At 32.4% G+C, this 118,170-nt stretch overlaps 9 protein-coding genes and 3 long non-coding RNA genes across 17 annotated transcripts; 4 read left to right on the forward strand and 8 right to left on the reverse strand.

The window, feature by feature from the left end:
- Positions 1 to 2,312: 2,312 nt before the first annotated feature.
- LOC123195755 (L-ascorbate oxidase homolog) lies at positions 2,313 to 6,211 on the reverse strand. The gene is made up of 8 exons (XM_044609581.1): positions 5,774 to 6,211; positions 5,564 to 5,673; positions 4,404 to 4,674; positions 4,187 to 4,289; positions 3,748 to 4,093; positions 3,107 to 3,472; positions 2,907 to 2,985; positions 2,313 to 2,684 (listed from the first exon to the last, which is right to left on the reverse strand). The coding sequence occupies exons 1-8, from the start codon at positions 5,909 to 5,911 to the stop codon at positions 2,472 to 2,474; spliced, it is 1,626 nt and encodes a 541-aa protein (XP_044465516.1). The 5' UTR covers positions 5,912 to 6,211; the 3' UTR covers positions 2,313 to 2,471.
- Positions 6,212 to 13,487: 7,276 nt separating this feature from the next.
- LOC123196578 (cation/H(+) antiporter 23, chloroplastic-like) lies at positions 13,488 to 16,453 on the forward strand. The gene is made up of 4 exons (XM_044610631.1): positions 13,488 to 13,562; positions 13,859 to 13,942; positions 14,065 to 15,078; positions 15,347 to 16,453. The coding sequence occupies exons 1-4, from the start codon at positions 13,488 to 13,490 to the stop codon at positions 16,451 to 16,453; spliced, it is 2,280 nt and encodes a 759-aa protein (XP_044466566.1).
- Positions 16,454 to 19,807: 3,354 nt separating this feature from the next.
- LOC123196579 (cation/H(+) antiporter 15-like) lies at positions 19,808 to 22,305 on the forward strand. Its single transcript, XM_044610633.1, has 4 exons — positions 19,808 to 19,870; positions 19,947 to 20,960; positions 21,056 to 21,155; positions 21,251 to 22,305. Exons 1-4 carry the CDS (start codon positions 19,808 to 19,810, stop codon positions 22,303 to 22,305), a joined length of 2,232 nt encoding a protein of 743 aa, XP_044466568.1.
- A 4,447-nt stretch (positions 22,306 to 26,752) lies between these two features.
- LOC123195613 lies at positions 26,753 to 28,720 on the reverse strand. The gene is made up of 2 exons (XR_006497498.1): positions 28,348 to 28,720; positions 26,753 to 27,618 (listed from the first exon to the last, which is right to left on the reverse strand). It is a non-coding gene; the product is annotated as an uncharacterized LOC123195613 (long non-coding RNA).
- A 463-nt stretch (positions 28,721 to 29,183) lies between these two features.
- LOC123195942 lies at positions 29,184 to 32,874 on the reverse strand. 3 transcript variants are annotated; one of them, XR_006497546.1, is made up of 4 exons: positions 32,500 to 32,874; positions 31,685 to 31,780; positions 31,036 to 31,120; positions 29,184 to 30,950 (listed from the first exon to the last, which is right to left on the reverse strand). It is a non-coding gene; the product is annotated as an uncharacterized LOC123195942 (long non-coding RNA). The 3 variants fall into 3 exon arrangements; XR_006497545.1 differs by having other exon boundaries at positions 29,184 to 30,042; positions 30,178 to 31,120; XR_006497544.1 differs by having other exon boundaries at positions 29,184 to 31,120.
- A 5,852-nt stretch (positions 32,875 to 38,726) lies between these two features.
- On the forward strand, positions 38,727 to 41,047 carry LOC123195880. The gene is made up of 2 exons (XR_006497535.1): positions 38,727 to 39,098; positions 40,589 to 41,047. It is a non-coding gene; the product is annotated as an uncharacterized LOC123195880 (long non-coding RNA).
- An 11,369-nt stretch (positions 41,048 to 52,416) lies between these two features.
- LOC123196427 (transcription factor MYB101-like) lies at positions 52,417 to 55,565 on the forward strand. The gene is made up of 3 exons (XM_044610455.1): positions 52,417 to 53,223; positions 53,639 to 54,569; positions 55,086 to 55,565. The coding sequence occupies exons 1-3, from the start codon at positions 52,906 to 52,908 to the stop codon at positions 55,367 to 55,369; spliced, it is 1,533 nt and encodes a 510-aa protein (XP_044466390.1). The 5' UTR covers positions 52,417 to 52,905; the 3' UTR covers positions 55,370 to 55,565.
- A 5,085-nt stretch (positions 55,566 to 60,650) lies between these two features.
- On the reverse strand, positions 60,651 to 74,013 carry LOC123196428 (2-alkenal reductase (NADP(+)-dependent)-like). The gene is made up of 6 exons (XM_044610456.1): positions 73,694 to 74,013; positions 73,417 to 73,603; positions 73,116 to 73,282; positions 61,407 to 61,486; positions 61,195 to 61,321; positions 60,651 to 61,103 (listed from the first exon to the last, which is right to left on the reverse strand). Exons 1-6 carry the CDS (start codon positions 73,937 to 73,939, stop codon positions 60,843 to 60,845), a joined length of 1,068 nt encoding a protein of 355 aa, XP_044466391.1. The 5' UTR covers positions 73,940 to 74,013; the 3' UTR covers positions 60,651 to 60,842.
- An 8,922-nt stretch (positions 74,014 to 82,935) lies between these two features.
- On the reverse strand, positions 82,936 to 84,740 carry LOC123195611 (autophagy-related protein 8C-like). The gene is made up of 6 exons (XM_044609423.1): positions 84,565 to 84,740; positions 84,408 to 84,454; positions 83,807 to 83,862; positions 83,678 to 83,730; positions 83,301 to 83,419; positions 82,936 to 83,216 (listed from the first exon to the last, which is right to left on the reverse strand). The coding sequence occupies exons 1-6, from the start codon at positions 84,672 to 84,674 to the stop codon at positions 83,122 to 83,124; spliced, it is 480 nt and encodes a 159-aa protein (XP_044465358.1). The 5' UTR covers positions 84,675 to 84,740; the 3' UTR covers positions 82,936 to 83,121.
- A 7,630-nt stretch (positions 84,741 to 92,370) lies between these two features.
- On the reverse strand, positions 92,371 to 96,913 carry LOC123196825 (probable beta-1,3-galactosyltransferase 2). 2 transcript variants are annotated; one of them, XM_044610958.1, is made up of 11 exons: positions 96,396 to 96,913; positions 95,515 to 95,611; positions 95,322 to 95,386; positions 95,011 to 95,222; positions 94,868 to 94,931; positions 94,395 to 94,467; positions 94,176 to 94,296; positions 93,945 to 94,032; positions 93,728 to 93,853; positions 93,533 to 93,642; positions 92,371 to 92,848 (listed from the first exon to the last, which is right to left on the reverse strand). In XM_044610958.1, the coding sequence occupies exons 1-11, from the start codon at positions 96,500 to 96,502 to the stop codon at positions 92,700 to 92,702; spliced, it is 1,212 nt and encodes a 403-aa protein (XP_044466893.1). In that variant the 5' UTR covers positions 96,503 to 96,913; the 3' UTR covers positions 92,371 to 92,699. The 2 variants fall into 2 exon arrangements, with proteins under 2 accessions (XP_044466893.1, XP_044466892.1); XM_044610957.1 differs by having other exon boundaries at positions 95,322 to 95,395.
- A 6,913-nt stretch (positions 96,914 to 103,826) lies between these two features.
- On the reverse strand, positions 103,827 to 109,920 carry LOC123196883 (NEDD8-activating enzyme E1 regulatory subunit AXR1). 3 transcript variants are annotated; one of them, XM_044611033.1, is made up of 16 exons: positions 109,733 to 109,911; positions 109,476 to 109,592; positions 108,840 to 109,012; positions 108,596 to 108,759; positions 108,069 to 108,179; positions 107,649 to 107,728; positions 107,366 to 107,516; positions 107,191 to 107,284; positions 106,465 to 106,553; positions 105,832 to 105,905; positions 105,576 to 105,738; positions 104,892 to 104,977; positions 104,614 to 104,697; positions 104,332 to 104,512; positions 104,040 to 104,156; positions 103,827 to 103,959 (listed from the first exon to the last, which is right to left on the reverse strand). In XM_044611033.1, exons 3-15 carry the CDS (start codon positions 108,841 to 108,843, stop codon positions 104,073 to 104,075), a joined length of 1,365 nt encoding a protein of 454 aa, XP_044466968.1. In that variant the 5' UTR covers positions 108,844 to 109,012; positions 109,476 to 109,592; positions 109,733 to 109,911; the 3' UTR covers positions 103,827 to 103,959; positions 104,040 to 104,072. The 3 variants fall into 3 exon arrangements, with proteins under 3 accessions (XP_044466968.1, XP_044466966.1, XP_044466965.1); XM_044611031.1 differs by lacking the exon at positions 109,476 to 109,592 and having other exon boundaries at positions 103,827 to 103,867; positions 109,733 to 109,920; XM_044611030.1 differs by lacking the exon at positions 109,476 to 109,592 and having other exon boundaries at positions 109,733 to 109,919.
- A 3,282-nt stretch (positions 109,921 to 113,202) lies between these two features.
- LOC123196970 lies at positions 113,203 to 113,858 on the reverse strand. Its single transcript, XM_044611135.1, has one exon. The coding sequence runs from the start codon at positions 113,762 to 113,764 to the stop codon at positions 113,366 to 113,368; it is 399 nt and encodes a 132-aa protein (XP_044467070.1). The 5' UTR covers positions 113,765 to 113,858; the 3' UTR covers positions 113,203 to 113,365.
- Between the last annotated feature and the right edge of the window lie 4,312 nt (positions 113,859 to 118,170).

Raw genomic sequence — 118,170 nt, forward strand, 5'->3', positions numbered from 1 at the left:
AAAAACTTTTTTAGAAACTGACCAATTTTTGTTCTAATAGAGATTAGAATGAAAAAATGAATATAAGTGCAATGAGTGGTACGAGTGTGAGCGGGTGCGTTCGGATGCACGTGGGTGCTCGCAGATGTGTAAGGGATCGTGCGGATGCGCAAAGGTACGTGCAGGTGCGAAAAAGTGTGCACACCCACACACACTTTATATATATAAAATATATTTTTAAAATATTATATATATATAAAACAAAAGTGCGAATAGTGTACGCACCCGTGCACACTTCTTCGCACCCATTAACGTATTCGCATGTATCCACATACACCCATGCACACTCAAATACACCCACATACACTCGCTCGCACTTGCACTATTCTTTATACTTATATTTATTTTTTCGTTTCGATTTATATTAAAATAAAAATTGATTAGTTTTTTAATAATTTTTTGATTTTTTAAATCATAATTTATCAAACATAGTATGTTCAAAGAAATCTGACATAATTAGTTGAGAAAGATATTATTAGAAACAAAATTAAATTTGTTTAAAAAAGTAAATTCATCGCAAGTTTACTTAAAACAATTTATGCATAAAAATTGATGTTTATTTTAATTAATATCCCTCACTAGATGATGTTTTGTACTTATCTTTGATAAATATACCAATTGTGATAGTATTATTTTCTATTTCATAACATGATCGCCCATTTTCTTTTAGATAACTTGGTTTAATGTATTAGAATCTGTAAGATATCTTTTATGCAATTTTTCTCATATAAGCATTTCTCTTGTCTTATATTTAAAAGATTCTTGCAATAATGGCTTGTTATGGAGATCATCCTATCATGTAGATCTGCTCTCTATTATAGAAGCACTGCCCATGCCATGCACATTTCAATTCAATTCCGATAGGCAATCACGCCCTTGAACTTCATTTCTTACTCAAACTAGAGTAAACTTTTATTACATGATATGGAAAAACTGCACCATTAAGGAAGTGACAACACAGCAAATTCACATTGCATCATTTTTAATTAACATTTGGTTGCTAATTCTAGTTTTAAATTGACAGAGGTTGTTTAAGATAATTCTTTCTTTCACTTCAATTATCTTTCATATTGTTTAATTATATTTTAATTATCTGCACCATTTGTCTTTGAAATTTATTATATTATAATTGTTATAAATCTAATTAAACAATATGAAAGATAATTGAAGTGAAAGAAAGAATTGAAAGAAAGGTGAATAATTGAGAGGAGAAGACGAGATTTTATATAATCCGGATCAATCAAATTACAAAAGGGAGGGTTGTATTTATAGGGAAAATATTATTCTACCAGGCCCATATTTAATGTATTCCCAACAATTTTCAAGCTTCCATACTTATTGCCTTCCCACAAAATTTTCCAAATTTGTGGCATGTGGTGGAAAATCCACCAGACATGCAACAATAATAACACTCTTGTGAAGTTGAATTATAAGCAATTATAAAGGTAAATATTATTTTTTAAATATATTAAGGATAAAATATATATTTTTTAAATTTATCATATTTATCTTATATATTTTAAAAATTATTTTGTATCTCTAATAATTTTTAATATTTTATTTATACTATTAATTTATTGTATATTTTCTAATTTTTTTAGTATAATTGTTATTTTTGAAACTATTAAAAGACTTATTAAAAATTTACAAATTTTTAAAAAATCACTAACTTTTTTAAAATTTCCCTGAAACCCATAAAAATATTAAAAATTACAATTCATTCTCCAACATATAATTATATGTTATTGACACACCCACTTATATTTGTACTAATAAAATTTTTATAATTTTTTTTGAAATTAATATAAATTATTTGTAAAAAAATTTTGAGGCAAAGTAATATTTAATTTAAAATCTTTTTAACAGTTTTATATAACATAATATTTATATAAAATAAAATAGATTTTTTTTAAATTTAATAATAAGAGAATAGTTTTTTCAAACTTACAAACAAAAATATGTCAGTTCATCCAACCTTACGTTTAAATTAGTCTTTTGGCCCGTAAATGAAGTACTCTTCCTATCACGAATAAACATATCATATATTTTAATTGGACTTACCATAAAAATTTTTATTTTCTTCCTATGCAGATAATGAGCAAACCCACAATCATTGTATTTGATAAGTTAAAATTTTATAAACGTAAGAAAAACTTGAACCTAAACTTTTATTTTAAAAATTCTAATACTCCACCAATTTTGTTAACCCTTGAAGTCATAAATATTCCAAGTTCCCAATTGGATCTAATAAAACTAGCCTAAATTACACAACATCAGGAAAATCATTCTTGCATCAGGAAATGTATGTACTAATTAATAAACACAGAACTCACTACTATTCAGAGCAGAATTAAAATGGCTTGAGTTAAGCCTGCAAAAAAACTAGAACTCCTTTCCAAGATCGTCACCCACTTGTAATGCATTGCAGTGTTTCACAGAGGTTGAGTTCGATGCCCCACTGCCCTGCCGCAAAGAAGAGAATTGGATGGGATCGGATATTCATCCCTCCATGAATTTGCAGGTGAATACACGCGAAGATAGAATTGTTGGCCTAGGTACTGGCGAGCCCAATTTTCAGACCTTACATTCCACATTCCCACGTTATCCAAAGGCATGTAAACCGCACTCCATGATTTTGGATACACCTGCATTTGCATTAAACACAGCAACGTTCAAAGGGCATTTCTTTGTTCGTTCAATCTGAATCTGAATGTTATGTTAGAGAGCCTTCTTGAACTGCAGTGAAAGATCAAATGGCATTTCCAAATATTTTTTAAAGAGTACAAAGTTTTAATGGCGAAGAAAAAAGTAACGGGAGGAATTTCTTATGTGCAGAGTATTCTGAAGTGTTAAAAAAAATGTCCTACCTGAACAGTGCAACGAGAAACTGTGTCTCTCAAATTGTAAGTTAACCTGCTTGCAGGAGTCCACTCCCCTCCATCCATCCTACTCACAAAAAATTATCACAATTTCATTATAAAGTAGATAGAAAGAGCTAATTCTTGCTGCAATTATGAGCAATGGCCAATTTTAACTGACTCATAATTATTGAAACAGATAGACTTACCCCACAACAAAGAAATTATGGCCATCAATATGCCATGACTGCTCAGTATCTTCAGGATTCTGGAAAATAACCTCGGCATAACCCCGGAAATCTGCAGCCATGACAGAAGTCTGGGTATAAGCACCACCGCCAGTGGGGTTATCTGGGATGCTTCCTAGGCTGAATACTCCAGAAATTTTGAAGTAGTCAGCAAGCTTAAGAGGCGTGTCAGCTGGGATGAACGATACGCTGTTGACAGCATATCTCTGCTTGCCATTGATAATTGGAGCAGAATTTTCAAGTCTAACAGTACGAGTAGTGTTGATCAATCCGTAGTGGTATGAACCTTGGGGATTAGGTCTTGGTCCACTAGCTGTTAGATTCCGCCTGGTTTGTGAAATTAATCTTAGCAATTCTCGTGGTGGTTGAAAAAAGAATATATGGAACTTTAAAGGAGAAACTTATTGAAACGAGAACAATCTAATGGGCCAGTTATCTAATTATGCATGAACTTTTTGCATATTGGGTACAGTGATCAAATTGAGTTGAATTTGTTCAAGTAGTCATGTTTGAAGTAGAAAGTACAGATAAAACACTGCTAAATTACAATTACAAAATGCAGAGCCAAATGCTAGACATATAACGGAGGATTTGACAAATACCTGATCGAACGAGCTTGTTCAAGAGACCAATCGACTTGAGTTGTTGGGCCACCAGGAGGAGGACCAGAAACACTACCTGCTGAGTTACTGTAATGAAGAATTGAGGTAGCAGAGAGAACTTGAGAGGTGAAGCGAGATGAGACAACAATGTAGTAATCCTGTGCTGGTTGATCAGCTGTCACCAACACTGAATAGGACTGTCCCAAATGGATATCAAGGGAATCATATGTGTTCTGAAGTGTGTGGGTTCCTTCCACCTCCACCAAAAGCATTTTGTGACCCTGAATTCTGAAATTGATGGAAGTTGTAAGCCCCACATTTGATATCCGGAATCTGTAAGTCTTGCCTGGATAGCAAGTAAAGCACAAGCTCATGTTACATAAAAACCAATAAATCAAAATGTGTACACAAGGCAAGTCTATAGAAAGCAATCACTGACCCTGATCAACTGTGAATGTGTACCCATTTGATCCACGACCATTGATAAGTAGTCCATCAGGGAAGGGAAGATCACTTCCAGCATCTAATATCGCTTTCAAATCCTGCAGGATTCAAGCAAAGCTTATCACTACATACACACTTCATCATGTTTGATGCTCCATGCTAAGGTAAAATATGCATCAGAATATAGCAATTTTTCCTGGTAAGTTACTAACAGTGTGATTTTTATTGAACCAATCACCAGCCAGGACGGTGTAATCTCCAGCAGGGGGATCAAACGGCACAGGAATAACAGAGCGGCTGGCAATTGTGATGCCACCATACCCACCTGCAGCCTTGTGGAAAGCAAGAGACGGGAAATAGAAGTAGCTACCAATTTGATCCTTTACTTGAAGAACATATGTGAAGTTCTGGCCTGGTGGGATAGGGCAGTTAGTGCCATAAACTCCATCTTGCCAAGAGTTCCTTCTCTGTTGTACACCATTCCTACATAGGAATAACATAACATTATGTAAGTCTTACAATCTATTCTAAAGCAAATCCCAATAAGATTGCAATCTAGTTATCCTAAGTCATTTGATCACGGTTATTAGTATCTTACCATATATATATATTTTATAACATAGGACTAATATAAGAAGAAAACAATACATACCTTACGGTGTATAAAAAATTGATACGATACAATCGATATATCATATGATATGATATACATTATCGATATGAATTAATATATTTTTTTAGAAGAGTAAAGACATAGCAAAGATGTATTTGAAAAATTTAGAATTTTAAAAGTTATTTGTGCTATTTGCCAAGATAATAATGTGGTGCTTAAAATTTTATTATTATATTATTATTATTTTTTTAAATATGTCCTATGATACATTGAGTCTATGAGTAGGCCAAAGTATGACTTCTACCCCATGTGTTTAATTTAGGTATACATCATTTTCATCATTTTCATCGTTACTCTCAATAATGTGACATGGACACCACATAGTCAAGAAAGTTCACTCTTAATATTTTCCCCCTGTAGAATGTGGAGTCTGACGCTGTCGGTCCCAACAGTTGATCATCTTAACGACGAAGAAAGTTTAGATTCACCATATTACAGGTCCCAATCTATACTTACTAAAAAATTGGAAAAGGCTCACTGTTTAAATTTGAGGCAGCCAAACCAATATAGAATATTAAGGTATACGATCTAAACACACGGTTAATCTTCATTCTTTTGTTAAAATACAAGGAACTGGTGGATCTTGAATCAGCACACACATCTACTCATCCAAGTGATAAATATTCCACAATGCCCTGTTTAAACTTTTGTTTCTGTTAATAGACTCAAAAAAACATAAAACAAGAAAGGTGTACTAACCAAGATATCAGAAATGGTTCATCCAGGCTGTTGAAAACACTGATGATTAAGTTGTCATTGGTCACAGCTTCCACTTGAGGCCCCGGGAATTTCCGGTTTATTAGTATCCCCTGCACATTTTATCAGAATTCCAGACTAGCTGTCAAACAAATCAAGGAAAACTATAACATAGAAGGAGAAGAAAATGCAGACAACTGAAAAAACAAGCACCTGTTGTTTCACTCCAAGTGGGTAAATGTCGCCATAAGTAACATTCCATGTATAAAATCTGTAGGGGCTTTCCCCTCTAGTGCAGTTCAGTAGCAAGAACACAACCAAGATAGAACATAAACTTCTATAATCTTCCATCTCTTTCAACTCTTTATCTTTATCAAACACTACAAGAATGAGGAAACGGGCAAAAATATAGAGGAAAGAATGCGTGTTAGAGAGAACACATTCTATCTGTTTGTGCCTGTAAAGTCTCTCTCACTATGCCTACTTTTGTTTTTTTTTTTTTTTCTTTTTCTCTTTTGCTTTAGTGGGTTAAGATTTAAGACATGAGTGTCGGTGAAGAGAAGAATGGGAATCAGAGGATTCTTAAAAACATTTGAGAGTAATGAGCAGGTGCAGAGAAGCCAATGGTTTATGAGCTGTAACCATTGTATGTAAATATCAAATCCAAGTTGTATTTAAATCCACACCGCGTTACTAGATTAAAGGGAAGGGAAGGGAAGTGAGCTGAGCCTTGCGTCATCTGACAACTCGCCGAAAATTATTTATTTATTTATTTATTTTATTAAAGGTGGGCAAATGGACTAAAATTTTAGAGGACAAAATCTGAGTTCCAATTTAACTTATTCGGGGTGGGAGTTCGATTATTACGCCCAAAATTTATCGGTTTATCCAGTCTGAATTAGATTTTTCGGTTTAAAAAAAATATATTGGACAAATGAACCCTGGTCCGGAACCATGGCCCCGTTTCTCTATGGAGGGTTCAGATCGGTCCCTAGTTCGGGGTCTGTGTAGAGACCTGACATGTTGGTCCCAAGATCGGGTTCTTGAACTGGTTTAATTTTTATCTTATATTGAAATTGAAATATTTTATATTATATTATATTTATTTTTTATGTGATATTAGAAGATAAAATCTGACCATATGTCATTTTACTTTCAAAATTATAAAAAGGCGAAAAGATTTATCCTTACTTAAAATATAGTAAAAACTTAAATTTATATTTATTAATTTTTAAAAATTTAAACATTCATTCATTATTTAATTTTTATTAGGATTAAAAGTAAAATTATTATTTTATTAATAATATAAAAAATTATAATTTTATTCTATTGTCCTCCTTAGGTTTTCAAAACTTACAATTTCATCTCAATTTCAACTTTTTTAATTTTGAAAAATCACTTTTTTCCTTCAAAATCCCTAAGTTCTTATCCCCTCTTTCTCTAACAACTATTCGGTAACAATAGTAATATAAAGATGAGATAAAGAGACATTTCTTATTTATGATAGATATTTCTTCGTTGAAGGAGACAAAGAAATATTTATTGTAGATGAGAGGCATCACTTCTTTTCATCTTTAGATGGTCATGTTGTCAGATTGTCATCGAAGAGAGGGAAAAGAAACTAAGGGATTTGAGAAAGAAAAGTTACTTTTTAAAATTGAAAAGTTGAGGATGAGATGAAATTATAAGTTTTCAAAACTTGAGAGAAAATAAGATAAAATTATATTTTTTAATAGTATTGATAAAATGACAGTTTTATCTTTAATCTTAACAAAAATTAGGTGATGGGTAGATGTTTAGCTTTTTAAAAATTAACAGGTATAAGTTTGAGATTTTATTATACCTTAGGTGGGAATAAGTCTTTTTAGCCTTACAAAAGTAACAAAAAGAATCTTTAGTGATGTGCAAGGTCCGTCGCAATTTGTCAAACACCAACTCTGTTTTTCTTATTTCAATTAGGCCAAAAGACTTATTCCTATCTAAGGTTTAGTGCAAACTCAAACTCATACCTAGGGCTTAACTCAAACTGAGCCCATTCGAGCTCGAGCTTGAGCTCGACTTGAACGAGTCTGAAACAAGTCAACTTTATACGAGTTTGGTCAAGTTCAAGCTACTCGTCAAAATTTTTAATTAAAAATTTTGATACAAAACGATGTTATTTTTTATCAATATGTATTAAAACGACGTCGTTTTAATAATAAAATAATTAAAAATTTGAATTCGAAATGAGTTGAACCGAATTAGAGTCAAGTTCGAGCTTGACTTCTAGAAGCTTGAACTCAAGCTCTACTATATATAAACCGAGTCGAGCTCAAGCTCGACTCGATTCGAATCCAGCCTTACTCGTACCTGCTAATGTTAAAAAATCAAAATACGCATTTGTCTATTAAATTTTGTTGTTACTATTAGAGATATTAAAGATAATATGGTCATTCAAAAATTTTCTTTAAACTCATATTTTAGGATTATTTCTAAATTTTCAAATTTTTATTTCTATCCTATAAACTCATATTTTTTAGGTTTAAAAACTGATTTTCCCCCTCTCTCAAATTTAGGGTTGCAACATATTTTTAAAAAATTTCAATTGCCCTCTATTCTTCCTTTCTCTTTCTCTCTAGCAACGATTCATCGTCACTGATCATTAGTCTCTCCCTCTCACCTTCCTAATTGCTCGCCCTTGTCTCTTTGACTATCTTTATTGAAGGGTCTTCATCTGAGACGAAGAGTCATCATCAAGTTACTGTCAGATGAAGATTGGTTCGATAAAGATGAAATCGTTTTCGTCTCCAATAAAGACAACTAGAGAGGCAAGGGAGAGCGATTGGGAAAGTAGGAAGGAGAGACTAATGGTCAATGGCGATAAATCTAGGGGTGTTCAAAACCGGTTAATCGAGCCGCTTTGCCAATATTTTGAACTGAACTGAATTTTCGGTTTGGAAAAAATCATGAATTGAAATCGAATCGATTTAAAGATTAACCGATTTTAAACCAAACCGAAAATATCAATTAACCGAACCGAAATTTCGGTTAACCGATTTTTGAACCGAATTTCAAAAAATTATCATATTTTATTATTTTTTTTCTAATTTTTTGCAAATATATTCAATATTTTATTAATATTTTATTCAATTTTTTAAAAATCGGTTCGGTCCGGTTAACCGGTTTTCAAAATTAGGCAAACCAGTAACCGAACCGAAAATTCGGTTTATATATATTTTTGAACCGGTATCCGAACCGATTTTTCAAATAACCTATTTTTCGGTTCGGTTTTTGGTTTAAAAATCGATTCGATTTAGTTACCGGATAATTTTGAACACCCCTAGATAAATCGTTGCCAGAGATAAAGAGAAAGGAAGAATAGGGATGCAACTAAAATTTTTTAGAAATCTGAGTGGTGGGTGTATATGACAAAAAGATAGAGTTTTGTAATCCTTGACTAAAGGGAGAGGGAAAATCAGATTTTAAATTTAAAAAATATGAGTTTAGAGAATAGAAATAAAAATTTAAAAATTTAGAGACAATATTAAAATATGAGTTTAAAAAAAATTTAAATAATTATTTTTTAATAATAATAATAAAATTTAATAAATAACTGAATTTTTCAATTTTTAAAAATTATCAGATATGAGATCGAATTGACACTGCTAAACTTTGGATGGAATAAGTCTTTTTGGCCTTTCAATTAAAAATCAGACCACAGCGGACATTAAGGCAGAGGCAGTAGACCATGATATTGTCGTCTATTTTTTTTTAACTTGAATTACGTCAGGAAGAATACCATAAAAGATTATAACAAGATCCAAATTTGATCTCTCCAAAAGAAAAGAAACACCCACAAAATTTAAATTTCCACTTTATTTTCTTTTATTATTTACCCAGACGTCGATGCACCGTGAAAGGAATAAAGTAAGATATCTTGATAGGGTTACATTAGAATCGAATTTATTTAAGTTTAAATTTAAACACAATTTAAACAAGTTTGAAATAAATTAACCTTATACAAGATCAAACGAGCTCGAGTTTGAACTGTTCGTTAAATTTTTGAATTAAAAATTTTAATACAAAATGATGTTATTTTGACTAATATATATTAAAATAATATCATTTTAATAACAAAATAGTTAAAAATTCAAACTTAAAATGAATTGAATTAAATTTAAACTGAATTTGAGTTTAATTATAATGAGCTCATTGAGCTCAAACTCTATTATATATAAATCAAATTAAACTAAAACTTAAAAAACTTCGAACTTAATTCAATTCTAATCTAGCCCTCTTCGATCCCCTTTAGGATTTTATTTTGAACTTCTATATTTTATTATTATTCTCTTTGCCTTTTTATATTTTATGATTATTTTAACCGTAATCCTATCATATTTTACTCCGTACTGTGTCTCTGCGCATGTCTCATGGTACGTAGAGATGTTGATATGGTTTTTTACATTTGATGTCGTGTTTCAGGCTTCTTGATTCTCTTAGCAAGCGAATATTTAATATTCTTTTACTTAATCAAGCGAATATTTAATATTCTTTTACTTTTTTTTTGGGGTGCTAATTTCGTCAAATAAACTAGAGTGCCCAAATCCATGATATCTCATGCATGGTACAAGGCCAAAGCACCATTTTTTTGGTACAAATTTTAGTTTAATCTTAAAATTATATTTATGATAATTAAAAAATTCGAATACTCTTTTGTAGATTAACTTTTATTAGAATTTTTTTTATTAAAGATAATAATAAAATTATTATTTTACAATTAAACCTTAAAATTATAAAAATCTATTTCATTTTGTTTCTATAATTCTTTTACATAATTAAACTTTAAAAAGTTATCATTCCCCCTCTAAGGATTTGAAAATAATTTTAATCAACTAATCCGATGAACAGATAGTGGCTAGAACAATAGTAGGATGGTGTTTGGATGGCGCTTCGTTGTCTCCAAATTGATGACGCTTCTCAATGACGAAGTGTCATTGATCTCGAACAATGCTCATCGAGAAGCGTTGTTGATCTAGACAATGTGAAGTTGGAGATGACAATTTGGAGTTGGATGACAAAGACATTGTTTGAATTCATCCAATCTAGACGATTCCAGACAAAATGATGCACTTGGGAGGGACGACGATGACTTTGGGTTTAAAGAGGAGTCATCGGTGGCCAAAGATGGTCAATGAAGAGTCATTGAAAATAAATCCTAGGTTTTATGAGGGGAGAAATATTATTTTTTAAAATTAAAAAATAGGTTAAAATAAAATTGTTAATTTTTAAACTCATTGAGAAAAAATATAATAAATTATATATTTTTTAATATAAATAATATTTTTATTTTTATTTTTAATAAAAAAATTTAACAACAGTTAAACTCAAAGTAAGTGTCTAGATTTTTTAATACTAATAATAATATGATTTTAAGAGCATGAATGGAAATTTGCCTTTGGCCCATGATGAAAAGATGAGGTTAGGTGGGATCGCAGCATGAAATAATTGACAATGAACAGTTGTATACAGAGGTGGAGGGTTGACAAGAATCAAGACCAATTTAAGAATCCAATATGGTCCAATTGGATTCACATCCGATCAGGTCCAATATATATATATATATATATATATATATATATATATATATATATATATATATATTTCATGGCAATTTAATGTGATATAAAAAATTAAATGTGGGTGGTTCATGTTCTAATATCACTGCAAATAGTATTTACTACCCTTCAGCTATCCAAACGTGGACTGTCAGTGTATCAGGCTAATGAATGATGCAGTCATAGTTATGTCATCGAAGCCCCATTTCTTCCTCTAGGCTCTCGCTTCAGGGTTGAAGGCCCAATAGCATTACAAGTCAAAGGTGAAGTGATATTCATTCTGTATATCTTTTTGCTAAAAGTCAACTTATTTTCAATATAACTGTCTTATAGGCTGCCATTCTCGCTGGCCTGATATTAAATATTGGGAATATGGAGTTCCAGTAGTTCAATTCGCTTTACCCTATCGGAAAATAGAGCGACCTTTGCTTATTTGGGGCTCAATAACTAAATGTTTGTGCGAGGACGCTAGGGATAGACTTTTGCACCGTGAGCACATGGAAGAATGGGAGAGAATTGATGCAGAGCATTGGCATAGAAGAATTCTTATTGCAGGCGCATTTATATGTTTAAAAACACAAATCCGGTGTAGCTGCTTTCCTTTGGGTTATAATCTTAAAGGTCAGTAGATCAATCAATCGGGGATTCGACATAGGTCTGAATATTTTTTGACCTTTTCCATTATGAGCTTCAGCTCGTGTTCAAGTCAGGTTTAATAAATAGGCCTAAAGACTTGTTCTCACCCAAGGTTAAGTGTAATTCCAAACTCTTATTTTTTAAAATCTAAAGTCTCATTCATAAGTGAAATTCTGTTAAAATTCTCAGTTAAAATTAAGAGTAAAATTATTATCTAACAAAAAAATTTTAAAAACTAAAGTTTTATCACATTTTTTCCTTCAGTTTAAAAATATAACAATTTTCTCACATCCAAAATTTGAAAAATAACAATTTCATCCTTAAAGTTGTGAAATTATTGTTAGAGATGACGAATTTTGTTGTCCCTGGCTGCACTCATCTTAGATCATTTGTAAAGTTTTATATAAGGTTAGTTTGCATAAGAATAATATTATTTTACAAATTTTAATACATATTACAATAGAGTTTTATCCAGTGTTAGGCTGCAAGATTCTGTTGGGTATTCTCCGAGAATTTAAGTCACAGCAATACAATAAGTTAGTAAATTATATATATTTAAATTAGAAATAACAATTGACTCTCCTCGACCCTAATGAGAAAGACGATTTTTCGATAAAAATAGGGAAAAGGATAGAGAGAGATGAAAAAAACCTCCACAATCGGGGATATGCTGGGGACAGTGATACATGTGTCTTTTCCTCGTCCGACCTCTTCCTCACCCCTCCTCGATCCCACTCCTTTTATATTAATATATTTATTTAAAATACTAACATATTTTTATCGTTTTAGATTATTTATATTTTTTAAATTTATTTAGGTTTTTGTTATGCATATTAAAATGGTTAATATGTTATATTTGTGATATTTGAAATAGTGAGTTAATTTTAATTTTACTTAATTTTATTATTTAATATATTTATATTATATTTAGAAGGTATGAAAAAGAGATTTTTCCTTACGGGTTCATGGGAGATTTTTCCCTGCAGGAACGGTGAGAGGATGGAGAGAGAATTTTTTTCGCGGGAAGAAGACAGAAAATTATTTTTATCCTTATAAATAGAAATAGGTCAGAGATAGAGATTGATATCCCTTAAGGGGATAGGAATGAGATTGAAATTTCCTTCCAACCTTTATTATTGTTATCCTTAATTTAAACACTATATTCAAAAGTCAAATGAGAGAGGGAGCAAGTAGAATGAAATTTAATTAAATAGTAACAATGTGTTAGGGAAACCGTTAGACAACCACTTCAATGTTAAGACAAGGCCAAAAGGACAACGTCCTATCCAGATTTTAGTCTAATAATAAAAATATACTTATAACAATTTAAAAATTATATATTTACTCATCTTCAAATTTTTACTTATAACAATTTAAAAATTATATATTTACTCATCTTCAAATTTTAATTAAAATTATTATTAAATATAATAATAAAATTATTATTTTAATAATAATATTAAAAAATATATAATTTTATCTCACTCTTTTTTTTTTAAATTAATATTTTATGTGAAACCATAACTATGAAAATTGACTTCACCTCTTCATATAGCCTTTTGGCCTTAACACGGGGAGGTGTGTTTTAACTATTGATTGCTACATTGTGCCTTGTTGCCAACAGTTTTAGCCACCTGGCGTCCGGGTTTCTGATATGCAATTCTGAACAAATAATAACAATAACGACTAACAAGTCTATGCAACAAAACGATGGTCGAAACCGCAAGCAAAACCGTAGCAACGACGGGAGCAGCAAAAAGCGCAAAGACTGCGTATGCCCACACAACAATTCTTAAGTTTTAACAAACCTTCTATTAAGTTAATATTAACCGTCTTTCCTGAGGCAATTTATCTTCAAGAGCTATATAGTCCAATATAGACGCCTCCGGCCGCCGTGGAACATAATTTCTAAAACAGGAGAATTATTATATACAGCATGAGCAATTACAAACTAAACGGCACCGGCCATGCAGTCCAAGTGTGTTCCGTCAAATATGTTGCCTTAGATGACACCCCTTGGACTATTAATAATTCTTTGGTCGAACATGTTCCTGTCCTTTCTACGCAGCTTGCTGTTGTTGTATTCATCTTGCGCTTTCTCATGATTGTTCTCAAACCTCTTCACCAGTCTCGTTTTTCTGCTGAACTCATTGTAAGTGCTCTGATTTTCTGCAATATCCATTGAATATATACCCAGAATTCTAAATTATATGATGAAGATTAATTAACGATTAATTGATTTTTTTTTTCATTTTTTTCATGGCATGCCTATAGGCTAGTATTCTGATTGGTCCATCTGCACTTGGGGGATTCACTTTTTGGAAAATTGAGGCTCTTAAATGGATGAATCTTTTTCCCTTCGATCATAATATGTTATTGGAAACCTTCGGCAATTTGGGGGTTACCTACTATATGTTCTTGGTGGGGCTGGAGATGGATCTATCTAATTTAAAGAACACTGGAAAGAAATCATGGAGCATTGCAATTGCTGGAATTTTGATTCCATTCTGTGCTGGGGGTTTATTATACTTTGTACCTATGCTTAAAGATATTAAACGAAAGCCAAGTCCTGTGGGTGCTGTGTTTTGGGCTATAACTCTGACAATCACAAGTTTCCCCGACCTGGCAAGAACCCTTTCAGATGTGAAGCTGCTCCACACAGAGCTTGGGAGAACTGCCTTGACTTCTGCCATCATCACTGACATCTGTACATGGGTTCTTCTTGCAATGGCGATAACCCTTCTTGGTGAAAGCCGTCAAAGCATAATTTTCACAACAATTCCACTTATCAGCTTTGGACTCTTCTGCTACTTTGCTTTGCGTCCAGCCATTGTCTGGATGATACAGCGTACTAAAAACAAACAAGGCAGAGTAAACGACCGGCAAGTGTATTTCATTCTCACGGGCGTGCTTCTTTGTGGGCTTATGACAGACGCCTGTGGCTCGCATTCCCTTGTTGGTGGTTTCTTGTTTGGACTTATCATACCAAAAGGAGAGCTCGCCATTGAAATTATGGAAAGAACTGAAGAGGCTGTGACTGGAATTATGTTGCCAACCTTCGTTATCACTAGTGGGCTTAGAACCAATTTTCTTTATCTAATACTAAAAACTAAATGGCCTTATGTACTGATGATTGCAATTATAGCATCAACCGCGAAGTTTGTGAGCACTGTTTTCGTCTCTTCAATCTTTGGCATGCCATTAAAAGAAGGTCTGATTCTTGGTTTTCTTATGAACTCCAAGGGTGTTTTTGCACTCATCGTTCTTAATGAAGGCCGAAACATCAGGGTATATTTCTTTTACTAATGTTAAATTGTTAAATGTGATAACTTCATTTCACTTGGAGCTTATAATTTTATTTTTATCTCAGGGTTTGGATGTGGTATATATGGTTACAATGGTGTTATCAATTTTATTAATGACATGTTTGGTTGGGCCAATGGTAGTGTTAATCAACAAAACGGGAAAACCTTCAAGCCAAATCAGGCTAAAGACAATTAAGGCAACTAGTGTAAACTCCGAATTCCGAATACTGACCTGCATTCATTCAATTCAGAATCTCTCTGGCATCATCCGTGTCCTTGAAATTTCCAATGGCAATGAAAAATTCCCTTTATGTGTCTACGCTGTTCACCTTGTTGAACTCACTGAACGTGCCTCAGCGATCTTGGTTGTTCATGATAAACTCAAGACCAACACCCTAACTCGCACAAAAAGTGCCGAAAAGCTACATTCAGACCATATCTTCGGCGCTTTTCAAAATTACAAGATGGGGAACGATTCATCCTTTGTGCATCAACTCACGGTTCTGTCACCTTACACCACCATGCACGAGGACATCGCTAAGCTTGCGGAGGATAGGGCTACAACCCTGATTTTGATCCCATTTCACAAGCAACCCACTGCTGATGGGGGCTTTCAATGTGAGAACCTTTCAATAAAGGAAGTCAATAGAAATTTGTTGGCTAAGTCACCATGTTCTGTGGGCATTCTCGTTGATCGTGGACTTGGATCTTCGAAACTAGGCAAGCCAGTATTTGGAGGCAAATCACAAGGGCTCCGATTAGCCATGATCTTCCTTGGCGGACCTGATGACCATGAAGCTTTAAGTTATGCGTGGAGACTGACAGGGAAACAAAGCGTCACCTTAACGGTGGTACGGTTTCGGCAGCAGCAGGCACAAATCATACAAGAAAACAAAGACAATAATGAAAATGATGACTCCGTAGATGCTGATAAATTTACAGCCAAAACAGAACTAGACGATGATTATATAAACGAATTCAGATTCAAATCAATGTGCGACCCATCCATAATTTATCATGAGAAAGTGGTAAATAACAGTGAGGAGCTTGAGAAAACCATAGGCGAGCAGTATAATAACTTTGATTTGTACATGGTTGGACGTGGTTTAGAAGTAAAATCTCCATTGACAAGGGGACTGATTGATTGGGGAGACTCTCCTACGCTGGGACCGATTGGGGATACACTGGTTTCATGCAGATATACAGCTCATGCATCACTTCTTGTGGTGCAACAGTCTCCTTTTGCAAGTGATGTTAGTTTGCAGCGCTCAAAGAGCAAGTTTGAACAGAGGAAATGGGCTTCACCCGTTTTAAATCCTGAATACGAAGCCATTGTAAATGAATCAATCAAAAGCTGATTCTGACTGTTTGAGATTTAGACATCAAGCACGAGGATGTACAGGAATTTATTGTTTATTTGTATTTACGCTAGAAGCGTTGATTATTTCATTTGTCAGCAGTAACGGATACAAACGACATTGTCGTTAAAATCATTTCAATACATGGGAATTTAAGTTTTCGAAACAATATCCTAAATATGAGGAGCTCTTGAAGAGCTTCGCTGTCCATATTCACCTAGGATCGTTGGCCACACGGACGAATATAGAGCTATCGGGTCCAACCCTTCCAACATGAATAACTTTCTCAAAATAAATTTCTTTTCAAGAGTTTATTTTATAATCCGGATATTAATTAAAAGAGTAAATACAATTTTTTCACCCAAAGTTTGGCCTGAAAACACTGTTCTATTTCTTTAACATAAATAACATTTTCCCACAAAAGGTCAAACTTTCTCCAAAAGAAAAACTAATAGTATAAAGAAAAAATAATAATTTTGTCATTCAATAATGTTAAAGAAAATTAAAAAGTTAACTCTTTTAGATCAAACCCATTGTTTTAAATATGATAATATAACTTTTAAAAGAGTTTAAAAACTCACAAATCAATCTTTAAAATCTTTCGGAAACTTTAACCGTAATATTGTTCTTTTGAAAATTATCTTATTTACTTTTATATACTTTACAAAAATACAATTATGATAACAATTGTTTGCAATACGATATTTACACATCTAATTTGTTATATTTTGTTTGGTTCTTTAAGAATGTAATTGACTATTATTTTTTAAACTATCAAGGAGTACACTAAAGTTTTAAAAACACTCTTGAACCTTTTTCAATATTTAAAAACCCCTAAAATTATTATATTTACCGCGATATATTTTGAAATTTATATTATAACCATTATAGTTTGTAATATGACATTTATACTCTTAATTTACTAAATTATGTTAAGTCTTTAAGGGTATAACTATAATTTTTTAAACTATTGAGGGGTATATTAAAACACCATATACTTTTTTTTGAATTTCTAAAAACCCTCTAAAATACATTTTCATTCCCTATATTTTGAAATTATATAGTGACCCTAATAGTTTTTAATATGGTATTTATATTTTTATTGTGTTCTATTCAATTATTTGAGAGTGTAACTATAATTTTTTAAACTATTGAAAGATATATTAAAATTTTAAAAATTAAAAAAACCCCTAAAACATTTTTAAATTTCCAAAACCCCCATGCAAAATTTTTTTAACATCCCCAATAGTTTAAAAAATTGTAGTTTTCTCCTAAATATACGATTATACATCATTGACACCCTTATTTATACTTTTACTAGTACAAATGTTATTATCACTTATTATCATTTTTTATTTGAAATCAGGAAAAGAGTAAGAAGGAAGTGAGGATAAAAGAAAAGGAAAATACCTTAGTTTTTTTTTTAAAATTTTTGTGAAGTTAAGGTTACACGATAATTTTAAAAAATGAAATAGTTAAGATAAAATGATAATTTTACTTCCAAATATATTTTTTTTGAAATAATAAAGTTTATTTTTGGGTAGAAAAGTGTTATCTATGCCTAGAAATGGAAAAGTGTTTTTAAGCCAAACCTTGGGTGAAAAATATAATTTATCCTAAGTAAAATAAGGTGTTTATAAAAAATAACCAATAACCTTAATCCTATACAAATTTAATCAATTAATTTAATTCAATTCAATTTTTATCCTAATCTTTAACCTTCGAACAAAACCAAAAACCTCAAATATAAAATGCCTTAAATCTGACATTGACATGTTGAACAATATTAATAGGAGAATTTATCAGTCTTCTATTGTGTTAATACATATCTTGAAATTGTTCAAAGTATATTATATATTTATGTAGATTCTTTTCCCTCAAATATCTCCAATAAAACTCGCAATTTGATAAATACAAGAAACAAAATTGTGATCCATGAAGAACAGAATCAAGAATTCATTAAATGAGCCAATATAATTTAATGGAATAAGAATATTTGTCACGTTTAACCAAAAAAGTTAAATAAAATAAACTATATAGAAAGAAAGAATTATATAAGTTTTCCTTACATTACTACAGGGTTTATACCTAATAAGTAGTATCTGAGCAAAGGATCATGATTTATAAAGTAGTCAACTGGTTTGAAGAAGAGCTTGATTCAAGAGGGAAGTTCAAGGCTTAGTTAGCATGGAATTTGTACAGTGCAGCTAAGATACAGTTACAACTATACTTCTTTTTCATTTTGAAGAGTTAAAATCAAACCTAAATTTAATGGTTATGTGAATATGAATACAGGAGCTATGATTAGGGGCGGAGGGAGGTTGGGTTAAGGAGTGTCACTTGACCCTCCTTTACTTCCAAAATTCTACAAGTTTAGATAAAATCTCTATCTCACCCCTCATATTTGATTTAATTTTTAATATATCATGTCCTTTCCATTTTGAAAAAAAGTGTTTTACTCCATCACTTTTTCCATTCAAAATGAAAATTGTTATTAGCCACTCCTCTCCTCTTTATTTCTATTAGTGTTGAGCGTTAAAAATTTTAATACACTTTTGTCAGAGATTCCAATCGAACAACTCTTACAATATGCCTTAAATATGAAATCATGTCAAGTTTTGGATGAAGAAAGAAAAATATATTTATAAAAACATGTCGTGATATTCCAACAAAATATCAAAAAAAAGACTTAATATATCATTTGATGGTTTAATGAATTTGATTAATGGTTGAATCATAACTTAGTTGTTTATAGGTGTGGATACAAACTGAACCAAACTTAAAAATCCTCTAACTCGAGTTTAAGTTGAATAAAAAATAAGTCAATTTGTATTTGACTCGAGTTTGTTGAACCAAAATTAAGAATAATTTGAGTTTGATTTAAATAAATAATGGTTAACTTCAATTCGAGTTTAGTTTAAATTCATGATTTGAATTGATATATTAAATTTATAATTCAAATTTATTTTTTATTTATAAAATAATATTATTTTAATAATTTTATTACAATTTCATTTGTAGTTTTAACCATCGGAGTTGTCCTCCCAACTATTGTACCCTATTCTCGGTAATTGATTCTACTTAAGTAATTAATGATTCTCCTCCAAATACTCTCTACATTAACATTCACCAACACGAGAGAGAAGGGAAGAGAAGAGGCATCAGCTGAGGAACAATGCCGCACTACGTTAACAGCGGATATTATAATATAACAAATTCTTCAGTCTACTTTACCAGAATATGTTTCCAGAAGTATGATTACTTTCCTCCTTATAACACCTCCTGGCAATTCAAGATCCCTTAATCCGAAAACTCCCTGTTCTTTCAATGCAACTTGGTGTTGCCATACTCGTGATGCGCATGTTCTTCATTGTCCTCAAACCTCTTCGTCAGCCTCGTTTTGTGGCTGAAGTTGCTGTAAGTTCAACACCTCAACTTTAATTCAAAACCTCTTTCTGCTATATGCTTAAATTTCTTTTCTTTTATTATACAGGCTAGCATTCTCCTCGGACCGACTATAATTGGGTTTTTTAATGTTCCGGAATTGGAGTCCCAAGTTTTCACGTCGCTCTACCCTTTCGAGAACAGCTTGTTATTAGAGTCATTTTCCACCTTAGGACTCACTTACTACATGTTCTTGGTGGGGTTAGAGATGGACTTGTCCACGATAAGGCACATGGATAAGAAGTCATGGAACATTGCCATTATAGGATCCATTTTCCCATTTTTTTTTGGTGCAAGCTTATACTATTTACCTACACTTCAAGGCAAGGATGTAATCTTAGCTCCACTTGGTGCTTTGTTCTGGGCTATAACGTTAACTATGACAAGCTTCCCAGACCTGGCCAGGATCCTTTCGGATTTCAAACTTCTCCACACGGAAATTGGCAAAATTGACTTAAGTTCTACTATCATTAACGATATCAGTACTTGGGTCCTTTTTGTTGGAACAATAATCACATCTAGAGGTATTGGCTACGAAGTGGCCAGAGGGACAATTCCCTTAGTTGCCTTCGTTGTAATCTGCTTGTTTGTATTGCGTCCAAGTATTGCTTGGTTCATAAAACGGACCAAAAAGAAAGGAGGCAGATACTGCGATATGCATATATACTTCATTCTCATTGGCGTAGTTATATTTGGATGCGTTGCAGATGCATGTTGGTCGCATTCCCTGGTCGGTGGTTATCTATTTGGACTCATTGTCCCAAGAGGAGAGCTCGCCATTAATGTCATGGAAAGAAGTGAAAAGTTTGTGACTGGAATTATGTTGCCAAGCTTTCTTATCAGTAGTGGGCTTAGAACCAGCCTTGACGATATAGGAATTCAACCTAAATGGGGAACTTTGATTTTCATTATAACTTTTGCTACGTCTGCAAAGATTGTGAGTACTTTCTGTGTTGCTTTGTGTTGTGGCATGTCTTCTAGGGATAGTTTGATTCTTGGGGGTGTTATGAATACGAAAGGGTTTTTTACACTCATCGTTCTAAATGAAGGCCGGAGCTTGCCGGTAAATAATTGTATACTTCCACCAATTTATTTTTCAGTCACATCAGCATCCATCTCAGGTTTTTTTTAAACACATTATTGCGCTTCTGATTGCAGGCTTTGGACAACATGTCAATGGGTGTAATGGTGTTAACAATTCTGTTCAGGAAGAGTTTGGTAGGGCCAATGGTCTTCTTAATCAACCGAGCCGGAAAGAGTCAGACCCAAAACAATAGAAGGACCATACAGGGAAGTAGTCCAGACGAAGAACTTCGAGTCCTCGCTTGCATTCATGCAATCCCAAATTTCAAGGTATCATCAACCTCCTCCAAGTCTCCAATTCCACAGAGAGATCCCCAATTTCCGTTTTTGCAGTCCACCTAGTCGAGCTCAGTAGAGCTACCCCATTGCTGATTGTGCACAATACACCTGAGTATACATCTCACAACAAATCTCGTAGAGGAAACACAGAGTTAGACCATATAATTACTGCCTTAAAAGACTATGAAGACAGGAACGAAGCAGTCTTCGTTTATCCACTTACCGCCGTATCGCCTTACCCCACAATGCACGAGGACATCGTCACGCTTACCAAGGATAAGGATGTCACAATCATTTTAATCCCATTTCACAAGCAACTAACAGCAGACGGTGAACTGCGTGATGACCACCATCCAATAAGGGATGTGCACAGAAAATTGCTAGAAAAGGCACCATGTTCTGTGGGCATACTCGTTGATCGTGGACTTACATTTCACATAGGCTCAAACGCATCCAGCGGCAGGCGGGAGCTCCGAGTCGCCGTAATCTTTATCGGTGGAGCTGACGACCAGGAGGCCTTAAGTTATGCTTGGAGAATGGCAGGGACAATGCGCGTTACCTTAACTGTGGTGCGGTTTCAATTAGCAAAAGATCCAGATGTAGATAAAGTGGCAGAAGGGGAGAAGACTCTGCATTGGTCTGATGATGAATACATCAACGAGTTCAGGTTTGAGTCAGTGTTGGATAAGTCAATAAGTTATCATGAAAAACTAGTTCAAAATAGCGAAGAACTTGAGACGACCATCAGAGAACAGTACAATAGCTTTGATCTTTATATAGTTGGGCGAGGGTTAGGAGTAAAATCACCATTGATAAAAGGACTAAAAGAAGTGGGTGACAATCCGGAGCTAGGAGCAATGGGAGAGGTATTGGTGTCATCCAAACGTACAGCACATGCATCAGTTTTTGTAGTGCAACAATCTACTTCGGGGGCACTGGATGCTACATTGCCCCATCGCAAGAGGAAATTGGTTAAAAAGGATTGGGCTTCACCCATTTTGAATCCTGATTATGACGCCATTGTGCAGCAGAAAAAGAGGGGCTAGTGGTTTGTTCGACCATATGAATATGGAGGACAGCTACTGGCTGACCGAGTACTGAATATACTGGTAATACCGAACTCTATTTTATTCTTCCCATAAAGTTTCGGGGTCCGAAAAGCCCATGGTTTATTTCTTGCCCTTTATGATTACACAAGGCCGGCTTTAAACCTGGACCTGGCCAGTTCCTCTCAATGGACCTACATGAACAATTGGCAGATCACATGAGGAGTTCTAAGTTTGCTGGATTTGTCCCATTGTTGTAAGTTAACAATTTACCCTGCTTTAGTTCTTTAGTTAATCGTTCCTACTTCTGTAACATAGGAGATCCCGAGGAGCCATGATTAGAAAAACTTCATAAATAAATATATTATTATTATTATTATAATAAAAGTTTTGACAAATAACTTACAGTTAGGAAACAAGCATCGTCTCATATTACAATCTGCAAAACCAAGTCTTGAGAAGTTAAGTCTTCTCTTCTAAGAAGTCTCAAAGCAAAAAACAAGGATCACTTTTCTCATTATTGTGGCAATCACCCCTTATTAAATGAATATCTCCTTTTATCAAGGAATTATCTTTGTTAAAATTAGCAGTTGCAGATGACTTACAAATTATATAACCCAACCATTTTAAATGCAAACAATGTGTAGGGAGAAAGGATGGTTAGAGACTAGCTACATATATTTAAGTGTAATATTATGTGTATATATTTTTTATACAATAAAACTATGTATACCCATTTTGGGTACATAAATGTGTACACATTTATATGTGTCATCATGTGATTGGATGATTTTGAATTAAGAATAAAACAATAATCAATTATATGATGACACATATGAGTGTTTATATATTTATGTACCCAAAATGGATACACATAGTATTACTCTTTTTTATATATATATTTTAAGTATATAGATGTTGTATTATTATATGTTTGGGTATTAATTTATTTTTAATATAAAATCATTTAATCATATAATAACACATTATTTATATATCTATATTATATAAAAAAAAATATATACAAATAATTTTATTATATATTTAACATTTGCTTACTTTTTGCTTGTGTTGTAATCTTATTTCATCCAATCAATAATAATAATATAGGCATGGTCATTAGTATTTATGGGCGAACCACTTAAAAAATTGTTTGTCTCCTTCTTTTATTATTGCATTTGTTTATATTCTTATACTCCGGTCTTCATGTTCAACGTACTCCACTAGTCCTCATTAGTGTATTATTTTCACACCAACTATTATTATCAGGCCAAAAGACTTATTCCCAATCAAAGTATAGTGAAATCCCAAATTTTCGCTCTCTAACTTTCAAAAACTTAAATACTTATCCATAATTAAATTTTTGTTAAAAATCTCAATTAAAATTATAGATAAAATTTTTATTTATTAAAAAATTTTAAAAATTAAAGTTTTATGATATTTCTTCCCCAGGTTTAGAAATCTTATAATTTATCCTCCAACCCAAAGTTTGAAAACTGATAAATACCTCCTTAAGGTTTATTCCTCTTCTCTTCAACACCGATTCATTGTTTTTTACGGTTGGTCATTCTCCCTCCCGCTTTATCTCTCCCTTTCCTTTTCGATCATCTTTGGCTGAGTCTTTGTCTTGACTAAAGATGACTGAAGAGAGAAAAGAGAGTAATCGGAGGGAGAGATAAGGGGGAGGGAGGACGGTTAACCTCTGGAGAGAAGAGGAACAAATCTTATGAGGTATTTGTTAGTTTTCAAAACTTTGGGTTGTGAGGAAATTATAAATTTTTTAAACCTGAAGAGGAAAATGTGGTAAAACTTTACTTTTTTAATAAATGATGGTTTTACAGTAAATCCTAACTTAGATTTTTAATAAAAAATTAATTATGGACGAATGTTTGGATTTTTGAAAATTGAAGCATTGGATGGGAATAAGTCTTTCGGCCTTATTATTAAAGTTTCTCTCGTTTATCATTCACTACAATCTTAAAAGTATTCATACTTGGGCAATTAAAAAAATTTGAGGTCAAGCTAATCTCAGGTTTGTGAAATGACTTGAATATTTTTACTAATTAATTGGAATAAGTTGGTAGAGAATTCAGTTTAATGTTAGTAATTGTTTCTCGAGTGTCAACCATTTCTACCAAAAATATTTTATGCAATAACAATGGATATACCCATATTTGTAAATTAACGTTAATATATTATCATATAATTGAATGACTTTAAATTAAAAATAAAATAACATTTAATCAAAAGATAACATATAAATATTTTTACACATTGTTATGCATATGTAGCATACTCTTGGTGATGAGATTTCTCATTACCAATTAAAAGTACGCAATTATTAGCTTTATATAAGATAGACAATGATAATAACAATTAAAGTTAAGTAAATAACCTTGTTATCTACTATTTGGATGTTTAAATGTAATTGAAGGTGTGAGGGTGAGTAATAAAAACAAAAAATATTTTTAGCGTGATCTGACTTGTTTTTCAAAAACCTATCTTCACAATTATGTTCTTGATATGTGAGTAAAGTATTCCGATAGAGTTTGTATGGTGATTATAAGTATATCTAGAATCTTTAGTAAGGTGAAAAAAATTCCTCTTGGATCTTCTCTTAGATGACTTTCCTATATCTTTTCATCCTCTTTCTAACTTTGTGGTGACCTTTATATTTTATAGGATGAAAAGATGGAATTACATACAAATATTATATCTAAATGTTCCTAATTCATATATGAATCTATAAATTTATTCATATTGTACAAAAATGAAATAATTACATTGATAACTTAATCTTGATTTGATAGAAGATGATTGCTTTCTCCAATAGACACATGATATAACAGAGGAAGGAATATTATAGATGTTGATGAGATATATGACCATATGAAGTTCTTATTGTCTCAGAGTGGTAACACTTTCACCTATGTTCAATGATTGGTAGATAGATGACATATCTGATAATGTTATTGATTAGTTGCACCATAAGTGTCATTCTTGTAAGTTTAGTCAAGAAGGAGTTTAAACATATAACATTTTCTTCTTTGTTTCTAGAGTGTAAGTAAATTTTGGAAACTCTTGGATTTTTTGTACAAAAAAGACACATGAAAATTTAGGGTAGGTTATGAAACATCGTAATAACAATGTCCATATGTTGTGTTCAATGCATAATCTATTCGCTTCATGTTACAATCATGACGATTTACAACACCTAGAAGTCTTGATCAACATGTTTAATGTGTGTTGTGAGATTGATGACACATACTATAGGGGTACTTTGAACGTTGGGGATTATTTCTTGTCTAGTTTGGATTTTCTGCAAAAAATTTGATGATGGCTACTTTCTCATGTTAGTTTTTTCTTAAAACTTCTAATGTTTTGTATTTTCCTAAAATCTTAAAACAGTCAATTCATTGGAGTGATTTTAATACACTTTATCAGAGAGTTATTTATGTTTATTATTGCGAATGTTAGTTATTTAACTCCAAATAACCTACATTTCCATTTATGTGTGATTTATATGGTTTGTGGTACGGAAATATACAATTAGGGTTCAAAATAATAATTTTGGATTAAGTAGATGCAAAACTTACCCTTATATCATAATATCTACGTATACATTTCAAGGGTATTTTAATTATTTTGCGTTGTTTATATTTATTTAAATTGTATTTAAATATTGATAAATGATTATTCATTCCGTGTCTACAAGATATTATGAACGATCGCTTAATGACAAGAGTGGTAATTCAATACCATGAAAATTTGTGCATATAAGAGGGACACTTGATCACTTGTAGAAGTCATCAAAAAATTAAGCTTCCTAAAGAGAAGAAAACATTATTTGAGTTAACTACTACGAATGCCTATACATAAGGAATACACGAACTTTCATGATAGTTGAATTTGAAAACCTATATCTAAGAAGGTTCAATTTTCAGACGAGAGATCTTACACTTCCATTATATTATATCATAGGCACATTCTCAGAGCGTTTGAGGGCCAACTTTGTAAGGCAGCTTTCTCACATTGGAATCACCCTTTAGAATCTTTTGTAGTTCCTGTCTATTAGCATGGACCAGATCACCAATAGCTGGATTACTTTAATAATTGATTAGAGTGATTTTCAAGGTTAGGAGCGCCCTGCTGCTTCATTTAGGGACCTGCTTTTACCTTAGTTCAAGTGTAGGGTAAGCTCGGTTTACCCCACCCTATAGGAATTTGGATGTGGGTGGCCATTGAATTTTGTAATAGAAATTGGTGGGCTTGGGTAACCTCATATCCCCTAACTGAATTTTTAAATAATCAATAATTAATTTTATTGAATTGATAACTTATTGTATTGCATAATCAACTTAATTTTAGATAGGAACCAATCCAAAGGCTTCAGTGACTCATAACCTGAAAATATTTCGAGTTGATGTCTTATGGTGATTAAGTGATCAAAAGGGGAAACCATATGAATGTGTGATAATCTGAATTATTCCAAACAAGAAATACATTATTATGTCAGAATTCTTGTGACCATATACAATCATAAACTGAGAAAATTGAAGTTTTAGGAGAGAACTCTTCTCTTTATGAATACAATCATCCCTAGTAAGGATATTCCAAAAAACAAAAAAAAGGCAAAGGTAGACATATATATTTCAAAATAAAAAGAAATTTGAAGTTTAAGGGAGAACTCTTGTCGTTATGAACATAAAGTTCTATCAAGGACACTCTCATATTGCCTTTAATATCACGAAAATATCGCAATCTGAAGTGTTTAAGGGGAACTCTTCACTTCTCTCTTCTCACCTATGTTTTTTCGCTCATTCATCACAGTTCTCTGCAATAAGGAGTGTCATCAGCCAACACTAGAGAAATGCAAGCCTGGGGAAGGTCCCAGCTGCAACTACTGCTTGCAAGCACCAGTGTATCATGCTTGGCATGCGATCAGTTGAGACAGATAACTGAGAAAACAACCAATTAAAACCCACATTCATGGCCTGAGGGAAATTACATATATCATGGCTGCCAATGCCACCATCCATTCCTTCAAACGTATGGTCTATTTGACTACCCAGAAGGTTAAATCTGGTACGTGGGGAGAGAGCTTTTCTTTGGCCAGGTATCCACGCAGAGAGCCAATCTTTCCAGAAGGAGAAGGAACGGTGGCTTACCAGATATAAATCAAGCACATTTGGGAATGTATAATTAAAAAACTTGGAAGTCTTTGAGTTCACACTTCCACTTTCCAGGCTAAACATTCTGATGAGACAACAGCTTAGCCACGCATATTCTATTGCAACCACATCCTCAGCTCTACTGCAAGAAACAAACATGCTGATTAGGGGGACTGGTAGCTGACTTTACCATGATCTTTTACTATAATTTCAAGGAATTGCTCAGAGATTTTATAAAGATATCATAATTTAATCGGTAAAATTTTTTATACGATTCACCTGACCGTATATTATAATTTGTAGGAGGAAAAAATTATCTGGGGAAGACAATCGGAAAGTTCTCGAGGGCCGATATTTTAACAATTTTCTGATTTATATTATTTAATGACAATTGATTGAAAATTTTACCGAGAAAATTTTTTCTGAATGGACAGCAATAACAATTGTCATTGATCTGATCTAGTCGCCAAGGCTCACAAAAATTTGTTGATAAAATGACAAACCTAATTTAACTGTTGATTACCCACCACCTACTTACCCTTCTTATTGAAACAAAATCTAGTCTTTTCTTTTCTCTTTTCAAGACATTCTACAAAACTTGTTCTCCAATTCAATTACCAACGTTATCCCCACCAAACACAACTCCTTAACCATAAATGAGCTCCACAAACTTGGAGATGAATATACATAGAAAAAAGAAAGACATAAAAGTAACTGAAAGTATGAGAATATCATTTCCAAACATTTCCCCTATGTTTTACCCATGATTTCTGGGAGAAACAATGAAGTACAATCAAAATCCTTTACCTTGTATTCTCAAGTACTGGAAAATATAACAATAGCTAAAATTCATAAATGTGAATATATTTACCTCACATTTCTGGAACGAATATTAGGCGTAGATGAGGGCTCAGATTATCAGCATCTTTATTAGAACTGTTGCCTCTTCTTTCTTGGTGGTATGTTGTAAGTATGGCCATGAACGTACGTTAAATAATGACTCTGGAGAAAGCGTTGGATTCCAGGTTCAATGAACCTGGTCAGTCTGTCATTTGCAACAGCATGTGGACACTCTTTTGAGGAATGATGATCCCCATTTGCCTTTGAAGGCTTGTTTTGCATTTTCTTGTTTACAAGTGAAAGGTCACGATCAATGAAGTGGATGGTCAAGATCAATTGGTGCATTGGCTTTCGGCCTTGGTGATGATACTTATGAGTGAGAATAAAGTTCGGTTGAATATTCTGTGGGCGATGTTTTGATGTGATAAGATTTTACACTCATTGCGTGTTAAAACAAAAACTCATCTTGTTGTTCTAAGATCTGTGAACTTGTAAATAAATTAATCTTCTTTCTTTCAAGTACAAAGCTTTAGCTATATATATATATATATTATAATTTACCCATGTGACAGAGCTTAAAGTAGCCATAGGAGTTCAAAGATGGTGACATTATAGGCAAGGGGGCCAGCTGATTGTCCACTTTTTTAAAGTCTGCACAAACAAAATAGCAATCTTTATTGACACTTATTCTACCACACCAACTTCATTTTCCAATTAGTCCACGGATATCTCACTTTCAAGTCAAAATTTTGATCAAGGATTCAAAAACCATGGGCTTAGTACTTGGAAATTACAGGCAGCCTAACAAATGCAGTTTTCCAGTGGCTTTAAGCTACATGAACAATTTACAAAATTTAGAATAAAGATCAAGTAAAAGTAACATAAGTTATTATTCTCTCTGAGTAAGACTCAGTGCTTTACAATACATCATCCTAAAGCTTGCAAGCTACGATGGAAATTTTAATCATGGAAATAAACCCATAGATTACAACTACTCCTTTAAGTTGTGCCTTATTCGCAATATAATCACTATTCTTCCCTTCCTCAGAATTCCAATGGCTTGAAACAGTCTATTCATGATTTGGCGTAATTTCACCAATACTATTACTAAGCTTTTGATTTACACTATGGAAAATGTAATGAGATGAACTACAAAGGATAATGCAGTTTCAAAGCTGTACCCATTGGATAACATTCAAGCAGAAGAAGAAAGCTTGCAAATTCCTGCAGAGAAAATAGGAATGCCTTAATACATTGTCATTTCCCATATGGATAGAATTGCTTGTCATCAGAAACAGCTATCATTATAAAAAGTTACTAGAAGAATGAGAGAAGGTTGGTGTAATGATCATAGTAACCCCCCTGCATGAGATCAATAAAAATACTAAACCGAGCAGTTGTTACACAGCAATGAATTTAACCAATAATCATAAGACATTTAATCTTGCAAACCATGCAGTATTATTTCTTTATAATTTACTAATAGTTCTTTATTTAACTGCCAAAATCTTTAACTGAAATATGTAAGAAACTTCATCATGGGCCATTTGAACTTGGTGATGTGAAAGATTGTGCTCCACAAGCACGAGTTCTACCTGCCATTGGCAGAGTTTGGCAACTAAACAAGCATAAAGTCGTAAGAGACCTTAAACAAGATCATGATTTCTCATTTAAAACCAAACAGCGGCATAATGTCAGCTTGAAAGAACATTCTGCTTTAAAACCTCTGCATACAAAATGCAATAGATGCCTTAGCAATACCCTTAAGATTTTTACTAGTGGTAATAAGGGACTTCAGAGTTATAGATTAACGTCCCTATCATAAGGCAAAATTCATGTAGTAACAAAATGAAGAACAAACCTGTACACGTCCTAAAGAACTTTGTGCATGGGTCTCAGCCATTGAAGCCCCAAAATCAATAAGGAAAACGGTAGCTGATGTACCCATCAGAACAGCAACGATGTTATCACAAATCTCAAAGAATTTTTGCCTATACGCTATTTAGTTATTTACACTTATGTGAGTGAACATTAATGTTATACAATGAGGGTGGAAGTTTTTTTTTCCCAATAAACATTGGAGTTCTGGCTGCGACACTGAACATCAAAAATCTAATATAATTTTATATATTAGCCATATAGGACTCCAGGAAAACAATTTCCTCTGCATCAGTATAATAGTTTGCAGAATTGCACAAAGTAGTGTCTTAGTGCCAACAGTATAATATATCTGAAAGATTGGCTCTGTTGGTGTATCTGGGTTGCCAAGGTGTCAGTTCTCTATCAAATGCAATGCATCTTTTGCAAATCATTCAAATTACAACTTTATAAATGATTTAAATAAAAGAATTTAGCTGATTCAAACAGCTTAAAAAAAACCCCCACTTGGCAATTCCATTATTAGAGTCATCAACTAGTCTCAATTATCGCTTTCTTTGTGGTTGACTTTCAATCTGATATTGAGGAGAGATTTGACTAAAGAAGAAATGATTTCCTGCACATCTATAAAATTTTAGGAATTAATCAAATTGAACTCTTAATCCTAATTACCTTTGTTAAACTTATGTCCATCAATGTAAACACTGCCAAGGCTTAAACAACACTCTAGGGCCTTCTTCTAGAGCAAACACGATGCTGGTTTAGAAGTGAGGGCAATGATATTAAACTTTTTGATCCTGAGGAAACAGAATATAATGATAATGGTAAACAAAAAGCTTACCTGAAAGGCTGATTGGGCTTATGGGTCCTTGTTACTATTGGACCCCTTGCAAGTACAAGGACACAAGTAACAGTATCTGGTCATCCTGCAAAAGCTATATAATTTAAGAGAAACAGTCGTTTTTACAAGTAGCATTCAAGAAAAGTTATTCTTAATTTCATACTAATAAATCTTAATCAGTTTCAATATTTATGAAAGAAAAACAACAAGCATAATGGAACAAATTTAATTGTATTTTAACATCTTTTCTTTTCCATTTTACTATTCTTTTGGTTTGGGAGAAGGAAGAGGTGAAGGTTGAGGAGATGTAAAAGTGGACTGCACTTTGCTAGTTTAAGTCATCTATCAGGAACAAATGCTTCAACAAAGGATATGGCGGTTTGAATATTATTGTAAAGTGGGTAGTTTATCAACCAGACTAACGGTCCACTGTATAACAGTGTAATATCACAAGTTTATGAAAGCAGTTGTATAGATTTCAGAGGCTAGGGTTGATTTCAAGCATTTCATTCTGCATTTTAAGAAAGAATTACAGTGTAATATTAAAAATGTCTCTCTTTTATTTTTTTTTTCCTTCCTTTAGTCCTACATCTTCAGAGTCAAATATATTAGAGACTTAAAACAAATAGGAAACTGAAGCAAAATTTACCCGGGTTTTATTTGCCGGTATATTAAGCCCATATATTTCTGCAGCCCGATCTCTTGCAATAACACCAGCATCTCTCAGGCCAATTGATGCTAACTACTAAACCAAATTCATGAATAACATAAAAAGGAAAATTACTTGTCTGATATACGAAAAAGTTAAAATACATTGCTAAAGGTTATCTATAAATTTTTTTAGCAGCACCAGCTGTATCATCAACGTTTTCTATGGCAATCCTAACTTAGGAAAACATCACTAGTGTCAAGTACTGCAAACAAAAATCTTCAACTTTTAAGACCGCAACAACAGTCTGAAATATTTAAAATTCCTATCAAAAGAAGTGAAAAAACTAAAGCAAACAACTCTCATGATCATGCTAAATGTGATTAGTTTAGTCTTTTTCTGGCCAAAATTTACCTAGAGTCTAGACCACCAACTCCTGCAAAATTCTTTTGCTTTTAAGGCAACAGTGTAAACCAATTCTGAAGTTCAAACATTGAATAAATGTTGGGTTGCGCAGGTCCAAGTTTAGGGAAGTTATATATTAAATTTACCTTCACAACAACAAAGAAAAATACATCAATTCCCACTGAGGAACTCATAGTAATTACCGAATCAGTTAACGTCCTGCTGGATAAAAACAGTAGAAGCTGATTTTAACACATAGTTTTTCTTGGAAAAATGATAAATTACCCAATTTTATGACAGTTCAGCCATCTAATTCCAAACCATCCAGGGTATGCAAAAACACAAGATGAGTCTCAACCCTCTCTTCCTAGAAGAAACGACAAAGAAGAAAGAAAAAGTAAAAACCTAACCTGTGGATGCATGGCAGAACTAGCAAGCAGAGGTTAGCAAACAACTGAACTTCACCAACAATGTGAAGCCGAAGGCGGAATAAATCATAGTTGCAATGGATGCTTCCACCAAATGAAGTCTCAATTGGAAGAACAGCTTTATCACCAAGTCGGAGCTCCACATCCTGTTGTTCTATTAATATGATCCACATCCAGTGTATGGATCCTCCGTTTATATCATTCCTTCAGTTCTCTGAAACACTTGTGGTTATTTAGTAGACAATCAAAATTCATAATGAAGGCCAAAACAAGAAATTGCCCGCTCAGCAATGTCTGCATCGCCAGCGAGCCCTTCCAAAATCAACAATTTCTCTCTCCCTCACCCCTCACTCGATAAATCTTACTCACCCAAGATGAACTATCATGATTTAATAAAGGCCACAGGGCTATTTCCCACCCAAGTTTAAGTTTGATTTCAAAGTCCAAAGTTTGAAAAATTCAAAGTTCCACCCATGACATTGTTATTATTAAAATTCTCAATTAGAAGGAGGTATGAAATTGCAATTTTATTAATAATATAAAAACTAATAATTTCATCCCTAATTAAAGTTTTCTAACTTTGAAAAGTTATATTTTTCTCTAAAATTTTTTCTTCGCATCTCAAGCGTCGACGACTTCCACTCTTCACCCTAAACCATTAGTTAATGCATAAAAAAAAATTTGGAATAGATCTCTTTGTCAAAGACGAAGAGATCGATGAGATCTGGGCAAAGAGATTTGGACTCTTCGTCGAGATGATGAAGCGTCCAAATCTCCTCATCGACGAAGAGTTCCAGATCTCTTTGTCGACGAAGAGATTTCGAATCTCTTCACCCAGATCTCTTCGTTCTTTATCGATGAAAAGATCTAGATCTCTTCATCGGTGAACAAGCTTCTTTGTCATCCTTTCTAGATGGTTGGAGAAAGTGACCAGAGGGGAAGAAAAAAATTCAAAGGTTTTATTGGGGAGGAAAGATGTGATTTTTCAAAGTTTAAAAACTCTTAGAAGGGTGAAATATTAGTTTTTAAAACTTAGAAGAGAAAAATGTAATAAATTTTATAGTTTTTAATATTATTAATAAAATAACAATTTTATATATATATTTAACTGAAAATTTTAACTCCAATTGATCAATAGGTGAAATTTCAAGTTTTTCAAATCCTATTAGTATGACTTTGAAATTACACCTAATTTTGGGTGGGACAGTGCTTTGGCCTTTAATAAAGCTAAATCGGAGAAGTTCATTTGCAAGTTGAGTTGGTAGAATATGATTGGGTGTAACATGGTTAACCCTGAAAATCAGGGCTGACTTGGCATAATACATTACTGCCGCAAATAAAGCGAAAACTTTTTATAAGAAATGAAAAAAAACAAGATCTATAAGAAATGAGTTAAGTTCTTTATATTAATCTTATCTATATGAAAAAATCGAAACTTAAATTTGATTAGAATTTGATATTTAAACTTACATTTATGATAGGTAAAAAATATTATTGGAGTGTATTTTTTAGATATATGTCACTTTTGTAAAAATACAAACTCCAAAAACTCGCCACATATGAATAATATAATCTAACATCTTCTTTCACTCATTATATATAAATATTAAATATCAAATTTCAACCAAATTTAAGTTTTGGTTTTCTAACATAGGTAAAATTGATTACTAAAATTCAATTAACCCATTATAAATAAATTTGTCTTTTTCTAATTACAATTCAATTTCTTAACATATTTAAAAAAAGTTTTTATGAAAAAATTAGTTTTCATTAAAATTAATGGGTAATCAGCTAAAAACCCACGGGTTGGCTTGACACAAATCAACACCTCAAAGAGTAGGGTATATTATAGGTTTTAATATTTTTGTCGGTCGTCCCACTTATAAGACCTATTCTTGTGCAAGCGTTAGTTCAATATGACTTATAGACATAATAAATTATGCTAAAACTGGTCGAACTTGGTACGATCTAGTGCCATCTTCTAAAGAATGGTTCACCATAGAAACAAACAATTTTTTCATGTGAGAATTAGGAATCTTTTTCTAAATAGGATATTAACTCATAAGATTTGTATCCTTGTTTCGTAGGCTTATTTTTCGCCTAGAATTAGAGTAAATTGTTGTTATATTTACATTAGATTTGCCTTTTATCAATGCACATTTATTTAGATCTTTTTTTTTTGAAGGCTCTAGGTTTTTTAAATCTTAGAATTAGAATACTACGAATAAATCATATCATCTTATTAAGAGATTGTGATTAGTTTTTAGTTAAAAGACATAGTGAGTGAAATAATAACATCTAAAAATATTTATCATTATTTTTTATTAAAAAAACTTAATTTTATTCTTTTATATCAAAGAGATTAAACATTAAGCCTTTTTTTATTAAAAATATAACATTTTCAAAGTTTCTTATTTAAGATAAAATTTTTATTCAAAATATTGAACAAACACAATAAAGATTATTATCTTGTTTTCGGAAGCAAGATAATTACTTAGATATTTAGAAAATAATGAAAATTTGGTCTATTTAATAGGAAATAAGAAAGTTTAGTCAATTCGTTTAAAAATATAAAATTTTGATTTATTTAATAAAAAATAACATAAAGTTTAATTTTTTTCAATAGAAAAAGAAAAAGTCATTATTCTCTGTCACACAAATGTTGTCATCCAAACAGTGATAGATCTCTCACATTGTAATTGTCTCATGTTATAGCAAAATAAATATATTTGTGCTGAGCTTTTAAATAAATATTTTTATTTATAATATTTTTTTGAATATTCTAAATTAAACTTATCGATTGTGTATAGACATGTTAAGGGGGTTGGGTTGGCTTGAGGCCTGACCCAAGCCCCCTTTTTTAGCATGACTAGTAGGGGTTGGCATGCATAGTAGCAACCCATGGTGTGGTTGTGTTGTGGACTAGCTCGATCCAACATAATACTGTGCACAATGTTTTAAAAAATTTATTAATTATTTTAAAAACTTAATTCTTACAGAGGAAATCCAAATAATTTACATGAGATATCAAAAAATATTTATTAATGTTATGGATAATTAAAAGATAATAATAAATTTATTATTAATTTTATGGAAAAACCAAAAGATAATATTGGGAATGTAAATTATTTAATTATTTGTCATTATTTTTGTGAGAAAAACTAAAAAATTAGTACAAAAAATCCAAAAGACTTAACAAAAGATAATAAAAAAATTGAAAAAAATAAAAAAGTATATAATTGCCAGGGCAGCTCACCAAAAGCTCTTTGGTCGGTCAATTAAAGATCCAACATAACACAATTTATTGTAACATGGGTCATATTGTGAGTCTGTATATTTTTGCTGGCTAGTCTAACACAAAGGCTCGTGATTATGTAAGTCCTGAGCTCAGCACGACCCATATGTATGATAGGCCATGTCGAAGCCAGTCCGACATAACCAAGTACCTTGTCTAATTGTGTATTTGACTAAATATTGTGCGGTCAATATTTATAGAGGTAAAGCATGGAGAGTTTCTGTCTTTGGTGCATGAAGCAATTTTTTTACACTTGCTTAAGAGTTAATGTTGTCCAATCAAATTGAAGGTTCTGGTTTCTGAATTAGTCATCTTTCAACATAAATATGTCTTGCTAAATATTTTTATCAGTTGATGCATAATCGGCAGGGTCATGCATATTACTGGCGAAGAAATGACCGTACTTGTTTCAAAGATAAGCAGCCAGAACTAGTAGTGACAAGAGCCGCCCCCATCGAGGATAGAGCCGCCCTTACGGGATCTTCTTATATCAGCAACAGAAGCCTAAGTTCGTGATTATCTTTGTCTTCATATGATTTCATTTCTCGTTTTATTGTCCTGTTTCGAATCAAATTACTTGGTAGTGACAATGCAAAATGTTGTCCTTCAAGACTTAACCTGTTTCCCATATTGCTCTGGAAACTAGCAAGAAGGGAATTTCTTCCAAATCAACAACACTGAGCTCTACAATACAGATACTTGAAAGGATCTGAACAAAAAAGAACCATTATAAGAGCCTCTCAATACTACCACAAATAGATCCTTCAAACTAGATATCAGTGATAACAATATGTGCAAGGCTAATGCAACTACCAGATTATTGTAAATATGAACATTGATAAAGGTTTTGGTAAGTGCTTCTAAGCAAAATTTAGAACAAAACTCCAAGCCATAAAAGAACTCAAACTTAAACTTAGAACAGCAAGAAACCATCCAGCTACATGATTCTCACCCCTGTTAAGTTACAAATATAACAAACTTAAACAAATTATCATGTATTAATATTCAATTTAGCACATATTACCACTGATTTGTGATTTGAAAGATCTAATATTTGCTTTACAACACCATGTTTTGAGATTCGAAAACCTAAACAAAAAACTCTAAAAAGGATGAAAGTAATGAAGAAAACAACTCCTATACTTACCAGAAGTATAGGAGTTTGGACAAGGTTTATCACTGAATACTAATGGTGTTAATCTTTCCTCAAATCTAGTGAGAATGGCTTCAGATTTGGTAAGAGGTTGAGAAAATTGGTTTAGGATCTGTGATAAGATTTTGAAAAATGAAGTGAAATGAAGAAGAATAGTGAAGCCATGGATTTCATTTTGTGTTTCACTCTAAATTGACTAAATTGACATCATTGTGGATGTCCAACATGACATTGTTTTGGAGGGGACTATTTTTTGAATGGGTGTTATAGTTATTAGCTTCCTTAGAAAAATTTTTACTCAAGAAGGTTTCAAGAGAGAAAGATTAGTCACTATAATGCAAGTAAGTTTTAGGAAATCTGCACATCTAGAAAATATAACATATCAAATATTTTTATAACTTTAAACTAAATTAATTCAATATTTTATAAACTATGCATTCATTCTACAAATTATATTTATTTGTGAAAAGGTTGGAGTACACCCACTTAACCTAACTCTTTAAGTTTTCTTCAATACTTTGAAATAGCTTTACGACTTATAATTGAGCCCCGTGGTCCGTGGGAGCCAAAGTACCATAGAAAGGAGCTTCTATGTGGTCAATATACAGCAATATCTTTCTCGTTTGTCAATGCTTTTTGACCAATTTGGTGATTCTGGATCACCCTAGTGGCTGATTTCTAAACCTAGCATCAACATTGGAGAACATGTTACCAAACCCTGTCATTATTTGTCAACTATTCAATTTAAATATTTATTAATTTGAAAATAAATGAAAAGGCTTTACATATATATTATTGTAGGGGCGAAAGTGCAGATATAATTGAGCCAAATTGTCGTAACTGGTTGGACTTATTAAATCACGTTAACAAAAGCATGATCTAAGCAGAGTCAAGTGAATGAATACCACAAATCTATATTGGATGTTGATTCGAAGTCTAAGCCAAAAATATGTTACCGCAATAGGCAGATCAATATTTATTTGGGCAAATTCAAAATTCAAGTAAATTCGTCGCACCCGAGTAGCTAAATAAAATAAGACTTCAAACGAAATTAAAATTAACCAAAAAAAAAACAAGACTTCATGAAACGCATTAGGGTTGGATTCGAATCAAGTTAAGTTCGAAGTCAACTCGCTTTGAGTGAAACTAAACTTGAGTTTGCCAAACTTGTCTCAAGTTATTCAAGTTCGGCTTGTTTGAGGGGAGTTGAACTCTAGTTCAACTATAATGTTAAGTTGAATCAAATTTTAAGTTTGATTCAGTATTATTATCAAAAAAATAACTAAAATAATATCGTTTTGATACGTATTGATTAAAATAATATTGTTTTAGTTGTTAGTATGAAATTTTTTTAAATTTGTAAACTTAACAAGTCGAACAACCATCAAACTTAAGCGCAAATTTAAACTAAAAAATATAAAATTCTCAAATTTAAATTCCAAATTTACTTAAATTAAACTTTTATTTAAATTCGAATTATTTCAATTTGAATCTACACCTAATTGGTATAGGCGTTGTTAACTTAGTTACTACTAGATGAAGAAGGACACTTGGCGAGCAGGTAGATGAAATAATAGTCAGGTCAACCAAGGTGTATCATGACTAGTTGTTACGTGGCGCAATAATATTAGTTGATGCTTACGCGGAGCGGTGGTGGTACACGCATTAGAAAACGGATTGATAGTCAAATTTACAAACGTGCATAAACAAGTAATTCTATAAATCAATCTATTTTGCTTCCCTTGATGTAGCAAATGATGTGAAGAGAACAAAAGCCTTTGTTTTTTTTTCTATATATTTAAGGCAACCTGAAGATACCTCTAGGAAAAGACGAATCATCGCCAAGAAGAAACCGCTCATCTCTCAATTTCCTCCTTTCTTTCTTTCTTTCTGTGTATGTTGTAGGTCTCTGCGTAAAGACGAAGAAAGGCTCTTGTTAAAGATGAAGAAATTGGAGGTTGTATCAGAAAGATTGGGGAGAGTTGTAAATGAAGATGAAGGTATTGGCACGGCTCAATGTAAAGACGTGGCTAGGGTTTTATTAGCCATGTATTTTCATTGAGCCGCGTCAATATCTCCTTTTGCACCTCTCTCCCACCTGTTCTGGGCTTGAAAATTAATTTCTGCTTCGAGGTATGTAACCCTAGCTCGCTTCTTATATATTTCTCATCTATCAGATAGCTATTAGTTACTTGTGTTACGCCACTCATAAGTACATGAGATATGTGAGGATGTTAATTTCAGTGAATTGCCGGGGCTGGATTAGAAATTGTGTTTGGCTAGAGAGATGAGAATAACTGAGAAGCCATCCCCTAGCTCCTTTTTCTTGATCGATAACTGTTTGATCTCTTTTTTGGCTGACTGTTTGCTGTTTTCATGTGTCGTTTCATCTCATAACAGTACTTAAAGTGGAAAAGTTGCTTATATGATTCTATCATAATGAATAAGAATCGTAAGGTCTGTGTTATCTACCTCCTCCCTTGTACGGTTTTTTTTTTTTTCTTCACAATCGTCCTCTTCTAATCGTCTTCAAGGAGACCCAATAATAAGAAGCACTCACAATTGATATGATGAGAGCGTGATTTTGGCTTTCGTCATCTAAAGGGTAGGTAAGAAAGGCGAATATACTTTTCTCCTATGTAACACGGAAACGGAAACGGAGAAACGTGAAAACACAGAAACGAAAACGTGGAAACGTATTTTTTTAAAAATATAAGAAACAGAAACGTGAGAAACTTATAAATATAAAAAATATAAGGTTTTTTTATAAATATTAATTTTTTATAATAAAAATACATAAACTTGTATAATATAAAAATAAATAATAAAAAAAGAATGAAGAGAAATAATACTATAAAATAGAATCATAGAATCTATTATAAATTATTTTTAAGCAAACGTATATAGATATTTAAGAAAAAAACAACAATAAACATCAATCTATATCATATGTCGGGGAAGAAATGAGTAACATATCAAAAAGTAGAGAGAAGATGAATTTAATATGAGATTTAAAGACATTTTCGGTTTGAAAATATAAAAGATATGTATTTAATTGATTTTACAATTTTTTTTCTAAAATAAATGTGTTTCAAAATTTTTCAAAAATTTTGAAATGACCCGAAACGTTTTCTACAAGTTTTGAAAATGAAAACATTTCCGAAACATGAAAACATATCCTATTATAAGTTTCCGTGCTACTTAGCTTTTCTCTCCACTTCATTCTATCATCTTAAGTTGATTGTAAAGAAAGAAGATAATAGAAAACCATCAACCCAGAAAAACAAGCTTAACTTATTAAGATTATAAATTCTATAAACAAGCAAATGGTAAATTAATTTAAAGCTACAAGCTTTGGGAACCTAGTCAAACCGCAGGTACATCAATGAAGCTGCATCTTAATTTGATTGCACAGTTCTAGCTATATAATAGTATAATGTCAACAACTTAATAAGAAAAGGCCTTCTTGACAATCCCGGTGTGCCTGTTTCGCGTGTTACCATTCTTTAGTATGTCAGAAAAATTCATATATTTCTGCTAGCTATTAGCTATTACCATTGATTAATACATAGAATATGTGTATACACACATCATCTGTTTTAGATTTGTTTTGGATCCTTCAGTTCTGCAGATTTATATTGACGGCGAATAGAAGATAGAGACATATGTAAAGAGGAAAGACAGAAACAAAACGTTACGAATACTCAAGAAAATAGTAGACAACTGTTACGATATTTATTATCGATAGTGAGAGAGAGGAGAAACAGACAAAGAAAATGAAGGAATCGACAACCTCTGAGACACCGTAAGCTAGCTGGTTTGGCCGGAACCATAACTGCAAGTTTATTGGGACCTACGATCCCTTACTTTCAGTTGGGTTGGCATTAAATTCGATTCCTTCTTCAGCCCTACTTCAATTAGTACTTCATCTTTGTGAATTATGATGTTTGTCCAACAAGTCTCTTTGTACATGATATTAGATATATGGTACAAACACTAGCTACCTAGGGTTTTTTTATATAGTATAGAAACCAAACTCATATTAAACTACATTAATAGGCTCATCTATTTAGTTTTGGGTTTTAATATTATATTGTGTTAAAGTTCAATCTACCACATTAATATATTACTTTTTTATATTATTTTTATTTGGTATAAGACTCTTTAATCTCTAATAATTAGAAATAAACAATACTACAAAATATTAATGGTTGTGGATAGTGATATTTTGAGGCAGAACCCTAGCGGCTTCTTCACCAAGTCAAATTAATGTTAGTTGAATTTTTTTATATTGTTAAGAAAATTATATGGGTATTTAAACATATTAATTAGTTTCAATATACTTCATTATTCCTTTAAACAAATTATGCTTGAATCCGATTCCCATATAATTGTAATAGATTAATTGCTAGGCCAGTCTTCCACACTTTGAATGCCACTCACATAGGCCTAAAAGATCAAACAAATTAATAACTAATTTTCTTTTTGTCGATAATTAAAGTTCATATGCCACCTTCACATTAAGAATACAAAATAATTTCCAATTTGCTATATCAATTTCAACAAGTTGTATAATCTATTAAGTCTTCAGGATAGAATGAGACAAGCCCTGATATAAACTAAAATGCATAATTTTGAATATAAAGAAAATTCATGATACTTCAAGTTGTACTAATTTTCTACTTAATGTTGAGGGAGGGTTTATGGCTCTTCTTGTTTGAATTTTGTGGTTGATTGCGAGTGAAACTGGATTGACGTGATATGGAAACAGTAGTTGCAAATTTAAATAATGTTCTGCAAAAACAGATTCAATTAATAATGTGCGCTAAGGTCTTACCCGTTTTCGGGGCAATAACGTCATAAAAGCATCATGAATTCGTCACTGCTAAACCTGCACCATTAATGGCTACGATTTATGATCTGAAGAGCTGTTGGTTTGATTTGGTCTTTGTGGGTGATGACGAGGACCATCTGTTTTTCTAATTTGTTGTATTTATCCAATTTATTTGTTTATTGTCTTTTTTATTTGATTAAGCTCCCAATCTTCCCTGCCACTTTTGTCTTTGCATTTAACATATCAAAATCGAGAGACCCACTTACCAGATACGATTTGATTTGGGTAATTCTTTTTTCCTTTTCAGAGGATTTTTCAGTAAAATGAACTTTTTTTTAGAACCAACTAACTTACGAAATTTCAAGTTTTACACAAGTTTATTATGTTTGAAATTTGTTTATATGGGTTAACATTAATTATATTTTTAGTTTAATAAAATTGAGTAATTAAATATTTTAATGTTAACTTATAGTTGAGTTTGAATAATTAATAAAAATAAGTTTAATACATTTGAATATTATAATTTGGGTGAATAAAATAAATGTGGGTTTTGATGTTTATCGGACTTTGATGAGGGTTAATTAATCTACTATATGTTAGTTAGGTCATTGTTCCAAAACTTAATATAGTATAACTACAATATAACTTACTCATTCAAAGCTGTCATTGAGAGAGGTTTCTGGAGTAGAAGACCAACTCATATCGAGAGATGATCTCAGTAGGTAATTTCAACAGTTTTATGATTTCGAATTGTATAATGATTCATGTATTCCTAAAATCCTAAAGTTTAATTCAGTATTTTATAATTTATGTGTTGATCTTGTAAATTATAATTGCATGATTTTATATTTGTTCGTGCATATTAAATCTTACATGCTAAGGTAGCAATGATTAGATTTTTAGTATAATTTGATCTAATAATTAGAATATTTGTAGTTATGATATAGTAATTACCTTATATGTATCATAAAGCTTACAAAAGAACTTCTAAGATAACTTAGTCTCTATTTTTGCATGCCCTCCCTCATATAATCTTTACATGCAAACTAGTAAGATTAAAATTTCAAATTCTAATAAGATTCCAATTGATGTGTTTCTATTTCAATTGGGTTAAAAGAGAATACCGTAAATATCATAAATATCCTGATTAAAAAGATTAAGATATCTTCATGTTGCTACTATTGGTGTATAATAAGAGAATAAAACTAAAAGATTCAAGACAAATTCTTCTTTTAGCAGAACACATGTACTATGAAGTTTTAGTTCCATATGTGTACTATAAAATTAGTTCCAAAACATGACATTACTCCCTAAATCTAGAAAAACATGTATACATAAAAATGGTTTCATGTAAAAATCTAGGATATCCTTTCATGAAAACTGTATGCATGCACCCGAACCCCTTAATCATCTGTTTTAAGTGCTTTCACCTTAGTTTTAAATTTAGAGTCATCCAAAATTATGATCTTAAAAGTGTCATAAATGATCTTCTGGGACCTTAGAGACTCTTGAGATAGTCTTATGGGTCCAAAGGTATTCTTAAGTAAAGTAATTAAGTAAAGTAGAGTTCACATCATTAAAGTATGGAGTCTGAAAGTGTACTCCTATTGATCGAGTTGAGATGGATTAAGACAAAGGTAAAATAAGAAATAATTTAAAGTTAAGAAAGTCTCTAACACCTCACCCTCTCTATTTTCTATGCATTATAATTAATAGGTTATCATGATAGTTGTGATGCAAGGTGGTCAGTGTAGAATGGGATGTGAGGGCATTATAATCATATTTTTAGTTTTATGTATTTCTTTTTATTTTGATTTTGGACTATGTATGGACTTTTCATGGTTTTGCTACAATGATGATGGATTTATCCTTATTTTGATTTGATTGACATCTTTTATTCATTTTTTATATAACAATAATTCATATAGGCATTTTATCTCCTATATAAATCTTGTAGATATGTAAACTTTACATTGACGGTTCATGTAGCATATTGTCTAAATGCATCTTGCAAAATGTCTTTATCCATAAGAATATCATTTGCTTTAAAAAAATGTGTCACTTCTTGCTTTTTGGGTAGTAGATGTCAATGGATTGTTAGATAAAGAAGGTAGCCAATGAAATGTATTACAAGCAGTCACAACCTCGAGTGATACATGAAAGTCAACTAGATTTGCACAATAAATTATCCATACCTTTGGTATAATCACTAATATTTATCTTCTCTTCTAACACATGTTTATTAATCAGAATATCATTAATTTTGTCACTACAGTCAAAGACACCTTCAAGTTGGAATGTTTTCTTTCCATCCACATACCTAATCCTTTGTAGTTGACAATATATTAACATAATGCGTATTCACAATATTATTCTCATCAATGGGTATTTACCCTTCATGTTATCTTTTGTAAACTATCATCCACTTTTATATCATAATAAGGTTGTTGAACATCAATATTAAGAGATTTCAAGAGATACATTTCTCGATTTTGAGGTAATTATCACTTAAATAAGAACGAGTTATCTTAATTATTAAGAAGGGCCTATCAGATCATCAACATCATCATCTTCTGTAGCATCCACAGGTAAGTCTAAAGGTATTTTAGTCTTTTTTTAGTTTTAAAATTTAGTGTTTAATGATTTTTTAAGGGCATGTGCCAATGTATGGGGGCATAAAAAGCCATGTATGATCAACAAAAGATCATTAAGTGGACCAGATTATGATTGCAACAAAATAGGAAATTGTCTTAATTATACAACTGGACACATGGTCGTGTATGGTCTTATACACGTCCATGTATCACGTCTTGAAAATAAAATAAAAATGTGACCAACCTTAATTCTCTTACATTCTTTTGTTTTTTAGCCACTCAAAAGGTGAGAGAGGAGTTTTTGGTCACTTGAGGAGTTGTAGCCAATCATCAAAAGTCACAAGTTTCGAGGAGGGTGCATCACCAAACATAGGAAGACAAGTAAGTGAAGCAGCTTTCTTTGTTTGATCATGTGATCTTTGGAATATTTCTATTATATGCACGATCTAGAGATGTTTAAATAAAGTAGTGATGATTTTGTTGATGTAATTGATAATAAGATGTGAACATGGAATTATATGCATGCCTAATCCATTGATTGTATGAATGTTTAGGTTTTTGATTTGATTATGCCTAAAAGCCATGTATGTGTACCTTGATTAAATAAATTGCATGAATATTATGTTTAGGGTTTGTAGAGACTTCTATGTATGTCTTAAAAGAAGTAATCTTGTTGGACTTGTAATCGAAAAAGCATAAAAACCTTAGGACGGGATTTCTAGATCTCGACACACAACCGTTTGCGGTCCCATACACATCGTGTGTCATTCCAGAAATTTTGAAAGTTCGAAGATCCTATGCTTGTTTTGAGGGGAGAAATACATGGTCATGTGGTACAGATCACATGCCCGTATATGGCTTTCCAAAAGGAGACGATATGCGCCAGAGGACACGTGGTTCATATAGTAGATCCAAGTGCACGAGAGTCTATCCAAGTCAACTCATTTGTGCATCTGCTCTATATACGATCGTGTGTCGAGTGTTACACGCCCATTTATATAGCTCAGGAGACACACATGCGTCAGCTGAGATACACACAATTGTGTACCCCTAGACAAAGACAAAAAGAAAAATTATACCCTGAGATTATATGTGTAAGAGGGGAGAATTATGTGAGGAGAATAATAAATTAATAGATAATAAAAAAATTCAAGAAAGACATAGATGAGGTATCTGATTGTGTGAGTGATGACATAAACTCATATTTGAGTCGAATTAGAGCTGAAAGTCAGCAACCTTAAGGCTAATCTCACACAATTCTATAGTCACTAGCTATATACGTAAGTGACGGTAATTGTGGAGACAATAGAGTTTGATACCCATAAAATGCATCATCCACTTAACATCAAGGCACATAGCCACCTAATTTAGTTTAGGTGTGCATGGTAAAGATGTGACTTTTAGATATTCCTCATGTGATTAGCAAGATGCACCACATATGTACCCAAGGTAAAGACTATCTTCGGATGGTTAGTCAGTAGTTTCGATTAGCTTATGTGGTAAAGGAAATAGCTACTATTAAATATTTTCTCGTGTGATCAGGGTGTCCTAGTTAAATAGCCCAATAGGTTATTTGACATGTGTATAACACACAATAGTAGCTTTCACCAGGGCATCGGACATGCCGAGTTTAGCTCGAGTCTTTATCATCCTTGTAGGCAATCCATATCAAGGCATGAGGATGCCATTGTGTGACTACATTTAGCTTATGAATAGAATGCAAGTTTTACCATCAGTTATATATTATTGTTTTGGGTGTCAAAATGTCACCACTTATTGAGTTTTACTCACTTATTTCCTTTCGTATATTTGCAGGTAGGAGTGAGTAGTGAGACAGATAGGACATCCAGTGGTCCAGCTAGCAATTGCACGAGGAAAAAGGCATTTTGTTATTCAGTTTTATTAAACACATATTTTTTTATCATTATTATAATTGCTTTTATTATTATTATGGTTTATAGTAATTTTAGATACTTTGAATCATATGAGTATAAATTAATAAAGTATTTTTATTACATCACTTGTTTGTACACTTTATAATTATGATAATACATTAAAGTTTTTAAATAGTTTAGTCATGCATGTCTCTTTTGTTATGTTCTCATCAAGGATATATATCTGAAGAGAGGTGTTATATCCTCAATATTGATAAGCGTTCTACTATTAGTATTTTCTGGTTTCATGTTTATGTATATGGTTTCGTTTACGATCAATATGAAGACATTTGCATATTAATTGAACTAATTTCTCGCAAGTCGTGTTCATTAGAATTTTCACCATTTTGTATTTGCCTCTTATGTATTCCATTGTACTACCCTCTATCCTTGTGCATTTTCCTCTGTAACAAACTAAAACAATAACAAAACTTGACATGTCGATCAATCCTATAATGATATTATATAATTTTATAAATAAATTATTTAAAAAATAATAAAAATTCCATTAAAAAAATCTAAATATTTGATCAAATATTAACTAACCATAAATTTCTTGTATAAATATCCTTTAACCTCCTACACAACTCACATGGTAAATTTTAATTTAGGCCCTGCATGGTAAAACAAAAAATTACCTCCAACATATTACAAACTATAAAATTTTAGTTAAGCCCCCAATGTGTCACACAAACTAAATTTCAATTATTTCTAATTAAGAAATGCACTTTGAATTTTATAAAATCAAATTAACACATTAAACAATAATACCTAATCATCAGATAAATGAAACTTTGAGGTAGTGTAAATACCTAAATGTAATGAATACTTAGATGTAATGAATATTTTTCTTTGATTTTAGATTTTAAAATTGGTGTGTGAGTCATATAGTGAAAATGAGACTTAAGAGATTTATATTTCTTTGTCGCACCGCCATGCGTCGGCCAACCATTTCGACAGTGAAGAATGATTGGTTGAAAAGAGCAAAAAAGGAGGAAATCGCCAGAGAAGGAGGGAAGAAACTTAGGGATTAGGGGGGGAAATGCTACTTTTCAAAGTTTGAAAACTTTAGACAAAGGTAAAATGTTAGTTTTTAAAACTTAAGGGGAAAATATAATTAATTTTATATGTTTTAATATTATTATTAAAATAACAATTTTACCCTTAACATTAATTAAAAATTTAACAGAAATAGGTCGATGTTTGGGTTTTCAAAAGTTGAAGGGGATTACTTTAGAATTTCACTATAACTTGGGTGGGAATAAGTCTTTTGGCCTTTAGAAAGATAAAGAAACTAAAATGGTAGGCTCAATCTCGAAAGTCGATTTAGCTCAACTCAAATTCATTTTATTCAAATTCAAACAGAACTTGAGCTAGAATTTGATTTGTTTTTCAATTCGAGCAGAACAACCAAAAAGTGTTCAATTCAACTCAAATTTTAAGGCTCGAATTAGTACTTCAAATTTGTGGCTCGATTTGGTTTAAAATCATGGCTCAAATAAGCTCAAATTCAATAATTAAAATTGACAATTTGAATTTGTGGCTCGGTTTGGCTCTAATAAAAAAATTTGAATATTATTTCAGTAAAACGAATTTGAGTCATATATTTGAACTATTAATTCAAGCTAAACTGAGCTACAAATTCAAAATCATTGATTCAAGTTATGAAATCGAACCAAACTCGAATTGAATTGAATCGAGCTAAGTCATTTTTTATTCAAACTGAACTTAAGCTGGACTCAATTTCAGCTAAATAAACTTGAACCAAACTCAAATCGGATCATTTTCTATTCGAATTGAACTCAAGTGAAGGAATGTTTGAGCTTGACTTGGTCCAAATCCACCCTTTGACAGGTTTTTAATCCTATAGTGGATTACAGGGTATAGTTTGAAAATTTTCAAACCTAGGTAGACCCTAATAGACCTTAAACTGACCTAGGACTTACATCAAAATGGGTAAGTCCGAAGCTCGGACATTTTGGACTAGGGTTCGATTCGAGCCGAGCCAAGCTCGGCTCGCAGCCAGCTCAGGCTCGGCTCGGTTTATTTATGGCCGGCTCAAGTTCGGCTCGAGATCGACTAGAGCCGGACTCGGCTCGGCTCGAGTTCAGCTCGTTTTCGGCTCGACTCGTTTATGGCTCGGCTCGACTCGTTTTTCATATCAAAACGACATCGTTTTGTATATATATATGAATCAAAACGACGTCGTTTTGTATAAAAAAATTTTAAAAAAAATCTACCGAGTTAACCCGAGCTCGGCTCGTTTAGGGCTCGAACCAAGCCGAGCCGAGCTCGAGCTCGAGCTGGCTCGGCTCGAGTCCAGCCCTATTTTGGACCTAAATTTGAACATACATTCAAAAATATATTGGTGAGGCCTACTGCCCGCTATCTAATCTGAGGGTAAGGAGGCCATAACTATGGAGCGCAATTATCCATGCTAGCCTAGCCCAGCCCAGCCCAGCTCAATAGCTATCAAGCCCACAGATTCCAGATCAATCCACAACCCAGTCATTTACACAACCCAAAAAAAAAAAAGGGAGAAACGTAATTAAAAACGAAAGTAAAATCACATCAACCGACTCCTGATTAGTATATCATTTTCAATTTTTTTTTTTCACACTTGGAAAAATTAAAAATATTTTTGGTATTGTATTTAAGTAAAAAAATTTGGAATCATCAAACTAGACATGGTGAGGGCTCCGATTGAGCCAAGGCTTGCCCTGTGTAAGGTATGATCAACTATTATAATATATCATGTTAGGCTGCGAATTGTCTGGACCGTGTCTATAAGTTTGGAAGCCAAACCCATGGGTTGGCTCGATTTGACATAATAGTATTTAACATGAAAAAAAAAAAACTTAATATTATATATTTAGAAAACCCAAAGGCATTACTATTAACCAGATTTATGGGTTGGCTCAATCTGACACAATACTATTTAATTTAAAAAAATAAAACTTAATATTATATATATATTTAGAAAATCAATAAAACGTTAATGATTATTAATGTATTTTATATTTTTTATAATATTATATATATTAATTATTAATATTTTTAGGTTTTTCACGGATTATTAATAATAAATATATTGGGAATCTAAAGGACACTATTAAAAAAATTATATTTGCAGTGAATAGAAAATGTATCAATGATTATTAATATATTTTATATTTTGATAATGTAATATTTATTAATTATTAATATTTTTTTGTGTTTTTCATACAACATTAATAATTAATATCTTGAAAGCTTAAAAAATATTATAAAAAATAATTAAAAATAAAAAATAACATAAATTATATAATTTAGTATATCATCTCATTAAGGACTTCACATGGCATAACCAATTACAAAGTATGTCTTATTATGGGCCAACTTTAGCCACAAAACTTGTATTATAGTGGGTTTTGACTCGACAAAATCCCTCAGCTTAATGAATCAAGCTAAGGTTGGTACGGTCTAGTCGTCGACAGTTCTAACATCAAACACTTATTTTATTTTTATTTATAAAATGGTAATTTAGTTTTTTGGCATAGGCAATTTGGGTGGGACAGATTATTGGGGAAGCTAGTGTTAGATCAGTGTGGTTGCCACAGAATGAGTTCATTGTAGATGACTGGTGTTGTTTATGGCTTCCGCCAAGATGCTATTTAGCAGGCACTTGTTGCTTCGTGTTTCCATTTGACTACATTCAACTTCATGTCTTCCTCATAGTATTGTGAACTATAGATTGGCGTAACTTCATGTCTTCTTTGATGACATTGGCGTAACTGGAACAGTCTGTGCACGTCAATCCCATGTCCTTTTGATAATGATCTCTGTAATCACAACATAAGCTTGTAAGTGATCTCAAGTATTCATGGATGCCATGAGATTGAATTTAATCATTCAAGAAAACATCTTTGCATATTGTAGACTTACAGATTGTTTTGAAATTATAGATATTTGTTCCTGGAGGCTGTCATTTTCTCTATGAATCAAGTGACATCCTTTACTGAAAATTTTCCTGCAAATTATTATTTCCTAGTCCAAACTTTTTCTTATGAGTAGTAATTTATTGCAGAGTTAGATTTTGTTCATTTATGATTTGATGCTAGCGGATCTGCCAATGCTTACATAATGGCCTGCGATTCCTAATGCTGAACAGAAAATCTACGTCGGCTTTTCTGATCTAAAACTCCTCTCCTGCAATCAAACCGAAGTATTCAGAGTTTTTTGTCCTTCTTTTAGAAACAGTAATTTAGATGTCCTTGACGTCAGAGCTGGTCACTAGATGTCTTTGAACTCTGATAGGCCTATTAAGGTCTATGTGAGGAACAGGAAGGCAAAGACTAAACGTGGCAGTGCACCAATGATGGCAGCCGTAACCGTTTGTGAAGTGGGCCATGAAAAAAGTAGTGAGAGATGCGGCAGCAAAGGAAAAAGGGGAGGAAAAAGCCAAGAAAGAGAGAGAAGATATGAAAAGAGATGTGAAGGCTGGAAGGAAGGCATGACTTTTAATCAATGAATTTAAAATAGGATAAGATCGATTGGCTCAATCGATTATTTCTTTGATTGATTTAATCGATTGATTCACTCAAAAAGTAAGATTAGACTTAGATTTATTTCTATTAAATAGAAAATCTTGTTAGAAGGAAAAATAAAACCGTAATTAAAGATAATGATGATGATTTATGTCACTTATTTTTTTCAATGATGACTCTCACGGCTAGATTTATCTGAACTGCAAGATATTTCAGAGTCAATCGAATCCAAGACATGGAAAGGGTAACATCAACAATGGTTTGTGTGAATGTCATAACATTAAGTTGGTTTCAATAGGTCAAATCTCGCTTTTCGATCAGCTTATGGTTGCACAAATTGAGTCATCTATCATCACAGGCCTAGATTCTTTCAAGACACTTAAGGGGGGACATTGGTTATTGGCAAGTGATAATCCTAATCGATAACTGGAGCAACCCAAAACTTTATTTCATGGGATGTCGTCAATGAGTTGGGTTAGGAATTTCTCCAACGAAGAAGTTCAGGGTAATGGTGGGTAACAGAGAAAGCATCAAAAGCTTAGGTGTGTCTAAAGAGGAACCAGTTGTAACACAAGGGTCAACCGTGATTCAAAAGCTTAGGTGTTTGGTTGTGGCCCTTGTGAATTCTGGAAATCTTGCAGGTGGAGCCGCCTTCGAGGCTGGCAATACGATAAACGATGATAAGTCTATGGCAGTGAAATTCTGTCATTCAATCTAATTGTATTTTCTACTAAATTAGGTCGGTCAGACAATAAATGGTAAGAAAATTTTATTTCATAATATATTTTTTTTAAATTTAATATAAAAAATAAGTCGAAATATTGTTCATGTTTAATGTCTGTTTTGTCCCTTTTATTTTCTATTCATCCACTAAAAGAATTAAATTATTATAAAAGTCAGCATGATAATTGGTGTGAAAAAGACAAGAATATTTAAAACAAAAAAACAAAGTAATTATCAAAATCAATTGAGTGAAAACCATCCAAAATCCTATTAAGCCAACAAATTACATGATAAAAACACAATCAAAAACACCTTTATTAACAAAATAATAATAATAATAATAATAAGAAAAATTTGATAAAATATGTAAAAATCACATACGACTTTTTTACAAGCTACTTAAATCATTGAAAGTAAATATTAAAAAAATAGGGAATAATACTTATTGGGTGAAAAAAATCATACGTTATAATTCGACAATTGGCAAAAGAATACTCATGAATATAAAGAGTATGGACAATTTACATAATTACCATAAACTTATTTATTTTTAATAAATAAGGAATACACATAGTTAAAAAAATCTTATACATTTTAAAATTATAAGAGGCTTAAAATTAATTTCTTATGTAATTAAAAAAAGGAAAATAATTAATTTTTTTTTATGGGTATATTAGTGTTGGTAAGTCAAGTTGGCTTTGTGCAGCAAGCAAAGGAAAAATAATTAATAACTAAAAGAAAATAAATAGAAAATTACTAAAGATGGAGAGAATTGAATAAGTGTAGATAATAAGGGTGGATGCTTAAAACCGCTTAGAAGCCTGCAAGGACGTAGCACTTCGCATGCAAAACGGAGCGATTTTAAAGCTCACACCTCTAACATAAATATTCACCGAAGCCACCTCTGTGGGCTCTGCCTGTCACACTTGACGCCCCACTCTTTTCTTCCTGTTTCTATATCTCCATATTCACTTTCTTTTCTGTATTATTTAACACAAGAGAGAAGAGCTACTTTCTTTCTCTCTCTCTCTCCTCTCTTAATTTTTTTCTAGTTCACTCGCCTTGGGAGAGGAGAGACTTTCAATCAAAAATCAAACATACAAACAAAACGAATCACCATAACTCATTTAAACCAGTAGCTTACAAAAGTTTATTAAACAAAAAGTGCATCCAAACAATATAAGCAGGACGTAATAGTATTATGACCATTGACACTTTTTTTTTTTTAATAAATATTTTATTTCTTCAATTTTTAAGCCCGAACAAAAACTTATTCCAATACTAAAACCAACCAGGATTGATCGTTGTTGTATCTGAAAATTGGGTGACATGGTGAGCAGCGGCGGAGCAGCGAGCGACGGTGGAGTAACTGGATCAAAAGGAAGCAGTCAGAACTTGAAGAAGGGGCCATGGACGGCGGCGGAGGATGCAATCTTGATGGAGTACGTGAAGAAGCATGGTGAAGGTAACTGGAATTCTGTGCAGAAGAATACCGGGTTAATGAGATGTGGGAAGAGTTGTAGGCTTCGATGGGCTAACCATTTGAGGCCTAATCTCAAGAAAGGTTCTTTTACTCCTGAAGAGGAGAGGATCATCATCGAACTTCACGCTAAAATGGGCAACAAATGGGCTCGCATGGCCGCTCAGGTATCCTTAATTACCCACATAATAAATGCATATATAAACTGCATAGATTATTTCTCTAAGATTGTGGTTTTGATTTCTTATTCAATTTTTTTTTTGTGTGTGTGTGTGTGTGATCAATTTGACTGATTCAACTAGTTTTCAGAAGTCTCTTGTTTTTCCGCTTCTTCGTCGATTGTTTGATTGGTTTTCTTATGTGATCGTGATAGTTGATTTCGGAGACAATTTGATTTTTGAAATATAATTTCCATATATGTATATATATATAATTTCCATTTGCTTTGGTCTATCTTCCTATTCCTATCTGAGTTTCCATTCAATTTTGTATATCTCTCTATCTATCTGACTTGTCTTTATGTCCTTGTTCTTATCTCCTTAATATTCAAGTAATCTCATTTGATATTTCATCTCTCTACAGCTACCTGGAAGAACCGACAATGAAATCAAGAACTACTGGAACACCAGAATTAAGAGACGCCAAAGAGCTGGCCTACCTATTTACCCTCAAGAAGTCCAAGAAAAAGCCGCAGCGTTTCACTTCCAACATCACCACCACTACCACCACCATAGGAGGTCCCACAATAGCTCATCTGCTTCACTGTCTTCACTCCTCACATCACAAAACGCCACTTACAATCCCTCTCTCTCCTTGTTCAATACCTTAAATACCTCATCCGCTGCAAACCACCCACTTCAAAATCAGCCGACTTCTTTTTACTCTAATCCTAATCCCCAATTCAAGATTTTTTGTCACAACAACAATGACACTAATGGTTTTTCTTTGCCTTTGTCCTTTAATTCTTCATTTGTACCATCAGCAACAAGTCTCCTCAATAGAAACCTCCAATATCAGGCTCTCCAAGTACCATCCTTTAAGTTCAATAGTGGAACTAATATTGATGGTGATCTGAGTTTTAGTTCGACGATAATGGAAGCAGGAGCTTCTGTTGACCCAATTCATCATTTTGTTTCTGGGATAGGCAATGAACTCCCTTCAAACCAAATACCACCACAGGCAGAGCCGAGGACTTCAGCTTCATCAGGGTCAACGGCTGGTGTTTGCGCCAAGAAAACTAATGGTAACCATAAAATAATTCCCCTAAAAAGGAATAGAAGCAATAGTGGCCTGTTAGATGCTCTAGTGCAGGAGTCACAAAATCTGTCTCGGTGTGAAAATTTCAAAGGTGAGAATTTTACGGTTGCAGTTGATAAAGGGAAAGGCCTGGTCGGTCTGCCTTGTGAAGATATGGAGGAAGCCAATGAAGGTGTTGAATCAGTGATGAGGAATAGAGACGAGGCTAATGCTGATACCCAGTGGGATGATTTTAGCTCTTCTCAGTCATCAATTGGTGAGTTCAATTATTTTTATTCATTCCATATCTTTTCTCATGCACCTGATGGAATCAATTACAAGTAGTCATAGCTTGGACTTTCACAATATAAATTGCTATGGTTCTTAATTTGTCTGAATTTTCCCTTTAAATTTTAATAATATTATTCTCGATGTGCACTCAGTATTATTCTCACGTACGACAATAAGCACCGATAAGACTAAAGCCAAAGATATATGTCAACTTTGTATTTTGGAACGCAATTTAAAAGAGAGGTTCACATAAATCAAAGAAGATAAAAGATAATTTTGCAATTTCAAGATTCGAAACTTGATTTGATTGGTATACATCTTTGTCAATTTTACTTCATCTATATTTTCTTTCATGTTTGAACAGAACTGAACTCTGTAAGTGCACCAATTCTTTAATCAATTTACAGTGGGTTAGAAGGCATCATTTAGATTTTTCAACTGTACTTTATTGATGATAGTATGTTGGGTAACAAAATATATAAATATGCTTTGGTTAACGCAGGAATGAAAGCCGGTGAGGACCCATCAGAGGAGATGAATTCCATGGACGAAGATCTCATGGCCCTGCTCAACAACTTCCCCTTATCAACGCCACTGCCAGAGTGGTACCCCGGAAACAGCGACATTTCCAACGGATCATCAACCACCATGACCGGTGGCAACAATGTAGACACTAACAATCAGCAAAATGCTGCAGCCATCACAGCTCCACAGTCAGCTGCCTCCCCGGATCTCCAGTGGTCTCTGGGTTCCTGCTGCTGGAACAACATGCCCAGAATTTGCTAAGCTTAGCATTTAACATATAAGCAGCTAGAATCAGAAGTGTGTTCCAATCGTTTTTTTCACTTTTTTTTTACTAAGCATTCAAATTCCTGTTAGGTCTAATTTGTGTGATCGCAGTCTTCTTATGAACTGTAATGTTTAATTTATAATCATGTGTATACAGATTGTCTATCCAGAAAATAGTTTTTAACTTTCTAGATATTTTTTAATGCCTGTTTTTGTAAGATTCTATTATATCCTGGTAAATTATAGAAGGTTAAAGTTGGTAATAACTGTAGGCTATGTCTTTTAATTATTAGCATTATTAGTTTTTAAAAGGTCGTAAAAACATGAGGAACCCACTTGGCATCACTATACTGCTTTACACCGGAATCTCGTTAAATAAAGTGCATATATGCTAATTTGGAGGTGGCAAAAGAAGGAAGAGAGATTAAAGTGCATCTTAATTTCAGGTAGCTCCCATTATAAGAAATGTTGTGACGACCTTTGAGCTCGCTACAAGTTTTTGTTCTCGAAACGCTTCTATTTTTGAGCCAAAACAGCCTTTCTGCATACTCCATAACATCATTCTCCCAATCACAGGCTCCCATACTTCCAATATGGAATTTACATACGCACGTATTAACGCATGTATATATATCTAAACTTGAGAGTGAAAAGTTAAAGATTACTTTTTTTGGAAATCTCCATTTAATCTTTTTATCCTCAAAAGAAATGCACTAGATTCGTTTTGATGATGAATTAAATATATTTAAGAGTGAGAAGACGGCTCATGGAAGGGAAGTGAAGACGTAAATCAGATGGGATTGTGTAAGATTCTTAATTTAAATAGGAACACAGGTGTTGCATGAGAAAAAGAGTGGCAATGATTCCTCTTCCATGCATTTCATGCACTGCAAGTCTCAGGCATTTCTCGCACCACCTTATTTCAAGCCATTCATTTCTCTTCTTTCAAACCTTGCAACCTTTTTCTCTAAATAGAATCCTTCTTATTTGGTGGCGCTCATTCCACGTGTGTGTTTACAAGCCATTGTCTACATCTAGCTAGCTTGCTACCATTCCCAAATTGCCTTAACCAACTTGAGCACGTTACTCGTATTTGTATTTATTATTTATTTAGTTGACAAGTTTAAGAAGGAAGTTGGCTACATTCCAGGTAAAGACAAATCGACAGTCATTTTCAAAAAATAAGGATTTCCTTTATATTATTCACGATAATTGTCCACCCCTTGTCCTCTGAGTTCTTATACGTTTCAGTCAACCAAAGCCCCCCTCCTAATTGCCACCAACCTAATTCTCCACGTATGCACATTCATTGGTTTCCTTTCTGCAAGTTGATTTCCACGTGACACCTGATGAATTGCTCAATTTATTATATTGTTTAGAGTGAAGGACGACGGTGAAGGTGTATTTTTAATCCAGGATACAAATTTTTAATTTATAATTAATGATATATTTAATATATAATTACGTAATTAAATAATTTTAAATTAAAAATAAAATAATATTTTATTATATATTAATATATTATTTAATATCTAATTATATATTATAAATATATATAATATTATTTATTTTTATCATATTATCTTTTATATATGGTACAATTAATATCATTTATTTATACGATAATATAACAAATTATATCTTCATCGAAGTAACTTTCTAATCTTCTTTCTCTCTCATTTTTCTTATTGGCCGCCACCACCATTTAATCTCTCTCCATCACCTAATCTTGCCTAAAAAATGTGATTTAGGAAAGAGAATTGTTAGATGCCGTTACACTCAAACATTTCATCAACACCAAATGGACAAAAAATTAAAAAAACAAAAAACAAATGCAACGAAAACCTTCTTCTTAGTTACAACTCAAAACCAAACATGGAAGATACGAAACTTAATTTCTAATCAATTATAGGTATGTATAATATATAAAATATCAAATCATAGACTTAACATGAATACATAATCAAAATTAGAGTCATAGAAAACCTTAGTAAGTCATGCCTTTGAATTTAAACAGCTCTTGAGAATTGTCTGAAAATTATTGGTATCCAATGATTGATTATCTGTTCTTGAAATTTCTCTGCTGATGACTTTCAATAAAAAAAAAAAAAAAACTATAGCATTAGGGTTTTAGTGAGAGGACTAAACATATTTACAATTGTCATCAACGTGATTTCATCTTTTGAAAATATTGTATAATGACTTTATTATCAATATTATTAAATACATTGTTTTCTATATACACAACTAAGTTATCATTCAACATTGATCACCTATTCTATTTTACAAATACTTTTCACAAAATTTATTACTGAAAATATTCTCTCTACACTAACAGTAGCAACTAGTAAAATCAATGTTAATTTTATCAAAAAAATAATAATAATAGAAACACTTTATTCTTCTTGGTTTCAATCATCATTTTCCCAAGATCCTCAATCTAGTTCAATCTCATAATTTTGACATTAGAACATTTATCTAAAATGTAAACATAAAGTTAAAAATAAAGTCCCATAAGTTCAACATCATAAAAATTGTCTAGATAAAGTTCAACAAGAGGTGCATCAATTTTTATATATCAAAAGCGAGAACATTTTCATTTAGGCGTAAACATGCCAAACAAAAAAGTAATTTCATGTTCACCTCATTTAAACAATTATTCAACTCTTGAAATTGTATATCCAGAATACTATAAAATATTTTAATACAGTAATGATGTACAGTTGTGATACCTTGAATCTTACATTATGATCATCCTTGAATAAAAATGTATCTTCTATATTTGGAACATCAATGTCATGATTGACATAAAAAAACAAATTTTGTTAAGTAAAGTCTCTCATCACTTGTAAGGCTTGCTTACAAACTTCAACCAAATTCATATCATTTGCAATATTTTGATAATTTCTTTATCATGCTTAAGAAAGTTCATTTATACAATCAAGTACATCTTTCATGAGAAATAGACTAAACACAAAGTCATATGATTGCATCAATTTCAATATTGTTTTTTGTTTGAAATTTTTGTTCAAAGTTTTTCCATTCTTTTGCCAAAATTTTAAGAACATTGATAACTAATGAAAAGAATAAGGATATGCTCATTAATGAACCATAATATGAGTCCTAACACACATCACCAACATATTTCAAATTTATCTCTTGATTACGACCTTTTCTTGATAGTTCACCATTAGAAAGAGCTTCAATAATTTTATAAAACTTATTTACCTTTAAGAATATCATAATGTTTTGATGAAACATCAACAATATTAACTATAATCATCACAATATAAAAAAGATTATTAACATCATTTTGGTTCTTTGTAAAAGTCACAACAACCAACTAGAGTTGATGGAAAAACAATTAATATAATAAACACATCTACCCTTTTTCAAAATTAATGCCTTCAAACCATTGAAATCTCCTTGCATTTTGTTAGCTCCATCATAACTTTGTCCTTACACTCTAGAAAATCTCAACACATGCCTTGAAAAAGTAAATTAAGCGTTGTCTTGAGTAAGAGAGTTGTAGTTCTAGTAATGTGTTCAACACTTCAAAAACACTCCATAACAACTCCATTCTTGTTAATACAACGCAAGACAATAATCATTTGTTCCTTAGTAGAGACATCACAAGATTATAGAAAATAAAGAATCTCGTAAATCTCTAATGATAGCACATACAGTTTCATTTGAAGCAATATTTACAATGTCTTGTTGAATCGTAGGTGATGTTAATTTGAAATTATTAGAAGCATTCTTGAAAATAACATCATAGATATTTTCATTATAATCAAAAAGAAATTATAGAAGTTTGACAAAATTCCCTCGGTTGTTTGAATTATAAGATTCATCATGACCACAAAATATTAGGCATTGCCTTAGAAGAGAACAAACATAATCAACCATAGCATTTAAAAGAGTTTGATACTCAATTCATACTTTAGAAAATATTTATAAAAATTTTTCTAAATATGTTTTTTTTTTATTTAATAATGATTCACACATTTTTCGAACTTGATTATGATCACTATTAGCACTTTCAAAATATACATTCAATGTTTCTTTCTTTTTTCAATTTGAAAGACCCTTTAACAACAAAGTTATCACCACCCCCTTTGTCACTAACATTTTACTTAAAAAGATAGCAACAAAGACAAAAAAACTTCTTCTTTTCCTATGCTATATTCTAACCATTGATTAAATTCATTAAACTATGAAACAACAAATCATATTGAAAATCTACTAAAATCTCTAAAAGAAATTCATGGTCTTTAGGTTGACAAGGACTCATTTTTAAATATATTCTTCTAATTTAATCTCAAATATTAAGATTACAATATCTAAGATCATATAAGTCTAAATCCATAGAAAGATTTTGCAAATCGATACCCACATTTTTACTTTAACAATCAATATTATTTTCTCGTTCAGATGATTAGATTATTGTTGACTTTCTTTTGAAAAATCTTTTCATACTATTTTAAAACAACAATATGTGATTACTTAATAAAGAAAATGTAATAAAAAAAATTATAGACCTAACAAAAATTGATTTGTCCTAATGAAACAATGAAGTAAAACTCAAATTTAACTAAGATAATTTAATCCTAATATATGATAAATATTAAGAAAAGAATTGAATAACCATTTACATTTGGTTGACAAAGGCATTGAGTAAAATATTCCCTCCAAAGCTTATGTATGTCTAATTACTTATAATCGTTGTTGAAATCTACATATTCTGCACAAAACTTCACACAGGTAATATCACAAGCACAACAAAATTCACACAGGTAATATCACGAGCACCTTCAGCACAAAACTTCAGAAATTTCAAATAAGATTTTCTTTAAACACTTTACAAACAAGCAAAAAAATAACCCAAACAAGTCTTCTTTGAAATAATCACTCCCAAAACAAACCAAATAGTCAAACATGCTGCACAAACAGTCCAAAAATCAATCAAACAAAACTTCAACAACCTGATAAAACCTAAACCCTAATTCAATCTAATCAAAGAGTCAAAGTGATAAGAGGGGATGAAACTATACCTAAAGGAATAAACAAACAACAATATGAAATAAAGGTGGAGGAGAATTGGCAATTGACCCTCCTTGACCCCATCTCCCTTCACCACTAATTGTCATCTTTGATATCTTGAACTGTTGTGTCTGAAGGATTATTCTCGAACTACTCATTTTTTACAGTCATAACATACAATAAAGGAGTGTTTATTTACAAATGAATCTCGCTCGGACATTGAAATAAGACCCAATTTCACAGCCGAAGATAAACTAATATATCGTGATTAATTGTTCTAATGATAACATTTAAACTATAATTATTGTATGAAGTGTTTTGATAGATTTGAAATCCACATCGAACAACATTACTTGGAAACATGACTATAAGAGATGCATATATGAGTTATGCAGTCTGAATTCTGAAGGAAAACAGGTGGAAAGTATTAGGCCTTGGAATTAAATTGAATTATAACCTTCCCCATATTAGAGCTTGAGAAAACAGATCCTAAGCCGTCCAGGAAGCTCTCAATTCCATTGTAGAGCACGTGTTTTGAACTAATTTTGCCTTGTTTTTTGTAAGTCTCCATCTCCTTTGCAAAATCACCGAATCGATGCACAAATGAACCTACCATATACCCTTCCATTTTTACCTCTTTACCAATCATGTTCAACAGATTCCTTATGCCATCTCTCTCCGTCCAAACCTACAACAAACAATATACATGTTTACATATAAACTAGGATGCATTTGGATGGAAGATATATACATTTAGTAGAGATGTGATATTGGTGCACCTTATTATACTGAGATATCATTCCGCAGAGGACGATATGTGCCTTGCGGTTGACGTGGTTGAGAACAGCCTCAAGCATCTTACCCCCAACATTGTCAAGGTAAAAATCAATGCCATTAGGAAAGTACCTGTAACATTCAGGTTTTTGTAAGTGCTTGTCATTAAACTGAGATATATGTGGTAAAAGAGGAAAAATGATCATAAAAGTATTACTTGCTTAAAGCAGCATCATATGATTCTGATGAATTATAGTTGAATGCATCATCATATCCAAACTCCTTCAAGAGCTTTACCTGAGATTAACATACAAGAAATTAAAATAATGAATTATTGCAAATAAACTTCTTAATTGCTTATTTACAGTGGCAAAAACATTAAATGGATACAAGAAATCATTAAATTTTATGCTTAAAAAAACCAGGAAAATCAATTATCATGTATATTACAGACTACAAGCGTCCATTATCTTCTATTTTACATAACTCTGATATTAGCATTTTTCTTTGGGTATTTCAAATGAGTATCGCTGAACAGATGAGACAAGACACATTCACATAACCATTTGTTTTGCTCAATGTTGTAAACCCAGAATTATAAATTAAAAATATCAATTTTAGTACTCAATTTAACAAATATTTATTGGTGGAAAAGATATAGATTACAATTATAAGTATAAAATCTTTGGCACTTTGTCAAGTGACTCTAGTGATACTCCACCTCTCGGAATACAACATTAAATTAGAAATTAGATTCGAAAAAAAAAAGTTCCTTTCTCATCACCTAAAACCTAAATTTTATTCAATTGTAATTCAAAGGACTCCTAATACTAACTTGTAATTTAATTGGTAATAATTAGATACTATCCCCCTTTCTTAACCTTGCAGACATTGATTGAATTCACAAAAGCAAAAAAATAAAACAGAGAATATAAGGGGGAACATGGTAAACATAAACAAAGTGTTGGACAGGTAGCAGCATATTAGAGCGAGATTGGAGATGAGACATTTGATCCTGTGTTCATGTCTGCATGGAGATTTTCTTTGTTTGAGTTCTATAAGAAATCTTTGCAACTGTGAATCACCATGGGGATCTTGTACGTTAGGGAAAAAATTATGGAGTTATAGGCACTTTTGAGTAGAATATGTTGATATCGTGGACGAGGATGAAGGTGATAGCCACGAGGAAAGAGATAAGTTTTGCATGTCATCGATGTCTTCATCACTTTTGAAAATTCTTGGTTGAGGAAATTGCTGCAAATTAATCTTGCTATAGAACTTGTTCTTTACCTCAATCAACTGTGTTGGTATTTTTGAGGAAAGTTTTCCCGTAGGGCTCCATCTTGTGAAGAAGGCCAAATCTGAACTGGGATGATGTCATTCACCCCATAAATTCTTTTTTCAAAATCTCAATATTCTTGAGAATTTTTGCAAAATATATAGGAGATTAACATATTTTTGAACATATGCCTAAAATGTCACCTGTTGATGAAAAGAAAAGACCCTGAATTTTCTAGTGAAGAACAGGATTGGAAACTGTGAACTTGGGGTTCTCTAGATGAATACGTTCATACTGCCATTGAAAGAACATAGATAACAACCAAGGTTGAGGATAAAACCACTGTAGAAAAATTTGGAATGGAATTAACTTTGGGGTTTGTGGGCTAAATTCAATTTTTTTAAGCCAATTGATCATATCAGGGTCAGGAAACTCCATGGTTGAGAAGACACCATAAGAACCATAAAGAGTTCCATGTAAATTCCCTGTAAATGTTGGTAAGGGAGAATAGGGTTATAAAAGGATAAGTAGAATGGATTCCCAGTTGACCAAGGGTGTGAGGTCATGTGTCTTCATTGATTCTAGCTTGGTATTGCAACATCAGGTGGCGAAATGTTGTTGCAAATTGGTCTGGAATAGAATGGGCTGCATAAAGATAAGAACATTCAAGAGGAAGGTTTGGAAAAGAAGGCATCATAAAGATTATGGGTGTGGAAGCAGTGATAAAATAAGGAAAAAGATATATGATTGGGGTTTTGTGTTTAAGTCTGGTAAGGAAATTAGGGATAGGTTAAGACGCCCTATACATTGAACCTTGAAGGAATATTGGGAAAACCACTAAGACCAATGAACCAATTGAGAATTTTATTCCCACCCAAAGCTCATTGCATTTCCAAATTGGTACTCCTTAATTATTGAAAACTCAAATACTTATATATGGGTGGTTAAAATTAATGACAACAATTAAGTTTTAAAGATAAAATTGTTATTTAATATTAAAAATAATAAAATGTTATCCATTTCTTTCATATGTTTAAAAAACTAATAATTTCTTTTATAATTAAACTTTGAAATATTATATTTTTTCAACATATTCGAAATTCATATCAAAGTGTTTCATACAAATCATCTCGTCCTTTTGCTCTTATTTATAGCAACATGTGGGTGTTCATCCAAAATAAAAAATATAAAAAGATCTAGATGGTTTGTTCTATTTATTGTTGATCATACTCAAGTTGCAAAGCTATTTCTTATGAGAGATAAATCCAAAGGAGGAAAATTTTTATAAAATTTCAACATAATGGTCAATACCCAATTTAATAGCAAAATTCAAATCCTTTGAACTAATAATGCCAAAAAAAAAAAAATTTCACCTAAAAAAATATCTCCTTAAGTAGGGAATTGTCCAACAAAGTTCTTGTGTTGAAACTCCGCAACAAAATGGAGTCTCAAAATGGAAAAATAGACACTTGTTGGAAGTAACGAGATCTCTTATGTTCACCTCCAATGTTCCAAAATTCTTTTGGAAGGAACCTATCCTTACATCTACATATCTCATAAACAAAATGTCATCATGAGTTTTAAATTTAAAAACACTAAGTCAAGTCCTTGAGTTCTTCCAAATTCTCACCTCATCCTTACCATTCCTTTGAAGGTATTTGACTGTTCAGCCTTTGTTCACATAAATCAACCCCACCAAAGCAAATTGGACCTAAAATCTGAAAAATGCATCTTCCTTGGGTATTCTTCTACGCAAAACGAGTATAAGTGTTATTCTCTTCAAAAACGTTAAATTTTTGTTTCAATGGATGTTACCTTCATAGAAAATTAACTTTTTAACCCAAAATCTAATATTCAGGGGAAGAGTGAGGCAATTGAAGAATATCATTTTTGGGATAAAAATGACTCCACCACATTTGAATTTAATCCTTACACAAGTCCTTCAGTCCCTTTAACATCTTCTACTTCTCCTTCTATTGTTCCACTAGAAAATGTCCCTCAAATTTCAAACTTACTAAGTCATGCAGTAACTTAGTCTATAAAGTCTGAAATTGAACTAAAATCAGGTGTTGTTCCTTCAAATTCTCCAACTTCTCAAGATGAGTCAGAGATAACTACTCATCCTTTAGTATATCTAACTTTAAAGAAATACTGTAAAAACCATTAGCTCCACCTTATCAACTAAAGATTTGGAAGTCTTTTGGCTTTAGGTATAATCATGGTGGAAAAAGTAATCATATCGATTTTTACAATGAAATGGTATCCAATTAGATGGAATTCAAAATTTTCAATTCCTTTTTTGACAGCTGGGAACTTTTTTAATGTAGAATGATAATTGCTTTCTGCAGGTGAAAACTATCCACTTTTGTAACCACGTATGTGTCTTTTTTCATCACGTTCTTCAAGAAGAATGATAGACTAGAAATCAACACTGGCATTAGTTTGAAAAATACAATGCCTTTGGATGGGATGGATAAAGGTGGCATGGTTGGAACGATTTGGTTGAGGGTTTGGATTTCTTTGGTTTGGGCTTTAGCCCAAATAGGTGGTTTCTTTTTTAGTATTAAACAAAGAGACTTGGTAATGTGGCTAAGGCAAGGAATAAATTCTGAGACTTAATTGACAATACCAATGAATTGTTGGACTTGTTTGGTTGTCAAGTCCTTATCGAAAAATTCTGCCAAGTGAATGGTTATGTGTGGTTGTGGGACATAGGTGCCATTTGCAATCCTCATTCCAAGGAATTCAATATAATTTTGTTCAATGATCATCTTCTTCTCAGATAGCATAATTTCATATTGTTGAACTAGCTGATGAAATTGTTGGAGGAGCTTAACATGGTCTGCTTCTGTTTCAGAGAACAAATAGATATCATTGATGTAGATAAGAGCTTATTTTTCCAAAGGAGAAAAAAATTCTAGTCATTACCTTTTGGAACAAAGAAAGGGTTATTTTCAATCCAAATGACATTATTGTCCATTGGAAATATTGTCTCAGGATGGTAAAGATAGTCTTATGTCTGTCTGATGGATGAATTCCCAATTACCAGAAACATGCTTTTAAATCAAACTTAGAAAGGATTGTTGCATTCATCAGGTTTGCAAAAAATAATTGTTTGTTGGGAATGGGAAACTTGTCATCACGGAGGAAATCATTAAATGGTTTATAGTTGATAACGAGTCACATTTTTCCACGAACTTGTTCTCCTTTTTTATTGACATAAAAAGCTTCACATGCCCATTGGGATTGTGTAGGCTCAATGAGTCCTTCTTACTGCAATTGAATGAGTTCTTATTGTGTTTGACGGAGATGGTTGGGATTCAAACCTTTGTGACTTGGTTTGGTAAGATTAACATCTTCATTGTGCTTAAAGGGAAGAGCAATAAAAAAATTCAAGGGTTTGCAAAAGTGGATTTGTACATTTGAGTAGGAACTTTGAATGGCTATTAGCATAAGAACGATTTATCATTTTTTTATGAAGAGTGGATAAGAGTAAAATGGTGAAGTAATTTGGGGTTATACTCTAAGGTAAAAGTTGTTGATAATGTTGTAACCCATGGGTAGATATAAAAGCCTTTTTCACAAAAAGCTTTTGTATGATATCAAACCTAAGTATAACATCTTTGCCAGAAAGTTCTAACATTTAAAACTTATAGGTAATATTAATAGAGGGGAATGGTTACAGGGTAATGGTTTTGCTAATGAAATTTGTGGAGAAAATCTAATTGTTTGCTACTCAAAAGTATTGTTGATGAGGCTTCCAAAAATAAGAGGGTAAGACATTTGGTTTTAGGATAGAAGAAAATGCACTAATATCAGCAAAAGCAATAATCCTTAGAGGTTTGACATATTTGTTGAGGAGCAATTTGACTTCCACCAATGGTTGAATGTTAGAAAGTTTAATAAGCATCATTGAAACATTACATGAGTCAAGGATTTCATCGTTTGAGGTATCTGTTTTAGAGTTTTGGATGATAAAATCCAAATCAGAATGTTTAGATTCGGTTTTTGAGAATAAGGATTCCATATCACAATTCTGCAAGCTTGTAACATGAGAAATTTGTGAGACAATCTTTTTGTTTTTCTTTTTGGACAATCTTTAGAAAAAAAACTCTTTTATGGTAAATAAAGCACTGGTAATTTTTTACTAATGTTTTCTTTTTCCTGAAAAATCTCTTGCGAGGCTTTTTACCTTGAAGAATTCAAATTTACGCCTATATTTTAGATTAAATCTTTTATGGTGTTTTTTCTTTGAAGTGTGATAATATCATTGATCACTCTTGTGAGAATATTTAATCTTGCAATTTGGCTAGTCATATGTCTTTCCCAAAGTTTTTCCTAATTGTTCCACATTTGAAAGGAACTTAGACTTATTACATAACAGTTGGAGTTGACCTAAAACTGTTTGGTATAAGTCTCTAAGTGAGGTTTGTGCCAAAGATCTACCTTAGACCTCAAGATATTTAAGAGTTTCATTTTCCAATAGTTCTAGAAGCTAGTTCAGATAAACTTATTTCAAATTAGGATCATCTACTCCTTTGAGTATGTAGAATTTTGGTCATACTTTCTTGAAATGTTGTTCCAAATATTTTTTTTAACGAACAACATTTGAGCTTAAAGAATTCCTCACAAGCTTGATCTTCTAGATGAGTTGGACTACCCAAGAATTCCACACAAATGTTATACATGAACTAATCAACATATAGAAGTTGTAATAGTTGAATTTGTCTGCACTAAGCAAGGGCAATCCACCATTCATGTAGATCACCAATCAAGTGAGATACAAAATTTGACAGGACTTGATGGATTGTAGCACCTGACTTTGTAATTCTGTGTTGATCTAACCTGTCATCTTATGAATTCGATTCCTGTATTAGTGGATAAGAATATCATCAAAAGTGAAAGTTTGGAACTTTCCATTAGTATAAGGAGTAAAAGTGGAAGGTTGTTAGCAAGAAGGAGTATAATCGAGTCTTGGTCCATAGTGGATTCAAGATCGAGTGATTGGGTCTGGGAAGTTTGACCTTGTTCGTAAGCAAAAACTTGGGGATAAAGATCAGTTTCTTTACTTTGGGAAAAATTTATGTCTGCGGTAGACACTAGATTTGAAGAGTCATCCATAGAGGTATTAGAAGATAAATTTTGTGTCTAGGCCATCAGATAATTTTGAATACGATTTTCAGTCATTGCTTGATAGGGAACATTTGGAATATCTTCGCTTACAAATTGTTCAACTGTGATAACCGGACCCCAATGTGATAATAGTCTTTCCTTTGTCCTTTGGAGAAACTTGTGGTTTTGGCAGTTAGACAAAAGCTAAAATTGACCTATATGTATGGATGAGAGTAAAATCTCCAACAAGACTTTATATTTTTCAAAACCTTGTTGGTATCAATTTGTATGGACATGTTGTTATTCTTTTGGTAACAAAGAAGGTGAAGTTGAGCTATAAGGACCATAAGGGAACAATGGTGGCATGGCAATGTGTGGGTCTACGTTGATCATATTTTCTATATAAGCTAACTGAGCTTTGAGTGAATTCATCTCTTGTTGTTAGAGATGAAATGGAACTCGTTGATAAATACATGTTATGATATCAATATGAACTTGTTGTATCTTTAGTCTTAACACATCAATCGGTTTCATGACCATATGAGTTTGAGCATCTAATTTTTGCTCAATTCATTTGGTTGTCTGGCTGATGTCCATGAGAACTTTATTTTATGCCACGATATTTTGTGATTGTCAATTTAGGATAAGTTCCACAAGATTAACTTGTTTGATGTTGTCATTGGGTTTTACAGTTTGCCGATTTTTTACCTTCCAAGCTTGAGTAATTTCCTGAGTTGGATCAATAGTTTTTTTCAGAAAAATCGCTAAATTCGAATATCTGAATTTTCGATAATGGCATGTTCCCTGGTTGGGTATCTTGAGGCAAAACAAATTTTTAGACCACCATTGAAACAACTTTTAGGTTTCCATTGGAATGGTGCAGATTATTGTCGTTTTGGCTTAGATGTTGTTATAACTAGAATTTGCTTTTTAGAAGGTTGGCAAACAACATAATTGTTGAATAAATCTAAATCATTATTAGAATATGAAAAATTTGAATTTTCTAATGAGGACCATCCTGAGGTTGGTAAGTCAGGGATCTCAGCTAAAAGATCACCTTTGCCATAATATACCACAAAATTCTATTTTCAAAAAGGATCACAAGTAAATCATATCCTAAAATGTACATTTTACCCATTTGCCAAAAAATATTTTGGGTAGATCTTTTTGGTTATGAGGTCGGTTGTTGTTGGCGTTTGGTTAATCGAGACCAATTTGTTGGATGATAAGAATTTGAGTGTTCAACACAAATAACACATCTACAATCAAGAATGTTGGGATCATATGTTTGGAGCAAATAGATAGTTTGCCCTTGAGGAGTAAAATTATACACCTCTAGTTGTTCTTCATCCTAAAGTCCTTCATATGAAAACTGAGTAGGTTAACACGAAGGAGTTGTGCTGCTACTGGCATCTTGCGAGGATGGAAATAAAATAGATAATTTGTTACTTAAGGACCGATAAAAGGTTAAATCTATTGATTGCACAAGAATGGAAATTGAAGCACTAAAGGATTGAAGTTGCTCACAAGCAGTATACCACTTCTTGGGATTAGGTCTTCTAATTTGTCCTTGGGCATCTACTTTAGGACTATAGTGCAATAAGGTTTTCGATCAGTGTCAACATTGAGAAATATGACATCATGAGTATTCTTTTGTTTAGCAAGGTATAGGAAATGATTCTGAACTCTATACCATTTGATAGTGAATAGTAACCATCATTGTCTCTGTCCTTGTGGAATAGCTCCTGTAACTTAGACTTGAAATTTCAAGACTATATAGTTGTGGATCTTGTAAAGATATGCAAAAGTTGAGAAACATTGTCACCATGATTGTGCCAGCATTTAAAGTAGTTTAAATAGTGTCAAGATTGGCATGTTTGAAATTTGGGAATCTAGTGTCAAGGAGTGTAATTCGTGAGGTTGTAGGAAAACCTCTTCTTCCATGAAATGTAAGAGCAAATCGAATGGCTCCAAAATAGAGATATGTGTACCCTTTCGACAACCATTCATGAGTGAAATGCACTGGATAATCAAGAGTTACATCTTGTTCCATTGTTGAAGTTGTGAGTTGATAACTATTAAAAGAGCTGCTCTAAACATACTCCTTGATTTTGAGAGAGGATGGGTGAATGATAATGTTGATAGTTCGTTTGAAGGTTTTGAGTGGTTTAAGATAATTATGAAAGTGAGATTTGTGGTAGGATGGGTGAATGATAATGTTGATGGTTCGTTTGAAGGTCGTGAGTGGTTTAAGATAATTATGATAAGGATAAAGGAAAGTGAGATTGGTGGTAGGAAGACGAGACTCATTATCTAAATATTTAATCTAGTAAAGACTATCTATCTTATACGAGAAATGTCGAGAAACAATAGAAATTGGATTTGTGGGCATCATATGTGTTTCTAATTAGGAAGCAAGACTTTTGCAAGCTGTAAGAGAAATTCTTTTAGTTTCATATAGATCTAAAAGACTATAAAACCCTTCTTCCAAGGTACTTACTCTAGGGATGTCATGAGATATTACTATGGCTCTGATACCATCTATTGGGCAACCCAATCTATAGGCCATTGCGAGTATCCTCTTGGAAGAAATTAAATTGCCATTGTACTTAAAAAGGAGGAAAAGTAAATGAATATGGGTAAGTGTGTTCAAAAATATCAGATGATTGAATCGTATCGATTTTTAATTTTAAAAAATAAGTTATTTGAAAAACCAATTTAGATAACAATTTAAAAATATAGAAAAATCAATTTTTGATTTGGTTATCAATTTGTTTATTTTTAAAATCTATTTTTAAAAATTAAATAAAATATTAAACCTATTTTCAAATATATAGACATAATAGAATATAACATAATAATTCTTTGAAATTATGTTAAAAAAGGGTTAACCAAAAATTTGGTTTGGTTAATTAGTTTATTTTTTTGGTTTAAAATCGGTTAATTCTTAAATCGATTTGATTTCGATATATGATTTTTTTTCAAATAAAAAATTTAGTTCGATCTAAAAAATTGTCAAATCATTTTAGTTAACCAGTTTTAAATACCTCTAAAGATAGATATCATATCTAGAAAAAAAATATGATATATATAAATTTATTCATACAATCTAATATTATATCATCTAATTGAATAATTTTAAAATAACAAATAATCATATTATCTAATTATAAACTATCACTTTACTCTATACCATTTATGTATATGTATAAATTTATTCAAAAAAGTTTAAAGATATATTGGGGACTGAAATTTTTTATATATAAAAGGATAAAATTTTTCAACCACAATAAATGTTGTAGTGACATAAAAACAGGGGAAATTAAATTAAATTCCCCTTTCTATATTGGTTTAAGTAAAAATACTTTTTTTTTCAATTTTTAAGTAAAAATATTTTCTTTTTGAAGTCTCAAATAAAAGTACTTGATATTTTTTTTTCAATAAAACTATGTGTATCCATTTTGGGTACACAAATATATACACATTTATATGTGTCATCATGTGATTGAATGATTTTGAATTAAGAATAAAATAATAACCAATCATATGATGACACATATGAGTGTGTATACATTTATGTACCCAAAGTGGGTACACATAGTATTGCTCTTTTTTTTTAAATGTTAATAATACTCTTCACTATTTCTATATAAACTTTATTCATATATCTTTCTTATACCATTCAAACTTTTACCCTTACATTCATTTTAACTTAATATTTGATGCTGTAAATTCATTCAAAAGAAAAAAATTATATTTTTAAGTTCGAATAAAAAAATATGTTCATAATAACAAGATATTTATATAAATCTTAATTCAAAACTTAATTTATTTATTAAATCAAATTCGTATATTTATATAAGAAAGTTACATTAAAAATCTAAATTCACATGTATAAAACCAAAAATGTCCGACATTATTTAAGTTAAGATTTTTGAATTTGTATTATTAATTATATGAATTAATTTTTTAATATTTTAAATGAATTTATCGAAAGTTTTAAATTAAAATAAACATAAATTTGATTGTTGTTATTTTGGACATACTATTTTCTACCAGTTAATTTATGAAATCTAATTTTTGGACGAAGTGAACAGTAAACACGAAACACTGTTTCATGTTGAGTCCGTGAAGGTGAACAGTGATTCGCGATTACGGCTAGGTTGTGTTTTGCGAATCGCAAGAGTACGTGGAGAACAGTACCTTCGTGTGCCTGTCAATGCTGATTTTTGCGAATCGCGAGAAAGTACTGCTCACGTGAGGTGAACAGTATTCACTAAATCAAATAAAAGGGTATTTTGGTATTTTTATGTTATTAGGGTATTTTTGCTTTATATGAGAAATTTTAGACAATTTTATTAGTTTTGGATACATTGAGGCATTTAATTTAAGGCCAAAGGACTTATTTCCACTCAAATTTTGATGTATTCCTAAAATCACATCTATAAGATTTAAAAAATCTAAAAATTTATTTATGAGCTAATTGTTGTTAAAATTTTATATAAAAGGTAGGGGTAAAATTGTTATTTTATTAATAATATTAAAAAATATATAAAAAATTTTTCTCCTAAAGTTTTAAAAAATAACAACTTCATCCTTGTCTAAAGTTTCTAACTTTTAAAAATAACATTTCTCCTCTCAAAACCTAGGGTTTATTTTCCAAACGTTTTCTGACCACTAGAGACGATGCTTCAATCGAAGAATCTCTAACCACCCTTCATCTCTCTGATGCTTTCAGAAGATGCAAAGAAGACTCATTTTTGTCGATTCTAGATGAAGTTTTCATCGATTCTAGACGAATCAACGAAGACAAGCATCTTCATCAATTCTTTTCATCGATCTAGAAGAATCGACAAAGACATTGGTCTTTGTCACCTTTTTTACGTTAGAGAGTAAAAATCTAATGGCTGGAGATGGTGGATTGAAGTGTCATCATCAGTCAAAGATGGTGATCGAAAAACATTTGAAAAATAAACCATAAGTTTTGGGAGGAAAATTTTTATTTTTTAAAATTAGAAAAATTTACGCAGAAATGAAGTTATTAATTTTTAAAATTTTTGAGGAAAACATAATGAATTTTATATTTTTTTATATTATAGTAAAATAACGATTTTATCTCTATTTCTAATAAAAAATTTTAACAGTAATAATTTATAAATAAAATTTTAGATTTTTTAAATTTTGTAAATAAAATTTTGAAAATGTATAGAAATTTAGGTGGGAATAATTCATTTGGCCTTAATTTAATAACCCTAAAAACAAAATAGTCTATCCATGCAGGCCGGTCGAATGAAAATTGGGCCCCCTTACATTATTTAGGAGAAACACTATCAAGTACCCCAGACTCACGGTGAGTAGAGACCGTGAGTAGAGACCCACCACGACAACGATTGTAAAGAGGAAGCGCTAAACAAGTCATCAGCTTCAGAAGCGATTAAAATGACATAACGGAGAGTAGAGACCCACCACGACAATGATTTTAAAGAGGGAGTGCGAAACAAGTCATCGGCTCTGGGGCCAATTAAAATGACATACCTTTTCATCTGATCCAGTGCTTCCAATAACATGACAACCTTTGAGCTTAGCCAACTGTCCGGCATGTATACCCACACCTCCGGCAGCCGCCGATATAAACACATTTGAGCCTTGCTTTGGGTTCCCTATCGCCTCGATTGCCACCCATGCTGCAAACCCAGCTGGTCCTGCACATAACATTCCTTTCTTCATATGCAAATTAACAATACCAATTAAAAATCTTCATTTTTCAAACACACAACATCTATATCTCCGGAACCCAGAAGACGCATATATCAGAGAACAGAAAATATGAGATTACCCAAAGTGCTAAGATAATCTGCGAATGAAATTTCTGATGCTGGATCAATCTTCCTTAAAAGTAAATGAGATGGCTGCACAACTGAATACTCAGCTACTGGAAAAGCATAACTCAGCACAAAATCACCCTCTGAAAAATTACTTTCCTTTGACCGAATCACTCTTCCAATACCATATGCTTTTATCACCTGTATTTTTTTTACGATAAATAAAACCCAAGCAAATCGACAAATCCTTTGTAACTAATTTTATAAAAAGTAGAAGTAGAGGATTTGGACCTGGTTAATCTGAAACTGGGGAAGGTACAGACCGTCGTCAATACCAGTCATAATGTCGCGTAGATATGGATCAATGGAGATGTAGAGGGCCTTAACGACAACGTGGCTGTCAGGGATCTGGGCCAGAGATATACTGGAAGTCCGGAGTTTAAGGTGATCAGAAGTTGGAACGCCTTCTGGTACATAGGATGCCAAGTACCATTCTCTGCTTTCAATTGTTTCTTCTACCTTGTCCTGGCTGTCCATTGCTTTTGTCTTCCAGATATGGCTTTAGATATTAGTCTGTGCTGTTCGTGTTGTGCTAGTAGAATGCTTTTGGAAGTGGCTTTAAATATTATCAACAGTAAGAAACCACAGCTGTCCTATCAGATCTAGACAAAAAAAAATCAAGTACAGATGAAGATTGCTGATTTTTTCTTGAAATGGGAATTTTACTAACCTTTACCAGCCAACGAATCAACGACCACTAATTGCAACTTGGGTAAATTGATGGACCCAAATAATTAGTGGATTAACTATAAAAAGTAGCACTGAATTATTTTCAAATAAACAATTCTAATCTTGAAGCCACGGTTGTTGGAATGTCCCATCAAACTATCTGCAACACGTCCAAGCCTTATGGTTGGACCAGGCTGGTGGAAAAGTTCAATCAAATTGTTATCCACCGAAGACTTTTCTGAGCAAATTGATTAATTATGTGATGGTGGGAGATGGTAGGATATTGCAAGGAAATAGTTGTATGTATATAGTGCTGTGTCACATAAGTATATATTAAATAGTAAAATATATATTAAAAAAATTAAATAATGTATATAAGAAAACTAAATCAACTAAAGAATACAAGAACATTTAATCAGCTATTTAAAAGTTATAACTTAACCATGCCTTCAAACTAAAATGGTAGTATGAATTCAAACTCAAATCTGAATTCATACTATCATTTGAGTTTGGAGACAAGGTGAAGAAACCATAGAAATTAAAAAGGCTTCGTGAAAATGTTAGCAGTATGATCTAATGATTCAATCTTAAGTAGATGTATGGTGGCCTTTCAAATATGATTACAAATAAAGTGACAATCAACCTTAATGTGTTTGATGTGTTTATGGAAGACTTCATTGTAAGCAATATTTATGACACTTTTATTGCAATAAAGTGTAATACTACCATCAAGTGAATCTCCAAAAACCTAAAGCAATCATCAAAGGCACATGAGTTCAAAAGTGATGTCAAGGAAGGTCATGTACTATGATTCAAAATTATAGGATAAAATAACATTTTGCTTCTATAACGGCAACAATAAATCTCCAACAAAGATATAATATAACATGTGGTGGAATAACGTTGATTACAATCCTCGGCCTAATTAGCATCTAAAGAAACACGTAAATGAAGAAAAGAGGTGAATGAAAATTGAAGGACATTGCATATGAAGTAGACATGAACTGTCTAACTAGGCTAACAATAAAGGAGATGTCAAATTGAGTAACCATCAAATAACCTAGACTACGATTGAGTTGATGATATAAAATGTGATAATGAAAAGTTTCCCCTTCTAGTTTTTGAAGCTTGACATTTACATCCAATCCAATGTAGGAGCATGAGAGAGAATATCCGAAGCATACTTAAATTGGGTGAGAAAATAGTCAATTGGATCACACATAACTTCAAGTCTCAAAAAGTAATAAAGAGAGCTCAAATTCATTATTTCAAATTAAGCATTAAAAAAATGTTTATGATCGGATACCTCTACAGTATTATCCTTAGTAATAATCATATTACAAAAATAAAAAAGAAGAATGATGACACCTTGATTAGTCTATTTTATAAAGACAACATAATTATATGGACATGAGACAAAGCCAAATGGTGCAATAGTATAGCTGAACATTGCTAACCAAGCTCGTGGTGACTATTTCAAACCATAAAAAGTCTTTGCAAGATTATTTACTTTATTAGGGAAGTGTTCATAACTAGGAAGATGCTTTGTGTAGAATTCTTTTCCTAAGTCACCATTAATGGCCATTGGTGAATAGCAACCACGACTATAAGTAAATGAATAATCTTGCTTTGAGTAATTAGAGCAAATGTCTTCTCATAATCATTACCATATTCTTGAGTAAATCCTCAAGAGACCAAATGTGATTTATAATGTTCAACTGAACCATTAGAACAAGTCTTAATTTTATAAATTAACTTGCAATCCACTAATGTTCTACCAAGAGGCAAATCCACTAACTCCTAAGTGTGAGATTTATCAAGGGCACTAAGTTCCTCAACCATAGTTTTCTAACATAAAAGGTTAATTGTGGCCTCACAAAATTTGTGAGGCTCTTGCAAAGATAAATCAGAGGCAACAAAAGAACAAGGTAGATCAACACAATAATCATTGATGTAAAAAGAATTACAACGTTCCCAAGGAAAAAGAACATAAGAAGTACAACCTGGTGAGCTAGATTAAGAATGAGATGAAAGAGACTTACCTGGAAAGTCAAGTGAGAAAGAAGGCTTAGATAGAGGTGAAGTAGCCTCAGGTAGTGCAATACTATTAGGAGTAATGTTGGAAGAATCATATGTCTAGTCCATCAGATCATCAAAATTATCATTAGAGAACAGAAAGATCTATAAACAAAACGTTCCCAAGGAAAAAGAACATAAGAAGTACAACCTAGTGAGCTAGATTAAGAATGAGATGAAAGAGACTTACCTGGAAAGTCAAGTGAGAAAGAAGGCTTAGATAGAGGTGAAGTAGCCTCAGGTAGTGTAATACTATTAGGAGTAATGTTGGAAGAATCATATGTCTAGTCCATCAGGTCATCAAAATTATCATTAGAGAACAGAAAGATCTGTAAACAAAATATTAAAATTTATTGGGTAAAAACTAAAAGAAGATAACTTAGAAATTTTTTATGCTCCAAAATGGTGACATGATAAGAGATACAAAAACTTTGAAAGATAAGATTATAATAACGATAGCCTTTATGTTGAAGCAAAAATGTGGGCACGAGGTTCCAATTTGTTATGCTTGTCAGGTATAAGATGAATAAAACAAACACAAACATAGACCAAAATTATAAATTCATTATAATTTGGAGGACACCCAAATAAGTGTTCATAAGCAATTTGATTTTGAATCAAATATGAAGGGACTCTATTAATGGTATAAATGGATCTGTGAGCGGATTCTCTCCAAAATGTTTTAGAACTTTAAGTAAAGAAGAATAACATGCAAATTTTATCCAACAAATGATGATGTTTTCACTCAGTCTATCCATTTTGTTGAGATGTATCTAGACAAGTGTTATGAGGAAGAGTTCCATGAGTTCTAAGGATTTGCCAAAAAGATGCCCATATATACTCACTAGCATTGCCAGATCCACGGGAAACTAAAGTTTAAATACTAGAAACTAATGAATGACTAAGAAAACAATGCCAAAGTTGCAATGGAGAAAAGGTAGCATGAAATTAAGCAACCACACTTAGGATTGTAGAATGTGTAAAAAAATGAGTTTAAAAAAGGCAACAGTTCTTCGTTTTTTTCCCAATGATTTTGTTTGTCAGAAGATTTGACACATCACAACTCAAAAGGAAAATGTTTGGTCAAAGCCAAGGTTGAAAATTTAACCCACAAACATATTATGAGTAAGATGAATAAGATAATTAGTGTTGAATAAACCACCACAAACAGTCATGCATTTCCTATGCATAGTCATCTAAGCATTTACAATTGTCTGGATCGTGCAATCTAACTCTCAAAGACATGATTTATCCATAATCGTTGCATATGAACAGTTTTGCACCACCTATGCACAATCATTCATCATGTTCAATATACAAAACTACCCATTTAACAATTATTCACATTTCAGGAACGATTACTGCATATAAACAAGCGCACAAAGGCCATGCACGACCATTCATTACTCCAATTTTCAAATATAATTAAATTAAATAAAATGAAATGACTAGAATGCCCTCAGAACATACTTGTAGGTGTTACATTTTTCCCCCTTATTTAAATTTTATCCTTGAAATTCGTTCAAACAACTTCAAGAATCTTTATCTCATGTCCTATTTGACCTCACATGTTGTCTTTTTGACTTTATGATTCTTCCAAAAAACCTTGACAAAGGGTATTTGCTTATTCTGTAACACATCATTTGTCTAAAATTTGTGTCAAGTGTTTCTCATACACCAAATTGTCCTTTGACTTAACACATTGAACATGTTATAGATGCAATCTATGTTCACAATAATGCAAGTTTGTGAGCTGCCCTACCTACTCTTTCTTAAATCTCATATAGTCCAATAAATCTCAGAGCTAGCTTTCCTTTTCTATCAAACCTTATCACATATCGATAGGGAGCAACCTTGGTAAACACCTTGTCACCCACAATGAACTTCATGTCTCATCTATTCTAGTTTGCATAAATATTCTACCAATCCTAAGCATGTCTTATCCTCTCTTAGATCAATCTAATATCATCTATCATACTCTGGATCATCTTAAATCCCAATGATTGTGTTAAAGTATCCCTTTGCCAGCCTTATCCCAATGTAAAGGTGATTTGCATTTTTTCCAAAAATGCCTTCTATAAAGCCATCCTTATTATTGTCTGGTAGCTATTACTATAAGTGAACTCTATTAAGGATATCAAATCAACTTACTTCACTTTGTGATCTAAACAACATACTCTTGACATCCTCTCCATCACTTGATTAGTTCGCTTAGTCAATTGATCTCTTTAGGGATGATAAGCATTGCTAAAAGCCAAACTCATACCCAAAGACTTCTACAGACTCCTTTTGAAGGCTTATAAAAATCTTGTGTATCTATTCAATACAATAGTCTTAGGTACACCATGAAGTTTTACAATCCCAAATTGATCCATACTTATGGTATCTTTATTTGGGATAAAATATGTTGACTTAATCAACTAGTTTACTATAACCTATAACACATTAATTCTGTTCTACACGCTCAATAAACCAATCATGAAGTCCATTGAGATGTATTCCCATTTTCATTCGAGAATACTCAGAGGCTCCAACATCTTTGATGGTTTTGGTAAAGTTAGAATTTAGCCAAGCTGAGTCAAGCTCAAGCTTGTCTAAGCTTAAACTCGTTGATCTCATTTCAAAAGTATTTGAGCTCGATTCGTTAAAGAGAAGTCAAGCTCAAGTTTGACTTGATTTTGAACTCAAATCAAGCTTTGAGCTCAATTTAATATTATAGCTAAACTAAAAATGAATACAATGATGTCGTTTTGATATGTATTGATCCCCTAAGGCTCAAACTGAAGCTCAAGCTTGAGCTTGAAAATTTTTAACTCTCTGGCTTGAACTCGAACTTGAGCTCGAGCAATAGCTAGCTTGAGCCAATTGTTATGGAGAGTAATGAGATTGAGATGAATGTGCTCTACCCGATGTCAAGTTTTTCAACAAATTCATCATGTTGTTTTGTTGTTCTTTAAGTTTTTTTATTTTTTATATTTTGCTCTTATTGTTCAAGAACTTTTTTTTGCCCCTCTAATTCTTTAATTTTTTTTTTCTTCTTATTCTTCATCTTTACATCTCAACTCCATTGTTTATTTTAAAGTAACATCTGAAGCATGATGTTGAGATAGACAATATGCAAAATTTTTATTAAATCCAAATGTTTTCCTAAGAATTTCCTCAAAAATTTGTTCATCACTTCTTTCAAATCTCATAGCTATAGATTTTTCTTGCAATTCAAGCATTTTTTTTCCTAACATAAGAGAATATACACAATTAATAGTCATTTCTTTCAATAACATATAAATAATTTAATTTTAGATTAACTATTAACTATATAGTTAAATCTTTATATTCTTTTAAACATACATTCATATCATATGGTCTCATAATAAGGTTATTTATTCAACAAAAAAATGAACAAAAACATAATTTACATGTAGCATTCTAGCTTCATCATTAACCCACCCTTTCTTGATACTTCAATGAGTATCATGAAACAATTGAATTGTTCTAATAGTTTACCAAATTTGCTTAGCATAATTAAAAGGAAACAATTAAAAATATTAAAAATTATAATATTAAATAAGAAACCAAAATAGTAAATGATATAAACAACTTTTTATGTTGAACAAAGTTCTTAAATCCATCACAATGATTACATCTTAACTTCTTACCGTTATAAAAATATGTTTGTGACCATTTCTAACACCACAACATCAAAAAAAAGTTTTCATACTTCAAATTTTTCACTAGTAAAAAGATTACAAAGTATATACAATCTTCTTGATTTTTCTTTTTTTTTTATCGATTTTGTAATACTTCTGTTTTATTAAGATGTTTCTTGAATTTTTTACGTATTGCATTTCGGAAACTATTAAATATTTTTATGTTACATAATTGAGATGTTTTATTACATGTGATTAATTGAAATTGGCATCAAATTTGCTCTGAAATCATATATAATGTTTGGTTAGGTGAAGAAAAAGAAATGTTGTTGAGTTTAATCGCATAAATCTTTTCATTTTTTGTAATGGTTTTTATCCTTTCACACATCAGCATTGTACTAGTTAAATTTAAAATATTTTTAATTACTTTTTAAAGTAATAAAGTCTTTTCACTAGTGAATGTGAATAACCAATAGAAAATTAGACTTTTTACATTAAAAAATGAAAATTTGTCGATTCATAGAAAAATTGAGGTGGGACATAGTCGTTTGGCCAATTGTAATCACCAACTCCACTGATTAACATACTCTTGTAATCATCTGCCATTGACAGTAGGAAGCAAAGGCGCCAAGATGGGCTCACCAGTGTGACAGACAGGCGACAGCTTTGGCAGGATTAGACAATGCCTTAATGGGTATCAAATGGATTAAAAAAACAGTGCCAGAAAAAATTTATATTAATAATTAAATTTTAAGTTATTAATTAAAATCGATAAAACTTTTTTTTTAAAACTTTTTTAAGTAAATATATAACAGTTTTAATTTTATAAACAAATAATTCATAAAAAAATAAGGTGTGACATAGTCGTTTGGCCCACTGTAATCACCAGCTCCACTGATTAGCTCACTCCTATAATCATCTGCCATTAACAGTGGGAAGCAAAGGCGCTAAGCTGAGCTCACCAATGTGACACAAACAGGCGGCAACTTTAGCAGGATTAGACAACGCCTTAATGGGTATCAAATGGATTAAAAAAACAGTGCCAGAAGAAATTTACATTAATAATTAAATTTTAGGATATTAATTAAATTCAGTAAAACCTTTTTTCTTAAATTTTTGTAGGTAAATATATAACAGTTTTATTTTTATAAACAAATTTAGTATTAATTTCAAAAATACCTGCTCAACTAGTGACGCCACTTTTGGCTATTTACATCATACTTGGCCGCGTAATTTTTTTTTTACAAGATTTAATAATTTTTTATTCAAACTCTCACTAAATCATGTTTTAAGGATGAAAGACATACTTGAAAATTGATAAATTTTTGTTTAAGGTATCAAATAAAGATAATAACAAAAAAATAACATAGGTGAGGAGAATTGGCTATTTACATCATACTCGGCCGCGTAAATTTTTTTTATGAGATTTAATAATTTTTTATTCAAACTCTCACTAAGTCATGTTTTAAGAATTAAAGACATACTTGAAAATTGATAAATTTTTGTTTAAGGTTTCAAATAAAGATAATAACAAAAAAATAACATAGGTGAGGAGAATGGTGAGTGCGAACCGACCTACATAAGGTGCATATATGGTGCGTACAGAGTGTATATAATGCGTAAATGGTGCATACGGTGTGTAAAAGGTGCGTAAAAGGGGCATAGGGTGAGTAAAGGGTGCATGGGTGCATAAAGCGTGATTGGGTGCGCATAGGGTGCGTGGGTGCTTCAAGGGTGCGTATAAGGTGCATGGGTGTGTATGTGTATATGTGTGCGAAATGAGCCAGACCATTTCCTCTCCGTCACCAGCAACACAAACAAATTCAAATCCGACAAAAATATACAGTACAATGCAAACCTACAAAACTCTAAACTAAAAACATCCTACATAAACCTAACCCTAAGGCAACCATCTTAATCACAGTTTCAGTCTTAACAATGGCATCCAAGATTCTCAGACATATGTACCTCAGACGAATCAGACAATATTGCAGAAGTGTTTGTTGACGTCCGTAATGTCAATGTGAATGAAAAGATAATAGAATAGCAGATGGGTGGGCTGTTTGTGTTTTTGTTATGCAACTTAGGTGAGTCAAAAATGGCGTTGAATAACCCTACACACTTAAATTGCACTTAAATTACACCCATATGCACCTACGCACCTTACACACCTTATGCATTTTGTGCACCCTTCTTCACCCAGCTTTTCACTTATGTTAATATTTTCGATTCAATTGATAATTGATATTTCAAATAAGTTTTTAAATCTTCGAATCATAATATAACAAATAGATGATGCTAAAAGCTTATTGAAAAAAAGTTTCATGTCTAATGTAATTAAACATGAAGGTCATCTAATAAATTGGGAGAAGATACTTTTAAAATTAAAACTAAATTTGTTTATAAAAATAAAACCGTTATTTGTTAACCTAAATGTTTAAACAAAAAATTTTTTACCGATCCCTTAAATTCTTTTCTAAGATGATTTTGCTTTGACTTCAACCCCTTGGATAAGTATTGTTTGAAAGAAGCTGCTCGAAATACTGTGCAAATTTTATTAATTAGTAGCCATTATAATTAGCGTCTCATTTGAAGTTTACATCCTTATCTGATTACTCTTTTAGATAAGGATGAATTTGAACGGAATTTAACCATACTTAAACTCAACACAGTTTGAGTAAAATTAACCTTGAATTTACCGTAATTATTTCAAACTCAAATTGAACTTAAATTCAAATTCAAATCATAAACTTAAATCACTTAAAATAATATTATTTTAATATATATTAATCAAAATAAAACCGTTTTAATGAATTTTTATCAAAATTTTTTAGATTTAACAAACCCAACACCTCTAAATCTCTTAAGTGGCAGTCTCATATCTAGCACAGAAAGAAAGCTGCATCATAAAATACCCAAGAGGAGAATATTTCTCAAGAGGTAAATTCTTTTAGAGGTACTTAACTTGGGTTGCAGGTATCTTAATAATCCCAACCACTCCTCAAAATAGCAATATTTTCTTAATCACTAACTGATAGGCATTGAGCATAGTTACAGAATTGAAATTGTGCAGACACAGTATTATGTTAATATAAATATTTATTATCCAAATTTTATAAAAGATGTCACCCGATGTGCATTAACTTAAAAGAAAACATCAAACTAATGGAGCCCCAGAGCATTTACAAATTATCTGAACTCTGTAAACTCCTTTTTCTCCTAGATTTTTGCAAGCCCTTATTCACATCCAAGTAAGTTGATCATTTTTCACAAGACTCCAAATGTGTTCTCACCACTGTAGGTCATATAAAGGAAGCCATCTTCATCCTTATGTTCCTCGAATATGGCAGACATCAGTGCCGCTGCAACAAGAAAGAAAATACTCTGTATTATATATCTAATATGATTTTGATTGAACAGTACACTATATTGAGGTTCTGTCTCACCAGTGGGTGGCAGAACATTTTTGACGAAAATGAAGATAGCTTTCTCAGGATTGAGCTTGATCCTCTTTCGTACCACATACACAAACTGACCTACAGTCAGATCAGCAGGAACCAAATATCTGCAATAACACAAAGTGCAAATTGGTTTCAACCACCAAACCGAAAACACAAAAGCATAAAATTTGGCATCCAGAGCAACAAAAAAACATTTAACAACATTAATCATAGCATGAGCAGATATATATCAATATAAAAAGAACTCTTACACATCAATAAACAGCCACAAGAATCATAGAAATTTTTTTGTCAAATGCATGTTGCACAAAGCAGATGTCCTGATCACCAACAATTAAGATGTCAATTTAAGAATAACTTACTTCTTCTTGTCAATATCAGGTACATCACTCTTTTCAGCCCTCTCCACAATCACCTATTCAACAACCATAGACTTTGTATTAATGAAACAAGAAACATGCATAAAAACAAAGAGTGTGGAACATTCATACCGGAATTCTATCCGGATACTTGTCCCTGATTCGAGCAGCTTCAGCCTGCCTCCTTTCTGGAAAGTAAGACCAACTTTAACACAGATAACAGGAGAAAGTTTCCCATTTGTATACTTTATATTAACAATTTGGTTTAAATTTGAAGTTGGAATGATAGGAATGTAACCCACTTAACACTGATTAATGGTTATTACTTCCAAAAAAAAAAAATTAATCCATCAATTAACCAAGCCGATAACAGAAACCAACTTGCAGGACCAAATAAGATACAGAATGTTTTATGACTACCGTCTGATAAATAAATAAAAATATTCGCAATTAATAAATAACTTAATCTAACATATCAGCCTTAAGCAAGTTATTCCAAATAGACCCAATTTGCATAATCAACTTATTGGAAAAGAGAAAATTGAAAAACCAATACCAGCACAAAATTAATTAGATTTAACATACTCGAGCCTTTCAATAAACTAATCCACACAATCTCATAGTTAGGGTTCCTGATAATCAACGTCAGTTCCCCTTGGAACACATTAAAAAATCAAAACTTAAATAACAAAACCCATAAACAAAAAACTATCAAAAATATATGCATACTGACCAAGGGGGTGCTCTAGTTTAAAAGAACTTTTGGCCATCTTCAAATTTCTGCCACAAAAGAAAAATAACAAATTACACAGCAAAATAATAATCAGGAATTTGAGCGATGGATTAAATAGAAGTATACAAACCAAAAAAGTAACAGAGTTATTGCGTACCCAGAAAGAGAATAGAGCTGTAGTTGAGAACCAAAAGAGAGGAGAAAGAACGGCAGAAATAGGAATAATTGGAGTACAAGAAAGGCAGTCTTCCAGTAAATATTTATCATTAATTAATTAATACAATTGTTTAACACGGGGAGACCCACCTCGCTAGGGCAGGGCAATCTAGGCGGCGACTTTCTGAGATGCGGTTGGGTCAGCTAGAGAATATTAATTATTTTTAGGCAGAATAACTTTCCCACCCCAAATTTAATCAAATGATTTGGCCAAGAAACATATTCCCACGTTTGCTACAAATGGTAATATAGTAAGGAATATACCTGAAAATCTTATTAATATATTCATTTTAAGTATTAAAATATTATTATAATAATTTAATTTTATTATAATTATATTCTTATTTATTAGCTTTTTGGGTCAAAAATAATTTCATTTTTTATTAATATAACCACTAAGATAAAAATATTTTAGAATACGCCAAAAGATTTATTCTCACCCAAGGTTTAGTGAAAATCTAAACTTTTACCTGTCAATTTTTAAAAACTCGAAGTCTCATCTATCACCCAACTTTTGTTAGAGTCAAAGATAAAACTGTTATTTTACAAGTAATGCTAAAATAATTATAATTTTATCATATTTTTTTCTCTCCTGGTTTTGAAAAGTGACAATTTCACCCCAACCTACAACTTTTCTAGTTTTAAAAAATGGTTTTCCCCCCTTAAATCCCTAATGTTTCTATCTTCCATCTCCAAGACGACAACCATCAAACAAGAGAGGAAGAGAAGGCGACCATCTCTTGGTAGAAAAGATTCTTCGTGGATGAAGACGTCTCTTTGTCTTCGTCTTCATCAACAAAGAGATGTTGTCGTCTCTTCATCGACAATGAATCTTGTCTGTCAGAAGATAGTCATCATCTCTTCCTCTCCTATTCAATGATTGTTGTCATCGAATATACTGGTCGAAGATGAAAGATAGAAACTCTAAGGATTTAGATGGGAAAAGCCATTTTTTAAAATTAAAAAAGTTTTAAGTCTCACTTTTCAAAACTTGGGGGGAATTGGGATAAAAATATAATTTTTTTTAACATTATTGGTTGATCCTAACAAAAAATTCTAACAAAAACTAGGTTAGAATAATGAACCTAACATTATTGCATTAGGTTAGAATAATTATACATAAGATATTTAAGTAAAATAACATATTAGCATTCTTTTATTATATATAATCAAATATAATAATTATTTATACCTATCAAATTTTATTAAACATAGTAATCATTTATTCGCAGTAATTTTTTAAGTAATATATCTTTAAGATAATTTTTTAAATTTGATAATAAAATATTATCAAAATCAAGTGATGATAAGTCAAGTGCAGGTGGGAATAAATCAGAGGAATCTAAATTTGTTGATAAATAATTTACCACAAATCAAGGTGAATCCGATGGGATGAGTGAATCTGATCATGAAATGTATAATAAACAACAAAAAGTCTATGATCAAAGGCATGATGGCTTAAAATGGTTAAGAAAGTTAAGTTAGTCGAGACCTTGAAAAGAGAAAGGTAGGTTAAAGGAAAAAAAATTACAATTTAACTAAAGGTCTAGCTAACGAACGAATGTGATTCGATGCAACTGTGAAGGAGTTTGATACTGACAAAACTATCGTTAGAATTTTGAATGCGAAAAAAACTAAGTTGGATGGCCGTTTTGAATTCATGTTCATTTAGTGATGTTGATTTAATCTACCTTCGTTGCAAAACTTAATATAATGTCAAATTATCAAAATAATCTTAGCTATGGATTATATCCCTCTAATAATACTTTAGATGTAGAAAATTCCTACACATGTCATTATTATATAATTTTAAACAAAAAAAAATTACAAGTTAGATTTTAAAAATTAAAAAAGGAATATTAGAACGATGACCATCTTTAGTGAGTTATCTTGGGTGTATGCAATAAAACTTGTCAAGCCTAGTCCCTTGTCCAAGAGTGACCCATCATAGGCTTGGACCATTTTATTGGTAAGCCTCTCTTGTTGGGCTTACTGATTTGCCCTTTTAAATGATTTTCAACTAGAGAGAAGTAGTTTTTCGCTTTATAAAAGGGTGAATTGTAGCTTAATCAAATTCAGACAAAGTTCAATTTAAATTCGATTTAAATCTAAAAATAGCAATTCATTTGATTAATTGTTTTTTTTTTAAATCATCAAAAAAAATGAATATATAAACAGCTTTTCGATGATTAAATCAAGTTAAACTAAGGCTACTCTCGTTCGAATTCGACTCATTCGAAAACATCAAATTAGCTCGTCCTGAATATCATATAATGTTCTTGGGCACAACATCTTGCATATGAAGATTAGTAGGCCTCTCCTGAATCTTGTATGAATTATTAATACAATAAAACTATGTACATAATTTAATATATAAACAACGACATATCACCATATAATTATATATTTTTTATTTTTATTTTTATATTATCTAATTATATGATGATATATTATTATTTATATATAAAATTATACATATAACACTACTCATAATTGAAAATGAAACATTTTTCATGGTCTATTATTTGTGTTTTCCAATAATAGTAATAGGTCTCAGTTTTAGGCCGAGAATATTCTATGGTTACAATAGTTTTATCAATTATCATGACAAATTAAAATATAATATTGAATTTGGAATCTTAACTATTATACAATATAAACATGTAAAATATTTTATTTAATCTTATACATATATTCATTATCACATGATTGAAATTTGTAAATAAAGCCAATTAGATATAATCTAAAGGCAACATGGACGTGGGGGTACCTTGATGGTGTATGTATTGTACAATGAACCAAATAAACATGATGAAAATGGTTTCCTTCTACTTCTCTAGAATTTCATGGCAAACTTTGATTTAATTCAAAGTCTTGTCTACCCATTAAAAATGTGAACATAATTGAAAGTTAAAACTCATGTTTTGCATAATTTTTCAAGTCCCAAAACAGAAGCTCCACTCATGTTTCAATAACATTAATATGGAAATTGATATGTTACTAATTTCATTGATTATTGTATGAAATTTATGGCTATTGTGTTTTGTTATTTGGTTTTAATCCAATGGCGGCCGGGCCACCACCCAAGAGTAGTTAAATAGCCATATGGATGTAAAACAAGGATGGTGGAAAGAGATGCAGTTAAGTCAATATTGGTCCCCTTCTCCCCCACTACCCAATTCTAACCATTTAAGCGATATTTGGTTGAACGTAGATAGAAATTACTATCATGCAGTTAAGTAAATGGTGATACGATAAGTAATATAAAGGATTTCTAACTTAAGTATTAAAAAATTATTAAGATAATCTTGATTTTATTATAATTATATTATTATTTATTAATTTTTTAGAGTAAAAATAATTTTATTTTTAGTTAATATAATAAATAATATAAAAATAGTTTAAAATAATTATACCTAAAAGTATTTAAATAAAATAATATATTATTATTTTTTATTACTTCTAACCAATCATAATAATTATTTATATTTATTAAATTTTATTAATTATTTATACGAAATAATCTTAGAAATAACCTATTTTTAAGTTAATTTTTTAATTTTAATAACAAAATATTATCAAAACCAAAGATAATCGTAATATCTGTGCCCTGTTTAAGCTCTGCTGTGACATCTACTTAATTTAACAATAATGAAAGAAGCCATATGGTGTACATAAAGTGGGTGGATTCATGGTCTAATCACCTTTTAAAGATGGTTCAAAGCTTGCATTAGGTTAGCAATTATCACACAAACTTTGAGATTCAATCAAATCTGAGTAGATTTGATATATTTATATTATATTGGTCATAGGTTCATATTTTGGAACACCCCAAATGAGAATGACATAAGGAGACGTTTGGTTTGGATAATATTTTATTACTAAAATAGAGAAATTATCTTGAAGATAAATTACTTAAAAGATTACTACGTATAAATGATTATTACACTTGATAAAATTTGATAAAAATAGATGGTAAAAATAATTAATATGTTTGGTTAAAGATAATAAAATAATACTAGTAAATTATTTTACTTAAATGCCCTTGAATATAATTATTTTTAAATATTTTTTATATTATTTATTATATTAATTAAAAATAAATTTATTTTTAAAAAAAAATAATAAATAATAATAAAATTATAATAAAATCAAGATTACCTTGGTAATATTTTAATACCTAAGGTATAAGTGGTAATCAGAATACCACCTATATTACATGTCTCATCAGCATTGGTAATAAAATATTATTATAATTTTTTATTATTGACAAACCAAACAAATTAATGTAAATAATAAAATATAGATTATCAAGATAATCTTTAAAACACTCTAACCAAACGGCCCCTAAGTGTAAATTTATTGGTCATAGATTCGATGGTTTAGGCAGTAATATATATATATATATATATATATATATATATATATATATATATATATATATATATTTTTTATCTTTTATTTTTTAGCATTACCATCTTGTAATTCCTGTGTTTACACCTAAAAAGGACTATTATTCGGTTTCTTATTCCTTCTTCTTCTTCATGATCACAGCCCATATCACCCACCACCCAAAAATATAATTTTGATATGGAAAAATGAACATAGTTAACAGATTTCAGTGGGGACTGAAAACACACTTTCCTAGTAGGTATCAACTCACAAAGGTAATAATTGATAAGAATCTCCTCCTTTTTTATCACAAATTAAAACTTGCATTTTTTAAAAATTACACAAAAGAATAAACTTTCTTGAAGCAAAATTAACTTAATTTTAGTGTGAAACACAAAAAGAGTGACCCCATACCTTAAACCAACCAAACCATATGTTATCATTACTATGAAAACCATATATGTGGTGAGAACCAATTCATATATTCCTAAGGTAATCAGGAATCTCATTTGAACTGAATTGTCATATTAGATTGAAACCAATTATATTAAGTAAGACAAATTTTAGATTCAATGAGTTACCGTATAACTACTAAATCAGATAAATCAAAATTTTAATTTTGATATATTGTTAAAGAATATTTGAATTCATACTTTTTTATTTATTGAGTATTCGCTCTATCATTCAAATTATCCTTGAGAGGTAAGGTGGATTAGTTGGTCCACGTATGTTGATAGTCTATCCATTGCACTCACAAGCAAGGCTACACGCCGTTGGGAAGATGAAGACACCGCTGAACCTAAGACGAGAAGGTGGTCAGGTGATGGGCAGAGGTAGGCTTCTGAAGGGCAATTAACGCATTTAAGGCAAAACAGCTGCCTCTTTCCCTTTGGGATGGATAATTCATAAACATAAATGCTTATTTGATTGAATAGCAGCAACATCGCCTGCATTATCTCTACCCCACCTTCTGGAAATTAATGTAACTTTAATACCTCCACATTTGTCTCCGTGAGCTTTTTCACCATTCTTGGACCTTCTTAAATTAATATTCCAACCTCCTATCCTGTTGGGTAGTTGGAAATTTTAATGCTAATTCTTCAATGCCATCGTCATTTCCCATCTCTGTTTGTTCTTTTGCTACCTTATTAAAGCATTTCTTGTGTTTCCCTGTTTGTATTTTCATCTTCTTTATGCCTTTCATCTCTTTCTGATCATCTTTATCAGTCACTCTCTCTTTGATACTCAAACTATGTAGCTGCCCACCAAACAAAATTTGCATGATCTTGATCTTTTAACCATCGGACATGCTCTGGAAGTTTGCTTGTGATTTATGTATCTTCTGTAAATGTTATTTCGGTTTTGTTTTCTATAACAGACAAATGGAAGATGTTATTCTGAAGAGAATGGATCAGTTTAACGGGATATTGGTCCGGTTCAATGAGAAATCAGTTGCTCAATATATATTTTGGGCCCTGCTTTTTGATTGAGCCGTGCCAATATCGCGTGCCACTGCTCCCCCAATCCTCCTCTTACTTTCCACCACCACCATTATGGCTCCATAGGCAAACACTTTCTGCAGTAAGTCTCCACTAATCATTTAGTTATATATAGTCTGTTGAACTTCTTATTCAGTGGCTTAACATTAACAGAGAAAATTCCTGACAATCATGAACCAATATTAGGAATTTAGTAACTTGAAAAACTGTTACTAATTCCGGAATGTGAAATTCTGCTACTAATTCTGGAATGTTGTAACTTCATTATGTTTGTATTCTCTCTTTGGTTTCCTTTCTTGCTTTACCCCGTAAACAAACAAAAGGGAAACTACTTTTAGTGATTGAATATCTTGTAATGTGTTGGTTTAGGCTGACTGAAAGAAATGCAGGCATACTTTCGGTGTTGAAAACACCAGTTGGTTTAAAGCATAAAGAAGTGAATCTGTTTTATGGAAGAAGTAAATGTTGTTTACACTGCAGTTCTATTGAACCAAGAATTTCATACAAATTCTCTGCAACAACTGCTGCAAGATGAGCATTTTCACAGATTTTCTCATAGGTAAAGATACCTCCGGTTTATCACCAGCAGTCTGCTCAGGGTTCCAAACTCAACGGTGCCAACTAAGCACGAGGGTTACGCTTGTTGTGGAACTTAACCCAACACTTCACAACATGAGCTGATAACAACAATGCACCACCTGTGTCCACATTCCCGAAGGTACCCCTTTCTTTCAAGAGAGTTTGCAGCATGTCAAGCCCTAATAAGGTTCTCCGCTTTGCGTCGAATTAAACCACCTACGCCATTGCTTGTGTGAACCACTATCAATTCCTCTAAGTTTCATTCTTGTGAACGTATTTCCCGAGCGGGATACTTAATACATTAGCTACAACATTGCACAGGTTAATACGTACAACATCTAGTATCCATCATTTATGATTAGGATTACTGGAGTATCTAATCTCATTTGCTCCCCTAGCTTTCGGTTCTCAATGTCATTGTCGGCCCAACATAGTGTTTCTGCCGTTAGTGTTCTTGGTACCTACGAGCTTTTAGTTGAAGAGATTTGTTATTAACTTCAGATGGGAAGTCTTGAAACTGAGTTAATAGCTGTATGGTAGATCAGGAACTGTAATTTAAGTTTCATTCCAACTTTGATATTGATTTACTTTCTTTGTTTGAAGAAAAATCATACTGATCCGAAATGTTTAAAAGTTGCCTTACGGTTTGAATTTGAATGGAATGTTCAAACACTAATTAATTACTTTGAAAACTCCAAAGCGAAGATCAAAAAAGTTACAAGTGATTAGACAGGACATGTCAAGGTGGCCCTAATCTAAGCCAGCTTAATTTGAAATGTATTTTCAAGTCCTTATTTTTTTAAATATATAATTATATATATATATATATATATAAAATATATTATCATGTGATCATATTCAAAATATTTTATAATTTATAACCTCAACAAGTTCAATAAATTTACCGTTACTTTCCTGCTTCGGGGTAACTTCATGTCCTATACAACTGTTAATATAATATAGTGTAGAGTTGTGTACTTGTTATAGCATAGTGCTATGACTGCCTTACTGCAATGCAATGCAGAGTTTAACGTAACTTCAATCACTTAATTCAATGCTCAGTCTGCAGCTTTTACTTCGACTCTTTACATTAGTTAAAGACAATGACATTCATTGAGGATTGGAAGCCCATCATTTGGTTGATAGAGAACAGCAGCTGAAGAATTAATATTTATCAAGCATTACATGCAAAAAGACTCCACCTAATTGCCTTGGCTAAGATGAAAATTTAACATTTACCAACCAGAAGATTCAAAAAGAATTTCAGAAGGGAGAAGTCACTGCAAAGATTTCTTGCAATTATGATAAGCTTCATAGGCGTGGAACTGTTAACTTACAAATTGGCCCTATAAGCAGCAATAAAGAATAAGGTGGGTGGTGACACTTTCTTTTCTTACCGCCCTCCTGGTCAATCCCTTTTACTAAAATGGAACACGACCACAAGGCGGCTCTCTCAGCCTCTGCCTCTCCCTCTCTCGTTCTCACTCTCCTCTGATATCTACCATCCCCTATAATCGAATAAAAATACAGGAAAAGATTTGCACACCTGCTTCTGTCACTATAGTTTTGCCATCCTCTTAAATTTTAAGGAGTTCTATATAGCCTCTTAAAATTTAGCACTCCATAAAGCATTCTCACCTTCTCCACACCTCCGATGGACCTCCTTAATCCTATCAGCAGACCTGCAAATCCCACTGCAACTCCAATCGAATGAGGCAACACAGATGTTGCCTGCCTGGGCCTTCCATTCACAATCTGCAGTAGCAAATTATGCATTAAATATCATAACCCTTAATACATAAAATCTGTTACTACGCCAAGCCACAGGACAATCTACTCTGATTAGTAATATTTGGTATTAAAAGTTCCAAAAGCCATACAATGAATTTCTTTTATATTCTGTTTGTCCATAGAACGTCATTAAAACTAAATTATATTCTTCACTTTAAATGGTGAATCCAGCAACAAGATAGTTCTAACTGTTGTGAAGTAAGAGAGGATTTCAATTTTAGTGCTCAATGATCAATGGGTCCATTGGGCTTCCATCAAGATACTATTGATATGATTTATTAGATCTAATTATTCCAATATCCTTTTTATATGGTTACACGATTATTCCAGCTTACCTTCCAAAAAAAACAAAAAATAACAGTAATCACATTTATTGGATGCTCAGTCAATTCATTATGGTAGGCAGTATATTACTTGAGGGTGTAGAATTGATATGATAGCAGCTCAACCCTCCCTGTGTTGAAAACTAAACCAGGTGTATCCAGCAATGCAGTAAATAAAAGTTATAGACCAGACATTGTAACAATCCTTTTCCACCAATCTAGCTGAAACAACTTTGACTCATTGGAAAGGGTCTTTTCTTTATTTTGCTTTTATTTTAAGCTCAAACAATTTATGTTGTTTTATTTTTCAGGAGAATGGATTTACCAGGTGGGGTGCCACAACATAGTCTCCGATCATCAATATGCTCAATGTCAAGTCCAATAAACCAAGATCCCAATGAAACATCCTCATTAGCATATCTGTGTAGTACATGCCTGATAGATATACACAATTACCATCAGAATTGCATGGAGGAAAAAAAAAAAAAGAGGCAGATTTGATTCACACATGGAAACTTACTGATTTATTGATATATATGTAGCCAAATCCTTTGAAATTGCATAAAGCTGTCCAGTTGCGTGGCGGAAATACTTGTTTCCTGCTTCACCAAATTTCCAATGCTCAGGTTCATGGTATCTCACTCCCCTGTTTCATAGAAGGAGCATTCGGTAAACAAGGAAGTTATTAATTTCTAGAAACATTTTGAAGAGGTGAATTTAGAAAATATCCGGCTTACTTTTGATTAAGGACAGGACCCGATTTCATGCATCCAATGTATACCCTTGGTTTTGCTCGGTGTCTAACTAGAGTTTCTCCTAGTGTTGCTGCAGTAATTGGAAAGGACAAATTTTGTGTGACAAAGAAATGCAAATCACAAAAGAGCAAATAAATTACCTTTTCAAGGAAATTAGGACCAGCAATTTATGAAGTATGGAATTTACATCTTTAAGAGAACATTTTTTGTTACCTATATTTACATGGACATCATCATCAACTTTGACATAGAAATCTGCATCCCACAGTGCGGCAGCAGTAGCAAAATATATCTTAGTTTTGGCAGACAATTCCAGGTACCCTTCGACATGGTCCTGCTCAGAAGATCGTGTATAGAATTATTTTGGGAATAAGCAGACTTAATGCAAAATAGAGTAAGCAGTAAAAGTACAACATTATACAAGAGCATTACCAGCCTCAAGAAATCCCCATGTTTTCTGTCCTCTGCTTCAATAGCTCTGTCCAGAATACCTCCTGATGTGGCACTGCATTAAAAACATAATAAAAGTAGTAAATACGTCTGTAGCATAGAGACATTGGACAAAAAATCATAAGCAATGCATAATCAACCTGTGATGCCATTGTACTTGATGAAGATCATTAGTTTCATCAAATACAGAAGGCAGCAGATATGGCAATTGATTTATCTGCCTTAAATGGAAACACTGTGCATTATCAGAAATTCAGAATATCAAAATTTTTCATGTTGGATTGACTGGCAGTCCCAACAAGCTGCAATCGATATAAGGATCTCAAAAAGGAAAATTTTGAGATTTCTCTTCATACAAGGGCCGTAACTTTCCAAAGAGAGATAAACTTGCAAAACTTTCATGAATGCATTAAACTTAACATATCTATATTTCTTTGGTAAAAAGGATTACCCACCTATGACCAATGACAAATCGAATAATAATGCGCTTCTCTTCTTCCAATCTCCTCCTTTTTTCACCTGTTTTCCATTAAGCATCATATTAAATAGAAAATTTAAAATTGACAATGTTTAAAGAACAGGGAATCAGCCCAAGAACCTTGTGGCATCCATGTAGCACGAACTGAATCTCTTCGTTTCCGGCTGCTAAAAGCTGTATTAATTCCAACAACCATCAAATACCTTCTCTTTCCAGCTGATTCATTATTCTTTAAGTCCTCTGATAAAGGCGAACCACTCAATATAGACTCTTGTGCTGCCCTTGCAGCAGCTAATTCCATCTCTAAATTTGAAATAGTCTTATCCAACGTCCTGCATCATAGACACTATGATAAGCTTCTATTCAGGATGCTTTAGGATGAAAATGAGTAAAAAGCCTAAGGGAAATGAAGAGAATAGAAAGCAGCTTACTGTATGGCATGGTGAGTCTTAAAAACTTCCCCGAAAATATCCTTAGCTTCACTCCTTACTTCTTTCTGTTGCAACTAAAGGAATCCAATCAGATTACAGCAATGCCACAATTTTATAAGTAATAATATAAGAAGTAACCGCTATTAACTTAAATCATTGGAATATATCTCAGCTGAAGGATAAAGATGCTCACAGATATTGGATTACAACCCTCTGAAACTAGCTTTAGTTTTTCAGCTTCCATTGCTGTAGTCCGTGTGATGCCTTTTGATTCAGGAATTGTCCACATTCTGCCACCATTTCTACCTCATCAATAAGCTATTATGTTTCAAACCCGACAACTAAATTCATAAACATAATTCAGCAATCCTTAATAATATTGAAGTTCAGCAGTAAAATTGTCTCTACAACTAAATAACTGTTTCCTAAAAGAATGAACTAGATTTAATATAAGCAGCTAAACTTTTACAGAATCTCAGTTGTCAATTATTAATTATGTTCACTAAATTTTTTTCTTTACCCTCACAACTCGAAAGAGATTCACGTAGAATCCAAAATGTAAACCTTTAGTTTACATCCTCACTGAAATTTTAACAACAAAACAAAATTTGAGATAAATAGAGACTCAGACGTCAATGAATTGGCAGAGTAGTAGATGTTTAGATGGTAACTGAATCAGCACAATCATTTAGTATAGTTTCAACCAGAAAACACAACCGGGAAATCGAACAAAAATCCATTTTAGATCTGTCCCGCCTTAAAATCAATGAGCAACCCATTTACACAATCAGCAAGACCGGAAACATCGATGAAATTTTAGAAAATTCACAACAACCCATATAACGAAAACGTTTATACATCTGACAGTATACAATTTCGTATGGTTTACCAAAGTAAAAAATAAAAATAGGAGCAAGTTATCAGCTAAGACATAGATCGCAGAATAAGGTATTAAAATCACTTGTTCTTTAAAAGATTTAAAAATTTGATAAAAGAAAAGCTGAAATAAACCAATTAACCAAATCCCACAAATAAAAACCTTTTCGAATTATTCATGAAAAGTTCATATAATACCTGTTTGTGAAGAGCATACCGGCACAGAAGCATCCCAAACAAAGGAAAAAAGTCCATTTTGGGGATATAACAGTTCTTGAAGAGTGCTCTCTGCTTTTCAAATACATTTTTTTTTTCTTCCTTCAGCAACCGTTCAGATGTAAACTCCACCAGAAACTATCTCAAGAAAAAATCCATGAAGAAACAAAAGGTCAGGTAACAGACCAAATGAAACCCTAAGAAGACCAATCTCAAGTGATCGCAGAACTCGACAGAAGAATCAGAATCTGAAGCAGAAAGTATAGTACAAGATACAAATTTTGAGTAAGAGAAATCCAGATGGGAAAAGCACAAGCAAACAGAAGCTGATTCTTTGCTTTGCTTTGTTTCGCTTTTGTTTTGCCCTTTATCTCTCTGGTTGAGAGACGGATGGCCAGAATCTAAACAGAGTTAAGTTGTGTGTCAGAAGCTCCAAAGCCCTCTACCGCTCTGCACCCGAGGGCAGTTGAACTGAACAGACATGAGAAGACCCTCTAACTGCTTAGGTATATATACCAAACTACCAAAATGCCCTTTCCAAGTTTTTCATTATACGTAGAGACCTAATTAACCTAAACATTAGTTCTTATTTGATGTTAACAAATCTTAAATCTAATATAATTTTCGTACTATTTGTTCTACAGTTTTTACCCTCAAACTTCCTTTGCGATTGCTGTTCAATACTGATAATGTATAACTCCGAACTTGTAATAAAAATACCTTTCAACTATATTTGAGGGGATAGTATTACCCAACCAACACCTAGACCATGTGCATTAAGTTGAATAAAAATTTGACAAAGTGCGTTCACAATGGACGAAAGAAAAACCCTTTTCCCACATTCGTGTCTCCTAATAGAGCCACAAAAGGACTGATAATATTGAATGTGTCACCATACTTACATATCAAATTAATTAGTGAGGCTGGCTGTGGTCCTTCTACTTGTGGGTTTATTGAACTTGAAATGACTAGTGCTTTCCTGGACCGTTATCATCTTTCATTATCAAGTTCAGTTAGGATTCAGCATTGAATGTCCCTTGATTTTTTTTTTTTTCAATGAAAGAATATATTAACGAAAAGAAGAGATCTCCAGCAAAGGCCTTAAACGATCAAAGCTTGCCATTTCAGAAACGGAGGGAAGCTAGAAAACTGAAAAAGGTTAGGCTATCAAAGTAACAAAAGAAACATTCTAACCTTGTCCTTTTGATAGAGTTCAAGAGGGGAACACAAAGAGCTAACAAGATTCGAACGCTAAATACATACAAATTAGCGAGCCTGTGAGCAAAAAAGACCCAAACAAGCAAAAAGGCAAGACTAAATAAACCATCAACAGGCAGCCTGATGCTGCAGCAAGACAAAATCAAGGAAGGCATGAACCAAGCTGTCCAAAGAGAGCCAACTTTCAGCTCAAAGTTGATTTTGTTTATGTGTAAAAGCAAATTAATGCTCTCTCTAGTCTCTATCCTTATCTGGTTACTTGTATTTATCATCAAATATATTTGGCTTTTGATCTGATATGGAGGCATTATATCTGACTATAGATTATTCAATGCCCGCTTCTCATTTTTAGATCTCAGGTTTCTCTACTCTCTTTGTTTAATGTATGATAAAATATTATACAATCGCAAAGTCCATTGACAGCCAAACATGCAGCAAGGCCTTGCAGTCTAATGAGAGAATTATCTGTAAAATTTTCAGCGTAAATCCACATTAGATAAGGAGTATTTGCTATAGAAATGAAACAAGTCAGGGTGGGAATTTGGGTTAGATCACGTGGAAGCTTCAGAAGTCTGCATGGTATCGGACCCATCTCACAGCCAAGCCTGACACTCGCCATAATTTTATTTGCATGCCCAAAATTTGATGTAACTTTAGCCAATCAAAAAGCGACATCAGACTCAAAAAAGAATAAGTAAGAACTTGATAATACATGTTGGAGTACTATTGGAAAGTAGAGAAGGTTGAGTTTAAGGGAGGATGTTGTCATGTAAGGGTGAAAATGTAATTCTGTAATGTGTCTGTGCCTTGATGCACACTTGTAATATTTCTATGCTTTGCTGCTCTTTTGTAAATGGCCAAGGGGCAAAGAGTAATTGTGCCCCTTGACTATAAAAATCTGTGCAAATATTTGGATCGTACTTACTCTGTTCATTTTCTAATAAAAACATTTTTCTTATTCTTCCAGATTTTTCTTCTCTTTTCATTTGCTCTCTCTCGTCTCTGACTTAATCTCATGATCTAGGGTTTGGCTTCTATAATAACTTCTTAACTAAATAGTAGTAATAGGAAAGTCTCGATATGGTATCAGAGCATGAGCCAAACGGCGGGTTTAACAGCCTAAGTGTTCCTGGATACAAGTGACAACGCACCCAGCCAAAAATCGGCTGAGCCAAGAGACAAGTTTAACCACCTAGGTGCTTACACTTAAGCGGGGGTGTTGGAGACTCAAAGAAAGAGTCCCACATCTAATAAATAAAACATAAGAGAGTGGTATATAAGTGTGTGGATTGAACCTTAACATAAGCCAATTGGTTTTGTGTAACATGGGTTTCAATCTACACACTTATAAGCCCAATTTATATTTTCGAATGAGTCAGGTATATCTCTCTAATTCTTCAATCTTAAAAAAAAAAAAAAAAAGAAAGGAGAGAAGAAAGAAAAGAAAACAAATGAAAAAAAAAGAAAGAAAAAAAAAGATTTAAAAAGAAAAAAAAGGAGAGAAAAAAAATAAATTGAGAAAAAAAAAAAGAAAGAGAGGAAAGGAACTATTACTGTCCAAACTGAAAGATGCCATCTGTTTCGCTACCTGCCACTAAAGAACTCTTGAAGTCTGAAGAAAGTCAAGTTTACAGGGGGATGTTGGAGTACTATTGGAAAGTAGAGAAGGTTGAGTTTAAGGGAGGATGTTGTCATGTAAGGGTGAAAATGTAATTCTGTAATGTGTCTGTGCCTTGATGCGCACTTGTAATATTTCTATGCTTTGCTGCTCTTTTGTAAATGGCCAAGGGGCAAAGTGTGATTGTGCCCCTTGACTATAAAAACCTGTGCAAATATTTGGATCGTACTTACTCTGTTCATTTTCTAATAAAAACATTTTTCTTATCCTTCCAGATTTTTCTTCTCTTTTCATTTGCTCTCTCTCGTCTCTGACTTAATCTCATGATCTAGGGTTTGGCTTCTATAATAACTTCTTAACTAAATAGTAGTAATAGGAAAGTCTCAGCAATACACACAAAGTTGTTGAAATTTTGTAATATCGTGCATGTTACTGAATTTTATCATAATATCATTGTGAATGCTTCATAACTACATTAATTATTATTAGCATGATATTACTCTTTAATATTGTAATCTTTCATAGATCTCAGATATTAGTAAAATTGATAAAATACTAAAATTTTTAAAAGAAAATATTTGAATTATCTGATTTACCATTTTAACTAAACAGTCGGGAGTTAATTTTTTAGATTTATTTCTTTAAAAAAATTCATCTTTGAAACAACTCTAGAAGGTTTAATGCAAAGTTCTCAAAAGAGAAATAGAAGTAATTGAGATTCAAAACTATTTGTTTACTTGATTCAATGGAAAAGATTATAATATTATAGTTATGAAAGGTAGATTTTAAGTTTAGATCTATGATTCTATCGAAAGCCACGATATTGGTCGGTTTGGAATGTAACTTATAAACTTGAGTAAATCTAGGCTAAATGAAGTGGATTGAATTTATCTAAGAGTTGGAGCCATCCTTGGCGTGGATTTCAAAAGATACTCTCATCTTAATACCCCTTGTACGTGGGATTCAGACGTGTATAGCTTAGCATATTAGAAAGTGACAACTGACTTGTCCACATGTGCTCATCTTATATTTCATAGTCACTACGACTATTCTTTATAAGAAATATGATCAGAAAACCTCTAATAAAACACCAAATTTAGATGACTCAAGACATGGTCAAACTTAATTTTGTTTTAGTTCAATCAATTGAGAGTAAGGTGAGATTCGAATGGAGTTTATTTGATCTTAATTCAAACAAATCCAATACGAGTTCAGCTCAAGTTCGAATCTGAGAATTAAATATTTTCAAATTCGAGTTTGAGTTTAAGCTTTAGAAACGTTTAATTCACTAAGCTTATGAGTCTAAAAACATTTTATACGAATTGATTAAAACAATATCGTTTTAATTAATACATATCAAAATAGTATCGTTTTAATCACTTTTGTTTGATTACAGTATCGAATCGAATTTAAAACTCTATTTAGCTTAAATCTAGCTCTAACGGAGAGAGAGTTTTTTTTTTTTTCCAATATATATGTGTGTGTGTGTGGTGTGTGTTTTGTTTTGTTCATTGCTTTACAGCTAAAATGAAACGGAATATTATGGATATGCCTGAAATTGTAACCTTTGAGTGGTAGAGTCATGAAGGCGAAGGTTGGTGAGATTGTTTCTTGCAAGGTTGGTGTTGTCTTCTTCTGCCCGGATACAAGTTTTGGTGGGGCTCATGAAAATATTAACTTAATGATGTAATTACATGATTAATATTTGACAGATTGCAGCTTTAATTGGTACTGGTAGTAAGGGACAAAGGAACAAGCATCACCAAATCATGAAGATATAATATGTATTCAACAAACATGGAAAATAACTTATATTTTCCATGCTTTTTTGGGAGGTAGACTTCAAACTATGCCGTTCAAGAGAACTAACAAAATACAAAGATTTGAGTTGGAAATTATGGTGTTTAAGTGAGGTCAATAATAGAAAATCAAATGAAAAAGGAAAGGTGATTTTGCCGCTGTGTTGGTTAGGTCGTAGGTGGCTTGCTTGCAAGAGGAGTCCCTGTCGCTTTACACCACTACGACTTGTTGGTCATCTTAAGCAACCCCAAAGCTGCCATTGCACCAGACCTTGGGCTGGTTGGTGCAGCTGCTTTTTCAATCTTTCAAGGGTTTGGCATTGCAAATCTACAACGTTTAAATGAATGAACTTGTGTTATGCGTTAATTATGGCTCTTTTTTAAGTTGGTGATGTGAGTTACTTTATTGTATCATAAGAGGATCATCACCATTAAATGCTACTTTTTGGCGAAGAAAGGAGGGTGGCCAAATCTTGATATAGGGATACCAAGATAAAGTGAGAATTTCATGAACCCACCAAATCTGATTACATACCCCTTTCTCTCTCTCTCGCTTTCCAAGATCTGGTTCTTATACAAGTTTATAACTAAAGGGCAGATCCAGCAAATCTTTATGGATGGGCCAATTTAATTGGGTTTAGTTGTTTAATCCTTTATAATCCTAGAGTAACGAAGTCGAAGAGGCTTCTGACTTGGTTTTTTGATTTCTCTTTCTATCATATCCTCTGGCCCTTCTAGATTTCATAAAAGAGCCCTTCATAATCCTGTGCATTCATTAATTTGGGTAGGCATGGCGACACATACCATGTACAATGAACTAAATGGATACTTGTATTGTAGACTTGAATGGCTTCCTTAATTTTTAACACCTGAAAAAGTGTGAAAGCAACCAATTTCTTATCCTTTCTTATCTCAAAGCCCTTTTAAGGGGAAGCTCAAAACTCTTTCCAGATTCATATTCTCTTCTCCCTCACCTGGTAGACCCTGAAAATCATTATGCCCTGTATAGATATAGTTCATCTTATTGGGCCTTCATAAATGGCAAAATTGATGCCCATCTCTAGTAACTAGCTTCATCAACCACCAGTTTGTCTAGGACCCCATGCACCATGTGCTCTGTGCAGCATGCTGTGCACTCATTTCAATACCATGAGGTTAATGACCCCATAGCACTTGCAGCTCCTGCCACTTGAGTCAAAAGGGAATTTATTTGAATCGGAGAATGGCATCCAAGCAATTTAGATGTTCTCTTTCAATTTTACCTATTATTGATTTGCTGACTGTCTCTCAACTTGTTCAGTTTAAGTTATTGTTTGATATGTCAAGACAAATAAGCATGAGTAAGAACTAAGTTAGCAGATGTAATATATGATATTGCTGACTAATAATGATGGAAAAGCACAATAATGTTAGGCTTGCAGGGCCTCATATTCTAGCAAGCGCCAGTGATGGCTGAGAATGTAACCCCATTTCTTTTTTCTTTTTTTGGGAAGAAATAATTTCCCATAAATTCTTCAATGTAGCTTGGTCTGTAATCAAGTTGTTAAAGTTGTAGTATAATGTAATTTTACATTAGCATTTGTCATCCTTGACGAGCAATACTATGTATATTCACTTCAGGTATATACTTATATGTATCATCACATGATTAGATATTAATTTACCATTAATTCAAAATCGTCAAATCATATGATGATACATATAAATGTGTACCTATTTATGTGTTCAATATGGGTACACATAGTTTTATTGTCAAAGTAAATGCAACATAAAAATAACCTGACCATGTCCAGTACTGCATGAATTCAGTTATGTGTTTATTATTTTCCCTACAAACATCTTGGTTTTCCCAGAATTAATTCAGTTATGTGTTATAAAAGTACCTAGTGGTTGAGAAAGAAACAAAAAAACTCGACTCTTCTCTTCAATTATTGTCATACATTGCTTTTCTGTTTGGGTTTAAGTTTCTTATGTATAATAAAAATAGCATTTGATGTTTTCTGATCAAAAGGTGAGTCACTGAATCGTTTTAGAAGGGCAAAATAATTACTACCAACAAAATCTGTGTCTTCGTGTATTTCTATTCTGCTACCGATTGCTCATCAGTGTTTCAGAGAGTTGCACTGTGTTCTTTAAAAGCTCTTTCATTGAGGGAATTTTGTTTTTTTTTCTTGAAAGATTGTCGTTAAATATCATGGAAGAAAGGAAATATCCTTGTTTATTTCTACCCCCATCTTGCTCTTATATTGTGGCATAGAGAACTCTTTTTGGTTCTCTTTTTCGTTCTCAAATCCAACGAAACGTTATGAGGGTTACCCGGAGCTCCTAGCCTGAACTGGATTCCTTTCAAAAGCCAAATCAGAGCAGAGACGGCTTGACTTACTAGTCCAGACCTTCGTTTCTGCTTGGGAATACCTACACCAATCTATCCTGGTGGGCTAAAGTACAGTATTGCTGGGATAATTTTGAAATTATCAGATGCCTCATTTTCTGAGTATAATTCCCACAATATCATGTTTATTTGTTAAGCCGGTGGGAAGGCAAGCAGTTTTGTGTGGAATATTCTCCACCTACATATTTTAATTTTAGTTGTCGGTTAATTAAACGAAAACATATTTATTTGGTAAGACACGTCATCACATCACGTGTGGGCTATACTCAAAAAGATGTGATTCATTTTGCATTCAAGGTGGAAAATCCATTGCTAAACCATGACATTTTCTTGGTAATTTTTTTTTTTTCTGTCATTCACATTGCAACAAATTACAACGCCTAAACTTGTCTCAAAATCACCACATCAAACTCCCCGCCATCCGTAGCTACAGAGCAAAAGAATGCCTCAGTGTGTTTTAAAAATAAAAAGGCTGTAAAATTGCACAACACTGACCACTCAATCTCGTGAAAAAGGAATCTGCCAATAAAAACATGACCAACTTCAAGAAAAAGTACGTTTCCAGGGTTCTTCACATCAAGGAAAAGATGAAAACGTACCCATTAATGCAGCAATTCCAGCTTCAAAATGTATTACAGAATCAGCAATTGGGACTTGTGATCAATACCATTGAAGATGAAAGTTCCGGCCATGGGAACAAACTGTTTTGTTATGAGCTGTGGTGAATATGTTCAATAAACATTAGGGCAAGGAAAATATCTTAATGAGCCAAAAAAGCCCCAAAAAACTATCATAAGAAAATAAAAATAGATAAGAAAACATAATGCAGAGGTAGTATTTAGATCTGGCCCACAGAGAATCAAATGATAATTGGCAAGATAGAGACAGCACCTTAATAACTTCTTGTGATGCAATTCCTCCAACCAAGGCAGCAACAGCATGGAGCTCTGCAGCGCCAAATCGACACATCTCATTAATAAGATCCTCTGTCAATGTTGAACCATTGCAACCCAAATCGCTCAATACACTAACAGCTGTAGTTTTTAATCGAGATATATCTTCATCCATTGCACTGTTGACATTGACCATGGAGTTAACACCCAATAATCAGATTACAAGAAATATAAAATAGCTTTCTCAAGGAATAGGTTATAGGTGGTGGTCGTGTATTACCCATCAAATTCCCCAGGAAAGCTATTGTAATTGGCGGCAAACCGGTCTACAGCTCTTAGGAGAATATAGAACCCCACAGCAACACTACAGGCACAAATAGCTGTTGTATGAGCAATTTTTGTTACACCATTTGTGGTAGAAATATTGCCAGACTTTAAGAGTACATAAACTCTCAACTTAATGTGGCTGTTCTGTTCAACATTTCAAGCTAAGCTATGAACAGAATCAAAGTTTGGATTTATCAATACCTATAAAAGTAATAAATAATCTTATGTTACCTATAATCCTCGTCTGTTAAATACTTCTGCAATTCTGGTATGGAAGGACTATTAAACTCATCCTCAATAAGACGATACCTGCAGACCTGCAAAGATTAAAGTTCTTATTAGAAGGCTGGTAATCAAAGTAAAAAGATCATATATGTCTGCCCATTCTATACAAAGGCCTGCATTATCTACCGAACCTCCATTTACCGATAAAATGACCTTTACAAGCTTAAACGTTGGTGGGGAAACATCCTTCTTAATTCAAATCAACATTGACATATATATTGCCAATTAAGTAAAATTCTAGCCATTCCAATGTACAGATATTTTATATACATAGTAAAACCATTGAACACCCAAAATGCTACCACTTAAAAATGTCCCAAACAAGAATTGCAGTTAAATAGATACTTACGAGCTAGCAAAGTGAACGCTGGAAGTAGAAATAAAAAGTCAATAAAGAGACCTAATAATTCATGTCTAGCTTGCACACTCATGTTGCACAATGTACAGTAGATTAAGGTAAAAGGCACCCTGATCAAATATGTCCAACAAAACATGCTTGAAAATCATTAAACATGCTCAGAGTTGTTAAGACATCACAATGACCAAAGTAATTTGTAAAGTCAATCCGGAGATACAAGTAGTTGATAACATATTTAGAATACTAAAAAAGGTGTATTTTAACATACTTACTTTCAGTTTTCTTGCATTTTTACAGAAACTTTTTACTGTTGCCTTGGGGATGCTCTCTGGCTGTCTACCTAATTTCTTTAGAATATCCCTCACTCGTAGCTCAATGGCAAGAAAATCAGCCTCAGCCTTGGCTTGGTAGATTTTCTGCAAGTTTACATAATGCCTGCAGAAAGCAGCACACAGAGATTCTCATCAATCCTTTTCAATCATAAGGAAAGAGATTGAAAAAACATATCCAATGTCAAAAGTCACTCACTCAGTTGAAGATGTCATATCAGGTATCGACCCCTCAAGAGGTGCTTCCCCATCACCTTCATTTGCAATGAACTCCTGCACACAGCTAAAAACTTTAAGGACTTGAATTGAAGCAAGCCACAGCAGGTAAAAAAAAGCCTAATAGAAGAATGGATCTACACCCTCTCCAAAGAAAGTATTCAATATTAGTTTCAAAACCATGTTATCGGCCAATTCAAATATTCTAGAAGCTTCTGTATGTTATCATTTTGGAACGGATGATAACATTTCCTACCAGCTTTCTAGAAACATAAAACAGTAGTTTATCTAGCTTCATGATTAAGCAAATCATCTTAAAACAAAAACAAATTCTTGAACATGTACCAGCATTTCATGTGCATAGAACCTATTATATTGTTTATCCAAATTCATTAACAATTGACTACACATAAAATCATAAAGACCCCAAAAAAATAGAAACAAAGCTACACATTATCCACAAGTCCCACAATAAATGAAGCAAACTATGTGTAGAAACAACTAAATTTAAAAATTATTAGAGAAATGATGATGATGAACAGCATTGAAGAGAGAAGATCACATCTAAGAACATGATGGTAATGACTCACGATGTTCTCTCATAAAAATTACCAACCTTTAAAGCTGCCACCATCATCCAAAAATCTGACGAACTAGAATTAACTTCAGCATGGCTGTCATAAATTATTTGCCGCAATTCAGAACCTGACATGTGAGGCAAAGAGAGAGAGGTTAACCCCCTATTCACAAGCAAGCAACCCAATAGAAGGGCGATTTTCAAAATTAATATCACAGTGAAGATGACGACCAAAACCATAGATTTTCTGACTGTATATAAAATTCCATTGCAATGTAAGAAGTCAACCTTTTTAAAGAAAAATAAACTCACCATTCAACTTGTATCACAGTTCGAAATTTTTTAGTTAAATATTAATATCTAGAAATCATTTCATTTCAGAATCTAGGGTATTATTCAAGGCTCATTCTCCAGTTCAAACTACTTTGATTACATATACAGGGCAAGATGTCTCAAATGTTTCCATGTCAACACACCCAATATAGGAAAACAACACCAAACCCATCCCATGAAAAGCGAAAGAAAACAATGAGTTATCTAAGCTACATGGCCCACTGCTAGTCTTGCACACTGAACGAATCACCTTGCATTCTCTCCTTTAGAAACCATGTTTCCTTTAGTACATACCCAATGAAAAAAAGGTTCAGGCATAACATAGAAGATGAAAGTTAGATCCCTCTTATTTAATTTCCAGAAGCAAAAACTTCCTAGAAAATAATTATCAACCAAAAACTTCAACCAAATGATTCCAAATAAAAAACTCACTTATTCCTGGAGGAGCAAAGACTTTGAAGGAGGCCTCGATAGCTTCTTTATAGTTGTCTTCATCAATAGCAATCATCTTAGATTTAAGAAGCTCCTAAAATGTCCAAGGCCACAAATAAATTACATTAATAGACAGCCATAAAAACCGAACAAATAAGATAGTAACCAACCATACCTTAAACTCTTTTTTCTCTTCTCGGGTAGATGGAAGGCTACCACCATGAGCTTTGGTCCACTCTTCAGCCATCTTAATGAGAATCACAACATATGGTGTGTGTTTGTGAGCAACAGGATCTGGCTCATTTAAATCAAATGTTTCTGCAAACCTATTAAACAAAACACCAGTCAGAAACATAAGAGAGGAGAAGGATCCATACATATTCATTTATATACATATATATGCCATAGAAGACACAGCACAAAGTAAGATTAACCATCAACTAAGAAAAGCTCCATACTTCCTGAGCTCGGGCCATGGGTTATTTAATCGAAGGTCATCCAGAAAATGGTCAGGCTTTGACTCAATCACTGTATGTTCCTGCCCCAGAAAAAAAAAAAAAAAAAAGCAATTCTCAGCTATGCATCAAAGTCCCCAAAATCTGTCAATTATTATGATTTTTTTCTTTTCTACTTAAACCAATTTGGAAAAAATATAATCTTAACTGCACATTCAGATTCACAGTTCCTACAAGAATGCCAAGCATAACTTATATGGTTTATTGTCTTTATCTTAAATTAACAAGATGTCTTTAATCATTAAACTTAAGTGAAATTGGTCAATTTTAGAAGCAAAAGGAACATAAACTGAAAGTAAAACACTTGTTATCAAATGAAAACTTTTCCATGGTAGTGAAGAAGTCTTTAAAACAAAGATTCACCTTCACACTAATTCGAACCAGTCCTGTGAGACCATAGGAGCGAGCAAAAATCAACATCACATTAGCGTCCCGACATATTCTGTCAAGCTTTACCATTGAATCCTCCACCAGCTGAAAATTGAATCAGAAAAAGAAAATAAATAAGTAAATAAATAGCTTTGAAAAGTATAAAGATAGTACACAAATGACCAATGCCCAAAAAAATGGCATCTAAGAATGTTGTGGGTTATAGCCACCAAGAAAAGAACCAAGCGAGTCTTAAAGAAATGACAAAGAAAATGATTCATTACCAAAAGCCACTCCAATTTCCTAAATAAGTTTGACCAGAACAATATCAAACATACCTAAAAACAGTATGAATATATACAAATTATTATGTCATAATCATAGTAAATAACCACACTTAGGCATGCCAAAAGGGCTGAAAGATAAAATTCCATTGGCAATGCAGAAGCGAAATCTACAGTGAGTGCTAAACGACTGTGTAAAAGCAAATGCTCTAAACGCTGGAAAACCTCTATTTATACCTGAGTGGCCACTACTAGAGTAAACTGAGAAAAGAATGATGGATTTGTTTCAATTAGTTTCTCTGGATACTCTTCAATAAATTTGGCTTTAACAGCATCATTGAGTTCTTGCAGAAATGCACACACAGATTTGGCCTTGGATTGCCCAACACATGACTCATCCACTAGCACAAATACCAAAAGTTAGATAATCATGCAAGGAAAAAGACAATTGACAGATATCAAAAAAGGGTAAAATCCTTACACATAAAATTGTTTCCAAGGTCACCCAGTTCAACTTTGGAACCATCAATCACTGCAATGCTTCCAATCCCACCAAGAACCAAATTTTTCAATGTCTCAGAACCAGTAGGACCACAGTTGAGCAAGCATACACTGGCTTTTTCAAGAGCTTCCTGTCCTTGCTCACCCCAGATCCTGCATTTCCAAAATAATGATAAAACTCTAAAAAGGAGAATCTCAAAAACCTGATCAGCCTTCCAGTTTTTTCTTTTTTTGATAGCCAAAACAGACTTATTACTGTCTTTAATTTGCTAAACAGAATATTTATACTTTTTAGCACATTAAGAACAAATAGCACATTGGCATAACTTTAATGTTTAATATCGCAAGTAATTGAGGTCTTATGCGATTATAACGTTCTTCTTGGTACCAACAGCTATTGGTTTTGCAGCAAAGCCCTTAATATACTTTCACTGCAGGAAATCTCACAATCAGACTCTACAATTAAAGCGCGAAGCATACTAGAAAAGTTATAACGGAGAAAACATAAATTTAAAAGAAAACCTACACAATACAAGCATGTCTAATTAAAGGCTAAGGATTCTAAATTTAGCATTGGAAAAAAAAAAGGCAAGAAAAGAAAATTATCCTTCCGTACCGTTTTGCCAAAATTGCCGTGGAAATTTTTTGTAAGAATACACCAATACACCATATCGCCTCAACCAAACATTACTAGCAATGTAAACTCTCAATAAAGTAATTTGATTCTTTTTTTCTGTTAAAACAAGCAGAGTTCAACCAAAACCTAGTGCAAATGGAAGCTTATCCATCTAAAGAAAAAGTGGGATGAGAATAATCTGAATTGAAGGTAGAACGGTCATTAAGAGTACGACAGTGACGGAGAGGAGTCGGTACCTGAGCTGCCGATCGTATTTGGTTTTCGGTTCCGCCATTATACTGTTCCGGCGTTGCGTTCTTCTCTTCTTTCTTTTATTTTTTCTATTGTCCGTCAAAATGAAAGATTTTTTTTTTTTCCTGTTCGCTTAGGAGTAACGCAGAGCCTGACTTAGAGACTAGTGTTGGTAGGGAAAAGTAACGAAGAGCTTATTTTACCACGACAATCACTGATACGGACAAAGGCACTTGAACGACGCCGTATATAGGCTTTAGAGTTTGGAATACTATATAAAATAAGTCTTACTACTTAGAAGCAACTATTTGTTGTGATTTCGTGGCGTAATAATAATAGAAAGGAAATTAGTGGCTGATAAGTAGGGTTGAATTCGAACTAAGTTTATTCGAGTTTGAGTTTGAACTCGACTTAAATGAGTTTGAAACGAGCCAGCCTTATTCAAGTTCGAGCTCATGCTACTTCTCAAATTTTTTAATTAAAAATTTTGATACAAAACAATATTATTTTGATCAATATGTATTAAAATGACGTCATTTTAATAATGAAAAACAAGTCAAACCAAGTTCGAGCTTGACTTTTACGAGCTCGAGCTCAGTTATATGTAAACCAAACCGAGCTTAAGCTCTGTTTGACTTGAATCCAATCTTACTGATAAGAATATAAAAGATTGAAATACATTGAAATTAAACGAGAAAGAGTAATTAACATTTTCACCATCTCTCAATACTCTACCCCTTCAAGCCTAGATATTTTTCATAGGAGTAGATTCGATGTTATGCTCAAAAGAATTCGAATTCAAACTTGAGTTTAACATATATGAACTCAAGTTTAAATCTAAATTAAAATATATTTGAAAATCAATCACAAGTTCAAACTTGAACTTAATATATATGAATCAGACCTAAAATATATTTAAAAAATTTTAAACGAAGTCACAAGTGAACCAAATTTGAAATCGAAGCCAAGTTCAACTTGTTTACATAAATCTGAGTTAACTATGAGCTTTCAATCTATAAAGTAAGCCAAACAAGAATGAGTTATTCTTCAAACTTAACAAGTCTGAGTTGAGCCTTGCCAAAAATAAGTTTCACTTTAATCAGGTTTGTTTGAGCTCGAATCCAACCATAATTTTTCAAACCCAATTTTCATCCTTGCTTTACCACACAAAGCCGAATATTATTAAATCCAAGCCGAAGTGTCACCACTCCAAGCCACACAACGCTTCCTTAGGTCCAAACAATAGTGAATCCAACCCATACTCTCTTACCAACTCAAGCCCAAACACATTACCCAAACACCTCCCATTTAAGCCTAGCTAGGAACCATCCAATAAAGTCAATAAACCAACCAACGTCACCCAATCACATGACATTTCCAACAGACCGCTTGACATTAACATGGGACTCGTGAGTTTTAATAGGTCAATTTTAAATGCAAAGAAAGAGGGTAATTTCAAAAGACTATTTGACAATAAGTTTTGTCCAAATTGCAAAAAATAGACTCTGTTTTTCAATATTATAAGAAGTATAGGTCCAACTACCGTTGCAAATTTTAGCAATGACAAGTGATGTATTGTGCGAAAAGGCGAGTGCGAAAGAAGAGGAATTAGTTCATGGGAGGGGCAGGGAATTGAAATTGAATCTCAATTTGAAGCCAATAGTAAGATTAGATTTACCCAAATCGATGAAGATGAGAAAGGCGAGATGGGATTTTGTTGGAAAACGAGGCAACACCCAATTTATTTCGCAAAGTTTAGTTGACAAATTGAAAATTGTAGTAACGCAGACAAGATCCATGGTCTCACTGGTGGATGAAAGAAAAATGAAACAAGTGAAACAATGTGAACGTGTTGAAATGCTCTCCGTTACCCAAAATTTGTTTCCATTCAGTTTGGTCAACATAGACATTATTTTGGAAAGGCCAAACGACTATTTCCCACCCAAGGTATACTTTTTCTGCATATTCACATTCGTTAACTTTGAAAAGCCCATTTACCTACTCATGGACTATTAAAAAAAATGGATTCAAGGGTAAAATCATCATTTTATTTGTAATATTAAAATTTAATCTTTTTTTCCCCCATAACCCTTAAAAACTAACCATTTTCCTCTAGGCTAAGTTTTGAAAAATAGCATTCCCCCCCTAGGATTTAGTTTTCAATCCCCGACTCCATCGCCGACGACGAAGCCGTCCCGATGCCCCACCATACTCCGACGATCTCTCTTCTCTCCTCTAGAACGCCGATCGGCCTAGATCTGACGTCGTCTTCGTCTGGAAAGTTGAAGAGCTTCGTCGGGGATTGAAAACTAAACCCTAGGGGGAGGGGGGGGAATGCTATTTTTCAAAACTTGCCCTAAGGGGAAATGGTTAGTTTTTAGGGGTTAGGGGGGAAAAAAGAGATAAAATTTTAAAAGATTTGAGTTCCGTTAAATTTAACTGTTCATGGGTAGGTATTTGGTATTTTTAAAGTTAAAAGGGGGAAACTTGAGAATGCAGCATACCTTGGGTGGGAAATAGTCCTTTGGCCTTTTGGAAAAGGAAATTGTTGTATAATAGGGGTGAAGTGCGAATTGAAAAAACCATACCATAAATTCTGCTTAGGAAAGTAAACAATGCAATTGAAATGAAATGTCTTCAGCCACAGTCAAAAAAATTTGTGCATAGTTTTTTCTTTTTTATTACGAGGACAAAATGCCTTTAGATAGACGAGAGATAATGTTAAAACCGAAAAGAATTAGAAGCACAAATAACACACTAGAGAAACAATGGATCACAAGTACAACAAACAGCACAGATGGCATAATTATAGCGTGGGCAGCTGCAAAATAGATAACAGTAAGAGACATACTGGGGAAGAAAAGAAGTGAAGAAAATTGAGAAAAAAAAAACAGAGAGAAAGGGAGAGTGTTGGCGAAAGCCACCGTTTCTGTAATAATTACAATATATCAATATGAACACTATTACATCTTTCATTTTTGTTTATGTCACTTGGATTTTCATTGTTTGAAAATTGAATGTTTGCTGGGTTCTTAACGGTCATCATAAGATAAGATTTTTGTTACAACACTTTCTGTTCTTCTATCTCAACTTTGCACAAAACAGTTAAAAGGCAAGGGCATGGTTGCTTAAATGCAGATTATGAGCTTGAAATGAATACTGAAGCTTGCCATCATAATGCAAATATGTGTTCTTTTCTCTCATGAGCTCTTATTCAGTCCAATCAATGAAAACATGCTCAGAAAATGTTGCATAAAATTTGTTCATCAGGGGAGAATTCTATGACAAATGAACGTTGATATAATTAAGTTTCCAACTAGCACCAGTAAATGTTAGGGCCATGAGTTAACTAGTTAAGCAGGGTAAAGCGATTCAATTCACAATCAATGCTAAAAGTATTGATGATTTAGAGCTCCCCTGCTAACTTAACTTCAATAAATCAAGCCTACCAAATTGAATACACAAGAACAATAACTAAATCCGAAAGTTAATAATTTCTTTATTGATTCAAGTTCTAATATAAAATTTTCAAGCAATCCATGACGGGATGACCTTTTACCTTTTCTGAACTAAATTCCACTAAGTCTAAATTATACAAAAATTTAACAAACACGGGTTAATAGAGGTATCTCACTCCTTCAATGAGCGGCAACAATATTACTATCACTACTAAATACATCAATGACCGGATCGGGAAGGTCAGAACCCGGACCTGACTGATGAGAGCTCAAAGACAGGATTGCTTTAGCCGCCACTAGTTTCTTCCTTTGAGGACACAGTGGACCGTACATTCTCCCGGAGAAGCACGGGAAGGCATCGATCACGCTGACCTGAGGCTGATCATCGTTTGAAGAAGGTGGAGGTGACGTAAGAGAGATGCGGTGAGGGGAGATCTGAGGGATTGAGATGACTCTATGCGATCTAGCGCTGATTTTGGAGTCTCGCAAGCGGGCAAGGGCGCCAGGTTTGAGGTACTTGAGGAATGGTTCGGATCGGGTCAATTGTTGTCTCTGTAAAGATCGGATTCTTCGCTCCATGATACAGAAAGAGAAAGTCAGAATGTGGGTTAGGGATAGGCGGGTGGATTTTAAGGAGAAAGTGAGGCGGGAAATGAGAGGAGGATTTTGAAAGAGAGAGAGCAGGGCGGGATTTGTTAACATTTTATTAATAATATATTGAGGTTATTTTTTAATTTCGTAATCGACTGTGCATTGACGGACGAGATACTTTCCACGACGAAATGACACGTGGCCATTGCCCATTTGTTGTCGTTTTGTATTTGGTTTGATTTGGAAATATTTGTTACGTAAAATGAGTAATTTCCACCAAAGTTTGGTGTAAATTTATTTTTTCAACCTTAGTGAAGAGATGAAAAGACAATTTCTTTGTTTCTTCTCTTAGTTAAAGACGAAAAAATTTGAAGATCTTTTTATTTTTGATAAAAAAATCGATATTTTCTTCAAAGGTAAAAAGATTTAGAGAAGAGAGTTCGTTATACTCTATCAGATGTTGACTAACATTTTAAGATAAAAAAAGAGGTTATCAACATTAAAAATTGTGATTAAAAAGGTAAAAGAAAAAACCCTTAGATTTGAGGAGAGAGGGGAAATTGTAATTTTTTAAAATTATAAAACTTTAAACATAGGTGAAATTATTAGTTTTCAAAACATAGAGAGAAAATAATAAATTTTATTTTTTTAATATTTTAAACTAATAATAATTTTACTCGTACCTTTAACAAAAAAATTTAATATCAATTGACTCATAAATGTAACTTTAAATTTTTTAAATTCTGTAAATATAATTTTGAAAATATATCAAGACTTGGGTGAAAAGTAGCCTTCAACCTTGTTTTAACTGGGGACTCGTTTTAATTGGGAACTCATTCTATTTAATAGCTTGACAGCAAAATTAGGACCGTATTAATTTTGCATCATGATGTTGCTCATGGGTTCAGGTATTGATTTTCAAGCGATGTCTTCTCTTTTTGGAAGCTCCACCCTCATTTTTTAGTGGGAAGCAATTGTATTCGAGTAAATTATATATATAAATAAATATTATTAATTTATTCATTCAAACTGATATATTAAAAAAATTATAAAGTAAAAATAAATAAATAAATAATTTTATTATTAAATATTGATAAATAATTAAGATTTATTTATATATATAATTTTATTCAATGTTTTTTACCATACAACGGCTTTTTTCCTTCCTTGGATATGGAACATGTAATAAACAAAAAGAATACAATTTTCTTAGCTTAGTCTAGGATCAAAACCAGTAATTGTTTTGCTATGTAGAAATAAGAAATTATATTAATATATATGTTCTTGTATTTTTGTTATGTAGAATGATCTTTTGGGGGTTTTCATTCATTCTTTTTTCTTGCCAATATAGTGTCACATTTTTATTGTATGTATAGAAATAAGTTTCTACACGCTCATTTCATTGTAAATATTGAATCCACAATTATAATAATTATACGACTACACTCCTCCTTAATTGAACTCATATGTATGTAATACTCAGAATGATATTTCTGTCTTTTCATTTAATTTTGAGTTATTGGTGTTAAGTGTTAAGATTAAAAGTAGTTAAATTATTAAAATTGTGTGAAAACACTTTAATGGTTAAGTGGTTCAGACCTTTTTGATCCAAATCTTCTATGTTTACTTTTCCAAACAAACCACTTACAATTCCACTCATGAAGATGACTCTTTTTACAATATTTCTTTATAATTTTATCTAATTATACTAGTTAATCGATGTTTGCACCTAATAATAAATATACAAGATTTCCCTGGACAAAGATTGAATACAATAATGATTGCAAATGATGTCTCTAGAAGTCAAATAACACAAAGTTTAGTATAAGAAGTCCTCATAAGGATATGAAGTATAAGCTTAGAGAGGGAATAAGTCATTTGTAAGAGAAGAAGAGTGTTACTAGATAATTGTAAGTTTATCTTACATTTACTAACTCAAAATGACTTATTTATATAGACTTAAAGTGTTAGAGAGGTTGCAATAGCCCTTGAATGTAATCAAGTAGTCATTGACATTTGAAAAATAAATTTTTTCCCCTTGAAACATAGAAATGTATGGGTGTGCATATAATGTGCATGATTATGATTGATTATAAAATCTTCTTCTAAGAGCAAGTGAACTTTGGTCAAACTTCTAATCAGTCAACAATTTGACAATAGAGGATACGAACAAAGGGGAATGATGGATGACAACTGTTAGATGAAGCACAAAGAAGCATCAACAAAATCAATGGCGGAGGTTGGCAACGACAAATAATAAAGTCAAGTAACTCATCACCATTAATTCAATCGACGCTTCTCTATGCAGAAAGAAAACATGCCATCAAAAAGGAAAATCTAGTTAGCAAAAGTGAGTTTTGTTGTTGATGACATTGGCATCAAACCTAGTGATTCCTTCATATTCTACCACTTCGATTTGGACATTGCATCATATTATAGTGAGTATGCTTTTGAAGGCATTAACATTTTGAAGGTTGATAGGGGTGTTAAGAAAGAAATTTTGGGCGATCTAATCTTATTTTGTTGTGCTCAAAGTGACTTACTTTTTGGGCGTGATATTGTTAAAAACTTGTCGTTGAGTGACAACTTTCTTGACATCCCAGTTGCAAGAATGTTTTTTGAATTTGTACTCAACACTTATTTAATAAATTTCCTTAGTGACTGTTTTATCTTTTGTTAAGAAAATAAATCTATTTAAATGTTCTTTTCACTAATAGAAAATATTAAAATTATCCTATTTTAAATAAGTTTTTTAAATTTAATGAGTAGAAATATGAGAAAATAACAAACTTTAGGTGGGAATAAGTCCCTTGTCCCTTGGCCTTAAAAAACACTTGTCATAGTTCGCTTTTGCTTTATTTACTTAATAATATGATGTGTAAGCCCATCACATCCTATCTCACCTAAAAATAATAATAATAATAATAAATTGCTAAACACAAAATACTATTAATTCAAAATATACTAATCTTATCATTTTACTGTAAATGGAATAACATTATCTTTGAATTTAACAAAATATTCTTAAATCTCATCCGGGGCCAAATCAACCACGTGATTCCCATGTCGACCTTTCTATGTCTTGGAAACTTCTTAATTCATTGTCTTTTGGGTGAAAGGAAGAGTTTCAATTGTCTATCTCCTGGCATAATCTTCAAAGTCAATACAATATTCAAATTTTAATTTCTTTTATGGCCAAAGGACTATTTGCCACCCAAGGTATGCTTTTTTTGCAAGTTTCCCTTCGTTAACTCTGAAAATCTCATTTACCCACCCGTAAACGGCTAACATTAACATTTTTAAGGGTAAAATCGTTATTTCATCTGTATTATTAAAAAAACTTAAATTTGATTTTATTTTCCACCTTAAACCCTAAAAACTAACAATTTTTCTCAATCCAAGTTTTCAAAAATAACATTTTCCCCCTAGAGTTTTTAATTTTTCAGATTCAATTTTTCGATATCGTTTCTTCCTCTCCAGCAACCTTCAGGTGACACCTTTTCCTCTTTAGCGCTCTCCTGGGCGTGGTCGTCGATGAAGACGAGATCTTCGTCTAACGAAGACGACTCATTTTCGTCGACGACCACGCCCAGGAGAGTTGCCAGAAGGAGATTGCATCGGAGAGGAACAAGTGTCATCTGGAGGTCGTCAGAGAGGAAGAAACAACATCGAAAATTTGAATCTAAAAATTGGAAATCCTAGGGGGAAAAATGCTATTTTTTAAAACTTAAGTTGAAAAAAAATTATTAGTTTTTATAGTTTAAAGGTGGAAAATGATATAACTAATAGACTCAGTTAATTTTAATAGCCCATGTGTAGGTAAATGAGATTTTTAAAATTAACGGGAGAAAACTTGAAAAATGCACATACTTTGGGTGGGAAATAGTCCTTTGGCCTTCTTTTATTATTCAAATATAAGATGAAAAAACCAAGTCACGGTGTAACCTAAGGAATCGTCAAATCTCCCCCAGCATAAAAATAAGGCCAAAGGACTATTTTGCACCCAAATTTTAACGTGTTATTAAATCACACCTATAAAGTTTAAAAAATCTAAAATTTTATCTATTAATTTACTGCTATTAGAATTTTTTATTAAATGTATAGAGTATTATTTTACTAATAATATTAAAAAATATAAAATCATTATATATATATTTTTTAAGTTTTAAAAATTAACAACTTCACTTTTACTTAAAGCTTTTTAACTTGAAAAAGTTATATTTTCTCTCCTCTCAAACTTTGAGTTTTTTTTTTTCTCTTTTTGATCACTATCTTTTTCGTCGACGATCTTTCCTTTCTACCCAAAACCTGATACAATAGTCTTCATTGTCATGGAAACTTCTTAATTCCTTGTCTTTTGGGTGAAAAGGAAGAGTTTCAATTGTCTATCTCCT

Source organism: Mangifera indica, chromosome 14 (assembly GCF_011075055.1).
Source record: "Mangifera indica cultivar Alphonso chromosome 14, CATAS_Mindica_2.1, whole genome shotgun sequence".
Taxonomy (NCBI): domain Eukaryota; kingdom Viridiplantae; phylum Streptophyta; class Magnoliopsida; order Sapindales; family Anacardiaceae; genus Mangifera; species Mangifera indica.

What these genes read in the sequence shown, in the direction of transcription:
- LOC123195755 (XM_044609581.1), bottom strand. Translation starts at nt 5,911, where the DNA reads ATGGAAGATTATAGAAGTTTATGTTCTATCTTGGTTGTGTTCTTGCTA. An exon ending in GAACAAGCTCGTTCGATCAG is followed by an intron (nt 3,473 to 3,747) that starts GTATTTGTCAAA and finishes TTCACAAACCAG; the next exon opens with GCGGAATCTAACAGCTAGTG. An exon ending in CATAATTTCTTTGTTGTGGG is followed by an intron (nt 2,986 to 3,106) that starts GTAAGTCTATCT and finishes TTTTGTGAGTAG; the next exon opens with GATGGATGGAGGGGAGTGGA.
- LOC123196578 (XM_044610631.1), top strand. Translation starts at nt 13,488, where the DNA reads ATGCAACAAAACGATGGTCGAAACCGCAAGCAAAACCGTAGCAACGAC. An exon ending in GCAAAAAGCGCAAAGACTGC is followed by an intron (nt 13,563 to 13,858) that starts GTATGCCCACAC and finishes CTTTCTACGCAG; the next exon opens with CTTGCTGTTGTTGTATTCAT. An exon ending in ATGAAGGCCGAAACATCAGG is followed by an intron (nt 15,079 to 15,346) that starts GTATATTTCTTT and finishes CATTCAATTCAG; the next exon opens with AATCTCTCTGGCATCATCCG.
- LOC123196579 (XM_044610633.1), top strand. Translation starts at nt 19,808, where the DNA reads ATGCGCATGTTCTTCATTGTCCTCAAACCTCTTCGTCAGCCTCGTTTT. An exon ending in GTTTTGTGGCTGAAGTTGCT is followed by an intron (nt 19,871 to 19,946) that starts GTAAGTTCAACA and finishes TTTATTATACAG; the next exon opens with GCTAGCATTCTCCTCGGACC. An exon ending in ATGAAGGCCGGAGCTTGCCG is followed by an intron (nt 20,961 to 21,055) that starts GTAAATAATTGT and finishes TTCTGATTGCAG; the next exon opens with GCTTTGGACAACATGTCAAT.
- LOC123196427 (XM_044610455.1), top strand. Translation starts at nt 52,906, where the DNA reads ATGGTGAGCAGCGGCGGAGCAGCGAGCGACGGTGGAGTAACTGGATCA. An exon ending in GGGCTCGCATGGCCGCTCAG is followed by an intron (nt 53,224 to 53,638) that starts GTATCCTTAATT and finishes ATCTCTCTACAG; the next exon opens with CTACCTGGAAGAACCGACAA. An exon ending in CTCTTCTCAGTCATCAATTG is followed by an intron (nt 54,570 to 55,085) that starts GTGAGTTCAATT and finishes TGGTTAACGCAG; the next exon opens with GAATGAAAGCCGGTGAGGAC.
- LOC123196428 (XM_044610456.1), bottom strand. Translation starts at nt 73,939, where the DNA reads ATGGACAGCCAGGACAAGGTAGAAGAAACAATTGAAAGCAGAGAATGG. An exon ending in CCCAGTTTCAGATTAACCAG is followed by an intron (nt 73,604 to 73,693) that starts GTCCAAATCCTC and finishes AAAAAAATACAG; the next exon opens with GTGATAAAAGCATATGGTAT. An exon ending in AGATTATCTTAGCACTTTGG is followed by an intron (nt 73,283 to 73,416) that starts GTAATCTCATAT and finishes TGTTATGTGCAG; the next exon opens with GACCAGCTGGGTTTGCAGCA.
- LOC123195611 (XM_044609423.1), bottom strand. Translation starts at nt 84,674, where the DNA reads ATGATAAATATTTACTGGAAGACTGCCTTTCTTGTACTCCAATTATTC. An exon ending in CCTGATATTGACAAGAAGAA is followed by an intron (nt 83,420 to 83,677) that starts GTAAGTTATTCT and finishes GTGTTATTGCAG; the next exon opens with ATATTTGGTTCCTGCTGATC. An exon ending in AAATGTTCTGCCACCCACTG is followed by an intron (nt 83,217 to 83,300) that starts GTGAGACAGAAC and finishes TTCTTGTTGCAG; the next exon opens with CGGCACTGATGTCTGCCATA.
- LOC123196825 (XM_044610957.1), bottom strand. Translation starts at nt 96,502, where the DNA reads ATGTATTTGAAAAGCAGAGAGCACTCTTCAAGAACTGTTATATCCCCA. An exon ending in GGTATGCTCTTCACAAACAG is followed by an intron (nt 95,612 to 96,395) that starts GTATTATATGAA and finishes AAATGGTGGCAG; the next exon opens with AATGTGGACAATTCCTGAAT. An exon ending in ATGGGGATTTCTTGAGGCTG is followed by an intron (nt 94,297 to 94,394) that starts GTAATGCTCTTG and finishes TCTTCTGAGCAG; the next exon opens with GACCATGTCGAAGGGTACCT.
- LOC123196883 (XM_044611031.1), bottom strand. Translation starts at nt 109,770, where the DNA reads ATGGCGGAACCGAAAACCAAATACGATCGGCAGCTCAG. An exon ending in CTTTGCTCCTCCAGGAATAA is followed by an intron (nt 106,554 to 107,190) that starts GTGAGTTTTTTA and finishes CTCACATGTCAG; the next exon opens with GTTCTGAATTGCGGCAAATA. An exon ending in AAAATGCAAGAAAACTGAAA is followed by an intron (nt 104,978 to 105,575) that starts GTAAGTATGTTA and finishes TAATCTTTGCAG; the next exon opens with GTCTGCAGGTATCGTCTTAT.
- LOC123196970 (XM_044611135.1), bottom strand. Translation starts at nt 113,764, where the DNA reads ATGGAGCGAAGAATCCGATCTTTACAGAGACAACAATTGACCCGATCC.